Source organism: Mya arenaria, chromosome 6 (genome assembly GCF_026914265.1).
Source record: "Mya arenaria isolate MELC-2E11 chromosome 6, ASM2691426v1".
In the NCBI taxonomy this organism is placed as follows: domain Eukaryota; kingdom Metazoa; phylum Mollusca; class Bivalvia; order Myida; family Myidae; genus Mya; species Mya arenaria.
In genome coordinates this window covers 33,079,853-33,222,265 of record NC_069127.1, presented here as the reverse complement: position 1 = coordinate 33,222,265, position 142,413 = coordinate 33,079,853, and the positions used below count along the sequence as shown (strand labels likewise).

The window sequence follows — 142,413 nt, the reverse complement described above, 5'->3', positions numbered from 1 at the left end:
TACTTCCATTACTCGAGCTTAGATTTTCTATAATATTATGGCTCATCTTTATAATCATTTATTTCCTTTGATGCAGTGTTGATTTCGAATGTTTTCATAAATTAATATGTGTGTGATAGATAATTATATACTTCCATTATTCGGTCTTAGATTTTCTAAAATATTATGGCTTTTTTATTCTACATTTCTTTCCTTTGATGCAGTGTTGATTTGAATTCTTTTATAAACGAATATGTGTGATAAATATAAACTCTATTCGCTCTTAGACTTTCTAAAATAATATTACTTACTAGTTTTTATTTATTTATGCTTTAATAGACATGTTTATTTGTGTAGGTTACAGACCACTTATAAACATCCTATATATTCTATATACAATCGCGAAATAACAGAGATTTGTAGTGCTTCACGATTCTCAACACCGTATAAAAGAAGAAAGTTCCAAATGTGTACTTACGGTGGATCCGTGGTCTAGTGGTAACACACTTGACTGTACATTTTAAGGCCGTATTTAATAAGTAGCATTTATTAAACTTGAATTTAAGATAAGAAAACTAGGTGTTAATTACAAATAAGCTTCACAAGCTTCACACCATATGTGTACCTAACATTTAACAAAACATGGATAAACGTAACCACTGTGTATTCGATAAAGTGACCAAATCCGGTGTACGAGTACAAACAATGTGTTGACAATGTAAACATGTTAAAGAAGATCAAGTAGATCCAGCATGTTTAGCCTGTTTTTGAAATCACAAACCATACAGCTTCAACACCTATAAATATTAAGGTAGCCAGTGGTCTGAGATCGTAAAACCATGCTTTAATTCAATGTCATGTGTTAAATAAATGAAATAAGCCATGTAACAATGAGGAGGCAATTCCGAATTGGTGTTATTTGCCCTTTAAGCTGTAAGCTGGTGTAGTTAATACTCTATATCGCCTGTATATGGCCAACATGACTTCTAGCCACCATGACGGCGAATGGGGTAGGTATGTTGGACATATGCGTATTTTCGAATGCCATAACATGTTTATATGGATATGTAGCTAATACTCTAAATTGCCTGTATCTGACCAACATGACTTCTAGCCACCATGATGGCGAATGTGGAGGCATACGTGTTGTTAAAATGGACGTGTAGTTAATCTTCTAGATCGCCGATATCTAATCAACTTGCCGTATGGCTATCCATGAAGGCGAATGGGGTAGGTATGTTGGACATATGCGTATTTTCTTATGGCATACATCTGTGTTGTTTATATGGAAATGTAGCTAATACTATAGATCACCTGTATCTGGCCAACATGACTTCTAGCCACCATGAAGGCGAATGGGGTAGGTGTATATTATATGACTGTATCTGGTCAGCTTGACTTCTAGCTACCATCTAGGCGAACGGGGTAGGTATGTTGGACATATGCGCTTTCTAATGACATGAATGATGTTCATATGGAATCGTAGCTAATACTCAAGATCGCCGATATCTAGTCAGCATATCATCTGTCCATCATGAAAGCGGATGAGGTAGATAGTTTGGACAGATGCGTGTTTGATGATCCACTTTTCTTCTAGCTATTATATAAAGAATCTGCGTTGGACGTCTGCGTATTTAATTATTAGGCAGGTGAATTTTATATGGACATGTTGCTTTTACTCTTGATCACTATGAAGGCGAAGTATGTTTTTTATCCATGCGTGGTTTCTTATGATAAATGTCTTGTACATATGGACGTGCGGTTTATACTATGGATTGCCTGCATATGTTTAACATGACTTAAAGCAATCATACGGGGGAATGGGTAATGTATATTAGACCTCTGCGTGTAATAATCTAGATCAACATCTGGCAAACATGATTTGCATTTATTATGAAGGCAAATGAGGTAGGGTCTCTTAAGATGTGTGTTTTATTATGAACTAGGTGTATATTATATGACTGTTTCTGACAAATACGACTTCTAGCCATCAAGAAGGCGAATGAGGTAGGTATGTCAGACATATGCGTGTTTTCTGATGCCATAGGTGTTGTCTATATGGACGTTAATACTCTACATCGCTTGTATATAGTGTACATGAATTCTTGCCATCACGAAGGCGAACGAGGTAGGTATTTTGAAACGATGCTTGATTTCTAATGACCTAGGTGTATACTTGTTTTAAAAAATCTGGATGACATGACTCCGGTCAACATGACTTTTAGTCATCATGAACGCAAATGAAGTAGATATTTTAAAACTTTGCCTAACGTATTTTAAATTACCAAAAAGAAATTCACAAATCATTAAAAGCGAATGAGGTAGGTATTTTTTTTAACCAATACGTGTTTTATGAAAACCAAATTGGATTTTGTTTGAACATTTAGTTAATACTCTTGATCTGGACGCCTTAACCGTCGGCAAAATAGGTCGGGGTAATTTACCTAGTATGCTAAATTAATAATTCTTTGGGTGCAGTTTATATGGAAAAAGGTGTATATATATCCCATGGGAAACATTCATCAATAATCATAGAAGCGAGCCCTTACCTAGAAGAGATTTTCAGCAGTAGAGAGTTGGTCTTAAAAAGCTCACCAATCCTCACACCCATGTCGCATGGCATATATATATATATAATTTTAATCACATTCCGCTTTGATACATCACATATTTTTCTATGTTTCTCATTCGTAATTTAATATTGCGTCATTTCTATTGATCAGGACCTAATTTCTCGAAACTTTTTAAGTCCCTTATAACAGGATTAAGCTAAGCTCATTATTTTTGTTTTTCTATAATATGCGTTATATATACTTCTTGAAGAGTTTTAGGCGTTTTATAAGAATTGTCTTTATAATAATCACATTTAACCATTTCTTATTTAACAAAAATTGATTTTAAGTATGTATTTTGGCTAATTGAAATAAGCTACTTAATCCTGTTAAGCTTAAGAAGTTTCGAGAAATTAGGGCCAGAAAACATATAACTCCAATTATATTGGCAAAAATAGTTTAATTGGCAATATTCTATTAAGTCATACGTTTAATTCACACGCAGTATTTATTTTTAATACAGAAGAACATTTTGCATTTTAATCTTAAGATGAATGCGTGGTATTTCGTCTTGTTTTCATGATTTTTTTTTTTTTTATGACGGTCGGTACTGAAACTGAAACTGGAATGCCGTCATGAACAGGTACTAAATAATGACCTCATCTTACCGGATATGACGTCATTATGTTAAATAAGGCAAATTTTGTTGAAAGTATATTTTTTGTTGTTTTTCTTATTAGATATAGGTACAATAGGAATTTTCTTATAAAAATAATTATAACGATCGTGGGTATCTTTGATTTGAAGTTGTTTGTAAATAATTCCGGATATTAAAATTTCTTCAATGCTTGTAAAACGGGTAATGTCATTGTGATAAACGGCTTAACACTAGATCAGGTGAAACAGATACGTCGATTTTGCTATATATTTTACTGGAAAAAAGATGTGATAAAAACACACCTGTCATCATATATTACTCAGGTTTTGTCACAGAACTCGTCCAGGAAATATGTTAGTAAGCTCACCCAATATATATTTGTTGAATATATATAAATATATTTCCCTTTTAACACAATAACGTTCAATGATGATACCAAAAGTGGTAGGGAAATGGTATATTATATTGAATATTCATTAATAAAATTGTGTTCTTTAGAACATATTTAACAGACATTTGAAAACCATAAGGATTCATATTGACACTTGCCATTGTTATATTCAACTTGAATTAGCAGCTATACTTTTATATGTCACCTTATTGCCTCTTAATGCGTTTCTTGAAAAATATTAACATTAATTTCTTGAGTTTTGCAGACAAATGTCAAGGTAAAGGTCAACGTCATTTCAAGGTCATAATTCTGTCTCTGATTTGCACTTAACCGGGGTTGTGCTTCCTTTTTATTTACAATTCTAGCAATTGCTTTTAAACTCCAATATTTCACTTGAAACAATTGAAGATAAAATAATAAATGTTTTTAACACATTTTATTTCACTTACTCAACACACACTCACACACACACTATTAAATTTAGAATTTGTAGTTATTTTAAAACATCGTATTATTATTATATATAATTCGGTGACTAAAGTATTGAAGTCCCTTAACGAGAGAGCCGAAAGAGAAAACCCGATCTAAAGTTCATGAGCTAATTCTACTCCTTTATTAAATAAGTGTCGGTTCTCATAAACAATCTTGAAGTGACGCTCTTATTCAAATTTAATACATGATATACGCATGTATTACAAACATCAAATTAGTTTTCAAATCTGTATTTCTCTGGAAATGTGTAAGATACACTTGGTATCCGCAGTATTTTCTTACAAGATTTGAAAACTCTGGTTTAACTGTACATGTTTCTTAATATAAGAGCACAACATCAAATAATTCATTTTTAAAAGTTAAGGACAATGTCGTATATCATGTTGTTAACTTGAACAAAGCCCTTTTCGTTAAATTAAAACAATTGTATTATTTGTGCACCAGTCATTTGTAACCACGCCCCCCTCCAGGTCCGAGGAATAACGGGGACTTTGACTTTCGGTCCAGCCAACCCCGGCTAAAATCCCCATCCTGTGGGGACGAACAGATGGTCTAATTCCCGCCAAATGCCCCCGCACCCAAGGGACCCTAGGTAGGGCCTATTCCCCGCTATATTTAAAGCGAAGACAAAACAACCGCATTCAACCGGCACTGCGGGGCCACCTGAAAGGTAAAAACACGGCCCTTTTCCCCGGCTATCCCCGGTATACCCCCGGACCTGAGGGGGGGGGGGGGGGGTTGGTTGGGGGTTGGGGGGTTGGGGGGGGGGGGCTTGGTTACAATTGACTGGTGCATTGTGGTACATCTTATTTGGAAGTAAGAGTTCATCTTTTAGTAATCTCTATCTTAAGTCAAAATACAATTGTTTTAATTTAACGAAAAGTATGAATAAATATCACAAACAATGCTTTTATGGAAGGATACCGTGTTTATTTTTTATTTTTTAAAGTTGCAAACAACATGTTATTTCTACCTTATGAGACAATAGCTGACCACTGTAAACCTTTTAGGACTCAGCAGTCATTCAATATGTGTGCGTCTTCAGCTATTAAATACACGGTTACAATCTTGTTAATATCAGAAATAAGAATTTTCCATAAATGCATTTATTAGTAAGAAGTTAAAAGTTTAATCAACTAAAAGTTATGTTTGTTATACATGTGTATTGTATTGATTTTTAATAACAGTGTCACTTAACGAATTTTATAAACAACTTTCCAAATTGCATAACAGAACCAAAGTCAAGTGTTTCGTGAGATAACTAACATAATTGTTCTCATACATAATAGATGCGGTCTCTAAGGTGTTAACTTGTATGATATTTTGGGTCTCTTGGGTACCCTGGTCACCGAGTGCATTCGTACATCATGAATAATTGACATGTTATAAACGGAACTAGGTACGATAAGCGTGCAAGAAGGTATGTTAACAGTACAGCTACTATGATAAGAAGTTTATATTTAAAGCTGCACTCTCACAGATTGACCATTTTTACAACTTTTTTATTTTTTGTCTTGGAAAGAGCAAATTTTTGCGTAAATATCTGCAAACCAATGAAAAAAGATTGCTGATAAAAGATCTGATTACATATTTTTATATTTCCTTTAAATTAATGTTTTATGTTTTTAAAGGGTAACGGTTTAAGAAAAATGAATGAAATTTTTATTTTTTTGAAAATGCATAAAACATCAATTTTTGGACTTAGATATAAAAATCTGAGATCTGATTTTTTGTCAGCAGTCTTAAATAACTGGCTTCCATAGATTTTCGCAAAAGTGGCTCGTTCAAACGCAAAAAAAAAAAAAGTTGTCAAAATGTTCAATCTGTGAGAGTGCATCTTTAATGTTAAATATGCCTATTTCTCACAACTCAAATGAAGTGAAGTAAAGCCAATACGATTACTCTTATAGTAATTTATTATTTTTATAATAGATATGTGGTACCTTTAAAACTGCCCCAATTCATAGATGTACACAAAAATTAACCTCATCTTATAAAAGATGATTTTTTATTAAGATCACCAATTGGCTGAACATTACAGGTATTGGTTTTAGGTTCAGTCAGTTACAAAGAAAATACACAATAATAGGCCAGACTTTATATTGGAGTAAACTTTGTTAAGGTTAACAACGCGATTAACGACATAGTTCTTTACGTTTAAATTTGAGCTATTTGATCATATATTAAAATGAAAACAAGTGCATGTTAACATGATATTAACATTGACATTGTTAATTTGAACAAAGTTCTGAACAATCCGCACAATATCTATTAGATATATATTTTCATTCTCAAAATGATTTCGCCTATGGGAGCTAAGTTGTAAAGAACGCTGTCCATATTGCTTCGAGGATATTTCCTCGTGCTTAGTGTGATTAATAGATAATATGCGAAATTATTTCGGATCATTGTGGCTATATTCATTTTATTCATACGCACAAATATCGTTGTACATATAATAATATGCAAAAAACAAACAACCCAAAACGCTATGGCTATAATTATACGCAACAAAAAACCCAGTTGTGGCTATAATTTTACTCACAAAACACCGTTGTGGCTATAATCATACGCAACATAAAACCGTTGTAGCTATAATCATTCGCACTAAAAACGTTGTGGCTATAATCATACGCTTCAAAACCGTTGTGGCTATAATTAGTTGCACCAAAAACTGTTATAGCTATAATCATACACAACAAAAAGACGTTGTGGCTATAATCATACGCACCAATAAAACCGTTGTGGCTATAATGATACGCACCAAAACCGTTGTGGCTATGATGATACGCACCAAATCCGTTGTGACTATAATGATACACAACAAAACCGTTGATGGTATAATCTAACGCACCAAAAAAACAACAACAAAAGAAGTTGTAGCTATGATCATACGCACAAAATAAACCGTTGTAGCTATGATCATACGAAACAAAAAACCGTTGTGGCTATACTCATAGCACAAAAAAAAACCGTTGTAGCTATAATCATGCGCACCAAAAACCGTTGTAGCTATGATCATACGAAACAAAAAACCGTTGTAGCTATGATCATACGAAACAAAAAAACCGTTGTAGCTATGATCATACGCAACAAAAAACCGTTGTAGCTATGATCATACGAAACAAAAAACCGTTGTGGCTATACTCATAGCACCAAAAAAACCGTTGTAGCTATGATCATACGCACCAAAAAACCCCGTTGTGGCTATGATCATACGCACCAAAAAAACCCGTTGTAGCTATGATCATACGCACCAAAAAAACCGTTGTGGCTATGATCATACGCACCAAAAAACCCCGTTGTAGCTATGATCATACGCACCAAAAAACCCCGTTGTAGCTATGATCATACGCACCAAAAAAACCGTTGTGGGTATAATCATACGCACCAATAAAACCGATGCAGCTATAATCAAACACACCAATAGAAACGTTGTGGCTATGATCATACGGACCAAGAACCGTTGTAGCTATGATCATAAGCATCAAAAAACTTTTGTGGCTATTATCAAAGCACTTCTAAAACCGTTGTGGCTATAATCATACGGACCAAAAAACCGTTGTTGCTATGATCATATGCACCAAAAAACCGTTGTGGGTATAATCATACGCACCAAAAACCGTTGTGACTATGATCATACGCACCAAAAATCCGTTGTGGCTATAATCATACGCATCAAACAACCGTTGTGACGATGATCATACGCACCAAAAAAAACGTTGTGGCTATAATCATACACACCAAAAACCCGTAGTGGCTATGGTCATACGCACCAAAAAACTGTTCTGGATATATTAATACGCACCATAAAACTGTTGTGACTATGATCATACGCAACGCTTCGGATATCATTATACGCACAAAAAACGTTGTCGCTGTAACCATACGCACCAAAAGAAACGTTGTGGATATAATCATACGCACCAAAAACCGTTGTGACTATGACCATACGCACCAAAAAACCGTTGTGGCTATAATTATACGCACCAATAAAACTGTAACAGTTGTTATCTATAATCATATAAACCAAAAAACCGCAAAACATCAACGCTTCGGATATCATTATATGCACCAAAAATCGCACCAAAGTTGTGGCTTAGATCAAACGCACCAAAATATAACAGCAATGCTTCGGAAATCATTATAAGCATAAAAAATACGTATACGTTGTGGCTATAATCATACGCCCCCAAAAAATCGTTGTAACTATAATCATACGCAAAAAACAACAAAAAAAGCGTTGTAGCTATAATCATACGCAAACAAAAACAAAAAACCGTTGTGACTATAATCATACGCACCAAAATACAACAATGTTGTGCAAAAAATAAAGACCGACCAAATGATGAATAGAAAATGAAAAAACTGAATGCTATCATCTGAACAGCAATATGACATAGATATAATATAATTATACATTATCAACTTGTAGTCAAAATAATTATGTTGTACATGTACCAACGGTTTGCTTAAAAACAGACAAGAAAACAACAATAACCTATTCAGACTTATTTGAATTAAATAAAACACTCGTTGACAAAAAAGATACATTGTATTTTAGCGATGTATTTCACAGGCTTTTAGATGATGCTGCACAACACAAGACAGCACAAGCATTTAAGTCTGGTGATAATTGATGATCGAATGGTATTATGTTGTGTTAAATCCGGACCAGCAACGCCGAATTTATAATCTGTGTTCTTATTTCTTCAGAAACATTTGATTTGGCTTTGTAAAATACAGACAGAACAGTTCGAAATCGAACAATTCGATGGAAGCATGTTAATAAAATGAGTTACGGTTGAAATAGCACCGATATATAGTGAATTTATAAATTATTTCCAAAATAATGTTGAACTAGTTTGACATCGTAATTCAGACATAGCGAAACACGGCGTTTCACTTCCTGTTGATGTTTACCTTAAAGTATATATATATGTTTAATTGCTAAAGAAGCTTTGGTGTATAGACGAAAAATGGCTCTACATTAATTTTACTATACCGACAGGAAACGTTCTGGAAGTTTGAGATCTTTCATATATTTTAATTGGTCATAAACAGTGGCTATGACGTTTGTCAATGTTTAGACTGGATTTAAACCCTTTATTTCGTAATAAATTTTGTTTCTGTTCTTCAATATGAACCTCTTTGTTTCGATACTAATTGTGTTTATAGTCATCACAAACCTCAAGTGTTTGACTACGTACAGAAGATACGAACTTCCGACAGGGGTATGAAAACCGTATACGTTGTTAATTTTGGATTTCATAGTTTAGATACTAACAAAATCATTTTTATAAGAAACTTTTCATTAATCATCGTATTCCTCCATCGAAATAACTTTTTTTACCGTTGATTGAAATTAGTCCCGATGTTCTGACGTTTAACCTTAATCTTATATCCAATATATGCGTGAGTTAATATGGTTCTTTCACTAACGCCTTCTTGTAAATGCGACTCAATATGCAAAACAGCAGAAACAAGCTCGGTAGTCGAAAGTTTAAACATAAATCCTGTTTAATGGCACAGGGTAAACGCCAAAGGCATAGAACACAAAAACAAACAATCACTAACCAGAAATATGGAACAACAGCACACAATTCCACAAACAACACAGTACATATATTCTTAATAAGCGTAAACAAGTGATGTTTATCCAGACAATGGACAAAATATCATTGGAATGAATTTAAGTCGGATTTAAAAAAAGTCGTTGATGTGTGCTTCCTTTTTGGATACAAACAAAGCGATATGTCGTTGTAATTTTCTGTTATACTGGTATTTCCAGTGTATGTTGTTTTGCCATAGTCTCCTTAAACTCAGTGGAACCTGTAGTGCAGTGAGTATCTTAAAGGCTGAACTCTCAGTGGAACCTGTGCGGTGAGTATCTTGAAGGCTGATCTCTCAGTGACCTGTAGTGCAGTGAGTATCTTAAAGGCTGATCTCTCAGTGGAACCTGTGCGGTGAGTATCTTGAAGGCTGATCTCTCAGTGGAACCTGTAGTGCAGTGAGTATCTTGAAGGCTGATCTCTCAGTGGAACCTGTGCGGTGAGTATCTTGAAGGCTGATCTCTCAGTGGAACCTGTAGTGCAGTGAGTATCTTGAAGGCTGATCTCTCAGTGGAACCTGTAGTGCAGTGAGTATCTTGAAGGCTGATCTCTCAGTGGAACCTGTAGTGCGGTGAGTATCTTGAAGGCAGATCTCTCAGTGGAGCCTGTAGTGCAGTGAGTATCTTGAAGGCTGATATCTCAGTGGAACCTGTGCGGTGAGTATCTTGAAGGCTGATCTCTCAGTGGAACCTGTAGTGCAGTGAGTATCTTGAAGGCTGATCTCTCAGTGGAACCTGTGCGGTGAGTATCTTGAAGGCTGATCTCTCAGTGGAACCTGTAGTGCAGTGAGTATCTTGAAGGCTGATATCTCAGTGGAACCTGTAGTGCGGTGAGTATCTTGAAGGCTGATCTCTCAGTGGAACCTGTGCGGTGAGTATCTTGAAGGCTGATCTCTCAGTGGAACCTGTAGTGCAGTGAGTATCTTGAAGGCTGATCTCTCAGTGGAACCTGTGCGGTGAGAATCCTGAAGGCTGATCTCTCAGTGGAACCTGTAGTGCAGTGAGTATCTTGAAGGCTGATCTCTCAGTGGAACCTGTTCGGTGAGTATCTTGAAGGCTGATCTCTCAGTGGAACCTGTAGTGCAGTAAGTATCTTGAAGGCTGATCTCTCAGCTGAACCTGTGTGGTGAGTATCTTGAAGGCTTATCTCTCAGTGGAACCTGTAGTGCAGCAAGTATCTTGAAGGCTTATCTCTCAGTGGAACCTGTAGTGCAATGAGTATCTTGAAGGCTGATCTCTCAGTTGAACCTGTAGTGCGTTGAATATCTTAAAGGCTGATCTCTCAGGAGAACCTGTGCGGTGAGTATCTTGAAGGCTGATCTCTAAATGTAACCTGTAGTGCGGTGGGTATCTTTAAGGCAGATCTCTCAGTGGAGCCTGTAGTGCAGTGAGTATCTTGAAGGCTGATATCTCAGTGGAACCTGAGCGGTGAGTATCTTGAAGGCTGATCTCTCAGTGGAACCTGTAGTGCAATGAGTATCTTGAAGGCTGATCTCTCAGTGGAACCTGTTCGGTGAGTATCTTGAAGGCTGATCTCTCAGTGGAACCTGTTCGGTGAGTATCTTGAAGGCTGATCTCTCAGTGGAACCTGTTCGGTGAGAATCCTGAAGGCTGATCTCTCAGTGGAACCTGTAGTGCGGTGAGTATCTTGAAGGCTGATCTCTCAGTGGAACCTGTAGTGCGGTGAGTATCTTGAAGGCTGATCTCTCAGTGGAACCTGTAGTGCGGTGAGTATCTTGAAGGCTGATCTCTCAGTGGAACCTGTAGTGCAGTGAGTATCTTGAAGGCTGATCTCTCAGTGGAACCTGTAGTGCGGTGAGTATCTTGAAGGCTGATCTCTCAGTGGAACCTGTGCGGTGAGTATCTTAAAGGCTGATCTCTCAGTGGAACCTGTGAGGTGAGTATCTTGAAGGCTGATCTCTCAGTGGAACCTGTAGTGCAGTGAGTATCTTGAAGGCTGATCTCTCAGTGGAACCTGTAGTGCAGTGAGTATCTTGAAGGCTGATCTCTCAGTGGAACCTGTAGTGCAGTGAGTATCTTGAAGGCTGATATCTCAGTGGAACCTGAGCGGTGAGTATCTTGAAGGCTGATCTCTCAGTGGAACCTGTAGTGCAGTGAGTATCTTGAAGGCTGATCTCTCAGTGGAACCTGTGCGGTGAGTATCTTGAAGGCTGATCTCTCAGTGGAACCTGTGCGGTGAGTATCTTGAAGGCTGATCTCTCAGTGGAACCTGTAGTGCGGTGAGTATCTTGAAGGCTGATCTCTCAGTGGAACCTGTAGTGCAGTGAGTATCTTGAAGGCTGATCTCTCAGTGGAACCTGTAGTGCAGTGAGTATCTTGAAGGCTGATCTCTCAGTGGAACCTGTAGTGCGGTGAGTATCTTGAAGGCTGATCTCTCAGTGGAACCTGTGCGGTGAGTATCTTGAAGGCTGATCTCTCAGTGGAACCTGTTCGGTGAGAATCCTGAAGGCTGACCTAGAGCACGTTGTAGATTTCTGAAACCTCGGACTGTTTGCATGATCTGAAAAAGAAAAACAGCCAATTATAACAACATTCATTTTTTAGGAAAATGGGCCCCACCTTTTTCCCGTCGGTATATCCAGTTTGTCAGTTTGGGCAGGTCTGGGTATCATACAGAATAAAGTGAATGAGCAAAAAAAAGTGCATGTATAAGGAGTATGTTATTACATTCACGAGTCGTTTTTGAACAAATTTTACTTAACGTGCAAGAAGGCTTGCATTGTTTAATTTTCACTTTCGTCGATGTTAATGTAAATACGTCATTGTGATTCAGTTGTATTTACAGTAAGATTTGTTGAAAGCTAGTGAGGACATTTAGACTTTAATATTTGCGATAACAAACCGATAAATCCATCTAGACATCTTATGACTCTTGTTAAAAAAAGGTTTAATTAATCTGTTCAGTGTAAGTTCGTTCTAATATTCACCGAGTGAGCAACAAAATATTTATTTTACGAGTGGCGCAGCCACGAGTGCATACTTTACTTTCGGTGTTCACAAAGTGAAACATATTGCGATCTTACACTGACATAAACGAAAATGACGTCATTGAACTGTGTCCCAGCCCTGTACGCGCTGAAATTTGGACGTGAGAACGGACTAAAATTTCATATTTATATTTTCACTGTTTTAAACAGTGAAATATCATTTATATTTCACTGATAAATCTCTACAAACCACCGGAAAGCGTATAATAAGATATTGTTAATCTACATCAAGCATTCTTCTTGCCAACCAGTTTGTTACAACCTCTCACGATTGTATTCGTTGTTCATCTATGTTGCAAGCATAATTTTATTAACAATCGGTACTTAAGCGCTTTGATTTCACGCGTGGTTTGAACTTCTTTATCAGTGGTGATGTCAAGCGGTTGTCAGCAATGTAAATAACCATGACCTATTACTGCAAAACTGAGGTGAAAACAAACTAAGATTAGATAAACAGTGTCATGTCCTTATAAATGTAAGACATTTGTCGGATACGTACTTGCTCTGTAAAATTCAGAATGTCCGCATTATATAACATTGTAAGCAAACTGTTTTAATAGTTGGGTGAAGATATATTCGGAAAATGGAGCTTTTCGCATGGACATTTATTTACCTGTGTTTTGGCTTTTTTGCCTGGAAAACATTTTCCTTCATACATGCGTACGTCAAACAGTACAGGAAAGTTCTTAAGCTTCCTCAAAAGAAATCTCACTGGTTGTTTGGACATCTGAAAGAGGTATAAGTTTTAAATTTAACTCATATTTAATATGATTGGTGAATGGTTAACAAATTCTCGGGCTTGAATATGTATCGGTGCAACTGTGCATGATAAGTTCTCCAATTACGCAGAATAAGTCGAGCTGAATTTAATTGAACGTAAGAAGGTATTATTTTAAACAATTACTCATATTAAGTATCATTTTTGAATGATGAAAGGTTTAAGTACTAAAAAGCTTTATGATATGTTTAATTGACAGTTACAATTTTTAGAGAAAAACACTTATTGTTTCATCTCGTTTGGGTCTTATGTTACAACATTTCACCTTAACATTCCTGACACATGTATTATCATTGATGTGCTTTGAGAAATAGGTAAGGTTTTATACAAGCCATTTTTATTCTCATTTCAGCATGTTCTTCAGATTGTCAAAAATAGTCAAAAAATACCACAGTCAGTATAATAGACAGAAGGGTTCCTAGATTTGTTTTACTGTTTGCTCAAAATTGTTGAGGCGAAACTGATTATTTAGGTTAAATTGCACAGAAACTAAGATTTTGTAAATAATCACAACTTCTGGAATGAATCTATGCTTGATAGTGTCGGTAATGGTAAACAAGATAAAATCAGAGTTATTGCAGAGATCAAAAGGCCACTGAATAAGACTTTTGATCGTGTCAGAAGGTACTCTGAAAACGAAGCGACTAACAACCGTCTGTTTGTTTAAAACTTAAAAAGCCCAACCTGAATTGATAATGAATTAAATGAACATACAAAGCACTGCTGTATTTGTTTATTTCAATATTATGTGACGAAAGAATCCGTTGTGTTTGAAGCAATAGTTTGCTCATTCCTGACTACATAGGCAAGGTTAAAATAGACCTCAGCAACTACAGACCTATCTCGCTCAGTCTATGTTTAGAAATGTCTTTGAAAAAGGGATGCTTAAAGATGCACTCTTACTCCCACATAAGTTTTACCAAAATTAATACTATTGTTTGAATATTCCAAAGGATTAATAAATGTCGAAAATACTGGGTCTCATGAAGGATACCGAGTTAAATTTGAAAACACGTGGTATTTCTACCTTATGAGACGTAGTAGATCACAGTTAATCTTTAAATCTTTTAGCATTCACCAATCATTTAATATTTATGCGTTTCAGCTATTTAATACACGGTTACAATCTTGTTATCAGTAATTAATATTTTCCATAAATGCATTATTTAGAAAGTAGTTAAAGGTTTATCTATTAAAATGTATGTTTGTTATACATGTGCATGTGTTGATTTTGAATGTCACTTTAACAAAACCACAGCGAGGTTGAACAACAGCAAGGTTTCCGCAAAGCCTTTCTGTATGGCGAAATGCTCTATAACTCAATCTCGGGCACTATGGATTGTCAGGAAGGGTCTATGTACCCAAAAGTAATTTTCGCGCAACCTAAAATATATTGTTAAATACATATAAATATATTTATATGAAAAACTACAGAAACAAGCTCAGTAGCCAAATATAAACCCCGTTTAATGGCACAGGGTAAACGCCAAAGACATAGAACACAAAAACAAAAATCACAAACAAGAAACATGGAACAACAGCACAAACTCCACAAACAACACAGAACATATATACATTATAGAAAACTAGGTGTGCTTATCAAGGATTGTTAGGTACCGCCTTGGAACCGTCAATAAATGTTAATTTACTGGGGGTTTAGACCAGTTTGTATTCATAAAAGCATTGCAGTACAAAAATAAGTTTGTAAATAGTGGTGTTCTTTCGACTTTTTATAACTTGGTTCAAGTTGATTAACTCTTGTAAGGTCTTGCAGACGGCAGTAATGGCTGCTCTGAACTAATAATCAGGGCTTGTAACCATTTATATGCTGACGCCATGGTCTAAGTAGCGTTATCGCCCTTGAGCCTACAGAGAATGATGACCTTAATATATCGCTATAGTAAAGTATGAAAAAATGATATTGATGCGAAAAAGTATAACATTTTCGACTTTAGCGAGAAGCGTGATCCCCCGCATGTTGCTATTGTGTATGGCGAGAAAAAATCTTCAAATTAAAACAAAATCATATGCACATTGTTCGAAATTGTAGTGAGGTATGAAATATAATGACAGTCAGCGATATAGCTACATTTAATCGGCTTCAACATTGTATTGTTAAGAACATCCAGGGGTTTAATATGCGAACTAGATAAGATATGTATGAGTCTATGTTAGAGCTTAACGAGTTGTACTCTTCTCTAATATTCCGGGAATTATTATTTTTTTACCCCATTCTTTGTCTTGACTCAGAAGATATTTTCAGTTCACTGACGATACAAATTAATACCTTGTATGGATGTATGTAAATGTAAATGTTCATCTTAGTAATATCTTTAAAAATATAAAAATAAAAAATAAAAACTGGAAAATTCAAGGGACATGCCAACTGCGGTGATTCCAAAAACACTCTGTTAAAAGACAAAAAGGACCACGGCCAACATACACTCAACATGGAATATACAACGTCAATAGACAACACACACAAAAAAAAACAACAGCACTCGTTCCCTAATAGTTGTTAGGCTAATCGTCCAGTCAATCAAGATGTAGTTAGTACCTCCGTTTATCACATTCTCCCCAACCTGTATCCAGACATGCAACATTACCATTTTATATTTTTGCAGGGGACACGCCAAATAGCCGAGAATAAAAATAAATCAACTCCGTTTAGAGCCACAATGCAAAGGCTAATAAGATAATGAGTCAGAGACACAAACGTATAAACTCCACAAACACAAGAATAAACACCACAATCAGATCACCAACGGGCACCAAAATAGCTTTACCGATTATTGTTTGCAGTACCGCCTTGGAACGGTCCGTGAAACACAAGTCACTTGAACACTAGTCTAATGAGCTCATCGAAGCAAACCGACCAACCTGAAGGCAATCAATAAAACATCATATAAACTTAGTATCGGCTAGAATTAATAATTGGCTAGTGATATATGACCGTTCAGTACAGAAGTTAAATAACTATTATTTTTGTTTGCCTTATTTGATGTTTGTTTGGCTTTTGTTTAAACAGGATCATGGATACATTTTAGGCTACTCGGCCTAGTGTTCTTTTTTATTCATTTGATATATTTTAGGTGAAGAATTCGAAAGACTACATGAACTACGCATTTGATCTTACAAAAACCGGAAGTAAAGTGTATTGCTTATGGACCGGACCTTTACCTGTGGTGGGCGTGACACATCCTGAGACGTTCAAACAGCTGATTGGCCAAGAGCACAGGAAGGCTAGGGGACATAATGAACCATATACATTAATCCAGGAATGGATAGGTAATACATACGCATTGTCATATTCATCTTCTATCTCACTGAAGTAACCGCAGGGCCATTTGTTTTAATTTTCATCGGCACAGTGTTGTTATCTGTGTCAAAAAAGAAGAAGATCTGATTCAAACTAAATACTGATTTAATGACTCGTTGAGTTGGTGCTGATGATAATTATGATTACTTTTAGGTGAGGGGCTGCTAGTCAGCGGAGACCGGAAATGGGAGAGAAGCCGGAAGTTGCTCACACCTGCCTTCCACTTCAATATTTTGACCGGATACATTGATGTCATGAACACTGTATCGGATACATTTCAAGTACCTGATTTGATTTAATTGGTTATTAATCTTATTTATGAACTATAATATCATTTGCATATAATATATCATTTTGTAAGAGTAGAAAAACAATACTGAACATTATAGCTTAGAAGATATAACTTTCACCATCCAACAAATTTATTGTTAATGCAATACACCAATACAATATTTGTAAATGAGCTTTAAGAATATACCTCTTTATGTTAATAGGATAAAGTTCTTGGTCGGATGTCTGAGAGTCGATCTGTGGACATCTACCCTTTGGCCTGCAGAGCTACCCTGGACGCTATGATGAAATGCTCTTTGTCCTTCGACGGTTGTATGCAGTCTAAAGAGTATGTAGACAGATCGTCAGATATTCGAGATACACTACTACGCTATGCTTGTTGTGCACCGCGGGAGATTTGGCAAAGAAAATCTCGTAATCATGAATAACTAATGAGGCAGCTTCATTGGTTCCACAAGGTACCAGATGCGTTCCAGTAGAAATATATTCTGACGTAAGCCGGATTTTAACCAGATCCGCCTTTACAGTACACTTATTTTATCAGCAGTCAAAAACTCACGGTCGTGGAGGCTAGTGGCATTATATTGTTATTGAAGTATATTTAATTGTAACATGCACATTCATTGGAAGAAGAGTTGACTCGCCTGCCCAATGCATATTCATTAACACGAGATTTTGTCGGTCAATTGTCCCACGGTATTTATGTAAACTTCAAGATTTACGGTGATGTAGACGTAGTCTGAAGTTGTAATACTGAGGTGTAATATCCTGGAAAAATACAAAAAACTCTATATAATTAGTGTAGTCTTCGCTCCTCATTTTTTGGCCATTATAAATAATACAATGGAAACAACAGATACAAGCACAGTTGTCTTAAATGCAAAAATCGACCCTATTTATCAAAGGCAACCAAAAGCAATTGAGAACAGCTTATACGAAATGTTCATGACTGATGTCACGATTCTTGCCTGTGACACAAGCTAGGTGCTGGTAACTGTAGTTTAGGGACATCAACCTGAAATTGAAATGTGATATATTCATTAAAGATGCACTCTAACTCCCCAAAAAACGTACCACAATTAATGCAATTACTTTAATTAATCGAAAAAGATGAATAAATATCGAAAACAATTGTTCTAATGATGGATACCGTATTTAATTTGAACGAAAGGGGCAAAAACACACGGTATTTCTACTTTATGCGACGATAATTGATCACCGTGAATCTTGAAGCACTCACCATTCGTCTACATGTGTAATATGTTTGCTTATTCAGCTATTTAATATACTGTTACAATCTTGTTATCAGTAATTGATATTTTCCATAAATGTCTTATATAGTAAGTAGTTAAAGGTTTATCATTCAAAATGTATGTTTGTTATATATGTGTATGCATTGAAATTAAATACGAGTGTCACTTTAAACCTCCTGTTTCTAAGTGCTTATTGATTGATATAATCTGTACTAAAGCATTCCTAATTGTTCAAGGTGAAAGGGAAATGGATGGGAAAATCTGATTCATTCATATACATTGGACACCTTTCTTAACTTGTTTTATTCCCAGAAATGACGAGTATGTTGAAGCTGTTCAGCGGATTTCGACTTTGATATTTAATCGTATGCTGTAAGTATTTATATAACTATGTAGCAGATGTATTAAAATTATACTTGTTAAAGTATAAATAGTTTTTTCTTTTGTTAAGCTTAACCTAAAAAATAGTGAATCGCGATTATCATAATGAAACGTTCATTTGAAAGTCCAAACACCCTTTAGAATTTGAATTTTTAAAAAATTATACCTAAGCAAAATTGTGAGCTTTTCGAGAATATGGGGCACGTTCACCTAAAATTACTTAGCAAAACGTGTTTCAATCAGTTTTAATGGACCACGTGAAACTTGCACCGAAAACGAGGCCATGTTGTACCACTCAATAGTAGAACAATCAAACTTTACAATCAAAATCACTACTTACAGTCGCATTCAAATATTTCAAAGCAAAGCATTACGGATGACCAAATTTAGCGGTTTTCATGTGATACGTATTTGCACATGGGCGCCGCCATAATGGACTGTTTCTAGAGACCCGTATTATTTCCGAGGTCAATGTTGATCCGGTACATAATGACCGAAGTGTTGCGATTGATAAAATTCCAGATTCCCGTTTATCCCGGTTTGGCTGTATTATCTGACACCTGAAGGTCGAGAATGGCGCCGACTTATTGGGGTACTGCAGACATTCACCAGGAACATCATTGATGCAAGGAAACTCGCTTGGTAGGTGAAAAAAGTGTTCAGCGGTATCGTGGTATGTGAAAAATTACTGTTCATCAGTGTCTTGGTATGTGAAAAGTACGTGTTCATCAGTGTTTTGGAATGTGAAACATGTTTGCTCATCAGTGTTATGGTATGTTAAAAGTTAGTGATCATTAGTGTCTTGGTATGTGAATAGTACGTGTTCATCAGTTTCTTGGTATGTTAAAAGTACGTGTTCATCAGTGTCTTGGTATGTGAAAAGTAAGTGTTTATCAGTGTCTTGGTATGTGAAAAGTACGTGTTCATCAGTGTTTTGGAATGTGAAACATGTTTGCTCATCAGTGTTATGGTATGTTAAAAGTTAGTGATCATTAGTGTCTTGGTATGTGAAAAGTACGTGTTCATCAGTTTCTTGGTATGTGAAAAGTACGTGTTCATCAGTGTCTTGGTATGTGAAAAGTACGTGTTCATCAGTGTCTTGGTATGTGAAAAGTACGTGTTCATCAGTGTCTTGGTATGTGAAAAGTACGTGTTCATCAGTGTCTTGGTATGTGAAAATCACGTGTTATTCAGTGTCTTGGTATGTGAAAAATTAAGTATTCATCAGTGTCTTGGTATGTTAAAAGAAAGGGTTCATCAGTGTCTTGGTTTGTGAAAAGTACGTGTTCAACGGTGTCTTGGTATGTGAAAAGTACGTATTCAACGGTGTCTTGGTATGTGAAAATTAAGTGTTCATCAGTGTCTTGGTATGTAAAAAGTAAGTGTTCATCAGTGTCTTGGTATGTGAAAAGTAAGTGTTCATCAGTGTCTTGGTATGTGAAAAGTACGTATTCATCAGTGTCTTGGTATGTGAAAAGTACGTATTCAACGGTGTCTTTGTATGTGAAAATTAAGTGTTCATCAGTGTCTTGGTATGTAAAAAGTAAGGGTTGATCAGTGTCTTGGTATGTGAAAAGTAAGTGTTCATCAGTGTCTTGGTATGTGAAAAGTAAGTGTTCATCACGGTCTTGGTATGTGAATGTATGTGTTCATCAGTATCTTGGTATGTGAAATATAAGTGTTCATCAGTGTCTTGGTATGTGAATGTATGTGTTCATCAGTGTCTTGGTATGTGAATGTATGTGTTCATCAGTATCTTGGTATGTGAAATATAAGTGTTCATCAGTGTCTTGGTATGTGAATGTATGTGTTCATCAGTGTCTTGGTTTGTGAAAAGTACGTGTTCATCAGTGTCTTGGTATGTGAAATATAAGTGTTCATCAGTGTCTTGGTATGTGAAAAGTACGTGTTCATCAGTGTCTTGGTATGTGAAATATAAGTGTTCATCAGTGTCTTGGTATGTGAAAAGTAAGTGTTCATCAGTGTCTTGGTATGTGAATGTATGTGTTGATCAGTATCTTGGTATGTTAAATATAAGTGTTCATCAGTTTCTTGGTATGTGAATGTATGTGTTCATCAGTGTCTTTGTATGTCGAAAGTACGTGTTCATCAGTGTCTTGGTATGTGAAAAGTAAGTGTTCATCAGTGTCTTGGTATGTGAATGTATGTGTTCATCAGTATCTTGGTATGTGAAATATAAGTGTTCATCAGTGTCTTGGTATGTGAATGTATGTGTTCATCAGTGTCTTGGTTTGTGAAAAGTAAGTGTTCATCAGTTTCTTGGTATGTGAAAAGTAAGTGTTCATCAGTGTCTTGGTATGTGAAAAGTACGTGCTCATCAGTATCTTGGTATGTGAAATATAAGTGTTCATCAGTGTCTTGGTATGTGAATGTATGTGTTCATCAGTGTCTTGGTTTGTGAAAAGTAAGTGTTCATCAGTTTCTTGGTATGTGAAAAGTAAGTGTTCATCAGTGTCTTGGTATGTGAAAAGTACGTGTTCATCAGTATCTTGGTATGTGAAATATAAGTGTTCATCAGTGTCTTGGTATGTGAATGTAAGTGTTCATCAGTGTCTTGGTATGTGAATGTATGTGTTCATCAGTGTCTTGGTTTGTGAAAAGTAAGTGTTCATCAGTGTATTGGTATGTGAATGTATGTGTTCATCAGTATCTTGGTATGTGGAAAGTAAGTGTGCATGAGTGTCTTGGTACGTGAAAAGTAAGTATTTATTAGTGGCTTCCAAAAGAGCATATTGATGTACAAAAGAAGTGTTCATCAGGGTCTTGGTGTGTGGAAAGTAAGTGTTCATCAGTGTCTTGGTTTGAGGAAGGTAAGTGTTTATTAGTGCCCTGGAATGTGGACTGTCAGTGTTCATCTGTGTTTTGGTGTGAGGAAAGTAAGTGTTCATCAGCGTCTTAGTATGTGAAAAGTTAGTATTTATCAGTGTCTTGGTATGTGAAAAGAAAGTGTTCATCAGTGTCTTGGTATGTGAAAAGTACGTGTTCATCAGTGTCTTGGTATGTGGAAAAATAGTGTTCATCAGAATCTTAGTATGTGGTAAGTTAGTGTTCATCAGTTTCTGGGTATGTGGAAGCCAAGTGTTCATTAGTGTCTTGGAATGTGGACTGTCAGTGTTCATCTGTGTCTTGGTTTGTGGAAAGGTAGTGTTCATCAGTGTCTAAATTGCTATACTTAAGATAAGTATTCATCAGTGTCTTGGTATGTGGAAGGTAAGTGTTCATTAGTCTCTCGGAATTTGGATTGTCAGTGTTTATCTGTGTCTTGGTATGTGGAGAGGTAGTGTTCATCAGGGTCTAAATTGGTATACTTAAAGTAAGTATTCATTAGTGTCTTGGTATGTGGACAGTTCGTGTTCATCGGCGTTTTGGAATGTGGAAAGTTAGTGTTCATCAGTGTCTAAATTGGAATACTAAAAGTAAGTATTAATCTGTGTCTTGGTATTTGGAATGTTAGTGTTCATCAGTGTCTTGATATGTGGAAAGTTAGTGTTCATCAGTGTCTTGGTATTTGGAAAGTTAGTGTTCATCAGTGTCTTGGTATTTGGAAAGTTAGTGTTCATCAGTGTCTTGGTATTTGGAAAGTTAGTGTTCATCAGTGTCTTGGTATTTGGAAAGTTAGTGTTCATCAGTGTCTTGATATGTGGAAAGCTAGTGTTCATCAGTGTCTTGGTATTTGGAAAGTTATTGTTAATCAGTGTCTTGGTATGTGAAAGAAGGTGTTTATCGGTGTCTTGGTATGTGGACAGTTAGTGTTCATCAGTATCTAAATTGGTATACTATACGTTAGTGTTTCTTAGTGTCTTGTTATGTGAAAGTAGGTGTTCATCAGTGTCTTGTTATGTGAAAAGTTAATGTTCATCAGTGTCTTAATTGGTATACTAAAAAGAAGTGTTCATCTGTGTCTGGGTATGTCGAATGTTAGTGTTAATTAGTGTCTTGGTACGTGGAAAGTTAGTTTTATCAATGTCTTGGTACATCAAAAGTACGTGTTCATCAGTGTCTAAATTGGTATATCGAAGTAAGTTTTCATCTGTGTCTTGGTATGTGAAAAATAAGTGTTTATCTGTGTCTTGGTACGTGGAAAGTGAATGTTTATCAATGTCTTGGTATGTGAAAAAAAGGGTTCATCTGTATCTTGATATGTCAAAAGTACGTGTTCATCGGTGTCTTGGTGTTTGGAAAGTTAATGTTCATTTGTGTCTTGGTATGTCAAAAGTACGTGTTCATCTGTTTCTTGGTATGTGGAAAGATGGTGTTCATAAATGTCTTGGTATGTGAACAGTAAGTATTCATCAGTGTCTTGGTTTTGGGAAGAAAGTAAGTGCTCATCTGTGTCTTGGTATGTGAAAAGTACATGTTCATTTCTTTCTTGGTATGTGGAAAGTTAGTGTTCATTAGTGTCTTGGTATGTGGAAAGTTAGTGTTCATTAGTGTCTTGGTATGTGGAAAGTTAGTGTTCATTAGTGTCTTGGTATGTGAAAAGTACGTATTCATCAGTGTATTGGTGTTTGTAAAGGTATTGTTATCTGTGTCTTTGAATGTCAAAAGTACGTGTTCACCTGTTTCTTTGTATGTCGAAAGTTAGTGTTCATCAGTGTCTTGGTATGTAAACAGTAAGTGTTCATCTGTATCTTGGTTGTGAAAAGTACGTGTGCATTTTCCTTATAAGTCTCCATTTAACAGGTCAATGACTTACTGCGATTGTATCATTGACCAATATTCGAAAATATTTGTTAGGTAGTTAAAATGGCGTGTTGTATTCGCAAGCTGTTAAGGTGTTTCCCTGTATTAATTTCCATGCTGCCCAGAAAGAGCATCCGTTGGAGGTTGGTCAGTCTGACAGAAAGAGGAGGCTGGACTTCTTGGACATTCTGTTGACGGCCACAGATGAACATGGTCGGGGACTGGATAGAGAGGAAATACAATCCGAGGTCGATACATTCACATTTGAAGGTATAGCTCTGTTCGTGTTATACAAAGTGCGAGAAGCCTTCAGACAAAAACATACCTACCATAATGCAGTATTTCAAAGGTTAGGCCAGTTTCCAGTAGTCATATATTCTTTAGTTTAATGGCACAAATATCAAACGTGAATGACACTAAGGAAAGATACACTGAACAATATTACACTCAGTTTATTTTAGTTTTAATACATCGCTGATAGCTAATGATATGAATACATTGCTGAGCGATAAATGATGTGAATACATCGCTGATCACTTCATGATATCATAACATCACAGATCACTTAATAATATGCAAACTTCGCGGATCACTAAACGCGGTATCGTTTCTCTATTCGTTGCTTGCGTAAAGATACATCGCAATGGTCCAGTGGTCCCTTGCTTTATGACCTTAACGCAAGCAAATCGAAGGTCAATCAACAAACGCGCACAATATTTCCAATTGAATCACATCTAACGTTTGCAAAATTTGACCTCCGTTCTACATAACCTCAGATCATATGGCCCAATATTAAAACAACCTCAAGTGAAATCTCAATATCATTTTTCCACAAAAGAGCATAATACAATACAAAATAAGAATGTTTTTACTAAGAAAAAACAAACTCATATGAATGTGTTCAAATAAACTTTTTTTTCAATATTTCAAACAAAACGTATTTAGAAGCAAAACATACTTCAATAATTTTGAAAAATCGTTGAGCTGTACTAGATTACATTTTTTAATTGGAATCTTAACCAAAGTTTTAAATCAACATATTCTGTGAAAGTATGCGCTTTTTAAAGTTGTAAACACTTAAACAATCTTAAATAATTTTTTTTGTTATGTGACCAAACTGAGTTGAATCTGAGATTTAGATTTGACTTAAATATGTTTTGTGGTATTGGGGTCAGAAGTGATTTGCCAATTGTAAAACGTGTTTTGTCTACTCTCCTAAGTTATCTTGCATAGTTTTAAATAGTAGCACTATTTCATTCCGTCTTCAGGACATGATACTACTGGATCAGCACTAGCGTGGTCAATATATGCTCTTGGCCAAAACCCAAAGATTCAGGCAAAGGTATATGAAGATGTAACTGCTGTCCTAGGGGACAAAAACCACGTCGACGCGTAAGTTTAGAGAACGCTTCTAATGCAAAAAAATAGTATGTGATGCTTAGAGTTTATATTGTTCTGCAAAAAGGTTGAGGTAATACTAAGATGTCAGCAATTCAAGACTGTGCTTGTTGTTGTCTGATAATTATAGAAGATGCTTTTTAAAAATATAACAGATAAATGATCTTACCAACAGATGTCGTGGATATAGGTCAAATATGTCGTTTAGCGTTTTTATTATCATCTCATCTGTACTTCTTCCTGGCTCAACTCCGAGGTTATCCAAATCACCCCATGGCAGGTGCTTGCAGCAGTCAACAGTTCCGGCCATGGGACATCCACAACATATCCACTTTTAAGTCATTTTATTTATCTCCACAGAACGGACTTGCATGACTTCAAGTACCTGCCCAAGTATATCAAAGAGGTCATGCGTTACTACAGTCCCGTCCCTCTTATTGCTCGTAAAAGTGCAAAGACCCTAGTTATAGACGGCTATGAGGTACCACCTGGCACAAGAGTGGATATAAATATATACGCCACCCACCACAACCCTGCCATATGGGACACACCAGAGGTATCAACTGCTTTTGGTTTATCAAAAACATATGTATTGTCTTTCTAACAAATAACCAGTAAGCTTTAAATTCAAAAGAAAATTGCCAAACGAATGCTTCTCTATTCATCAAAGGCCGTCGTAAAAATTTGAATACACTTTTATTTATTTATTTGCAATCCTTTTGCAACCATCTGTTTCAGATGTTCGATCCTGAGCGATTCGATGCCGACAACAAGGATGGCAACGACGTGTTTGGCTTCATACCTTTTTCAGCTGGCAATAGGTTGAACATTTATTGTGTTATGAACAGTTCTTTCCATGACAAACTCTAAAAAATTGTTTTCAGTTAATGTTGGCTATGATGAGACAACTCCATTACAATGTTTTTCTGTGAATGTGTTTATTGTCGTGTAGGCTCTGATGGCACTAAAACATAACACTAGTGCGCTGTGTATGTGTTTGTTGTCGTATGGAATTGCTTTTCGCGGGTTTACCGTTTGTTTGACTTTCATCCCCTTACCTTTTAAACACGTTATTGATTATATCTTTGGCTTCATAGCTTATTCATCTAGTTCTTATTGTTTTAAGCGTTCATACCTAATTTTTTAGAACAAATATAAAATGAGGCGTAAGGGATTTTTTTTTAATCATTTGTAACATGCTTACCTTGTGCTGGATTTTTTCTGGACTATCCGAGTTAACTTGCTTTACCTTTTGCAGGAACTGCATTGGACAGGTGTTTGCTTTAAATGAAATCAAAATATGTCTGGCCAAGTTTGTGAAGAGGTAAAAAATATCTTTTTTTTCCAAATAACTACTATTTTACCTTATGTTTCAGTTATGTTAGAAATTGCCCAAACATGCATATTTCTGTAACATATAAAAGTAAATATCGAAGTCTTTAATTTACCTCATTAAAGTATAATACTTGCATATACTCTTACAAGACTAACATCCATGGTTTAAGGTTTGAAGTATTTCCGGACCCGGAACACAAGCCTGACCTGATGCCCGACGTCATCACAAGGTCTACCACAGGGCTGAAAGTCATTCTGAAAGAACGGTCTTAGGAGACATTCAACTGGTCCAGTTTACGAAAAAAGATGTTTCAGTATACGATAAAAGACTTAGAAATTGAATAGGCCAAGATGTTTCCTTGTTTATGAACAATAAATCATCGTTTGTTTTCAAGTTATGGTCAGTGCTATTTATTTTGCTTTGTATAAAGACTATTTTGTTCTACTATTTCGCATTTATAAGAAGTTATCGAGTTGACCTTTTAAACTTCAGTTAAATTTTCCTTTAAAAGGTCTATTTTATATTATATTTTTGTGTATTGTTGAAAATATTTTTTAACCCTTAACATCTCTGTCTTCAATCAAGTTGGATGATGATTATTATATATCTAAAAAAATGATAACGGCAGTATGTTTTTATGTCACACACAAAAGGAAAAAAGGAAGACCAAAAAATAAACAGTTTTGATTCTTATTATGTGTCTTAATGTTTGTATTCTTAAATTAACTCCGTTTTATGGAGATATTTATCATTTTTGTGTTGCAAAGTGTTTATATATTTACCAATAAACGGGCCATTAGAAATATTTCCGAAAAAGTTTTGTTGTTTTGTTTCTTACCAGAAAAATTGCAGTAAAACCTTTTGTCATATATATCACCGAATCATTTATTACGCCCTAAATACAAGTATAAAAAATAACATAAAAAGATGATTATGACTTTAACTTGTCCTTTACATAACAAATAAGATGCTTTACAAACGAACTTATAATTGTCTATCTTGTCTAGACGCGTTATTTATACATCCATATTTAACACTATCATCCAACTCATTATGAAAAATCAATCCAGTGTTTGGAGAATTTCTTTGAATCGCTAAATATTGATACTTTTCTGTTTCTGGTCAAGTCAAAATGCTGATCCAAAGCTGATGTAGTGATCTTGATGCGGTAGTGTCCATCACACAGTAAACATTTATTTCATTGGTAAATTTCACAAAACAATACCAAGGAATTGTTTACGATCTTTAATTCAAAATAATGGAAGAGAAAAATATCACAGACTGAAAATGGCCAATGCTGATATACAGTCAGACTGTACACACTTCAGATTATGAAATATGAAAAATATAACTTCGAGTACAAACATACCATTGGAAAAAGTTCATTATTTGCTACATAACTGCAGAAACAAAGTTATAGGAATAAAAAGTTTTTAAAAGTTAAAATGACGTCAAGTGATTTTGATCATCGTCTGTGCTCCAAATAGTAAATTTATAAGCTGCGTAGACTTACGGCCTATTGAGGCATAGTCGCGGGTGAAGTATGGAGATACCAGCTATTTTTAATGAATAGGAGGCAATGTTTTGAATAATATTTTGTCTGTTATTCAGCAAAACATAGTTTACACGAAGAATAACACATTTGAGGAAATAATAGAGTTTAAGGAAAGAAAGATAACTGTATTATCACGATAATAATGCATTGTGAATACTACTTATATAAAAGAAAAGGTCAAATGAAGACATGAGGAAAATATTTTGATAACTAATCTCTTCCGGACCAACCAATCGTGATGTAAAAACAATTTTCTTATTTTATATGTATTTGCCATTCAAGCATTGCCATAGGTAATTATTCCTGCATGTTCTATATCCTACTGATTTTAATAATCAGTTCAAATTGACGTATGATGCAGAGAAAAACTCACATAACCATGTCCCATTATTGTTCAAAAGGCAATTATTAAAGCTATGTTATCATTCAATTGCTTTACTTATTTCAGAGACAGCTTGTCTTGAAACAAGTTATTAGAGAAAATATTAACCATTTTCATTTTTGTTTTTAAATACGTAAATCAGAACCCCAAATACACAGAGAAAGGCTACTTCCTGTTTAGCACATTGAATATCCTTATGATGTAGATACAAGTTTTACAATTTTGACCGCATCATCATCATAAACATTTTACATTATATAAACTAATAATACATAATTAGTGTTTAACAAGTGAATCCTAAATATTAAATGCTGAAGTATTTAACTGATACTAGTTTAGGGGCGAACATTTGCAATAAAAGAATCCTAGACGGGAAATGCGATGAACAGGAATAACATTAAATATATTTTTACCTGAGACTTCAACCTGGCATGCTAATAACTGACGTCATCTTGAAAAGAAAATTATAAAACATGTTTATTGATTGGTCTAGAAGTATCCAATAATAACTATACACCAACTAAACAATTTGAAACATGACCTGTGGACATGTTTTAATGCTTTATACAATGTCATTTAATTTTTGCAATATAAAAATACACTTAAAAGAACAATGGATCAAAACAATCTCAGGTACCACACACTCGCACGCACGCACGCACTTACGCACGCACGCACACACAAACACACGCGCACGCACTTACGCACGCTCGCATGCGCGCGCACACACACGCACGCACGCACGCACGCACGCACGCACACACACATACACACACGTACGTACGTACGCACGCACGCACGCACGCACGCATGCACACTCACACACACGCGTGTTAGCATAAATAAGTATACATGAAATCAAAAAGATTGTGATCAACGATCGATTGACAGATTTGTATATAATTACATATATTATGAAATCAATTGATGTATGCCCATGGCCTTTAGGTATTTGGAATAATCTATGAAACTATATCATTATCCAGCAAAATGCAGAAAGTATCATGTGATCTTACTTATAAAAATAATTCGTTTGTAAAGAGACGTAGTGGCAAGCTTGTAACTTAGTTGTTGAAATCAAGAATCAGTCGTTCCTTCTGTAAATGTTAAGGTCATCTTAGACATAAGAGCAAACTACATTTTACAACTAGATCAGTTTGACTACACATTCAATCTGACTGTCCAGGGCGTAGCATATTAAAGGCGTATTTTCCCTGGAAACCTACATACATCAAATATGTCAAGAGTTTTATCAATGTTACTACATCTACATTGTCTTGTTGTAAAGAAAGGTCAACTATTTACTGAGTCCTCCAAGCAGAGCTGGTCGGACGTACTGAATAATTTCTCTAAGCAACAACAAGATACCATTTTGAAACGGGACTTCCTCGCGTCTGACATAACTTTAGATATTGCCAATATTACTGAATCCGATTATCAATGTAAATCATTGATACAGTTTCCCTTATTTTCAATGAAGAATCAACTGAAGTCATATGCGTTTCCTTTCTTCGGACATGTACATGAACCTCAAACATGAATTCATTTAAAAATATCAAATCAAACAGTGAACCGTGTTTTGTTGACAATGAAAGACATTACACTTTAAACTAAAACTTATTCTGAAATTAAATGCCATTGATAAATCACATGCAATTTTAAAATGACGCGAACCTAATCGCCCTCGGTACACAACGGTCATAGCGCAGTAGTGTATAATAGGGTGTATCTGACGATAAGTGAATACATAAAGGGGGTATCTGACGATAAGTGAATACATATAGGGGGTATCTGACGATAAGTGAATACATATAGGGGGTATCTGACGATAAGTAAATACATATAGGGGGTATCTGACGATAAGTGAAACAAATGGGGGTATCTGACGATAAGTGAATACATAAAGGGGATATCTGACGATAAGTGAATACATATAGGGGGTATCTGACGATAGTGAATACATATAGGGGGTATCTGACGATAAGTGAATACATATAGGGGGTATCTGACGATAAGTGAATACATATAGGGGGTATCTGACGATAAGTGAATACATATAGGGGTTATCTGACGATAAGTGTATACATGAATTCACCTGATTGTATATGAAAACACCTCTTAACAATTTTGTAACGTGAACATTTTTTAAAGCCAATACTATTTTCACGTTTTTCTATTTGAAAGCTACTAATACCAAATACACAGTTTTTATATAGCATAATGTATGTGAAACTTGTGGTTGTTATGATATATAATGATATAATGAAAGTTTTGACGCTTTCATTAACAATAATAACATTGTTTTTAAATAAATCAAGTCAGTGTGTTTTTATAGTGACATTGCACCTTCAGCGTCTACGATGTATCACACAGAAATAAATAGTGAACGAAAACACTTAGCATCCACCTAACAGCATTTATATCGATATAAAAGAGGGACAACTCAAATATTATACAATATGTAGTATACAGAGTTACTCCCTTGTATAGCTAACACGGTTATCTGCTAGTAAAACGCTTTGACCTATATACATAAATCGTTATCTTTTTCACCCACATTACGAATATTATGAAATATATAGGTCACTTCAATGTCGGAATATGGAAAACATTTCATGGACAATTGTTTGTGGTATTCTTATTGTGTTGATTTGGAAAGGAGTCTTCTCAGTTTTTAAATATGTCCGGATGTGTAGAAAACTTCGGAAAGTTCCACAACAACCCTCGCATTGGCTGCTTGGGCATTTAAACAGGGTTGGTTTTACTTTTACTTGTCAATTTAAATTGAATCTGTACAACAACCTTTTATGCAAAATTACAAAGAGTTTTCGTATACATATAATGAACCAGGGCGCCAAACTGGCATCGTCTTAACCTACAGGTACTTAAGGTACTTTCTTATAGATTGGCAAATTATGATTAATCATTGTTTGAGGAAAGGCTTTCCTTCCTTCGCCGTTAGTTGTAGTTGAATATATAACCAAAATATCTTCATTATGCAGAGACTCTTTATCAATGTTCTATTTTGTCTATGAAGTGGTTGACTTTGTGCTGCTCTGTAAACGCGATATGGATAAAAAAAAAAACGGCGCACGCGCACTCGATAAATCTAGTCTATAATACTTTCACTTTTACTTGACAATATTGCAGGTGCTCGCGCTTAATTTGAAATGGATTCCACGATAAGTGCTGATTAGAGTTGATTTAATAGTGGTTTATTTGGCCAAGAAGAACATTTTTGTGTTTGTGAAGTAAAGCAAATAACTACACTAATTTTAAGTATTTCAACGTTAGCTAAATGAATAATACATTTCAGTGCCATTCTGTAAAAGAGTCCATTAGAGGGGGTATCAACATATCACATATATATTGTTGCACATGCTATTCAAGACTGAAAAAAAAACTTGTATGTGCAAACAACAATTTATGATATACAATATACGTTGAATATAATTAATTGTTTCATGAACATTTAACACATCATCATGATAATCGTCTCACATATTTCAGATAAAAGGCTCCAAGGATTATGTTCAGTATGGAATGGAAATGTACAAAACCGGCTGTAAACTGTTCTGCATCTGGCTGGGGCCGAACCCGGTAGTTTGTGTCAATCATCCAGACACGTTCAAACAGCTGATTGGTCAGGAGCACAGGAAGGCTAGAGGGAGGCTTGATGGATATCATTACTTGCAAGATTGGATGGGTAAATGTGAAAATCAACGTTAATACACATAAGACATTTTATTATAATTCTACTTTACAGTTTATAGAATTTAATCAGTGAAACCAAATTGATATTTGTCTGTTTCAAACATTGAAATTACAAATTGATATTTTCAGTTTTTTAATGTTGGCCCTGATCCAGTTCCAAATCAAACGTCAGCGCGCACAGGGCTGGGACACAATTTCAACAACGCTATTTCCGAAATGACGTTTCGTGCGCATACATACTGGCGCGTTTTTCTAACAAAGTGTAATACAATTAATTCAAACTCACATTAAGGCATATAATAAATTGAAAAATTGTTTGTTTAAGTGTAAGTTGGAATATATTTCACCTTGTGAACACCAACAGTGAATATGTAACTCGTTGTTCCGCTAGTCGTGAAATATACTTTTTGGTTTTCACTCGATGAAATATACTATATCTTACATTGAACCAATCAATTAACGTTATTAAAATAAACTTGACTTACTTACTCTAAAATTATCCTGACCTCCTGTGAAATTCACAGAAATGAACTGAACAAAATTAAAAAATTCATTGATCATTTTAAACTAAAATTAGAATTCCCATTGGTTATTTTGAAAAATAGTCAATTAAATATAGGATTATTGGGAACGAGCTCTTCAGATCTCTGATTGTTTAAAAGTTTAAGATTTTATTTTCCTGTGAACGATTTTCCAGTTAAGTAAGACAGATCATTTTTAAAGTGTAAACACAAAAGGAGTAAATCGCTTAAAATAGTATACACACTGTTTTCGGATTCGATCGTTTTATGTGTACAAAGTCCTGTTTTAGTTTCATTCCTTGCATTGAGACCTACTTAACAAAAAAGTCATGTCGGGTCGTTCTTAAATGCTGACTAATTAGCCGAAGATTATAAAGAGATAGAGGGGTACTGCTAACCGATGGCTGACAATATAGATACAATAGGAATTATTCCTAGTGAAGTGAGTTATTTTATGTTTCAATATGTAGAATTAGTTTATATTTGAGCTATTTTATCATAAGAGTGTTTAGTTGGAAGCTACAAGCAAAATGGCTTACTACCTTTGAAGTCGAGCATTATAGTCTCAAAAACTTAGTTCCTTTTGGTTGTATATATTGACGCTCAACAATAAATCTAATATACAGCACATGTCGTTTCGTTACCTTTTTAGGGGTGAAAACATTGAAAAAATAACACGTGTTCAGTCAAACATTGAAATACTCTGTAATATTGTGCGCGGTTACGATATTCCTTTCAAAAAGCTGCATTGACTCAGGAATAACTCAACAACAATTAAACCAAAAACAATCTCTTTTACTCGAACAATTAAAGCATTCGGACACTAGTCATTCCGCTGGTTTACCACGGCCGAGAAAAAATCTTTTTTAAAGATACTTCTTGTTTGTTATTAATTTCACGATATTTATTTCGATTTGTATCAACATTTTGTGATGCTGATACGATCATTTGGACACTTTTAAATTCGAAAACAGAAATTGTCATTTATTTGTCTCTCTTTGCAATAAATTTCTAATTGATTAATGGCTGCTTCATAGGTTGAAAGTTTAACAATATCAAAGTAGGTTGTTTATTCGCTACTGGTTAAGGGCAATTCCACTATGTTCTAGATATTAAGGCATTTAACAGCTGTTCGTCGCAGGTAAATGACCTCATTACACTATCTGTGTGTATGTTTATCTTTTAACTGTAGCATTTAACACAAACCACCCAGATAAATGACAGGGTTTGCTACAGATTTTTTGATAATAATTGCAGGCATAAATATGGTTGGAGTAAAATTCTCCCTTCACTTTAAAATGTTATTTATATCACTTTTGGGGATTTGCTGTGGGCAAGCCATACTGCAGCCATTCTAGGATGTGGGCAGACCTATATTATTCAAAAATAACACCGGCGTAAATATAATAAATAAATTAGACCACCGTTGAATGTAGTTACATATGGGCAAAGGCCCACACGAAAAGCATTATTAAATAAGACCATTTCAAGTTCTTCACCTTTGCTATGTGTCGTTTCACGAAGTATGATATTCTATCATAAGGCGAGGGACTGCTGATCAGCGATGGCTGGAAGTGGGAGAGAATCCGGAAGTTGCTCACACCCGCATTCCACTTTAGTATTCTGACAGGATACGTTGACATAATGAACAGCGCGTCGGATGACTTCCAGGTGTGTAGCTGTGCAACTGAATTATTTATTTTGTTTGTAAAAAAAACATGAAAACAGTAAATGGACTTGCGAATTTCTGAAATATGTCTCTGAAACAGTCAGCGTTATTAATTTGGGTAAATAAATGTTTTGGTGACATAAACTTGGGATTCATATCAAACTTATAAATTCTATAGTGTTCTATTGTGAATTGATGACAGCAACAATGGAGTAATTCGATGCTTTTTGTTTTAGTTTTAGCTAAGATATTGAAAATTATTTTTTTTTTGGCCTGTGCTTTATTGTTAATGTTATTTTCATTATTATTGCTTGTCTTAAATGTTGCTTTTCTGTAAGAACACCTATTAAAAACTGCATCCTCATTATTTTGTTAATTAACGAAATTGACAGTTAATGCAAATTTTAGATAGAAATGTAACAACAGTCAACGAAACTTTGTTCATTGAAGAAACAGGACTGAATATTTTGAGCTTATCATTATTTAAAATGATATAGCATGTCATTCTCTTCAAATGACATGTCCGTTTATGTCAGCAGAATGTCGTAACACTTTCGTTATTTGACGCAAAATTATCGAAAGAAAAACCACTAAAAGTTTGACAGCAACACTTTCATATTTTGTCTATTTAACTTCATTTCTTTCTAAAATCAGGCCGCTTTGAATGAAATAAGATCTTTAACATATTCGTTTGTATCTTATGAATGTTTAATGCTTTCACTTTCTCTTTTGTTTGTTACAACCGCGCGGTGTAGCAATTCCTTATCATTACGAGCTCCGATCAACTTGGACATGTTTTCAGTTACAGGCTAAGGTGATGTGTTACTGTGCTCTAAATGGTTTAACGGCTTAAGTATTTACTAATCACTGATTGTAAGTGGAGAGGTATTCTAAAGAAAACTTGTTATAAAAAAAGGAAAATCTTCAAAGCCACAAGATAATTTTGAGCGAATAGTAGAATGCATTGTAGCCATGCAACTACTACTTATTTTGAAGCACTTTTCAAGAACATTAGGCTTGTAAGCTTATGAACCTTTTTTTCTAAGATAGCTTGTTGATGCAATAAAAATAAGAGGAGTCACAGGAATGTTACAAATGCGCCCAATCTGGCCTTGTCAGAGAGATAGCTTCTTTAACTCTAGAATTATCTGCTTTAATGAAACAAACCGTACAAATGAGACAACACAGCCAAAAATCAATACAGTTGAAGCATTGTCTAACCAATAGGAGCTCCATTACAACTGTCAGTCAAAGCATTGCCTTCTTTCACCGAGACTCATATGCATTTGAATGAAAAAAAACAACAACAACAGATTCTAAACAACAACAAACAATACATTGACTTGACAGACACAACAAAGCGTTAAAGCATAATTGAAACTGTGGTCGCTATTTAAATGAACGTGGGCCAATCGAAAGTCTGAAGGACAGTAAAATCCACATGAGGTATAAATACAGGAGTTATGCAAATACTTATTTTAAAATATTTTTTCCAGGAAAAGGTGATAGAAAATATGTCGGCTAGTCCATTAGTAGACATTTATCCGTTGGTGTCCCGGATGACCTTGGATACCATGATGAAATGTTCTCTATCATTTGATGGTTCGATGCAAGCAAAAATGTATGTATCATAATTTTTCATGTGATATTTAGGCTGACGTCATGCTTTTTTTTGTAAAACCGCCCCCTTTTGCCGATATTCAAATAGCTTTCAGGTGCAGGCCAACATGAGTATTTTTAAACTTTTTGCTACTGAGGTTGTTTCTGTACCTTTTTGCATTAGTATTAATGATCTTTTTTCTAGCATTTTATGTATAGTTCATCAACTTGGCAAATAAAAACGGCATGACTGCATTTTATACTAATATAGATTATTGTTTAGGTTTTCACATCTTTTCATGTAGTGTTATATGTTATATAAATATTTCTTTATGATTAATTGTATCTATAATACTTGAAATATATATTTAGGAATGAAGAGTACGTCAAGGCGGTGCAACGGATGGGTACCTTACTCGTGAACCGTTGTTTGTAAGTTAAGTAGTTGACGGTAACAAGTATCCAACAAATCAACAAATCAAAATTCACGTTCTGATAAGGTAAAATAACGAGTCCATCTAAACTAAATGTTGAAATAAATAAGTTTTATTACATTTTCTGTAGCGAAAAGAAATGAATAAGTAAACCAAAACTGATATTTTGCTGTTTCAAACAGTTAAACAGATATTTGATATTTGTCTCTTTTTTGTTATATTAGCCCGCTCTTACTTTCAAAGTAAAGTTCAGCGCGCTGTGGGCTTAAGGACACAATTTCAACGACATAATTTCCGAAATGACGTTATGTTCATATACAGTTGACGCACTTTTACAAACATATCTAATATATGTACATATTAGTGTACGATCGCCATATATTTATCACCTGGTAAACACCAAATTGAATATCTATTGCCCTCGTTGCTACGCAACTCGTAAAATATAGATTTTTTACTCGATGAAATTTATTACGGTCTCATCCTGAAACAAATTATAATCCTCAATGTTTTTGTTCGATATATTTTATTTTTATTTTTTATTTTAGAACCCCGTATATTCCACAGTGGCTTTACTACCTGTCTGCAGAAGGCAGAGAATGGAAGAAACTTATCAATGTGGTGCAAGGATTTACAAGGAAAATCATTGACGCGAGGCAAATGTCATTGGAAAGTCGATTTACTATTTTTAAATACGAAATCCAACCCAGTGGTTTGAAACAAATGCTTTTAAATTATTAAGTAAATAACCCATAATGCAGAGGTAAATGTTTTTGACGGTTACGAGATTGGAATGTGTATAATGTGTGTGTCTTGACTGTCGGTTTACTTTTTTTAAACATTCCAGAGAGAGCACCCGTTGGAGGTTGGTCATTCCGACGGGAAGAGGCGACTGGACTTCTTGGACATTCTTTTGTCGGCCAAAGATGAGCAGGGCCGGGGACTGGACAGGCAGGAAATACAGGACGAAGTCGATACATTCACATTTGAAGGTTGGTTTATTTAATCAGTTGCAGCACATGAATGATGCCTGACCTGTGTTCAAACATTACTATATTCCAAGTATAGTATAACTACTTGATACAGCCAAATCATTTGTGTGTTTCGATTTAGTAATGTTACAAATCAGTGATGCCACCACGTGGGTAAAGACTAAAATACATGAACGCTAGTGTACAAAATACTTGGTATTTCAGGTCACGATACCACAGCTTCTGCTCTGGCCTGGGGTATATATGCCCTCGGACAGTACCCTGATATACAAGAGAAAGTGTATGAAGACGCCAAGAGCGTTGTAGGATCGAAAAAACATGTCGACCCGTAAGTACAGTTGGGAAATGTTTAAATCAATGTATGCAAATAGTTCAGCAATTCAATATGCTACTTACTGGTCAGAAATCTATCTTCGGAAAAAGGTGTAAGGATTTCAATGTTCTTTAAATAGAGTTTGGAGAAATTTAATAAAAGTTTTGTTTCGTTATTTTAAAATAGTCGTGATTTTGATACTAACACAAAGCAAATGAGATATCCGTTTTAATTTCTAAAAATAAAATAAAATATAAAACATGACTGAATGAATGATGTTTGCTTAAAAAAACCTTTTCATAGGTGGTGAAAATAAGAAACACTCGCATGTATTGAAAATGCCAATTATTTGTTGCAATGACGGTGCTACATTTGGATACACAATTGTGAAACCATTCAACAAATGACTTTACACAATTTAAGTAGTTTTTGTTAACTAGTTTCAGTTTTGGTTTCAAGGTTTTTGGCGGTTTGGAAACCTGTTTCGAAAGATTTCTTGAAGTAACAAATGCATGGTGTCGTGTACAGCTTCAACAACATGATGAACCTTCTGCATGTAGCCAATATTTCTTTTCTTTATTTTTTTCAAAACAATGGTACCGCAGATGGTCGTTTTCCTGTGTTAACTAAGTGGTGTTTCAACACACGTGTTTGAACATTGTCCGCCATGCTGTTTTTCCATAGTCAGCTAGTTTTCGGATGAAAAATACCGACCACACGGATCCGCAGAGGGTATCGATAGTTTCAAAAACCAGTTTCGGTTTTCGTAAAACAAACAATAGAACCGGTTTATGGTGTTTTTAAACGGTCACAACAAATACACAGTTTGTGAAAACTATTTAAAATCAAAACTAGTTTATTAACAACAAAAACGCCCTAAAATGGGGTAGAAAAGTGCTCCAAATGTTCAAAAAATGGTCACACAATAATCGTTAATTTGCAATGTACCGAAAAGCAAAATAACAGCATGACTTCTTGCTTCAATTTATTGTGCAAAACATACAATAAGAATATACTTCAACATTTCAATATGAACAATTTTAAAAAAATTATGTACCTGTTAGATCTAGTCCAGTGGCTTAAAATGTTTATAGAATCCCCTGAGGTTAATAATTGAGAATGTTCCAAAATTACACTAATGGTCGGATGCTGGCATTCCACCAATACAGGCAACGAGCAGATTGAAATGCGTCCCGCATTTGTTATCAAAATCAATACTGTTAATGTCTAGGGTTAGTTCTTATGTATTAAGTTGCCTTGGTTGGCAAGTTAATGTCATAACCTGTAAAAGAAAACGCGTCTGGTGTGAGATGGAGCCAATGACCGTCGATTTATTAGCTTGGTCGCGTAGATGTACTAGCAACTGAGATAATTTGGCAATGTGTTTGTTCAATCGCAAGCTACAATAGTAAGACAATACTTGCCCGTTCAAACGTCGACATCCAAAAGCGCTCGTCAAGCTGATACTGACAATTAAATCATGTTTCCTGAGTCTCACCTTAACGCCGATATGATTGCTGAGACTTCTAGCTTTAAAATATTTGCTAGTTCGGATACCGATAAATCATAATTGCTGTGCGGTACATCTGTTAGTTTATACGTAAGACAAACAAAATACACCAAGTAACAAATCATTCCTTCTTTTGAGCTTTCTGGTGAAATATGGAGTTTTATCAATCAAACAACATCAGTTTAAATTTCATTGGAGTGAATAAAAAAGAATTTTTATTGAAATTGGTAGTTACTTCAATTTGATTTAATTTGAAATACATGCAAACAACGAATGTTTTGCACGAAAATAATGGATTGTGTATGTTTTAATTAATATTTTCTTGTAAATAAACAAAACTTTCCTTGGATATTGAAGTAAGATAAATAATAAATTAAATGTTTTACCATCTTTCAAGTATATGTTTAAACTGCTTTACTTTGTAAAACGCATTTCATGATAAATTCATACAACAAACAATAAATAAATACAACCACTCACCTGATCGTCGACTTTCAACAATGAAACGTCTTCGAAATATTTGTTTGCCTTATGATATTCCAGCATGCAAACAATGATGATTTAACCGCATTTAACTCCAACGGACTTGAAATCAACAGTTATCCCTTCATGGCCGGCGCAAACAAAGTATTAAATGATTTACCATGGTGATGAGCTCGTGATCATATAAAAATTTATTTTCTCGCGTGCCTCGCCACTCTTGAAAATAATTTATACTTGAGAAACTTAAAAAGATAAGAAATAAACGTTTATTCTCTATTTGTTTACGGTATATACATTATAATATGTGTATACATGTATAAAATATATATCTGTCGGTTATCAGACTATGTTTTGTTACAGTGGGGATCTACATGCCTTCAAATATATCCCTATATACATCAAGGAAGTTCTGCGCTACTACACCCCAGTCCCAGTCATAAGCAGGAAGAGCCCAAATACTATCGTGCTGGACGGATTGGAGATACCACCCGGTTCTAGAGTGGATGTACCTATCTACATTATGCACCATAACCCTGCAATTTGGAAAAATCCTGAGGTATGATGAACTCCGACGATATGTTTAACAGTGTCAGCTTATGAATCGCAGAAACCTATACACGGCGGATAACTGATTTGATGACATTTGATGACTTAATGATTGGAAGTATGTTGTCTGCGTGATAAAACAATTATTACCTTAGCTGTTAACTTTTCTACGCCAAGCTGCTTTATTTTGGTAGAAGAAAGCGTGAATCGGAAATCGAAGCTTTACGTTTCGTTGTTGGTTTTATTGAGCAAGCACGAGTTCATTGTCTTTAAATACGTGACGTTTCAGGATTTCCGCCCAGAGAGATTTAGCGACAAACAGAAAGTAGAGCATGAAGTGTTCGGTTTTGCACCTTTCTCTGCCGGATCCAGGTAGGTCATTCTTTGCAACATCAGTAGTTTACTGTATATGTCATGAACGTTTACGTTTGCTCATGTGCTTTTCGCTCATTTAGCTAAAGTATATATCTGCTCTGCGTGCATTCTAGTAAGGGTGCCTTTGTGCTCTTCTCTCACTATACTAGTAAGGTTGACTTTGTGCTCTTCACTTATTATATTAGAAAGGTTGACTATTTGCTCTTCGCTTATTATATTAGTAAGGTTGACTTTGTGATCTTCTCTCACTATTCCAGTAATGGTGACTTTGTGCTCTTCGCTCATTATACTTGTAAGGTTGGCTTTGTGCTCTTCTTTCACTATACTAGAAAGGTTGACTTTCTGCTCTTCGCTCATTATACTAGTAAGGTTAGCTTTGTGCTCTTCTTTAACTATACTAGAAAGGGTGACTTTGTTCTCTTCGCTCATTACACTAGAAAGGGTGACTTTGTGCTCTTCGCTTATTATACTAGTAAGGTTGACTTTGTGCTCTTCGCTCACTATACTTGTAAGGATGATTGTGTGCTCTTCGCTTAATACCAGTGAAAGTGACTTTATGTTCTTCTCCCATAATACTAGTAAGGTTATCTTTGTTATCTTCGGTTATTATACTAGTAAGGGTGATTTTTTTCATCGCTCATTATACTAGAAAGGGTGACTTTGAGCCCTTCTCGCATTATAGTAGTAAGGGTGACTTCGTGCTTTTCGCCCAGTATTCTTGTAAGGTTGACTTTGCGCTATAAGCTTATTATACTAGTAAGGTTGACTTTTTCCTTTTCCCTCATTATACTAGTGAGGTTGACTTTTAGTTCTTCGCTCATTAGAGCAGTAAGAAGTAGACGTTGTGTTCTTCGCTCATTATACTAGTAAGGGTGACTTTGTACTTTTCGTTTATTATACTAGTAAGGTTGACTTTGTACTCTTCGCTCATTATACCAGTAAAGTTGAACTTGTGCTCTTCGCTTATTACACCAGTAAAGGGTAACGTTGTGTTCTTCGCTCATTATACTAGTAAGGGTGAATTTTTGTTCTTCACTCTTTAAACTATAAAAGGTAAACTTGTGTTCTTCGCTTATTATACTAGTAAAGGTGAACTTGTGATTTTCGCTCATTTAACTAATAAGGGTGATTTTGTGTTCTTCGCTCTTCGCTACTTAAAGGTGAACTTGTGCTCTTCGTTCATTATACTAGTAAGGATGAACTTGTGCTCTTCATTTATGGTACTAGTAAGGGTGAACTTGTGCTCTTCGCTTATTACACTAGTAAGATTGACATTGTTCTCTTCTCTCATTACACTAGTAAGGGTGACTTTGTGCTTTTCACTTATTATACTAGTAAGGGTGACTTTGTGCTCTTCTCCCATTATACTAGTAATTGTCTTTGTTCTCTTCGTTCATTTTACTACTAAGGTTGAATTTGTGCTCTTCGCTTATTATACAAGTAAGGGTGAATTTGTGCCCTTCGCTCATTATACTAGTAAGTTTGACTTTGTTCTCTTTTCTCGCTTTACTAGTGAGGTTGACTTTGTGGTATTCGCTCAATATACCAGTAAGGCTGACTTTTTGTTCTTCGCTCATTATAATTTTAAGTGTGACTTTGTGCCTATCTCTTTCTTAACTAGTAAGGCTGAGTTTGTGCTCTTCGCTTCTTAGACTAGTAAGATTGATTTTGTCCTCTTCGCTTATTAAAATAATTAGGTAGACTTTGTGCTCTTCGTTCATTATAGTAGTAAGAGATTGACTGTGTGTTCTTCGCACATTATACTAGTAAGGGTGAATTTGTGTTCTTCGCTCTTTATACTATTAAAGGTGAATTTGTGGTCTTCGTTCATTATTCTAGTAAGGGGGAACTTGAGCTCTTCACTAACTATACTAGTAAGGGTGACTTTGCGATCTTCGCTTATTATACTAACAATGTTGATCTTGTGTTCTTCGCTTATTACACTAGTAAGGTTAACTTTGTACGCTTCTCTCACTATACTAGTAAGGTTGACTTTGTGCTCTTCGCTTATTATACTAGTAAGGGTGTAATAGTGTCATTCGCTCATTATAATAGTGAGTGTGACTAAGTGCTCTTCGGTTATAATACTAGTAAGAGTGACTGTGTGCTCTTCGCTTATAGTACTAGTGAGGGTGACTTTGTGCTCTTCTCTCATTATTCTAGTAAGGGTGACTTTGAGCGCTTCGTTCATTGCACTAGTAAGGGTGAACTTGTGCTCTTCGCTTTGTATACAAGTAAGGGTGCATTTTTGCTCTTCGCTCATTGTTTTATTAAGGGTACTTTTGTGATATTTTGCTCATTGTACCCGTAAGAGTGACGTTGTCTTCTTCGCTTTTAATAATAGAAAGGGTGACGTTTTGCTCCTTCCTCAATGTACTAGTAAGGGTGTATTTGTGCTCTTTGCTCATTTCCTTAGGAAGGGTGTTTGTTTGGCTTTTTGCACATTAGATTAGTTAAGGTGTCTTACTGCTAGACAATGGGCAAAGAGCGCAGATACATTCTTACGTATACAATGAGCGAAGAGCACAGATACATTCTTACGAAGAATGTATCTGTGCTCTTCGCTCATTGTATACGTACGAATGTCTCTGGGCTCTTTGCCCATTGTATACATAAGAATGGCTCTGTGCTCTTTGCTCATTGTAAACGTTTTAATATCTTTGTGCTCTTCGCTCATTATATTAGTTAGCGTGTCTTTGTGCTCTTCGCTCAGTTTATAGGTTTGGGTGTTTTTATGCTCTTCGCTGATCGAGTTCTCTTCGCTCATTGAATTATTAATGGTGTCGTTGTGCTCTTCAGTCATTATAAGAATAAGTTTTTCGCTCATTGTAGCAGTAAAGATGTTTTTGTGCGTTTCGCTCATTGTAACAGTAAGGGTGTCTTTGTGTTTTTCGCTCATTGTAGCAGAACGAAGGAGGTCTTTGTGCTTTTCGCTCATTGTAGCAGAACGAAGGGTGTCTTTGTGCTTTTCGCTCATTGTAACAGTACGGGTGTCTAGGTTTTTTTTCATATTAGTAAAAGTGTCTCTCTGCTCTTTGCTCATTGTAGCAGTAATGGTGTCTTTGTGTTATTCCCTTATTATATTTGTTGTGGTGGTTCTATGCTCTTTGGACTTTATATTAGTAAGATTGTCTTTGTGCTCTCAGGTCTTTCTATTAATAAAAGTATCTTTGTGTTCTTCGCTCATTCTGTTAGGAAGTGTGTGTAATTCATTATAGAGATAGGGGTTTATAAATGGAGCAAACTATTATAAATGCGCGTATCTGCATTAAATCATGGCATCGTATTTAATTATCAGAAACCAATCAAACAAGATGCAATACGCATGATCGAGAAATAATCATTTTAAAAACTGGTATGCCCTATTTCTTTGTACATGTAGTACTATCTCAGTATTTATTAAAAGGCGGGGGTTTCATTTTATATTTCTTAATTGGAATGTTTTGAATAAAACTAATAATCAATTTATTTTTTATTTCAGAAACTGTATTGGTCAAGTATTTGCCTTGAACGAACTTAAGATTTCACTTGCTAAGTTTGTCAATAGGTGAGAACAAATTTTCAGTGGAATCTTTAACGACACATATGCTCGTGGTAGAAAGGTCCCTTAATACGAATTGAATCAGCAAGAACGTTACATTTCGATACGATTAATACTATAAACTAAGGACAACTTTAACTGAAAACTTAAGGACCAAGCCCAGCAGTCGAAAACTGAAAAGAATAACAACCCTGTTAATAGGCGCAATACAAGGGCCCCAAAACAAAGAATTAGAGACACGCACTTATAAACACCACACGGTCAGTGATAAACAGGTTTACTGAAAAACGAGTCTTCTTAATGCTTTAACTGTTTTATATGACCACCAGCTCACAAGGTAACCAACACTTATCAATAATTACAATAAAGTTATATAAGCCTCATCATATCTTTTCAATGCATAGCCATTAATTAAATGTTAAAGGAACTTGTTCACGTTTTAAAAGATCAGACAAAGGATATACTTTTGTGTGCGAAATGTGGAGAAAATGCTTGATTCAATGATCAAAAATCTTTAAAAGATAAAAAAGAGCTTAGTCGTTATTGATAGTTTTGAAAATGTTATAGGAAATGTTCCTTTTTTTTGTCTTAACATTTAGTAACACGATTCAGTATTGAGATAAATAGGCTTGGATTTACAAACTCTGTTGAAATGATTTGCGAGTTTTGTTTTGGTTGTTTATTATAAAATGATATGTAAAATAACTCAATTTCAACAAAGTTAAAACAATTATCGTTCCAAACATGACACTCATGAAGGAATACCTTTCAAGGCTTATGTAGATATTGAAAATGAAATCAAATGGTGTAGATGTGGCACTGAAAGATGCGTATTAAATTGAAATTATTACCTGATAGGGACCATTGCACACTATTATCAACATCACATGCTTTCTTTCGTAGCTTATATTTGCTTTTATGTTTAAGGTTTGAGGTTCGACCGGATCCAGGTCATAAGCCGGATATGCTGTGGGATATGATCACTCGGTCCACGACTGGACTTAAAGTGTGCCTGAAGGAAAGGTCCAACAGACGCCAGTGCTAGAACTACAGAGACCTTAAACATTTGTGTTTTCTGAAATGGTATGCTCTGCCGGAACAATGATTTACATGTCTTACAACTAATATACAGAAAAATAAAGATAAAGATGAATTGAACAAAATAGTCTCTTAGTGCATCAAAGTCTGAAAGAGATACGGAGTATCAATAACAAGCGACTTTGATAATAACAATAATGATACAATGAAAACTACAGGAAGAAGCACATAACTCGAACAATCAAATACAAACCCTGTTTAGGGGCACATGACAAGTGCCCAAACGACAATGAACTAGTAGCACTACATACACAAATACAGACACTAAAACTAGATACACTCATTCGTTAGGGTAAACATGCATTTGTATTTGTGAATTAACAAACCGGACAGTCCTAAAGCAAGGTCTGAAAGTCAGATATTCCCTTAAATGAAATATCGACCATGTGACCAAACAGTGTCATACAAAAGAACATCGTAATGGGTGCATACACGTGACCCCCGATAGCTCAGACGTTGAACGTTCGCTTCGGGTGCTGAAGATCCGGGGTTCAAACCGAAAGACGTTAAATTATGGTACCAGTAGCGTTTTGCCTTGCGCTCAGCATTAAATGGCTTGTACTGGGAGTACTCAGTACAGGTCCAAGAGCAAAGAGCAATGGTATCGCATCCGGATCTCTTGTATCTCAATATGTTCATTCAAGTCGTCTTATGTCTGGGTTGGCGAATTGCAGTCACTTCTAGCGTATGTCACATCTTGCATTCATACACACTTTCAGTTGTGATGGCGCCACGGCAGGATCAAGTCACAATGCAGTCAATAGGCGGGGCAGACCTTGATACATTCAAATAAACAAACAAACCGTGCATCTAAGTTACTACTTAAAAAAACGTGAGAGTTAATGAAAAATTGAAAGAGCAAGTGTGATAAAGTGATGCTTTGATAAAAATTATGGTTCAAGGCTTGAGTTATATAAATATAAGTCGTTATAATGATACTTATTACGGGTGCATGAATAGGAGTCATTAATGGTTAAGGGGAAGTAATCATGATTTTTATTTACACTTTGCTTGTATCGATTAACTCATTCCTTTCTTGTATGTTATGTATTTTGGGCCAGTGGCCTTTTATTACTCAGTAAACTGTTGACTTGACTTGAAAAAAATAGGCAGTCGATTATTCCTACAACGGCGGAATTCGGGATTTCGAAGACTCAATGAAAGTACCATCCGGGATACAGACTGCTGCGTGCACCTGACATGAGGAGACTCGGAGAACCTCGGGTTTGGGCCAGGAAGAAGTACTCAGTTTAGGTGATAAGAATAAAGCTAAACGAATCTGAGTGATATCCACGACATATGTTGGCAATATAATTTAACGGTTATATTTAAACAACGAATCTTATATAATGGGCAAGACAACGAATCTAGTCTTCAATTGCAGATATTTAAGCAAAGGCTCAAGATCTTAACAATGAAGTATATGCTCTAAGCATCTAATGATATGACTGCTTTATCAGCAAATTGACCACCAAAGTGCTGATCCTGTAGTATTATGTCCCTAAGACGGAATGGAAGTTGGTTTCTATTTAAACATGAGACAGTGTGACTTTTGGGAGTAGACGAAGTACGTGCTACTATGAGAGAATCACATCTGATGATCTGCATTAGTGTAGAACGGTTGTGAAATGATACAACATCATTTTTAATGAATACTTAAGAGAATGCGAGTATGATTAGTTGATAAGTTTACCCTTACCTTATGCATCGAAGTGTTTTTTTTTGTCTCCAAACACAGCAGTCACATCTTCATATCGCTTTGCCTAAATCTTTTGGTTTTGGCCAAGGGCAAACATTGACCACTTAGTTGATTGATTGATCTTCTAGTAGCACGCGAAAAGTTTATATAGCAAGGGACCATAAATCAAGTGCGATATATTTCTACGCAAGCTAGGAGAAGTGTTTCAATTCCATATATCATCTATATATCTATTAAGTACTTCATGTAAATTGCAATACTTTTGCAAAAAAGGCTACTGTTTTGTACGGCTTCAGAAAAATGCAATTTGTTAAACAGATATTGTGTCTGGATGACAGTTTTTAAGATTTCAATCAATCATTATATTAGTCAGAAATTTAAAAGGGTCTGTACAAAATAATTAACTAATACACGTTAAAACTTGTTAAGTAAATTAAGTTGAATCGTTCACTGGTTACTATTTTATTGTATATTAATTTATATTCAAGGTTGAGTGCTTAACTTTTTAATCGATATTAACTGAACATTTTAAAGTTGTGGCGCAATCATTTAGTGATCAGCGATGTATTCATAGATTCATTTAGTGATCAATATTTATAACATTTATTGATCAGCGATATATTAATGTGTGATCAGCTCTGTATTCGTACCATGACATGATCAGCAATGTATTAATTACATGCAGTGATCAGCGATGTTTTCATTTCAAGTAGGGATCAGAGATGTATTAACATCATGTAGTGATCAATAGTCATATCATGTTGTGAGCAGCGATGTTTTCATATCATTTAGTGATCAGAGATATATACATTTTAAGGTTAACTGAGTGTAGTATTGTTCAGTATATTTTTTCTAGTGTCATACTTTTGATATTTGTGCCATTAAACAAAATATTTTTGATAAAGTCTCCATGGCCATGTTTTCGTGTCTGTTGATAACAAAAATTGTACTGAAAAGCCGGACCCGATTTATTTCCGGCTTACACCAGAATGAATTTCTACGAGAGAGAATCTGGTACCTTGGAAAACCAATGAAACTGCCTGATTAAGCAAAATTGATTACTAATGATTACGAGATTTTCCAAGTCAAATCGCCCATGGTTCAGAACGATGCATAGAGCAGTTGTGTATGGGGGGTATCCGACGATGCGATTACATACTCTTGAGTCTGCATACAACCGCCGAAGGACAAAGAGTATTTCGACATGGCGTCCATGGCAGCTCTGCATTCCTAAATTGCATATGGAAATTGTTCAGGTATCACTCCTAAGGTAATAATTTGTGTTTTTTATTAGAACTGAAATTAACACCTTACAATTTGGTTTAGTTGTTTGTTTTGATTCAATATGACACAATACATTCCTGATGTTCTAAATAGTATGACTCTTAATACCTAAGACCTAAAATAAACTCACACGTATCTTGTATAGTTGGATATGAAATATCTGGATATTCTTAACAATATAATGTTAAAGCCGATTAGTTAGTAGTAAAATCGCTGGCTGTCATATTATTAGATAATTCACTACAATTGGAACTAATGGATAAAAAACATAAGGCTGAGTACGTTTGGCAGTCACCGTTTTGACATCAATGTGGTTAACATAATTTGTTTGGGGGACATTTTTTGTCGCCATACTCAATAGCATCATCAAAGATTTCAGACATTATCATATGTCACAAGAGCTATATACTAATGTGCCACGTATGAGGCGCTATAAGGCATCACGTTAGAACTTATTATATCAGTATAATTTAACATTCACAGTTATTTGAAAAAAAATAACCTGGCTGAGGCTCGATTTTATCAACTTACTAAAAATCGTTTAATAATTTCAGTAATGAATAACTATTGATGCAAAATCCCTAGTATATACATATGTATATGGCCAGGATATAAAATGTCACGATACAGTGACAGAATAGTATAGAAGAGTAGGATTATTATCTCTTACCGTCGAAATATTGCCTATTCAATTATGGTCAATACGCGTCCAAATGAACAACCAACTGTTTAGAATACTGTAAGTACATGGTCTTGTTGAATCACCTGAATATAAAATGTGAGACCATAATTAGTTGTGACTTTATTGCTAGGATAGTTTGCGCATTTCATTTAAAGCTGTGTTTGCTTATGCATATTTTAACGCACTGAAATAATTATGGAAGTGAGGCATGCAAAAATATATTCATATTCACACAATTTGTGTGGTACAATGATAACTTAGATTTTGCTTAGACTATGATTCAGACTTATTTCAAACACTTTTCATCATACTTCACTAATTGATATCATCACATGGTCGTAATCTCCCTTTTCGTGATACTTTAAAACATATTACATCATACCGTTTACCGTTTAGTCATTCTGATGTTCTTGTTAACTGATAAAACCAGTAGGATAACGATTTATTCAGGACTTTAAAGTTCTACTAAAACCTAATATGTTTAGTTTTGTGTTATAAAAGGCTCAAATTTAAAGGCCTAAGAGACACTGAACGATGACACTACAATACTTAGCTTGTAAAATCCATAAGGGGAAAAAGCTTGAGAGACTGGAAGAATGTGTATGATTGAATGGATGCGTGTGTGTTTGTGTGTAGGCGTGCGTGTGTGTAGGAGGGCGGGGGGATTAGGGCTTATAAATAAATAAAAAACATAGAATAGTTCTAATGCTATTACTGCCTTAACGTATGTGTATTCTGTGTAAAAAATAAATGAGAAAAAAATATCGTTACCAATCAATACTGGGGTTACCGCTTTGTTCGGTCACTAGAAACACGCGTTCATTTGAAGATTTAAACTCATTACGAGTACTTGTCTTACACTTTTGTCTGTCTGTGTTTATTCACCTCAGGTGAAGGCGCTGAAGACAAGGTGGATCGGGCTTATGGCGAATATCGTTTGGTGATCGCATTGACAGTGAACCATGTCCGCAGTTGATGTGTGCCATAAACATGCTTTTGTCCGTAGGTCATAGGCTTGAAGAGTGGATAAGTCATAGAGTTTGGTAAAATCCATTTATTTATTTATGTTTGTAAGACCTCGGTTACTCGTTTTTTTTAATATTATTATAATATATGAATATGCATAGACCTATGGCTTGACAAATAAATCGTTTACAGAGATAGCTCAAATCAAACTATTTCTATCAATGATATAAATGAGACCTTAGAAAAGTAATGTATAAACTCAATCACTAGAATTGGTATAGTTACTGGAGCGTTGACCTTTATGTTCTGTAAACTGATTCACTTTGCGCCTGAAAAAATACAAATTTTATACTATTTATGGTATAATGATTCAATCTAGTGGCTTTGCCAACTGTGTTAACTGAGTCATTTCCTTTTCGTGGTGCGCGTTCAATTTCTGATGTCGGTCAAATACTGCTTATCGTTCATATTTTCCTAACGTTAATGAAGCTTCTCTTTTTATGGAATTACTGAAAGTATAGAAATAAATAATAAGCAATAAATATCAATTATTTTCAAATTATAAACTGGGAGTATGATTCGGAACACAATGACGCAGCGGTCAGCTTGACCTCTCTGGGCATCCTTCTTGTTGTCGGTTCCAACTGATGTTTAACTCCGAGCACAATGATCATGACATAAGGGGGGGGGGGGGGCACCTAGACGCCTAAAAGGATTTGAGTAGTGTCACCAAAACAAAGTCATATTATTGATTGATTTAAGTGGCTAGAGCGGGTTCACACTTTACAGACAATCAGCAAATCAAATTTGCCACGTAAAAATAGGTTATCCAATAGACATTCATCTCTAATGGATAATCTAAGGTCTGAGAATCTACGATTGGACCAAATACGTTTGGTGATCCTACGAGTTGGCTGAAACACTGACAGCTCTACTTTCATGTTAAGGGGGTCGCGTGGTACAGTTATTACAGTTATCATAACTTATCAGTCTCTGATTTTAAATGTTAAACCGTTCATTGAACACGTCCTTTTGTGCAATAGACTCTTCATTGAAATAGGCCCTTTTATATGAAAATAATTATTCAGTCTACAGTTTATAGTAATTTATTTATTATGTTTCATTTTTTGTCGTATGGACAAGTAAAAAAGCTGGATATTTATTGTTATAGCTTAAACATTTGCTTAACCAAACCAAACAAGGTCGGGTGGTTATGAAATTACTTGGCTCTAATCCAAAGCTATAAATAAATGATTACGTCTATGTGACTAAATAACAAACACAGTAGGTACGAAGTTCTGATTTTGGCTGTATTTATATATTATATATTACATAAGAATATAGTTAACATTTTCTGTTTGACATAACTCATTACTAATACGTACCAGTAAATGGTTATTAATCATTGATTTAAGTTTTAAAATGTAAACATTCGAATTTCTAATTTACTTCCTGTTCATAATAACGCATTAAATGCATTATCTTATTGCGTTTTGTTGATTCATTAACGTCCTAGCCTTTTATATTGATGCACATATTAGACTAAATTTGACCATTTCATTTTCAAAGGACACTTTGTGAAAAGTACAAATATGGACATAGAAAGCGAAGACGTTGACGAAGACGGTAAGAAATATTTATGAGATTTATCGATTTAAAAAATAACAATGATTCACACAAGGTTTCTTTAAAAATGCATTTCTTTATAAAATCAAGTAATGATCAGAATTTTAGATGTGTCGATTAATATTTTTGTAAAGTTTTGATTTTTTATTTGATTTTTCAGTATTTGATATAGGTTTTAAATTGAAAATGATCGTTATACTTTTTCAACATATTAAAACTTACAATTTTATCAGTGAGTCTTTCATTTCTCATTTAAAAATAGAAAATGTATGTACGTATACTTACTTATACTTACTTATACTGTTTTTGCCGCTCAAAATGGTATTCATATCACATATAACATCATACACTGTATTTACCGATCACTGGGGTATTTGTACAACATATAAAAATTGAATGCGGCTTTTGGGAGAGAGTTTGGAGCATTTGGATTTAAACAGCAAACACAGTGTACAGAGGGTAATTTTAAAACAATTATCTGAACAAAAGAGATGTACGATTCCAATCCCAATTATTATTATTATTATTATTATTATTATTATTATTATTATTATTATTATTATTATTATTCCTATGCAAATATCTGTATGCAAAACAGAAAAGAACAAATTGAGGTTATGATTCAAAATCTGATTTATAATGTGTATGTAATTTACATTTACATTCTTCGCTGATAATTTTATGAAATATACCTAATTGTATGTCAATCTCTTAATCGGGAAAATTGGTCTTACGTTGTAATTATCGATACCTTTTAAATATATATCGTTCTTAAATTGACATTTGAAAATTATTTAGTACTGCATTTTGGCTGATAAGACAATATGTCATCAAATTCATCTTTCCATAGTTAAGATTTACACGGCTTAAACTGTTTACGTTTTATTGTCATTCCTAACATCATTTGTATTGCATTGTTCAATACATTTGTTGTACATAAATAAATCTGGCGTTTTCGTTTTCTTTGCCCTAAAGCTGAATTTTTTTGTGTTAACATATAACGCATGAATCTAAGCTGCATTTAAAAGTAAAAATATCATTAATATAATTGCTATATATTAAAAATATTTATATTATTAATTTTTCGACCTCATATTGGATGTGTAAATCATCGAATGCGAAAAACTATTATCATTTTAAGTTACACAAATCGCTATCCAATTTCAGGCATGATTCATGAGAACGACTTTGACTCGGACAACTCACTTCCGCAAGGTAATTATTTGTATATGAAATGATAAATTCTTCAAGATATGTTTCATGTTTTAGCTTTATCTTGTAGAAATTAACCTTCATACTAACACATAAGGCCGAGTTGTCAGTAACGCGAATTGATGAATTGGGTGTATTTTTGTAATGATTTTATCTTAAATGTTCTTGTTAATTTCAATATCGAGTTTGCAGGTTATAACAATATGTTATTTGATATAGGACCATTACTTGCATTCATTTGGCATGTATAAAACAAATTCTTTTTTGACATTTGAACATTAATGTCTTACACCATTGTATAAACACACATATGCTTAACCTATAAGGTATTATATCTTACTACGCTATTAACAGCTGCACTAGTGGAGGAATATCCAACATCAAACCCATATAGTACAGTCCCAATGTACCTTGAGCCTTTGAACACAGACGAGATAGAAAGAATACCAAGTCCTGAAATTCCTAATTCCTCGGAAATTAGCCACCAGCCGGTCCGTCACCCAACGGATGGTGAGTTGCATATGGGTAGTTAGTCTATGAGGCATACACAATACTATATTTTAATATATTGATTACATTAATAATTGGTGGAATGAAATTGCCCCTTTCAACAAACTTTAAGAACACCCCTCGTAGTAGGGGGTTCAAATGACGTGGCGTTCTTGTGTTACCGACGTCAAATGTCATTTAATTGAAATAACAGTTCTTGCATGTATACATATATATATATATATATATATATATATATATATATATATATATATATATATATATATATATATATATATATATATATATATATATATATATATATAGAAATATATATATATTATATCTATGCTCACTCTAATTAAACCAATCAGCATTCGCTATATCATTGCTCCATTTCTCATAAACACGTCGTCTATTATCATCAGATGTGCCTACACAACTCCGAAAACCACGATTTCCTCAAGACTAAACCACATTTGATGAACAACAAAACATGAGATTGTTTGAATAGGTCAAGTCAACTTAATCTGTATGTTCTAAGGGATATTTTTGCTGTATTTTGAAAGCGAAGGAGTAAAGCCTAATTGATTTCATGGCATTATGATATTTTAATAAAGTTTTGAAAACGTAAATGTTTACAAGCAGAAAATACTTAGATATGTTTTCGTTTTATTGTCATACAAGATGACTCGTGTCTTTCAACATGCTATGAAATACGATGACATTTATAAATGTTTCTGTTTGAAAGAGATTTTTGAAAAGTTTCACAATGCACATTTTTTATGAAACAAATAAGATCAGAATATACATAGGACATTTGTGTAATTCAGCGTATAAGCGTTAATTGTAATCCAATTTTGAGTGGTAATATTTCACGATAACAAACCGCTGCGAGGGAAAAATCAATGTATTGTGATTACCATTATTTAAGGCATTACGCAAGATGACGAGAAAGGGGGAAACTTCTTCATAATTATGTTTTGTTTTTTTTTGCAAAAATGTATTCATATCATATAACCGTATGAAAATGGTGCGTAGACCAATCATATCTATGATTTTATTGTTTATATAATTACCATCGATATCGAGGCTTCAAATTGTCATTACGTTTCAAGACTTTTACAGAATTGATAAAAGGAATGATTTTATAAAAACACTTTATAATTGTATGGATTAATATTACACATTTAAAACAATGTCAGTGAAGAGTACGAATCAAATAGAAAACTATTTTATTTTTAGTATTATGGTTAACAAAGTAGTGGTTACATAAATTTATGTCACAGAAACGGATTTTTGTCTCTTAATGTGCAAAATGCCACTTTGTAAAAAAATCCCTATTACAAATTATAACTCTTTAAAGTAAGTGTGAGTAGAAGACGTCAAAATATTTATAAGTTATTTAGAAATTCGACGTTAATTTAAACGGCCCTTACATTAATGTTTTTCTATTTAATACATTTCTAAAGGATAATACTTCAATCACATTCTTATATTTGTGAAGGTCAGATATTTCAAGTAAACCAACAAACAGCGGAGACGTATGATAGACCTACATATGAAGGAGCTACCAATGACCGTTATGAACAGTCTCAGCCTGCATCTGCTGACGCATTAGGAGTTTCACTCTGCTACAAGTCAGTTGGCATCCAGGAAAGTAGGGCGGGCGGAGACATTGATAACCCGACACAAGCTGGAATCAACGAGACCAATGGCGCAGGTACTTCAAAACAAAGCAGAGTGATTTGATCATTTACAGTAACGGTTGATTTCCGTTTGATAAAACGTTATTTGTTGTCAAACTATTTCTTCACCATTCTGATAATGACATTTGAAACGAAATATTTACTGGGACCATTTCGGCATTGGTTTTGTTATAATCTGCCCTCTACACTAAGATAGATCAACCGGTCGATTTTAATCATTGGATGTTTCAGATCATTTGATTACTTTCGTTTCTTTGGATGGCGCAGAACAGTCCATTGAGTTTTGATATAACATACCTATTGCAAAGCAAGTATTTGATGGTTAGGAAACTGACATGAATGAATAACGAATGTAATTGAAACAAACTTATTACAAATTTCTGGTTTCGTTAAAATTAAATAAAGTGAAAACATAAAGTAACAAATGATGGCAATCTTTTATTTTTGCGATGAAACAGGACCTGACTTCGACCAACGGAAGTGTTCGCACTGCCAACAGCGGAACTACCAAGCCATGCAAGAGCCATGTCGTCACCGTGTATGTGCGAACTGCTGTGTGATATTCATCTTTAAGCCGTGTAACGTATGTGGTCAAATTGTTAAAAACATTTTGGCCATGGATCCAACAGAGTGACAAAGATAATTAAACAAAAATATTAGCAACATGCATTTCTAATGAAACAAAATGAACAAAGCTATTCATGTTATGTTTGCATTGTCTTTAATATCCTCTTAGTCTTACCCTTATTAGTTTTTAATACAGTTATATTAAAACTATTTTCTACATATTTATTATGTTGGTGGCCATGACACTGCCACGAAAAGATTCCCCTTTTGAAAACATAACAATATTTTGGTTTGAATATCTCTGCCAAATTATAATATGAGGCTGAAATATTCTAAAGTAATTGTTAACTACAGTATTCAACATTAAACATTTTATATCAAATGCATAACCTGTTTTAGAAAAAATAATTGCATTCAGTTTTTGCGTTTCAATAGAAAGACGTCAAAAGTGCTTCAAATATGCTTGCAGTCAATGTCAGAAAAGACATAGATGGAACATTTTTAAGACTGTCCATTTTTTTCATTATAATTCAATTTTAGCTATAAATTCAAATTGTCAATGTTATAAATTGTGTAAGATGGAAAATTGATCGGTGAAAGGGAGGCAATCCATTGATTTACATTGCGCAGTTGGGGAAGTGTTATCAACCTTAATGGAAAGTATCGAAAACATGTTTTATCGAAATTAAAATGATTAATAGATTGTTTTAAATTTTAATAGTAATAAACCATATTCCATACTATTGATAGCCTTACATTTTTTCTCTTTTTTTCTGTTTCTTTTTTGTTGAAATGGCTTTCGATTAAAGTGAAGATAAAGTTCAAATTGCCAAACAAATTTCGATTAAACTAATTGTTAAATTAAGAATTTTATTATTCTAAATAAGTGTTGAGCAAGTCTTAGTATATTATGCAAAACAACTTTAAGCAAATTTGCTAATAGCTTTAATTTTATTGTTATCAAGTATCCGATGAAACTAATAAAGCTGTAAACAACATTGTCCTTTTCATAATTAACAATATAATGAATAATAAGTTAAGATGTTGATGACCGTATTTTTCGTATTTGTTCTGAATTTAAATCTTTTTAAGTTGATTTGTACTTAGTAGCATATGGATAAATGTCCGATCCTTACCTTATGTAACATTGTAAATGATTTTTTTTAATTTGGAATAAAAAATGAACTTAATGGAGACAATGTTGTTATCATTGTGGTACATCTTTACTATCAAAGTGTTGTTCTACTATAGTTGGTTTCATATATGTTTTTGTGAGTCCTACTGACAAATTAAACAGCACTTGTTAAAGCAATGGAAATGATTTCAGGACCGATGAGAATGTAAATTTCCGGTCTGTCTCAGTGAAAACGTATTTGGAAATCAAGCGTTGGCAGCAGTCTTTCAGGGTCTTTGTTCACACAAAGAAGGTCTTGACCGTATATACAGCCGGTCTGTTCTACATGGGACAGAAAGTCAGGCTGGGTCCAAACTGTACGCTTATGCAAGGTTTTTCTCTCCTGAAAATTTTGGAAGTACTTATTTCTCTTTGTAGTGCATTCTGCTCCTCTAAGAAAAAAACTTCGTACATTTCGTTTGCTAATCAGAGGTCAATTTACCATTTAAGACGTAAAAAAACATTGTGAACTGTTACAAAACCTGACCTCTAGGTAAGTGACATCGATAATATTGTAATTCCTGATTCACCATTCGTCAAATTTATCGCAACATGCACGTCCGTTTTCTTCTGCATACAATAAAGTATAGCAAAAAGGATCAGAGCAATTTATGTAAAACGACTATACATCCTTCAGTGTTTGTTGCAAAGAAAAAAAAACTGCTTAAAGCGTTGGTTGGCGACGTTGACAGTGTCGTATTAACCATGGCTGAATACTCAAAATAAAGCCGGTCCAATGTGTGCTGATTGTAGTATAACATTATAGTGTCAATCATTGCTGAACACTCAGAATCAAAATGGGTCTAAATTTGGACACATTGTCTGCTTACATCACATTATCGTATCTACCATTGGCGTAACTGAATACTTTGGACGCCCCCAGATTGATATTTATTCCGGAATGTAATTGCATTTTGATTGTTGTAAATATATTCCGTGCCCCAATATCACAAGAAATACACAAGTCAAATTATAATTTCAATTTCACCTCATTTAACCAAAGAACATCAAAAAAGTTATTTAGAATCGTATATGTTTTACCCTTTTGAAAAAAGTATTTTCTCATAGAATGTGATGATAAAAACAGTTTGTCAATAATATGTAGAAAACTATTTTTTATCATACAATGCCATGCAGTAATAACCCAAGAACAATGAGTTGTACTCAATGACTTGTATCGCTCTAGTGTATTTTTTTTTTCAATATTGAACAAAGTTTTTGAACCACATATTCTATTAAGGAATGCACGCTTAGAAAGGGTAAAAACTTTATGTATTTCAATAACGTTTGACTTTATGTTCTGACATTTAAAATTGAGATTGAGATTTGATTTGAGGTTATAATCGGGCCGGAAAGCCATCCCTCAGTTGTACAAACTACACATTAATCGAAAGCATTTCATTCCATACGTTCACTTACTGCTCTTTCGCTTATTAAAGCAGTATTCATTTTCGTATCGAAAAATCGAGTCTGGTATTTGGCAAACATCTGGTTCAAGAAGGCACACGTCGACGGTCCGTGCATGCTGTTTTGAATTGTAAAGGTCCGCTGTATGCGGCGGATGTGCGTTCATAGTCTCCACTTCTAGGCCTTGTAGGCGGCAGAGGTCTACAGCGGCGGAGGTACGTTCATAATAATATTCCGTATAAAACGGAAGTACGTTCATACCGGATGTAAACTTGGTTGGTAATATGCAAATTAGCAAAGCCCGGGCAATGTGAGAATAAAGAAGTTAGTGTATATAAAGACCAGTGGACCCCTTCTGGGTCGAGCATGCTTTTCCCTGAAGGGATCTGTTGGTGTTTGCTTCATTACGCCAGAAAGCTCGGCTATCTGGTGTTTGTTTGTTTGACGTTGCACGTTACAAATGGTAGCAGCGGTGGGATAATGACAACTGCCGGAACGGAGTTGCCTTACCGATGTGTTTCCCAGTCCAAGACTCGGGACGAGTCTTCTCGGAGGGGATGGTAATGTAGCGGTCCGCTGTATGCGGCGGATGTGCGTTCATAGTCTCCACTTCTATGCACTTGCTAGAAAGCTCAGCTGTCCTGTGAGGCATAGTAAGTAAGAACTTTAACAATCTTTAAAGCTCTGCTTTCCTGATGGTTGAAGTGTAATGGTCCCCTGTAGGCGGCAGAGGTCTACAGCGGCGGAGGTACGTTCATAATAATATTCCGTATAAAACGGAAGTACGTTCATACCGGATGTAAACTTGGTTGGTAATATGCAAATTAGCAAAGCCCGGGATATGTGAGAATAGAGAAGTAAGTGTATATAAAGACCAGTTGACCCCTTCTAGGTCGAGCATGCTAGTCCCTGAAGGGATCTATTGGTGTTTGTTTCATTACGCCAGAAAGCTCGGCTATCTGGTGTTTGTTTCATTGGCTCGCACGTTACAGAATTAAAGAATCATATACTGGCTGTATGTATCGCAGACCGAGATCACATGCGAAACATGTATCATTTCGTGGTTCCCTAATTTACTTTATTCCAACATGATTCTTAGACAAATCGTACCGTTTAGGAAATTGATTTCAATACGTATATTTATTTAATGTAAGTGTATTTAATGTTTGAAGCTATATAAAACTTTAACCTGTAGCATAACATCTAGCGTTTGCCGGCTTTTCTTGGTCTGTCGCAGATATCCATGTTTTATACTCTTGACACGCCCTTTCAATTCTTCGTAGCTTGTATCTTTTATATTTTCCTGATGAGATGGAAACTGTTGTTTCAACTATTTGAAATGATGCCATTTACCTGGCTTTCAGACTAAATAGCATCATTTGAAAAAAGAGGAAACAGCCCTGCGGTTTCAATTACATTAGGAAAATATGCTTGATCATATTTGACAATGAATTATCTTTCAAATCAAAACAATATAAATTACAAATCATATGAGGCAAAATATTTATTCCGTAATATGTTACAAATCAATACAATATTTGAAATACTTAGCATATGAGGCAACGTATTTGTGTCGTATAAGTACATTTGCTACTGTAAAAATAACACATGTTTACAGGGATTTCACGATTAAGTGCATGATTCGGCGATTATCAGTTTTGCGCGCCCGTACCGTGATCGTTTAACGGCAGTTAAACGTTTGTACTTGAGTTCATCGTTCGTCTCAAAATCAAATTAAACGATTGTGAAAGCATGTATTAACTACATTAACACAGTGTATTGATCTGCTTGAACATATTAATTGTTTTAATTCTAAAGGGAGGCAGACGCGAAAGCAGATGAGAAAAATATGCTAGTTATTAATAAAAAGTGAGGACTATTAGGGCGGCGTATTTATTTAGCGTTGACATTCAAAAATAAAAACAAAGCAAGCGTATTAACTTGAAAAACAACAACTGTACATACATATTGATATCAATAGTACTTGGTATTTGCTTATTTAAGTAAAAACAGTCGTTCTACTCGTTACTTGTTCAAGCTTATTGAATTGAATTGTGACATTCAAGACATGAACAAACAGATGTCAATAATTCTTACAGAAACATATTTCGGATAGGCGTGTTGCTGAATTTCCAAGCAGAACAATTGAAAATGATCGGAACATGAAATGACAACAAAATGTTGATTGTCTTTTTGGCTTCCTCTCAAATCTATATTCTATAACTTCATTCATCGTGACGGTCATCGTGCAAGACGGAAATAAGAATGCACAACTGGGTTGCAGTTAAACTTTAAAAAAACAATCAACATACAAATATGAACAAGAACATACAGTTTTACAGTTTATTCAGAAATTCATGTACACATACTGTCCATATGTATACATATATATAAGTTGTCAAGAGATCAATGCAATAGTTATAAGTTACAGAACATGTTTGACATCGCATAGAATATAAACTTATACCTTTTGTATACATGTACAGTAAAATCAACACACGGCAATATATGACAGCGAGAGATCAGTGTGAAATAACGTTGATATAGGCTATCACTTGTCATAATAAGAATGATACGTGTTTCTTAAACTTAATACATAATAAACATACATGGCTAATTTTCAATTCATTTTAACATTTAAGGATTGCATTATTTCAACAAATTTTGGTACGTTTGGTCTATTTCGGTAATACTTAGTGGTAAATGACTTTCTTAATTTGTTATACAGAGGATATTCAAGAATAAAATGAAATTCATCTTCCAAAACATCACACAAAATATTTTTTCTATTTTCAAAAGATATTGGTTCAGTTCTGTGCCATCTTCCTGCTTCTGTTTCTAATCTATGAGATGATAATCTTAATTTACAAAGGTCTTTTATATTTTTTTATGTATCAACATTTATTAATAATGTTGCAACACAAAACATTATATGAGTTCTTGCACGTGACGAGTTATGAATTATGAACTCCAGTTTTGGATAAATGTATCATTCTAGATATATTCTATAAATCAAGTCTAGACTTCAACAAATACATAATGGAATCCAGGAGATTGTAACATAGTACATACGGATTTGCCAAGACTGACAATTTGGCTGTTTTTCTATGTAACTTATTTTAAACACCTTTAGTATAGTTTAGTTTAGTTATGATCTTTTAATTAAACAACTTTTAACCAATATCTTATTACAGCACTCTGCTTAACAATATTCTATCAATATCTGCATAGATGCAATTATTCTGAGTTTGAATTTTAACACCTAAGACTTTTTTTTAATGAAATAAATGAAGTCTTTCTAGAACAAGATAATTATTTAGACCCCAAATTTCTGATTCATAATATGAAATTGGAAGAATTAATTTATCGAACAGATCGAATTTATCTTGAATGAAAATTGAAGGAAATTTTATTAAATGTGAATTTAATTGAAAAATTCTTCATCTCATTCTCAGAATCAGCAATGATTACAATATCATCAGCATATAACAACAGAAGTAATTTAAACATACCCATATCAATAACATTTAACCCATTCAACATGTAATGTTCTTCTATGTCATTTCAATACATTGAGAATAAATATGGAGATAATATTTCTCCCTGCCTCACACCTAAGAAACATGTTAAATCTTCATTACTTACTGTATGATTAAGTTTACTCCTTGATTTAACATTTGAATACATATATTTTATAACATTAAAACCTATTTCCTCTAACTCCTAATTTAAAAAAGCTTATACCATATGATATCTCTCACCAAGAAATCGAACGCCTAAGTAAAGTCCACAAAAACTGCATACATTTTCTTTTTATTCTCTTACAAATAATTAATGATACCATGTAGAACAAATATATTATCAACAGTACCCATATTCTGCCTAAAGCCCGATTGAGCCCAAATATTCAACCTATAATTGATCATTTTAGTGAATAATTTACCAAAAGGAATTAATAATGTAAATCCTCTATACTTATAACCACTATTCTTATCACCTTTCATATGTAATGGAACTCTAAAGCCTTCTGACCAAGTCTCTGGAAAATATCCCCTATAAAACAACTAACTAAACAAAGTACAAACCGCCTTCAAAAAACAAATTAATATTAATACCATATTTGAAAAACAACAACACTCATTAAACAAATAATCAGGCCCCGCTGCCTTACCATTCAGTTGCTTGCATGCCGTAACAATTTCAGCAGGGGAAATGATTAATTCATTTCCTTAAACATAAAATTCAATTCCTCCATGTACATATCTATCATGGAAATGTATAATATCTTCACCAGGTTGATAAATATTTGAGCCATTGATGGATTTAAAATACTCCAGTCAATCTTTATTCGACAAACTCAATTTATCTGTTTTATACGGAAGACCTTTGAACATTTGCCAATAAAGTTTAGCATTTTATAATCTAGTATTCTCTAGCTTTTGTGTTTTTGTCTATCATAAATATATATATTTTCTAACAGTATTTTAATACATACTTTTAGCTTCTAGCATATGTTTTTATATTTATATCACATGGGTAATTCCTGTGTACATTCAAATTATTGTTTTAGGTATCTATAATCATCATCAAAATATAAAGCATCATCAGTTTTATCATTACTAGATATATTATTAGTAGTATAGCTTTTTTAAATAATGGTGAACATCTTCTTCAATATTGCAAAAAATCTTCATCTAAATCAGAATTATGTTGTGAATTTTCAATATTTTCAAAGTCCTCCAAGCTTATTTGTTTCAAAATCATCATTCAATGAATTAACACAATGATCATCACTCTATTTGTAGCTATTTGGTAAGCCACTAACATGCGCAATATTCATAGCTTCATTTTAAGGTACATCATTTTCACTCATATAAAATTTTGTTGAACAGTTTAAGGTAAAACTCACAATGCAATAATCAGATAATGTATTGGGATCTAATACCTCAAAGCTTTTCACATTTGAAAACATTTGACATAAACCTAAATCAATGGTGCTTCATCCAAGATAACTAACTAATGTATTTTGCCTATACCAGCATCTTATCCTACGTGGCTGATTCAAAATTCTCAATCCAGACATTTTGTAATGTAATAACAAATTTCCATTTTCATTCAAAATTTGATCTAAGTTGCTTCTTGGTAAAAAAATGTCATGGACATAAATCATCTGGTAAAATATCTTCTAAACAAGAGTGAGTATTGGCATTAAAGTCAAAATCAGGCCTTTTACCAACTCTGGAATCAAATTCCCCACACATTAAAAATGTACATGCGTTGTCATACATAGTATTGACATTAAACACAGTCAGCATGATTATCAATTAAAAAACTTTATTATCAATCAATATTCCTTACAAATACATTGTTACACATAATAAAAAGACACATCAGAATGTCATGATTAATATTCAATAGTTTCCATCTAATTTTATCCATTGTATACAATCACTGGTATTCTTTACAAATGTAACAAACTATTTTAATTTATTATGAATATTAATCATTACACCATCATTATTTCTAGAAGTTTTAACTTTATGTTTTCTAATAAGAATATATGAGTAAAATTAACAACATCATAATTATATAAAACATTTACAAGAGCACTTTTTGTTAAATAATAAAATGTCATAAGTATTAAACTATCATTTCATTTCTTCACAGTAAAGTTTATTATATTGGTCACCTATTCAGCCTTACACATTAAGTAAATACACCTCTATCTCGTTCTTGACCTCACCGCTGTCCTACTTCTCCCTAGCTGGCTTCTGATTGGTCGTTTCTGTACCCTTGCCATGTTTTTCGTTCCCACTGTGTTGCGCGCAGTCTTTTTCTGGGATCCCTTGGACAGTTTCTCGATACCCAAACTATATTTATCACCGCTTACACTACTCAGTCTATTTTTATCGCTTGCTACACTTGCTCGTTTGGGGTTTCGTCGTTCTAGTTAAAGGCGTTAAGGGTGTTAACTGTTCTTCTTATCGGCAATAACTGATTTTGCATGCAATGTTAGGGATATTTCGTTAATCAGGATAGATTTAATTGGATAACGGTCAGTTTTCTCAACAGGCAAATCCTTGTTTATACTTGTCTAACGTTCGCTACGTTGTCCACATGTACATTATTTGACCCACTTTCGTTGTTTACATCTGAGTGGGCTAGTCTGTATTGATTTTCAACGACCGCCTTTTCTGCGAAAACGACACTTTCTTCATCGTCTACAACATTTTAATTGGAATACATCTTTGATTTGCTCTCTTAACTTGATACTTTGCTGTACACTCCTCCATCCGATTTGTGCTAAATAGTTCGAACCAGCCCGAAAATTCGTTCTTCGCACAATGAATAGCCATGCTGGATAGCGAACTTTTCTCCGGTTATATCTTGCTTCCCATGCTTGTGCTGACTTGTATAGTGCCGATCGTGCGTTCAATATCTCCTTCGGATATTGTCTATCTATAACAAACCTGCTGTTTTACGGTTAATAGGATCTTCTCATAATGATTTCGGTGTTCTCATAGTCTCTTAACCGTGCTGTCAGGGGTGGTTTCATATCACCAACATCCCGATTTATGTTCGCTGATGTCCTGCCCAGTCTGTGTGCTAATTCAATACTTATATTTTCACAATCTAAGTCCAATTAAATCTCAAAGAAACCAAGTAAAAGGCTTTTATCGCCATACTAATATGACAGTTATTCTGTAATGCCGTAGAAAATCAGGTTGTTCCTCATTTTTCTGGCTTCACTATCATTAGACCTATAACTGAGGGGTTTTGTTCATGACAATTGCTTATCGCACATCTATTCAAGCTATTCAATACGCGATTCGAGCTCACTGCGATGTTTGTAAACATTCTGTACATCGTTTCTGCATGCATGCTGCTTGCCCTCGACATCGGTTATTTTGTTCATATTCAAATGTTCATATATGCTATTTAATTTCTCATCAGTAGATAAATGTGCAAAGCTATCAATATTGCTTCTATTTCGATTTCGAAACGGGACTTCCTCGCGTTCGGCATGATTTTAGATATTGCCAATATTTCTGAATCCTGTCATAAATGTGTATCATTGAAACAGTTTCAAATAGCTTCAATGAAGAATCGACTAAAGTAATATATGTTTCTTTCCTTCGGACATGAACCTGAACCACAAACATGGATTCATTTGAAATGATCGAAGTATACAGTGAAACGTGTTTTGTTGACAACGAATGACAGTCCACGTTAAACTGAAACTCATGCTGAAATAAAATCCCACTGATAAATCACATGCAATTGTACGATGTCGCTAATCGAATCGCCCTCTGTACACAACGGTAATAGCGCGTAGTATATCGGGGGTATCTGATGATAAGTGTATACATGCATTCACCTGATTGTATATGAAAATCTTAATCTCAATTAGTTTGTTACATGTACATTATTTAAAGCCAATGTTATTTTCACGTTTCTCTTTTTGAAAATGAGTTTGTTACTCGTACATTATTTAAAGCCAATGTTATTTTTACGTTTTTCTGTTTGAAAGCTACTAATATCAAATTCACAGTTTTCATATAGCATATGTTCAACTTGTGATTGGTATGAATAATGATTTCTATTTAAGTAATGATACATATCATTAACAAAAATAACATTGGTTTTAAACAAATCAAGACTGTGTGTTTTTATAGTTAAATTGCACATTGCATCTAATATCGATATATATCGATATAAGAGATACAACCAAAATACGATACAATGTGTAGTATACAGAGTAGCCTCCCTTTTAAAGCTATCACGAATAACTGGTCATAAAACTCTTTAACCTATATATCAAATTGTTATCTTTTTCGCCCACATTACGAATATTATGAAATACATAGGTCACTTCAATGTCGGAATATGGAAAACATTTCATGGACAATTGTTTGTGGTATTCTTATTGTGTTGATTTGGAAAGGAGTCTTCTCAGTCTTTAAATATGTCCGGATGTGTAGAAAACTTCGGAAAGTTCCACAACAACCCTCGCATTGGCTGCTTGGGCATTTAAACAGGGTATGCTTTTACTTTTACTTGTCAATTTAAATTGAATCTGTACACCAACCTTTTATGCAAAATTACAAAGAGTTTTCGTATACATATAATGAACCAGGGCGCTAACTGGCATTGTCTTAACATACACGCACTTAAAGGGACTTTCTCATAAATTGGCAAATTATGAATAACCATTATTGTGGAAAGGCTTTACTTCGTCGTTAGTTGTAGTAATATAAGTAACCAAAATATCTTAATTTTGCAGAGACTCGTTATCTATGTTCTATTTTGTCTTTCAAGTGGTCGACTTTAAATTGCTTTGTGAACGCGATATGGATAAAAAAGCCGCGCACTCGACAATTTTGTAATACTTTCACTTTCACTTGACAATATTGCAGTTGCTCGCGCTTAATTTGAAACGGGTTTCTCGATAAGTGCTGATTAGAGTTGATTGAACAGTGGTTTATTTGGCCAAGATTTACATTTTTGTGAAGTAATGTAAACAATTACTCTTATTTTAAGAATTTCAATGTGAGCAAGATACATAATTAATTTCAATGCCTTTCTGTGAAAGAGGCCCTTAGAGGGGCTATCAACATATCAAATATATATTTTTGCACGGCACAAACTTTTCAAGACTGCAGCTAACCTATTGTATCGGCAAACAACATTTAATGATATGAATTATATGTTAAATCGAACTAATTGTTTCATGTACATTTAACACTTCATCGTGAAATCGTTTCACATGATTCAGTTTAAGAGCTCCAAGGATTATGCTAAGTATGGAATGGAAATGTACAAAACCGGCTGTAAACTGTTCTGTGTCTGGCTGGGGCCGTATCCGGTACTTTGTGTCAATCATCCAGACACGTTCAAACAGCTGATTGGTCAGGAGCACAGGAAGGCTAGAGGGAGGCTTGATGGATATAATTTCTTGCAAGATTGGATGGGTAAATGTTAAATTCATCGAATACATACAGGACACATTTTATTATATGCTTTCCGGTTGATAGAATTTTATCAGTGCAACCAGATTTATATAAGACTGTTTCAAACAGTGTAAATATCAAATTGATATTCTTATTGTTTTAAAATATGAGCCCACCCTCAGTTCCTAATGGTATATAAACAGTTATTCTATGTTTCATTTTGTTCTATTTGTTTTCTAAATATAAATTTTATCTTGATATTTTATGTAAGTTATTTTATCATAACAATGTTATGTTGCAAACTTCAAGCAAACTGGCTTACTACCTTCGAAGTCGCTCAATATAGTCGAAACAAATGTTCTTAAGAACTTCTGTTTGGTTGTATATATTGACGCCAAAGAATAAATCTAAAATACATCGCATGGCTTTATGTTACCCTTTTAAGGGCGAAAACATGTTTGTGTTAAAAATAACTCCTGTTATATTGCGTGTTATATAACTCGTGTTATAATGCCAGTCAATTATTGAAATACCCTGTAATATTATGTGTGGTTATGACATTCATTTCAAAAAGCTGCATTGACTCAGGAATAACTCATTAACACATAAATCAAAACCAGTCTCGTCGAACAATCTAACCATTCGGACACTTGTCATCTCGCTGATTAACCACGGTCAAGTATCTTTTTAAAGGATACTTCTTGTTATGATTTTCACAATCCTAATTTCGATTTTTATCAACATTCTTGCTGTTGAAATAATCATATGGACAACTTTTTATACGAATGCAGAAATAATAATTTCTTTGCCTCTCTGTGCAATAAATTTCGACTCCATTTATGGCCGCTTCATAGGTTGAAAGTTTAATATTGTATTTTAACAAAGTCAAAGTAGGTTGTTTATTCGCTACTGATTAAGGGCAAGTCCGCTATGTTATAAATATTAAGTTATTTAACAGCTGTTCGATGCAGGTAAATGACCTCATTTCACTATCTGTGCTCAGCTGGATGTGAACATTTACTTTCAACTGTAACGTCAAACACAAACCACCCAGATAAATGACAGGGTTTGCTACATATGGTAATGTTTGGATACTTTTTGCAGGGGTAAATATGGTGGGGTTAGAGTCTCCTTTTGACTTTCTTTATATCACTTTTGGGGATTTGAGGTGGTCAGGCTATACTGCAACCATTCTAGGGTGCGGGCACAGGGGCAGGTCGCGTTGTTTTGACACACCACGCCCCCGTCCGTTACAGTTGAAACAAACAAATAAAACAAAAAAACGGAAGGACGGGGGCATGGTTTGTCAAAACAACGCGACCTGCCCCTGTGGGTGCGGGCAGACATTTACAATTCAACAATAAATACGGCGTAAATAAAATGCATAAATTCGATCATAGTATTACTTCTTTCCATATGAGCGATTGCCAACACGAATAACATAATAATATAAAGTCACTTCAGGATCTTCACCCTTGCTATGTGGCATATTATGAAGTGTGATTTTCTATCATTAGGCGAGGGACTGCTGATCAGCGATGGCCGGAAGTGGGAGAGAAGCCGCAAGTTGCTCACACCCGCATTCCACTTTAGCATTCTGACAGGATACGTTGATATAATGAACAAAGTTTCGAATGACTTCCAGGTGTGTGGCTATGCTACTGATATATATTTTTGGATAAAAAACTTGAAAACAGTAAATGGACGAGCGCATTTCTGAAAGTTGTCTCTGATGCAGACGGCGTTATTTATTTGGGTTTAAAAAGATAGTTCATTATTTCATGCAATAATTGTTAAAAAATACTTCATTTGATATAGGAAACCCTTTCATTAATCCTTTCTAACCCATTCTGTAAACAGAGCGACCCGACTGAAACCGGAAACATTTTTCAAATGACGTAAAAATAACGCAGAAAAAATCAAGCACTTGAAATCACTTTAAAAGGTAAAATTGAAATACTTATGACAGTATTTAAAATATAATAAATTTCTTAAATGTTGATAACGGGTCTACGTGACCAGCTGACACAATAAAAACCATAACAAGATCAATATTTTTCATGTATATTGTTATGCGATGAATTCCGAACATATCCGAAGATGTTGCGTCCATCGATTGATTAACGCAATTGCCAAAAGGCAGTTCATTTAAGGAATTGAAGTTGAGGTGTGTTATAAATGATTAAACGGCTTAATTATTTAAACAATGCTTGTAAGTGGAGGTATTCTAAATAAATCTTGTTATAATAAAGAAGCAAAAACTTCAAAGGCACACGCATTTTTGTAATCTTGATAAATATTGAAACCCCCATAAGACATAAAACTTGTCTTTTTATTTTGTATGTTGGTCCTTTACCTATTGCATTTCTTTAATTTAAGAGCTAATGCCGTCAGTTTCACCGTTTAAAAAAGTTCCTTCCTGCATAAACGTTCAAAACAGTTTAACAAATTTTATCGATTTCGATTTAACCAATACATTTAGCTTATAACCGTATGGACCCTTTTCTGAGATACCTGGCTGATTTGTGAAGACATCATAAAAAGAAGATAGTTCACAGGAGTGCCCCTAATCTGGCCTTGTCAGACAGATAGCTTCTTTAAGCTTATCCGCTTAAATGAAACAATTGCCGTACACAAATGTGACAACATTGCCAACAATCAATATAATGTAAGTCGATCCTTGTATTAGCAAAAGGAACCCCATTACAACTGTCACCAAAGCATTGCCTTTTTCACCGAGATTTATATGCATTCGAATGAAACAATGACATTCCAAACAACAATAAACAATACTTGACAGACACAAAAATCTTATGACTTTAAAGCATACTTGAAACTACGGTCGCTTTTTAATTTAACGTGGTTCAATCGAAAGTGTGAAGAACAGTAAAATTCTGATGAGGTATAGAATACAGGAGTTATGCAAATACTTAAAATATTTTTATCAGGAAAAGGTGATAGAAAATATGTCGGCTAGTACATCGGTAGACATTTATCCGTTGGTGTCCCGGACGACATTGGATGCCATGATGAAATGTTCTCTATCATTTGATGGTTCGATGCAAGCAAAAGAGTATGTATCATAATTGTCCATGTAAGGTTTGGTCTGACGTAATGCGTTAATTTGCAAAACTGCCCCTTTCTGCAAATAGTCAAATAGCTTTCAGGTGCAGTCGAACATGAGTACCAATAATCGTTTTCTAGCTTTTTCTGTATAGTTCATCAACTGTGGCAAATAAAAACGGTATGACTACATTTATCTAACATAACTTATTTTTTATGTTTTCACCATTTTTTCGTGTAGTTTTATATGTTTTACAAATGTTCCGGTTCATTCTGAAAAAATGTATCCAAAATTATACATGAAATATATTTTTAGGAATGAAGAGTATGTCAAGGCGGTGCAACGGATGGGTGATTTAATCGTGAACCGTTCTTTGTAAGTTAGGTAGTAGATAGTAACACGTATCCAAAAAATCAACAAATCAAAATTCACGTTCTGATAAGATACAATGAATTCAAACGACCCCCTTATCATAAACTAAAATTGACGTTACGTTCACATACAGTTTGACGCACCTTCATATACAAAAATCTATGATAATTTCATTTAAGGTCCTTTTCATGCTTTTAACAAAACCAAATCAAAAAGAAAACAAATATATGTATTTCTCAGTGTATGATCGCCATATATTTATCACCTGGTGAACTCAAATTGAATATTTATCGCCCACGTTGCTAAGCAACTCGTAAAATATAGATTCTTTGTGCTCACTCGATAAAATATATTACGGTCTAAGATTGAAACAAATTTAAATCCTCAATGTTTTTTGTATATATATTCCTTTTTTATATTTTAGAACCCCGTATATTCCACACTGGCTTTACTACCTAACGTCAGAAGGCCGAGAATGGAAGAAACTAATCAATGTGATGCACGGATTTACAAAGAAAATCATTGACGCGAGGCAAAAGTCACTGGAAAGTCGATTTCCTATTAAATACAACCCAGTCTTTTGAAACAAATATTAAATTATTAATAAGATAACCTTTAATGCAGAGCTAAATGGTTTTGACGGCTACGATATTAGTATGGGTATAATTTCTGTATCTTGATAGTCAGTTTACTTTTCTAAACACTCCAGAGAGAGCACCCGTTGGAGGTTGGTCATTCGAACGGGAAGAGGCGACTGGACTTCTTGGACATTCTGCCAAGGATGAGCAGGGCCGTGGACTGGACAGGCAGGAAATACAGGACGAAGTCGATACATTCACATTTGAAGGTTGGCGTATTAAAGCAGTTGCAGCACATGAACGATACCGCTCTTGTGTAAAAGTATTTTTGAAACATAATCACATAGCTAAATTTATGTATATGATAAAATCTCGATAAAGCATAATCTTTTGTGTGTTTCCATTTCGCAATGTTGCAAACCAGTGAAGCCACCAGGTGGTTAATGATTAGAGTTAATAAAGCTTATGTTAAAAATACTCGGTATTTCAGGTCACGATACCACAGCGTCTGCTCTAGCTTGGGGTTTATATGCCCTAGGACAGTACCCTGATATACAAGAGAAAGTGTATGAAGACGCCAAGAGCGTTCTAGGATCGAAAGAACATGTCGACTCGTTAGTATAAGAGGATCATATTTAAAATAATGTATGCAAATAGTTTAGCAATTTAATATGTTACTAACTGGTCAGAAATCTAGGTTCAGAGAAATATGTAAGGAGTTCAATGTTCTTAAAATAGAGTTTGGAGAAATTTTATAACAGCTTTGTTTCGTTAACGTTTTTAAATAGTGATTTTGATGATAATACAAAGCATATAATATACCCGTTTTATTTTCCAAAACTTAAAGGAATATAAAACATGACTAAATGAATGATGTTTGCTTAAAAACACAGACAACTGACAAAAGGTGGTGAAAATAAAAGCAATCGCATTAATTGAAAATGCCATTTATTTGTTTAATTGACGGTGCTTCATTTCGTAACACAATGTGAAACCATTCAACAAATGACTTTACAAAATATTAAAGTCGTTTTTGTTGATACCAAATTAGTTTTGGTTTCAAGGGTTTCGGGGGTTTGGAAACCTGCTTCGAAAGTTTTTCTTGAAGTAACACATGCATGGTTTGTGTACAGCTTCAACAACATGATGAAACTTCTGCATGTAGCCAATATTTCTGATTTTGTTTTTCAAACAATAATACCGCAGATAGTCGACTTCATGTGTTAACTATATGTTTTTTTCAACACACGTGTTTGATCAGTGTCCGCCATGTTGTTTTTCCATAGTTTTCGGATGAAATGAACCGACCAAACCGCCTCCGTAAAGAGTTCCATAGTTAAAAAAAACAGTTTCGGTTTTCGTAAAACAACCAATAAAACTGTTTTTTTTTTATTTCATTTAAAACTGTCACAACAAAGACACAGTTGAAACAAATTTAAAATTAAAACTAGTTTAAAATCAACAAAAACGCCTAAATAAGGAAAGAAAAGCTTTCCAATAGTTTAAAAAATGGTCACACACTAATCATTAATTTGTACCGTTATATAACAACATGACTTCTAGCTTCAAACCTCTTGTGCAAAACACACAAAAAGAATATACATCAACATTTCAATTGGTAAACTTTTAAAAATGATACAACGTAAAACAGAATTATTAAAAGGATCGGGAAGGGTGAAATTTCGAAAGATATTCGATTATAAAAATGTACACTCGCGATGCCAGATTTCTTTATGTGTGAAATCAGCATCATGCTTAGTTGCCTTCATCCCAGAACCCCTTATTACTAATCAGTTTTGGAAACGCATAAATGCATTTATTAATTCATTCTTTTTATTTATTTTTTAATAAATATAAGGGTCAGAATTGATTCATTAAGAGCGTTTAAGGAAGCTGATAGATCGAGTGCAGGGGCTTAAAAGTTCATAGAATCACTTGAGAAAAATCCAAAATGTTACCAATGGTCGGATGCTGGGATTGTAGATCCCACCAATACAGGTAAACGATCAGATTGAAATGCGTCCCGTATTTGTAATCAAAATCAATACTGTTTATTATGCAAAACGCGTCTCGTGTGGGATGGAGCCAATGATTGATACAATGTTTTACCATCTTTTTAGCATATTTCTAAACTGCTTTATTTTGTTATACGCTTTTCCTGATAAATTCATACAACAAACTATGAATAAACCCACCCACTCATCTGAACATCGAATGTCAACAACGAAGCATCTTCGAAACAATTGTTCGGCTATTGTTATTCCAGCATTTAAACAATGATGATTCAACTGGATTTAACTCAAACGGACTTGAAATCTTCTTTTTCCCTTCATGACCGGCGCAATTGAAGTATTAAATGCTTTACTACGCCACTCTTGAAAATAATTCTATTCGATAAATTGAATAAGCTCAGAAATAAACATGTATTCTCTATATGTTTACGGTATATGCATAATAATGTGTGTAAACATATATATTAGATTTATCTGTTGGTTATCTTTTGTTACAGTGGGGATCTACATGCCTTCAAATATATCCCTATGTACATCAAGGAAGTTCTGCGCTACTACACCCCAGTCCCAGTCATAAGCAGGAAGAGCCCAAATACTATCGTGCTGGACGGATTGGAGATACCACCCGGTTCTAGAGTGGATGTACACATCTACGTAATGCACCATAACCCTGCAATTTGGAAAAACCCTGAGGTATGACGAACCCTGGATATATCATTAACAGTGTCAGTTAATTAATGGGTTAATCTTATAAACGTTGGTTAACTGTTTTTCATTTGATGACTTTGGAAGTATGTTTTCTGTGCGTGTAAATGTCCGATCAGTCGTTATTTTCATCGCAGTTGCATTTGCCCTTCGCCGTATGTTTTATTTCTTGACTTTTGTGATTAAACAAAAGGTACCCTAGCTTCGGAAAAAGAAAGCGTTTATCAAAACTCAAAGCTTTTACGATTTGACGTTGGTTTTATTGAGCAAGCACGACTACATTGTCTTCAAATATGTGACATTTCAGGAGTTCCGCCCAGAGAGGTTTAGCGACAAACAGAAAGAAGAGCATGACGTGTTCGGTTTTGTACCTTTCTCCGCCGGATCCAGGTAGGTCATTTTTTCAATATCATAAGTTTATTGTATATGACATGAACTGCCTAGCAAGTATGTAGGCAAGGTTTTTGGTAGATTTTAACTTTGCATTTGTAATTAAACATGCACGTACAACTGTTGACAGGATGATTTCGTCAGGCGTTGTTTTACATTTGCACTTGTGGTCTTCGTGCATTATATAAGTAAAAGTGTATTCGTGTTTTTCGCCCATTGTATGAGTGAACGTGTCTTTGTGCGTTTTGCTCTTTGTGCACTATTTCACTCTCCGCTCATTGTACTAGTAAGGGTGACTTTGTGCTCTTCTCTCACAATACTAGTAAGGTTGACTTTCTGCTCTTCGCTTATTATACTAGTAAGGTGGACTTTCCGCTCTTCGCTCATTATACTAGTAAGGTTGACTTTGAGTTCCTTGCTTATTACACCGTAAGGTTGACTTAGTGCCCTTTGCTCATAATACAAGTGAGGTTGACTTTGTGTTCTTTGCTTATTATACTAGTAAGGTTGACTTTGAGTTCCTTGCTTATTACACCGTAAGGTTGACTTAGTGCCCTTCGCTCATAATACTAGTAAGGTTGGCTTTGAGTTCCTTGCTTATTACACCGTAAGGGTGACTTTGTGCACTTCGCTCATTATACAAGCAAGGTTGACTTTGTGCACTTCGCTCATTATACTAGTAAGGTTGACTTTGTGTTCTTTGCTTATTATACTAGTAAGGTTGACTTTGAGTTCTTTGCTTATTACACAGTAAGGATGACTTTGTGCACTTCGCTCATTATACAAGTAAGGTTGACTTTGTGCACTTCGCTCATTATACTAGTATGGTTGACTTTGAGTTCTTTGCTTATTACACAGTAAGGTTGACTTTCAGGTATTTCTATTAATAAAGGTATCCTTGTGCGCTCTTTGCTCATTCTGTTAGAAAGTGTGTCGCTGTGTAATTTATTATAGATATAAAGGTTGATAAATGGAGTAAAATATTATAAATGCACGTATCTGCTTGTACTCATGCCATCGTATTCAATTATCAGAAAGCAATCAAACAATATGAAGAATGAATGATCGAGAAATATTCATTTTAAAAACTGTATGCCCTATTTATTTGTACATGTAGTACTATCTCAGTATTTATATAAAAGAAGGGGCTTCTTTCTATATTTCTTAATTGGAACGTTTTGAATAAAACTAATACTCAATTTATTTTATTTCAGAAATTGTATTGGTCAAGTTTTTGCCTTGAACGAACTTAAGATTTCTCTTGCTAAGTTTGTCAATAGGTAAGAACAATCTTTCTTTCAGTACAACGTTTAACCGCTAATATGCTCGTGGTAGAAAGGTCCCTTAATACGAAAGGAATCAGCAAAAACCCTTTTTATAGGCACAGTGCAATGGGCGAAACGACATTGAATTAGAGACACATACGTATAAACACCACACACACTAATACAAACACCACAAACGCAGCGAAATAGCTTCACGGATGCAAGGTGGGATTACCGACTTGAAACGGTCAGTAAAACACGAGTTCACTCAAGCAGGTGTTTACCTGGGGCTTAAACTGTTTTGTATGACCACCAGCTCACACGTCTCTCAACACTTATCAATGATTACAAATAAGAAATATAAGCTTCATCATAGCTATTCAAAGCATGTTAAAGGAAATGTCCACGTATTATAAAGTCGGACATAGAACAAATTATTCCGTGTGAAATGTGAAGAATATGCTTGACACAATGATAAAAGATCATTAATAGGGTTGTATCGTTAATGTTTTTTAAACTGCTATCAAAAATGTTCTTTATTCCAAAATAAAAACAAAAACAAAAAAACAACGCGATTACAAACCTGTTGAATTAAGTGTTTGGTAGTTGCTGATGTTTGTTCATTTATAAAGTTCGTAAAATAACTCAATTTCACCAAATTTTAACAAAATATCGTCCCAAACATAAAACTCGTGAATAAATCTTTTTAAAGGTTATGTAGATATTGAAAATGAAATCAGATGGTGTAGATGTGGCACTGAAAGATGCACAGTAAATTGAAATTATCGCCTGAGACCATCGCACACAATCATCAACATCACATTCTATCTTCCGTAGCTTATCTTTGCTTTTATGTTTAAGGTTTGAGGTTCGACCGGATCCAGGTCATAAGCCGGATATGTTGTGGGATATGATCACTCGGTCCACGACTGGACTTAAAGTGTGTCTGAAGGAAAGGTCCAACATAACATCGGACACAAACGCTAGAACTTAAGAGAACTTTAACACATGTATATTCTGATACGGTATACACTGCCGGAACAATGATTTGCTTGTCTTACGATTAATATACAGAAATATATAGATAAAGATATATTGACAAAAATAATCTCTTAGTTCATACTAGTTAAGTCAAGAAGACAAACTAAGTATTAAGAACAAATGACTCTGATAATAACATAATAATACAATAAAAACTACGGAACAAGCCAAGTAGTCGAAAAAAAAAAAAGACAACCTGTTTTTAGAGGAACAAGGCAGGGGCCCAAATGACAGTGAACAAAATGCACTACACACACAAATAATAACACCACACATACATCACACTCATTTGTCAGTGTTAGCATGCATTTGTCAATGTAAGCATGCATTTGTCAGTGTTAGCATGCATTTGTCAGTGTAAGAATGCATTTGTCAGTGTAAGCATGCATTTGTCAGCGTTAGCATGTATTTGTCAGTGTAAGCATGCATTTGTCAACGTTAGCATGCATTTGCCAATGTAAACATGCATTTGTCAGTGTTAACATGCATTTGTCAGTGTTAACATGCATTTGTCAGTGTAAGCATGCATTTGTCAGTGTAAGCATGCATTTGTCAGTGTTAGCATGCATTTGTCAGTGTAAGCATGCATTTGTCAGTGTTAGCATGCATTTTTCAGCGTTAGCATGCATTTGACAGTGTAACCATGCATTTGTCAGCGTTATCATGCATTTGTCAGTGTAAACATGCATTTGTCAGCGTTAGCATGCATTTGTCAGTGTTAGCATGCATTTGTCAGTGAAATCATGCATTCGTCAGTGTTATCATGCATTTGTCAGCGTTAGCATGCATTTGTCATTGTAAGCATGCATTTTTCAGTGTTAGCATGCATTTGTCAGTGTAAACATGCATTTGTCAGTGTTAGCATGCATTTGTCAGTGTTTGCATGCGTTTGATAAGAAGCAAACCAGTTTTTCGAAATTTTACTTTCTCCTTCGAAAAAGGTCTTAATAAATTAACTTAAACGTCAATCTGAAAAGTGAGCCCCCTACCAAATCCGGGGCATTGATCAGATTTCTTAATCGCCCTCTGGTGAATGTTATCATCAACCAGGTATCAGATTAATCAATAATCATGGCCGTTGCAATCCATTTCTTTGACAACCAGCACTAGCAATAAGCCAGTAGACAAAAAGGAGGAAATCTGGCAACCTGCTGTGACACCAGGGTAATAAACAGCAGATGCATCAGTGAATTAACAAACCAGACATTTCTTAAGCAATGCCTTAAAGTCAATCATATCCTTACTAAATATCGACCATGTGTCCTAACAGTGTCATACAAAAGAACATCATAATGGGTGCATCAAAGTGCCACTCCGATAACTCAGACGTATAGCGTTCGCTTCGAGTGCTGAAGATTTGGGGTTCAAACCGAAAATTGTTAAAGTATGGTACCAGTAGCTTTTTGCCTAGCGCTAATCATTAATTGGTTAGTTCTGGGAGTACTCAGTACAAGTTCAAGAGCAAAGAGTTATGATATCACATACGGATCTCTTGCAGTCGCATCTAGCTTATGTCACTTCTGGCATTCAAACACATTTTAAATTGTGATGGCGTCACGGCGGGGTCAAGTCATAATGCAGTCAGAAGGCGCGGGCGGACCTTGATAAATTCAAATAAACAAACACATGATACATATAAGTTACTTCTATAAAAAAAATGAAGGTAAATAAAATATTAACAGAGCAATTGTGGTAATGTGCTACTTTTATATAAAGCATGGTTTAAGGCTTGAGTTATATATATATATATATATATATAAACAAGGTGAGCTCCCTTCTGAATTGCCAATAACAATTTATTAGATGTCTTGTTTAAAGGTTAAATGCTTCCTTTTGGAATATTGTGTGTGTGTGAGCGTGCATGCTTTTGTGTGTGCGTGCTTGTGTGTGTGCGTGCGTGTTTGCATGCGTGTGTGCGTTCGTGAGCGTGTGTGTGCGTGTGTGTGTCTCTTAGTCTAGGTTCTCTGGGTTTTATAAAAAAGGAATATTTAGTATACAAATTTACAAAACAACGAAGTTTCTGTTCAAGGTATCTTATTATAACCAGGTTTATATCCAATCCCTATTCAACTTTCAGGCGGTACCAAAGGGCGGCCATGTAGTACAATGTATCCGGTGCATCGATCCGTAGAGTTATATTCTTGTCGTGCTTTAAAGTGCAGCTCTCCATCTCTGAAATTCAGGAAGTACAATATCAGGATTATTAAAACCTTTGGCCATAGTGTTCAAGAAACGAATAGCATGATCGGTGTCATTATCGGGGTATGAACGTAGTTTCAGTTTGGCTGGTTAACATGTGCCCAACTGCGTTCAAATACTCGATAATGATACCAATTAAGTTATTTGTTATTTGTATTGACACGAATAGTTCATTACTTCTTTCAAGAATTGTTAAAAAACACAAACTAAATTTGATTGAAGAAAGAACGATCCGTAATAATATTGCGGGAAAAAATAAATACAGTTTTTACCGTTAATCACTTTTCAACGAAAAATTGAAACGCTATACATTAACAAATCATAATGTAACACTTTTCAACATGATTCAAGTTAGCCTGCCGACACATCACATCTCTGACACGATAAACATTTCAATTTATGTCACCAAGCATGTCATGGCTTCTAGTCCTACGGTGGTGCATGGGACAAAAGTGAATAGGAATACTTTCTTCCTAGGAAACCGGCTCGAGCATAACTCATATTTAAACCGTTTGACATCTCACAGTGGAGTTAAAAGCAGAATAATAAAGCAAAATAGATCGTCAATTGATACATTTCATGTGTTCAAACTAATTTTGTACCACTAACCTCCAATCAACATTGGCATGCCCAATGTGTGTGTGGCGTCACGGACCGTAAACACGTTTCCCAGGATCTGGTTGCGGACACAAACGGAGCGGAAGTGACCGTTCATTGCCGGAGGGAAGTGGAGAAGCACCGTCTTCCGAGGATAATCCCAGCGGAACGTGCCATTCGAGCAGTGACCCGGCACCGTCCGTTCGATGTACTCTGACTCACTTGTGAAAAAAGTAAAGGAGTTGTTTACACTGTTTTGGAAATTATTCATTCAAGGAAATGTTGTGAAAGTAAAAAGTAAGTATTCAGCATTACTATTTACATCTGGTGCAAAGTATTTCCTGCTTCATGTCATCCCAACAGATACTTTAATGTTTTAATCCTTAGATTTCTGATATTTAAGTGGTACAATACTATTTGCTGAACTTTGCTGTATATTACAAGAACCAAATATTTCTCAAAACTACATTGCTATTTTGATAGCCCCTTCTTAATTATTATCATTAAAACATAACAAATGTAAGTCCGTTGTTGTCATTAATACTATGTTTGTACCTGCGTGTAATTATAAATTTATAACACGTCGAAACACATGCAAAACATCTTCAGCGCTATTTTCAATGTGTAAACACTATGAAAAAGTTACCTGGAATCCGCCCAGACGTCGACATCACATGGGTTATGAAACAACTGTGCAACAGAGGCCCCAATAATAGTACCAAAGAACAACACCTTCGTTATTGTAACAATGACCATGTTTACAGTAGAATATAATTTTGCTATCTCTTATCTTGTGGTCTTATACCACAATTGTATGTAATTATTCTAAATTTGTGTGTGTTAGATAGGGTTTGTCTGCGTGCTAACCAAAGTCGTGTTTGTTGTGTGGGTCAAGGTTGCCCGCTTTCAACTTTTGTTTCGTCATTAAAGGGGCTGTCTCACGTATGATAAAATAGCGAAAATAAAAAAGAAAATTGTCGAAAAATGACATAAACTCGGCATCGATGTGTACCATGCATTGAAACTTACCAACTGAAGTACTTCATAGTTTACAATTTATATTAGTTTAGCAGTTAATTCGTACACAATCTGGTGTACCGTCCCTGTAGATATTTAAAGCTGATGTAGTGTCCTTGAAGCGGAAGTGTCCGTGACACAGTAACAGTTTGTTTTCATTGGTCCTTCTTTTGTAAACTTTGATTGTGTTTGTTCAGGTCTGTAGTGAGCAGATAACACACAGTCCTAATACATTCATTATTCGATAGTTGCTCACATTTCTTTTATAAATTTTCATTGTTTGAAATAGGAAAGTTTCAAGAAATCACGTGATCATATCATGAAGCACGATATACTGAGAGATATTCTTAACTGTTCATGGTTTTGACAAAATGGAATGATTCTCAAAACAATACAAACTGATTGTTTATCTTCTTTCTTTAAAATAATGGAATAAAATAATTCTCCCATTGAAAATGGCCATTGTTGAAATACTGTCCGACTAAACTCACTTTAAGGGTATAAAAAATAACTTCGGATACATAAATGCCATTGGAAAAAGTTTATTGTTAGCGTAACACAATCTATTAGATAATTGTCCTGAGATTCGTAACAGATTGTTTTTTTTGGTTTTTGGTGCCAATCTGTGACACAGTTCCTTTAAGATGATAGCAATTGATCATCATCGTATAAAATGGGTCACTCTTTGAAGCACATAAACCAAACCGCAGGTGTATACGTAATCGTGTGTCGGTCGTGATCATGGTTCTAAAACAATGGACACATTTTTGTTTGTTATATAAAGGTTGTTCAAAAATGAACATTTATTCTAAAAAATGAATATTTCGAGTAGACAAACCCTATCCATATCTTGCTATTTGTCAGTTTGCCAAGAAACTATCTTTGGAGGTAATAACGTAATGAAGTTCTCGTCCAAACGTCAAAGCATGTCAACATTCGAATGAAGGTTTATGTTATGCATCGAACACCTTAAATTAAAGGTGTCCCTCATTACAATGTTTTTCATTCAATCATTTCAATCCAGTAGAAAATCATACTAGGCTAATGATTGAACTCTATTTTTTTTGTTATATGCATAGCAAATCTATTGATTGCGCAAAATATTATGTATTGTGTTGGCATTAATTTACAGGACTATTGTTGATTTTAATTTCCAACCTTTTTTGAATTGCGATAATATTCCAAAATATTGAGCTTGTTGTCGTTCAAAACGTAAACAGTCAAAGCCAGTAAGTACCGTTGGTTTTAAAGACAATGAAATATTGGACGATGATAAGGGCGGTAACTTTAATTTGGACTTATATGCAATATATTCAAGCAAGCCAAACATATCCTGCAAGGGACCTACAATCAAAGTCATAGTTGAAAATCATGCCATAAAATGCTCGTAGACACAGGGTCATTGATGTCATTGATGAAAAAGCAAACAATGCCATGAATCCGAAGTGAACATAAAACAAAACGGATACGAAAGTATACGCATATGGTTCAACTAAAGCCGTCACAATTATGGGCCAGTTTCAAACGATGTCGGAGACCCAAGACAAGTTTACGACAGCCATGATATACGTAACGAATGGAAACAGTTGCAATTTCTTACCATACGTTACATCAGTGTCATTGCAAGTCGATTTTCTGCCGATAAGAAAAAGTGTAAATCTACCAAAAACACACCTGTTCAACATGACAGTGTCAAACTTTGTCTCCAGAGTCATACCTGACTACTGAACAACTGCAGAATCTTTGCATATACACGTGAAGAAAAATATCAAATTGTTTTGGGAAGAAAGACATCAACAATCTTTGACAAACTTAAATCGGATATAAGCAGTGAAATTGTAATGTCTGTGTGATAGGTTTCGGTCAAAAACTTTATACATAAATTGTTGCAGATGCAAGCCCCGTAGGTATCGAAGCTTTATACTCGAATTGTTGCAGATGCAAGCCCCGTAGGTATCGAAGCTTTATACTCGAATTGTTGCAGATGCAAGCCCCGTAGGTATTGAAGCTATATACTCGAATTGTTGCAGATGCAAGCCCCGTAGGTATCGAAGCTTTATACTCGAATTGTTGCAGATGCAAGCCCCGTAGGTATCAAAGCTTTATACTCGAATTGTTGCAGATGCAAGCCCCGTAGGTATCGAAGCTTTATACTCGAATTGTTGCTGATGCAAGCCCCGTAGGTATCGAAGCTATCATGCTGCAAGGAGGAAAATTAGTTAGCCACTATGCAAGCAAATCATTGACAGATAACAAAATACTCTCATACCGAAAATGACAATTTAGCTATCGTATGGGCCATTACAAACTGGCATTGCAACCTCTTTGGTTAACCGTCCTAACAGACGCAAAAGCGCTTGAACACATGTACAAAAACTTGAATTCCAAACCGCCCGTCAGACTCTAACGATGTCGATTTAAAATGCATGTTAATGATTTTGATGTCATATACAAGCCAGGTAAATCAAACATGTCGGACTTCCCACCTGATGTCACAATCACAAAAGCAAGCAGCGCAGTCTTAATAGCAAAACATATCTGTCATTCATAACGTACCATGATGTTCCAATCGATGACGTTGTAGGACATAAACAATGAGACAAGCTGCGACAACGACATGCAATAAGATACACTTGCTCGTGTGAAGAATGATATGACAGTTTTGACGTTCGATAACGGCGAAATGCTCTTGCATTAAAATAAAAGAGTGCTGCCTACTGGTTGCATCAAAATGATATTTCAATAGCACACGAAGGACACCAATGAATAGCGAGAATAAAACAACTGTTGCACGAAAAGGTGTACTTTCCAACATTTGACAAAATGGTTGAGTTATTTCCTGTCTGGCAGCAAATAATAAAAACATCCAGAGAACTACTTCAAGTGACTGAAATGCCAAAACAGGAATGGGTTTCACTGAGCTTGAAATTATTTGGACAGATGGAAAATAACTTCTTATTTTGATTGATGACTTTTCGAGATTCCCCATTGTTAAAGTTATAACATCTCTTAATGCAAAATTAGCTATTGAGAAGCTTACCAAAATATTCTCAGAATATGGAAAACCTGAAGTACAGAGATCTGACAATAGACCACCGATGAATAGAAAACTGACTACCTTGTCACGATGATCACATGGATAAAAAAGTTTGGTTACTGGTTTATATTTGTATTGCGAAATGCCATGTTCCATAAATCGAAATAATCTTCTGTTCTGTTCTGTTAAAAAAAGCCTACCACAAACATACCACGCACGCATCCAATTAACTGTATCAATAAATTGAATCTCTCTGTAAAATGTTCACTGGGACACGAGTCAACTAGGGGCTAGAACTAGTTTGCATTTAGTTATTATTCAAGTACATTTCCTGCTCATGTTTCTCTAAAACATTATCTTAACACAATGTATGGGAAATAGTTCTTAGAATACATTTACAGTCAAAACGAGTGTTTACCAATATCAAACTTGTATGTGCTTTAATCATTTGAATGAGTTATCGAGTGTATTCTTAAATATTAACAAGACACTGGAACCACTCGTTTTTTTAATCATTCATTTAATATTAATAAAGGTTATCTTCCTAAACTTTCAACTGGAGGGTTCTATTCGATTCCAGACAATTATTTTGCAATGCTAGATTTTACTGAGGCTTGCCCCAATTTCTCGAAACATCTCAGTCTGTTATAACAGGATCAAGCTCAGCACACTTTTTGATCTGGTATATATTTAGTAATATTCCCCTTTTTAAGAGTTTGGAGGCCTTAAAAGGATATGATATTGAGGTAAATAAGAAAAAAAACTACTTATTGTTTTATAAAATCATATTCAAGTAAGTACTTTTGCTACACGAAATATTAAGATACTTACGTAAGTTATGCTTAAGAATGTTCGAGAAATGTTTAGGCCTTTATCTAAGAGCGTCGATGTTTTGGACGTTGCGAAAACAAATCATTATTTGTTCACACTGGAAAGCATAACAATTGTAGCTTAGTTTTCAATAAATAATTCAATGTGGTATTGTTATGTGAAATGTTGAAAAGCTGTTCAGCAAATGAAGCTAGATTGCAGTGGTTAACAAATCACCTTATATTTTATTTATTAGCATACGCAAGATTATCATAGTCCTTTGAAAATAAAGCATAAATTATATTTAACGACCCGTTCACGATAATGTTTGAAAGCGTTATGAATGAATAACTATTAATTATATATATAATGTTTTGCAACTTAATTTAATACTGAATTGTTAACCTGAAAAAATAAGGATATTACTTGATAGATTTGCTTCATTAGCTATGACAATGCAGTAATTTAAAACGAAATATTCAGACAATCTACTGCAATTTATTGTAATTTTAGGAAGACCCATTTATTATTCATACACCGACTGTTCAAGTATTTTACAATAATATTTCGATTATGATTTTCCAAACACCACAATGCTTAGAACATTTCTAAACATTTTAGCTAATGTTACACGCCAGACAGTCCTCGTGGTAATCAAATTACAAAACCAAAATCAATGACAATTAGTTGTTCTTTTAAATAGCCTCCCAGATAATTTTGAGAATAAACTTTTCGCAACAGGCCGTGCGGTGTACAAATGGGCTAGCACCAAAAGGAACATTTAATCATCTAAAGGTTCCACTGCATTTTAAAACATAAGGGAAATTCATTAAAAAAAACACCAACACTTTTCAGGACATTATGCACATCTTCGGGAGACTATTGCATATCTGCGAGTAGTAACCGAACATTGACGTCTAAAATACGTGTGTGTATCATATGCATTCAATTTCGACTTGTCATTCATTTTGAATTCAGACAGAAAATACGACATGTTTAATTCCTGATACCAGCTGGATCATAAACTTTAAAGGGACTAGACACCAGATGCTCAAAAATTCTGCAAATACAGTATTTTCTCAACAAATGTCTAGAATTGTTAATACGAGCTAGTACGAGGCCGGTTATTCTTTATTTTAACATGATAAAACTAATATTTAACCGTTTTAGTACGAATAATGGTTTCCCAGATTTTAGTGTGTAAATTTAGCATGTGAAAGTCACGTGAATAGAACAGATTCATATACCGATTTGATTTTAAATTAAATGGGATGATTTACGTGGTAGACAAACCCAGTAAATTTTCGAATCAGAAATACGCAAAAACTTCGAAAGACACATGTATCGAAAGCGATGTGATACATCAGCAATTCAGTCATTCAATGCGTTGTACTGAACGCTATCAATTACATTTTAGACAATAATACAATCAGTTTTTGACAAAAAAAGTCTTTCAGTTGTATCATCTGGAGTCTCATTTCTAGCTTGCTTCTATCACAAATCCCCCTCCCGACATTTGTATGAAACAATCATTCATCGTGTTCAACGTTTGAAAAATTGCACCTCTAGTCCATACCTTGTGTTGTAGATTTTAACAATACATTTTGAAATAAAACATTGTGTAGGACAAGGCATCGCTATTAAACGCTGTAAATCTTCAGACTTTTAAATCCTCCATCAACGACATAATAGTGTGTGTGTGTGTGTAAACTTATTAATACTTGCACTTGGGCTCGTCCATTCGGCGACTGCTCCGATAATATTGTTTGTCATTTTAGGTTTTTGGAGCATAGTGCACATACAGAATGCAACCCTGGTTAGAGCTACCCTGGTTCTTAAACGTGCACCAGTGTATAGCACTTTCACACGAGACCCAAACATAACGTCCCTACCGGAAGAAGATTGATATTTGTTTAGTGGTGCGGCGGGGAATCGAACCTCTGACCCCAAGATTGACCGTCAAGTGTGTTACCACTAACTCACGAATCAACGACTGCATATTTGTGAGTAACATGTTTTATTCATTATCGGAAAACTGAGGATCGGCTGCATAAAATGTAGCAAGCAAATACCAATGTAATGTTATATATCTTTGCAACAGCGGTCATCAGGCATTGCAACAGCGTCCATAAAATTGCAGGTGAAGTCATAAGGCTTCGCAACTGCGGCCTAAAATATGTACCACATAGGATGTCAATATTTGCAACATAAGACAACAATCCTTGAAACAACGGTCATAATGATTTGCAACGGCGTTAAAGCTTCACTACAGCGGCCTGAAAAGTTTAAAACAGCGTTCATAAAGACAACAGTCTCAAACCTTAAAGGGACTGTACACCAGATTGGCACCAAAAAAAGTTTTTTTCTGTAACGAATCTCAGGACAAAATTGAATTCCAGCGTCTTACTCACTGAGCTTAAAAAGCTTATTCTAATCGGGTGACATAATTAAGCTATACACCTACCTCGGTAATATCCCGTTATAACACCGACTAGCCAATCACGCATAAGGAATGAATTCTACTTGGTAGACTTACCCAGTATCTTTTTTAATGGAAAATGCGAAATACTTGCTAAACTTAAATAAATTGTAAACTATGTGGTACTTCAGTTAGTAAGTTTCAATGCATTGTACACATCGATGCCAAGTTTATGTCAGTTTTCGACAATTTTCTTCTTGTTTTCGATATTTAATCATACGTGAGACAGCCCCTTTAACAACGGGGGCCACAAAGTTGTTCAACATAAGACCAAACAATTTTTTACAATAGCGGTTTTAAAGCTTTGCAACATCTGTCATAAAGCGTTGCAACAGAAGTCGTAAACATTCAAACAACAGTCATAAAGTATACAGTATTACCAAAACTATTCAACAGTTGACATGAAGAATTGTATCATTGTTCCAAGAACCAGAACCAGAATTGCTGACAGATCACTTGTTGTGGTTGGGCCAAAATGGTGGAATGCTCTTCCTAGAGACATAAAACACATTAAAAATGAACCTACTTTTAGAAAGGAACTGAAAACTTATTTGTTTGGACTGTTTTATAATTAGGAGCCTACCAGATTTTATGTGTAAATGACTGTATATACCTTGTGTGAAATAGCGCATGAACTGTGTGAAGCGCAATCGAATATTGAACAATACTTTTTGCGCTATACAAATGTATTTGTATTTGTATTTGTATAACATAAAGGAATAACAGGGATGTTTTGCAAGCTAAATGTATGAATTTTTAATCATCGATTTAATTTATTCTATTGTTGACTGAGAATTTATAATACACTGCCTTGTGAAGTTGTCAATGCTTTTATATTTATTGAGTTACGCAATAACATAATATAAAAACCCGTGATCAAGCGCGGTGCACACACATTTCGTTTTACTTCATGAAAAGAACGTTTTCGGACTTCTTTATTTTATTTAAGTGGAGTTGGGTAAACATTCAACTAGCTATCGAGAACATCCAGAATGGTGAAATTTGTGCATTTAAGTCCCGTGGTGGTTGTCGTCCTCAGCATACAGTACGCAGGTAAGTTACATGTTTAGATATTGTATATAATTTAAAAATACTCATACATCAGGACAAACTAACCATACATATTCATGTTTAAGTTACTGCACTCACTACCGGAGTATCGAAATATTTGTAGGTACTGCTTTACATATTGCCAATGTAAACTTATAATGTATATTAAAATATCGTTGATCTACTGGTGCGTTACTTACTGGTTACCCTTCTGATGAGACTTAATAAATGAAAAAAAAAATAAAAAAGCTTTAAAATATGGTGCATTCATCTGTACTAGGTAATGACTGATGATGAAGTTTATATCCCGTTTTATGGACAATATTTAGGAAATATAACACACCACTGAGGGCCATAATTATGACATTTTAAGGACCTGCCAGTCAGCCAACGAAGGTGTATATGTACCGAGGCGTTAGCCGAGGTCCCTTCAGCTTCGGGGGCTGACTGGCTGGTCCTTTTAATGCCATATGGCACGAAGTCGTGTGTTATATTCCTTATATTGTACCGAAAATTTTATACTTCCATTTAAAAAAGTATAGCGTTTTTGATGTGTTTTATTGAACAAAGCAAATAATGTTTACCTGCGAAAAGAGTTCGCCGTTGTGAAAATCGCAAGTCGTACTAACCATTTTTATGACATTAGCGGTCCATATTATTTTTGCGAGGTCCGGACCGCCCAAAAATATGATATGGACCGCTGACGTCATAAAACTGTTTTTTTTTATTAAAATACACTGATATACGGACCGATCGACTTTATATGTACATATAAGGGACACATTTATGTTATGTAAAATATAACGTGATATATACTAAGACAAATATGCCATCATGTTGTATTATATGCTTTCCGTAATAATCTTTTTTAAACTATATAGCATAATATTTTAATTCGTGACGTCCAAAAATGCAACGCTTAGAAAATGTCAACTCATGATTCAGTTAATCCGCGTATGATTTTGCCTTTCAGTTATCACCTAAATCATATCATACTTTATCCTTTTAAGGAATGAATTGCGGGGTTGATGTCATTATCGGGGATATGAACGCAATTGGGCTGGTCAAAGTACGCATGGAGTCCTGTTTTGACCAACCCAACTGCGTTCATATCCCGATAATGACAATTCATTCCTTATATTTACACCAATAGTTCATAATTTCATTCAAGAATTGTTAAAAAATTACTTCATTTCATTTAAGAAGAAATTTCAGTACTTTTTTCTTACCCATTCTGTAAAGAGAACGACCCGACTGTAACCGGAAACATTTTTTCAAATGACTTCACACTAACGCGGGAAAAGATCAACCACTTGAAATCACTTTTAAACGTAAAATTGAAACACTTATGGCAACAATATATTTAAAACATAACAAATTAACACTTTCTAAAATGTTGATTTATATTTAACGAGATCAGCTGACACAATACAAACAATAAAAAGATCAATAGTTTGCTTGTATATCGTTATGCAATGAATTGCGATCCGAACATATCCAAAGATGTTGCGTTCATCGATAAACGGGCAGTTCATTTAAGGAATGGGAGATGAGATGTAAATATTCATATTTGATATTGTGCGTACACCTTTAGAACTGATAGTTCATAGATCTTTGGCGTTCGCCGGGGATGGCCGGTCACATGACTAGACTTATGCCGGTAACCTGCAAACATGACGATCAAACTAGACTGGGGAATCGGTGTACGCCGATTAATGCCGGAGGCGCATTTACATGAAATCAAACATTTCCGCCCAAAGGCTTCTCATAAGTTGGGTTGTAAAGCTCATTTCGGCGTTCGCCGCTGCAGCCAGTGAATGACTTTTTAGTTATAAGTTCTTATAATGCAGATGCCTATATTTGATATTTTTACAAATTTAACTCTGTGGTCTATTTTTACAAAGACACCAGGAATGTTGCTCTTGGAAAACCAGCATACCAGACGGACACGTACTTTGATAACGTTGAATATTTATCAGCCGAGAGAGCGGTCGATGGGAACACAAGTGCCGATAATTCATGTTCACATACCAGCTCATTTGATGCAGTTTGGAGTGTCGACCTGGGTGATATATATCAAGTGTCCAGCGTTACAATCTACAACCGAAATGACCGTACGTATAATGGCAAAGTATCTTTCTCATAGATTTGTAGCAAAATGCATTATCCATTGAATCAATTAAAAGTTTAAACACATATATTTAAATAGTGAATTCCAATACTTTTGATCATAGGAATGACTAAACTATTTCACTGTGGCAACCCTTATCGCCGCTAATCGATAAGCGTGTTTCAAGTTTGGCGCTTTTAAGTATGTATACTTACGTCAGCTGCGCATGTGTTAAGAGTTCATCATTTACCATAATAGTGTAATTAAAGTAACACTCTTAATCAAAAGTCAATACATACACAAGTTTAACAAATATAATTTTTGAGTGATAAACCTTTAACTACTTACTAAATAATGCATTTATGGAAAATATTAATTACTGATATTAAGATTGTAGCCGTATATTTTATAGCTGAATACGCAAATATATTATATGATTGGTGAATGCTTAAAGATTTACTGTGATCCACTATAGTCTCATAACGTAGAAATACCGTGTTTTATGCACATTTCTTTCAAATTTAACTCGGTATCCTTCATAAGAACCATTGTTTTCGACATTTATTCATCCTTTTTGGAATATTAAAACAAAAGTTTTAATGTGGTAAATCTTACGTGTGAATAACAGTGTATCTTTAAAGGTCTACAGCGAAGTTAGCTCGAAATACGATAATACTCAAAGGTAAATGCGTTTTTGTAGTGTTTTACTACCACATGACATTGAATCAAATCATGCTGAAACTTACATCGGACACGGGCTGCTTTCCACCCTTATCGGTTTTGAAGCTAAATGGTTTGTGGTTTGAAAGTACTCGCTTGATCTACTTTTTGATTAATATTTCACTCAAGCGGGTATACTCTTACGTTGGTCCTATGGCACTTGTTATAATAATTAGTACAGTGGCTATGTTCAACAATTTCTTTCTAATCATGTTTAATGTTATGGATAAAAAATCAAATTCCAGTGACCCGACCAACCCTACAATTTAGGGGCCGAACCTAAATTCAAAATGAAAAGAAAAAGTGCGAAAAATGAAAGGAAATGCATACATGAAGCATATTGGTAAACAAATAGAGGATTCATAACAGTTGTACTAAATATCAATCAATCTATCCTACACACTAGACAAAGGATCCAGACTTTTTGAGGGAATGGGAGGCTACGAATACAAGTAGAACTTTTTTTTAATAATTTGACGTTAGGTTTCTTAAAGACTAAATTCAATGTAAAACACGCGGGCGAGTTGTTCAGTGTTTTCTTGAAATGCGGATGAATTTAAAGACAAGACTGGAACATTCCTAGGGTGTGCAAGATTTTGAGCATTAGGTAACTTTGTTTTACTGCAACCAGCGAATTGGGTTACTTGCACTCGGACCAGGATGAATATAATCTGCGTTTCGCTATGAACATAAGAGTTCCTTTATACGTTTCGTAGATATAAAGAATTGAATAACTCAAAACATGAAATAGCTCAATTTGGAGAGAATATGTGCTTTAAATGTAACTAATGAATCCAAACTATTACCATCTGCAACACTTTTTTGTTATAGGCTGACTTTTTGCACGGGTTTTAATGTTTATAGTTTATTACGTCTAACACTATTACTGTTTGCAAACAAACTAAGCAAAACGTGCTTGTCAATCAGGTATAAAATTCACGTTCACCAATGTCATACCGCCAATGCTAAAACAGTCACTCGCATCATTTCTAAGTGGATTTAAGTTAATTTGGAGTAACACCTCACCGCATTGGCATTTGAAGTTCTGCTTGTAGTTGGCTGTCAATCGAATTAGCTGCACATCAATATGTCCCCGAAAATCAATTCATTTAGAAGGCAATCGTGTTTTAGGAGCGGAGAAAACATTGCCGCCACTACCCAATGCTGCAAAACCTCGAAATGCTTATTCCATTTGCAAACAGTGGCTTAACTTACAATTATACTGATATAACGATACCATATTTCGAAAACTCGCACGAAATCCTTTTATGCGTTTTGGAGTTTTTTGTATTTCAGATTGCCTAAATTATCAGAAAATTCATGATGATCTTAAACTTTAGAGAGAGCTAGGCTTCAAAATGTCGAGGTATACCTTGGAGTAGAAAAAGACGGGCCCTATTCTCTGGTTGGATTCCACGAGGGAGCTGTAGGCGCAAGCTACACATTCACCTTACCTTCCTACAGCCAGGCTCGCTACGTCAACATCACACGCAATCCTCCATATCAGCAGCTTACTCTGTGTGAGGTGGAAGTCGAAGGGAGAAAGAAAGGTTTACTTCATACAATATTTACCTTAAGACCCATGGTTTAATGTCACAGTTCGAATAGTGTAATATAACACCGGTAGAATATTGTAAAAGAAGAAATAGTAAAATCATAATCAATATGTGACTTAACGCAGTAAATATGTCACTTGATGCGTGAATATTCGACTTGATGCAGTAAATATTTGACTTGATGCAGTAAATATTTGACTTGATGCAGTAAATATTTGACTTGATGCAGTAAATATGTGACTGGATGCAGTAAATATTTGACTTGATGCAGTGAATATGTGACTTGATACAGAAAAAAATGTGACTTGTTGTAGTAAATATATGACTTGATGCAGTAAATATTTGACTTAATGCAGTAAATATGTGACTTGATGCAGTAAGTATGTGACTGGATGCAGTTAATATGTGACTTAATGCAATAAATATGTGACTTGATGCAGTAAGTATGTGACGTTGTAGTAAATATGTGCTTTGATGCAGTAAAAATGTTACTTGATGCAGTAAATAGTTGAGTTGATGCGGATAATATTTGAGTTGATGCAGTAAATATGTGACTGGATGCAGTAAATATGTGACTTAATGCAGTAAATATGTGACTTGATGCAGTAAATATGTGACTGGATGCAGTAAATATGTGACTTGATGCTAGCTCCGATGAGCCTTTTAATTTATTAATTATTGATAAATGTTTTGAAAAGCGCGAGGCTTTGTGCATACAAACTAGTTAAAACCACAAGTTAACTCATTTTCCACTGGACCTTTTGTTTCATTGACCGTTCCAAGGGGTCAATTTAATCATGAAGTATTTTTTTTTTAGGCAAAAAAAATTTTTTTTTTGTTTAGGGTAACCTTACCAAAATTTCTAGGTAGGGTAGGTAGGGATTTTTATTTTTTTTATTTATTTTTTCAAAATCTGTCGTAAGTTCAGAGTGTTTTCTTGCACATGACAGTCTTTCCTACATTACTGTCATTGCCTGACTTTATTTTATCATTTAAACAATAATTCTGATTAAAATCTGCATTTATCCGCCCTTCATAACTCTCTATTTGCTAACGAATATTTTTTTCGCTCAGAAACGGAAAAAGTAGTTAGGGTTGGCGCTTTTTTATAGTTAGGGTCGGGTTACCCGAAGCTGACATATTTTATTTTAGGCCTTAGTGTGCGGTTTGTGTGAGGTGTTTGTAAGTTTGTGTCTCTCGTTCAGTGGCGTTTGGACTCCTTTCTAGTGACTCATAGTTTATATTTGAATTATTGACCTCTTTGCTTGTCCCTGAAGTTTTTTGTAATGAATGTATTATTGGTCTGAACAAATTAGTTTTGCGTAGGTAATAAGAGATCGAAAATAATCGAGATTTATCCATGAGGTCAGACATAAAACACGAATTCGTATTACGTTACATATCATTATTACATTATTGATTACTCGCAAATGTGCTTAAATGTGAGAGTTCTCTAGTGGTAAAAGTGTCCGCAAAAGTTTTCTTTGCCTCTCAAAATGAGACATTACTGGTTTCTGTCCAGTAAACTAACTGAAAAATTACAAATTTTTAAGCGTGTTTCACAATCGAGCTTAAATTAATAGATAATAAAAACGCATTTAATTATGAATCTTTTTAGCATAAATATCTTTCTGATGAGGCACACCTCTTCACAAAATTGTGAAAAATCCCTTTTAACATATTTTTTTTAGGCATTTTAAAAAAATATCCGCAGTAATAAGTGCCCTTCCGAATTTCAGGCTCCACCTTCGCTGCATACCCAATGTCCAAATACCAAGATAACACGCCAGTGGTCACCCATAACAACGTCCGCAGCCCCATAGGGTGTGCGTACGCATGCTACAGCAGTCCGGAATGCCGTAGTACTAACTATAATGCGGCGGACTTGACCTGCGAGCTGCTGGGGACGCCATTGGAAGAGGCTGAAGATGCATCATCAGAATACACTGCATTGAAGCGTATTGGATAATACGACGTTGGCGAAACGTAATGATAAGTGATTTTACGAACTTATAATCACGCATAGGATAAACATTCGTACTTATTTGCGTTGTTTGAGTGAGTGCTTTTATAATGCATACTTTATATTAAACATAAATTTTGAGTGATAAACCTTCAACTACTTACTAAATAATGCATTTATGGAAAATATTAATTACTGATAACAAGATTGTAAACGTGTATTTAATAGCTGAACACGCAAAAATATTAAATGATTGGTGAATGCTATAAGATTTACTGTGATCTACTATCATCTCATAAGGTAGAAATACCGTGTTTTCTGCAGATTTCTTTCAAATCAAACGCATTATCCTTCATAAGAACCGTTGTTTTCGACATTTATTAATCCTTTTTGGTAAATTGTATTAAATATCTCATTTGGGAGTAAAAGTGCATCTTTAAGATCCCTGTTATGGCTTGTTCATTCTATACGTATTTAATTATCATTGACAAATGCAGTTCATTTATCGGTTATTATTCCAAATCGCTATATGTATCACGTTAAAAAGCCTTATGTCATATAAAATATTTAAATTCATTTCGAGGATGAATATAACTAATTACGTAATTATTTTGTTATTATATTCTTGTAGATTTCCTAAACGAGTTCTTGTTTGATAGCAACACTGTTAAACACCCTGTGTCTATACCATGTCAATTTTCATACAAGTTGTTAAAAATTTCATTTAAATATGACTGTGAATAAAAAACAAACTAAATAACAATTAATACAGCTGTCAACTATAGGGCAATGAAACGAAAATCTGTGTAATCCGTGATGAAAAAGCACTGCACATTAACCCGTTAATTAAGGCAACTGCCCTAGTACAATAAACTTTATTTTGATTAAGGCGCCATCTTTAAGGTAGTATCTACAATGGCACTCAAGAAACTTAAAAGTAAAGAAGCATTGTCAAGTATGTGTCGTTTGCGTTAAAACAACCTTAATGGTAGCATTTATGTCTTCATGAAACACTAACCAATATATTGGATGTGATTTGAGCAAATGTAAATGCGTTTTTTTTTTTGCAAAACTTGGCAATATTTGTTGTAATGCTGTTTGTCAGAATCAAAAACCCAATTCAAAGTTGTTCAATGGAATATTTTTATGAAATGGAATTGCAGAATTGTTCAAATTGAATTTACTTTGTTAAGCAGTAGTCAGATGGTACTGATTTAGATCAGATATTTTAAGTGCCTGATCTTAACAAAGCTGAAATCACCTGTATTAATACATACGTACTAATAATACAAAGGTGCCACTACCTATGTCAATAAATACTTATTAATAACACAAAGGTTACCTTAAGAACAATGCCCAAACAAATAGAAAAATAGAAAAATTATTATGTAATTCTACATCATAAACAGCAGATTTTTCAATGTTAACATGTTAAAAAAATATTCGATCTACCGGCAATGTCTGTTATATTATATAATATGTCCTGGCTTGATAGTCTCCGAGCAATTTTTGTTATATTTAATGTTCTGGTATTATTGCTTCCGAGTAATATCTGTTATATGATATTTCATGGTATTATACTCTCTAAGCAATACCACATGCTTACTCTCCGGTAAATATGTTCTTATTCTTGTTTTTAAACCATTGGATATACTTAAAATCTGTAGAAAACATATAACAATGAGTTGAAAACATTCAAGTAGCTTTTCCACCCGATATTTTCGTGTTGTCTGAAAACGATTTTCAAGATAGCAGTCGTTATTTTCAATGTTGATAAATCTTAATCGTCGCAATGAGTTTCAAAACATTAAAATATATCAACCTAATTGACGTGCTTGTCAAAATCAGTTATTTTCAGTGTCACATTTTAAGCCCCACATTTAGGCCATCATGACTCCCCCACATATATGTGGACTTAGTGATATGTCCGGCACCGAGCGAGTGACTATATCCGGCATTCTGACCGCTACCTCTAAAAGGCTGTATGGAGTTTTACGTTAACGGAGTTGTCGGCCACTACTGCCACCACGGTTGCTACTTCCAGTCGGCGAAATATCGACCTTTCCGGCTCATACTCACATAGAAATAAATTAATGGATGTGTTTTTTCTGTCTTTCAAAGGTTTTGAATTAAATGCTTTAAATATTTTATCAGTTGTTCAATTGTTTATGATATCTCTACGATTGAGGTCTTTTTCAAAACCAACATAGAATGTCATCATAAATTCAAATGTTTTATTTATGATTTGACGTATTGAAGAATAATGGCTTCTACTTGACAATAAATAATGTTTAAATGTAGTCAGATTTTAAACCATTTTTCACCTGAAATTGACTGGACATCATTAAAATTTGAATGTTGCGATGTAGAAAATGTGTAATTGTACATTAAAGAATAACAAAAAAGTAAGTATTAACAAATCGCGTCCAAGATTGCTGATTAATGTACGGAAAAAGTAAATTTTCTATGTACTTCAACACCCTTTGATAAGTTGTCATTAATCATCTTTGGTGTAACACTGTTTCTGTTTTACGGACCAACTCAACGTATTTGCACCCGAAGATGGTCGACACGAGTTCAAAAATTGATGAATTCCGCTTATATTTGCACATCAGCTTACATCGGGCCGGAAATCAACTTGTCGCCAATTTGTACCTTTTGAAAAGTATCTTTTATTTGATGATTATATCATTATGGACCATACCAACTCTCACATAGACTCAATAATGACCACAAAAAAATGTACCAAAATGGTAGTCCACTCATAAAAGTGCATGTTTTATTACGATATGAGAACTAGTCTAATACTACTAATTGATCTAATTTACGATTCTTAAACATATATTTCTTCAAAGCATACTATTGATTGTATTTGCTTATATCAATAAGTCAATTATAATTAAAAGTTTCGCATATCATTATCCCCTTAACAAAACAAAAACATAGCATCTAGCTAAAGTCAATATAGCATATAAGATTGCAGATATTTATAAAAGATTATTTGTAAATGATCATTAAACGTTTTACTACTAACAATTCACTATGTTACATTTGATGCTTGGCGATTTCTTTAAGGGACAATTGACTCAGACAATTATCTTGAATTGTTCAATCAATACACCAAAACTTGTTGACGATCAAAAACGTTGCCTCCATAATTCACACAACATTGTCGTAGCAGCAACGTAGCGTTGAACGTTAGCTTACGTAAGAAATCTTACGGTTACTACGTTAGTTGTTGGAGCTTTGTCGTAGCAGCATTAAACACCACGCGTATTGCGTTTGTACAACCATGCTGTCAGTTAGCACGTTCTATTGTAACGTGGCCGTTGTCATTGGCTCGTTTGCCTGCTGCGTTCATACAGAACAAACGTAAGAAAAGAAGCGATAAATACTTACATTAACATTTGAATAATTATTAATTATGATTGAAAATTAGCATTGTTTTCTGCAATCTACTGTTTATTCTTAAACAAATGTCACTGACAACAATCGTTTTTAAAAGAAAAGCGGAATATAGTAAAGTCGTATATCATTGGTTAAATGACGTGGCGCTTATCCAATCGGAGCTCAATATTAAAATAAACAATGACGTCATAACATATGGCGCGCTTTACAATATAAACATCAGGTTTTACATATACAGAGGACTATACGAATGTTAATATCATGTTTATGTATAGTAGTAAATCAAACTGTAGCCACAACTTAACCGTAAATGATTGATGCGTAGCAAAAAAAATCAAAATGCTACATACAGTCCATTTTAATATTTCTGTATTGCGACAAAGAATTAGCGACGACTTTCTACTGTTAATAGCGAACCTGGGACGAGCATCAGCTGTTCAGGTATCATATATAAGGTTACGATCACACTAGGAATGCTCGTAAGATAGAACACATCCTGAGACATCCACGACAAATTTCAACATTTCACTATTTACTTTGCCCTTTCTTATCCATAACATCAGCGTGCGATTCCCAAAGACGTATGTAGAAGCCACGAATTATGTGCCCGCGATTAGCTATGTGACACCAGTACTTTATGATCTGAGGAACCATCTTAAAATGATCATGGACTCCATGGGGACAGTGGAAGTAATATTGACCAAACTGCTGTGAAGCGAGGCCGATAACGGCCCTTATCCCGACTATGAAAACGGTAGTGGCCACAGAAATCACCTCAACTGTTATATGGCGTAGGTACGAATGCCAACAAGTTATTACTACTGCAAAGCAGATTCACGTTACGGCTCTATTACGGTAGCGTTAGGACAAATACACGGTACTGGTAAAAGAATAGTCGTTGTCCATATTGTTATGTCAGGATTTGTACACCCATCGTAGAATAACCGGTGCATTGTCGTAACAGAAGAAAGTATTCCCGATTCCTCTCGACTCTTTTAAAGATAACTCGGTAAAATTCGGTGCTGATATAGTGAAAGTGAGTACTAACAGTCACGTGTTGGGCCGCGATTTGTCCTAATTGGTTTTATATTCACGAAAGAGGATGCCCAAAATAGCTTCCAGAGGCTCAAATAAAAGTAATTCATACAATAATGTTTTGAAATCAGCCTGAATTTGTCAATTTCACATATGGTTAAAATGGTAAAAACTGTCATTTTTTAAAACAAATAATGAACATATTTGCATGGCAAGTTATGTCATATTTTTTATTTATAGTGGAATGTAATGCTGTTTTGATTTATGGCCTCCAGCCCAATAATTTGTAGGTTAAACATATAATATGAGAAAAGGTGAACCATATTCAAAATGATTTCCACATGACTACATACGACATTTCATACATACACATTTTCATCAGTATAATACTGTTATCGTCGGATATCCCCAGTATTCTAAACCACTATAATTCATTTAGTAGACATTTTTGTGATGACAAAGATGAATTCTAAATCACTTTTATGATTGTTCTTGGCCCTTATTCACTAATGTCTGAGTCTGAGTTTGAGACTTAAAAAATCAAAATTTTAGTTTTATTATAGACATGATTTTACAGCAAGAAAAAACTGCATCTGCTACAAATAATCCATTCTACACTCCGGCACACACATTTTGTCAAAATAAGTCATTTGATAGATATTTTGAAACATTTAAGAATTTAGTTGTCTGAGCCTGAGTCATAAACCTAGACACAAGACGTTAGTGATATCCACCCTGATGTGCCCCAGGTCAGATGAATTCAAGCCATGAGAGGAAATGCCATGTACTCAAAACATTTACTTTGAAACATTTGTTAAATTCGTTGTCTTCAAGTGTATCATAGATATTTGAATGAATTTAGAAACACGGTGAGGCTCGTGTTACATTATCATCTGGAGGCATGTGAAAGTGAGGGTTTTGAAGCACGGGTTAAACGTCTGGTTAAGGGGTGAATCGCTTTGAGTGACTTAACCTTCATTGAATTCACCAGGACCGTAGAGGCGTAGAAGATGTATGGGCCTCGTAGGGTGGTCATTGAGACCCTTGGGCTGGACTTTAGTCATGGTTGTATACACTGGAGCGACGTTGTATCAATAACTAGGTAGCCGGAGGACAATTTACCGTTCTACAACCGCTGATCGTCACCTGACGCTTGCAACAATTTTAATGCAAGCATTAAAAAAATTAAATAATAAATGAGTAACGAAAACTAATGTTGAATTTTTGTCGTGGGCGTGACAATTAATCCATTTGCCAGCCAAGGAAAAGTTGACAAAAGTTTTATAATGCAATCGGTAAAGTGCGACTGCAAGCAAACACCTGCATGGTATTCTAGTACAACTAACAGATAAAACGCTCAACTGGGGGTCATATGACATTATAAAGAGCAGCCGGTCATTTATACATGACCTTCGGGCCCGACTAACCAATCCTTATAATGCCTTATGGCCTAATGAGGTGTTAGCTTTTTATTATTTTATACCGAACATTTCTCACCGTGAATTATACACGTCACCTCCTGACATAATAAGTGACAGAAAATGAGAAAAACATATTTCTTTCAGAATTCACCTTAGGCGGGGATGAACAGTTTCACATCTGGAACCGATAACTAACTCGAGATTGTATGCCTTATTCTAATAGCCCTCGATTTTACTTAATAATCCAGATTTGAAAATAGTCGAGGTCGATTTTTTCAGAATAAAACTTTCCAAAAACTCATTTTAATACGTATGAATATCCCAGGTTTTATCTGTTTTAATCCTGCACAAAGTTTCTCCCTTTGAAATTTCACCGAACTGTTCAAAAACAGCAGCAGATAAGTTCTAAGATAACGACATGCAAAATGTTAAAGGAATTTAGCGGTCAGGAAGTATTATAGTACAAAAATGGAATAAAAGGGACAAGAAAGAAGATTCAATATACCTCTACCGCTATCGCTATTCATCTTCATCATATCATCATCATCATCATCATCATCATCATCATCATCATCATCATCATCATCATCATCATCATCATCATCATCATCATCATCATCATCATCATCATCATCATCATCGTCGTCGTCGTCGTCATCGTCGTTATCATCATCATCATCATCATCATCATCATCATCATCATCATCATCATCATCATCATCATCATCATCATCATCATCATCACCATCATCATCATCATCATTATCATCATTATCACCGTCATCGTCGTCATTCGTCTTTATAATCATCATCATCATCATCATCATCATCATCATCATCATCATCATCATCATCATCATCATCATCATCATCATCATCGTCGTCGTCGTCGTCATCATCATCATCATCATCATCATCATCATCATCATCATCGTCATTGTGATCGTCTTCATCATCATCTTTATAAACGTCATGATAACAAATACTAAATATTTCGGATATTTTATATTATTTATATAGTTGTTTCATTTAAGACAATAACAATCGAACTTAACACAAACAAACACTACGTACATACGAACATGTTCGATAACAACGGCCAAATACATATACAAAAATTTCGTAAATACGAACTCGGCATGTTCATATAAACAAACAAATAAATTATAAAATATACCGTGAAACCGGCTACTCATCTTATCTATACAAACAGTATTTAATAGTGTCAAGTGAAATAAAACGAAGTATAGAAATAAGTCGAATTAATGTCACAAGTTGCAAGGAGAGCCAATGTCTTAAACACACAAAAATAAAACGAGTCAACTTTAAACGTCATGTTATGTAAATGAACTGTTTATAGTTTACTGGACACATACGAATGCTGTTTTCTGTCAGTTTATGCAGGAAAAAAATATGCAGTCCAGCCTAGCACTGACACTGATTTTTAAATGTAAAAAAGGATTAAGCGTTAATACATACTTTCAATATGTTTTATTTTAAAATAAGAATTTCCTGATAAATTCACGAAACAATGAATAAACCCACCTTCTCATTTGAACGTCGAATGTCAAGAACGAAGCGTCTTCGATTCATTTGTTTGACGTCTGATAATTCAGCATGCACAAATACTGACTTAAATGCCATACTTGTCCATTTATTGCTGGCTAAATTAAAACATTAGATGATTTCCCATGGTAATGCGCTCGTAATCATATATTTTTTATATTTTTTTCACTCACCATTCTTGAAATGATTATATATATATATATATAAAAGTTATTAAGTATATTTAAGTGAGGGTTTTCTTGTGCTCTTTGCTCCTATAGAATGAGTTTGTTTGTGCTCTTCGCTCCTTTAAAAATAAGGGTTACTTTGTGCTTTTTGCTCCTTTACAAGTGAGGGATTTTTTGTGCTCTTCTTTCCTTTATAAGTAAGGGATTCTTTGAGCTCTTCGCTCATTTATAAGTGAGGGTTTCTTTGTGCTATTCGCTCGTTTATAAGTTAGGGGAAGTAATAAAAATGTGTACTTTTCCTGTCGTTTTTTAAAATCTTCATTAACTGTAATTAAAACATGATAACATATGAGAGAGGCAGGTATGCTATTATTAGGAATATAACATCCTTAAGTATTTACTTCTCTTTGATTGAATTTTACATTGTAGTTTTTCATGTTAATATATATTGCAACAACTATGCAGATTAATTATACACGTGTATTAACTAATATCATATTGCTAACAGTCCATAAAATAGCACATTGAGAATGGTATATCATTAGTGTTAAAGTACTCTAGAAAAAATTGTTTGCGTACTTCTTTCATTGTTTGTTTATATGTTAAAAATGTTATATGTTTAAAGCAATAAAGCGTTATCAAGTTTCGTTTGTGTGTTAGAATCCTGTTTTTTTGTATTTATGTCATCTCAAATTGGCATTTTTCTTGTTTGTGTACTTCCATCATTCATTGTTTGTTTGTATGCTATACATATTGTCATATGTTTAAGCAAAAAACGTTATCAAGTTTTGATTGTTTGTTTGAATCCTGCGATTTTATATTTATGTACTTTCAATTTAAGTTTCTTTTTTTTTATTTATGATGTTTGGTGTGAATATTGTGTACAAAGACTTCAAGTAAATATTAAGGATTCATTCTTTTTTTTTGCTTGCGCTCACGCAGTAAGAATGCTCGACTGCGAATTTGAAATTCTTTTAAATCGCTGTCGAGCGTTCATACTGCATTGATGACTCAAGCAAAAAATCAACTCTTCATATTGACACCTTCCCATTTTCAATTAGACTTTGTTTGTAATAATGTTCCAGTCTATTAGATAAAAAACAACATATAAAACATATCAATTTATTTTAATTCCTGATAATAATACATAAGCATGACCAAGTGAGCATGAACACTGTTTTGGCAGTGGTATAATTGAATTATTTCAGGTCAAGGTGAAAAAAAGCGTCATTATTGCATTTTTAATTGTTCTTCTAATGTTTTCCAACATCTTGCAGTGTCATTGTACTTATATTCTTGATTTGCCCAAGTTTTAGAGGATCGTCCTTACTCGAAATTACATGACAGTCTGTAGCGTTAAGTAGGTCGTAGTATGATCTATACGCACAGTGATTCAACAGCGTCTTATCAGAGCGTTGCTTACTTGCGAAACTCTGCCTACAGACGTCTCAATATGTCGACCAGGTCATGCAAAATGAACGCAAATTTTATCGTACAGAAGGTCATGTGCAAATGAAAATATTTTGTTATATCGTACATTACTCATAAGTACTCTGACGAGGTAATTCATATGCAAAGTCTAACTGAACGGCCTAGCTTTAGCATTCTTAAAGTGACATACACCCCTCCCCCAACTAAATCCACTTAATCCGGGGCATTGCACAGGGTTGTTTTTGTTCATAATCCTTATTGCCTTCTGGTGAATGTTTTCAGCAATCAGATACCAGAATAAGGATTAAGCTGACCGGTGCAATACTTTTTCCACAGTCATGAACAAGAGAGCAGATAATGCACAGAACATTTGGCTTACTGCTGTGACAACAGAGCAATAACAGGGGATGCATATCAGGGACTTTTTAAATGATAATAAAACGTTTAAGCGTTAAAAGACACAAACAAATCCTCACGGAATAAACACCATGTGACCTAACTATACAATACAAAAAATAATCTTCAACATACTTCAGGCAAATGAAGGAGACAATTAGCAATAGTTGTTTCCTTGATATTAATCATGGCACGGGCCCTAATTAATATAAATATTTGTTTTAATAATACTACTGTTTACAAATAGACTTCTGGATATCAAGCACGTTCACATTGATACTACAAATGTATTTGCGGGTGTGGATATAGGAGAAAGGACTTCGGGAATTCGACAAACTCTGTGAGGGCGCAACTCGGAATACAGACTGGGCGGATGTTTTAAAATTCATTTTTAATTAAAAAAAACTCCGATTCCTTTGACATCCATGACAGCTGGCATTTTGACATTATTTACTTGGCCAAGCTTGGAATTTAGACCTAAAAATGCCGGTTTGGCAAAAATAAAAGGTGCATTATGCGCATGTATGTTCATTGTTCTTGTTAAATGTTGATGTTTATCCGAACCTTGTGCTAGTGCTAGTTAAGGTGTGCTCCTTACTAATTTTGTTACTTCCTGTGCCTCTGATGTTTTGATTTAAGGTTTACTGTCTTGGCTAGTGTATTTGTACGCGTATGTGTCGCCTGCGTGCGCACGTGTATGTGTGCATGTTAATATAATCTAGGTTTTATTAAAAAAAAAGAATATTTAATATAATGAATATACAAATTTACAAAACAACGACGTTTTTATCAAAATCTCTTATTATTATCAAGTTCATGGTCCATCACTATTCGACTTTGAGACGGTACCAAAGGGCGGCCATGTAGTACAATGTATCCGGTGCATCGATCCGTAGAGTTATATTCTTGTCGTGCTTTATAGTGCAGCTCTCCTTCTCTGAAACGCAGGCAATACAATATCAGAATTATTCAAATATTTTGCAATATTATACAAGTATGACTTAATTATTTCATAGAGACAGTGTAACATTGAGTCCAAGCAATACGTCCATTTCCAATGGCATACTAATTAATTTTACTTGTCTGTTATATATTTTGCAACAGATGTAAGGTTTTAGGATATGCTTTGCCCATATACAGAATATTTCACCATACATGCCATGGGTTCGAGTTCACAAAAGGGCATGTTTTAGCCTTTCAAAAGTAACTAGTGACTTTTTATCAAACAAACTGACTCGAGGGTGATCTAAATCAGATGCGGTTTTACAAATGAGCTCAAATGCATCAAGAGCACTTGCATACAAGAAAAACAGACTTTAACGTCAATGTTTACATTTCGTGTCTCAAAACTAATCTTGGACCACTAACCTCCAATTAACATTGGCATGCCCAATGTGTGCGTGGCGTCACGAACCGTAAACACGTTTCCGAGGATCTGGTTGCGGACACAGACGGAGCGGAAGTGACCGTTCATTGCCGGAGGGAAGTGGAGAAGCACCGTCTTCCGAGGATAGTCCCAGCGGAACGTGCCATTCGTGCAGTGACCCGGCACGGTCCGTTCAATGTACTCTGACGATCTTGTGAAAGGAAAATGTCTACACTTTTTTGAAAATTGTTCATCTAAGGAAATGACGTCAAACAAAAGGTAAGTATGCAGCATTATTAGTTACATATGATTACTTATACCCAGTTTCCTATCACACTAACAGATACTTTAATGTTTTATTCCATTGGTTTCTGATATTTAAATTTTGCTGAATTGTACTTTGTGTTATCAGATCAAATAATTTCTTTCTCAAAACTTTATTATTATTTTGATAACCCTCTCCTTAATAATTATCATAAAAATAACAGATGTAAGCCTGCTTAAAGTGTAAATGAATACGCAGAAACACATGCAAAACATAATTTACGCTATTTTAAACGTGCAATCAATATGAATAAGTTACCTGGTATCCGGCCAGACGTCGACATCACATGGGTTATCAAACAACTGTGCAACAGCGGCTCCGAGAAACGTTCCAAAGAACAACACCTTTGTTATTGTAGTCATGTTTACATTTCAGTAGACAATAATCCTGCTATCTCTTATCTCGTGGTCTTATACTGCAAGTGTATGTCATTGTTCTGAATTTGTGTCAGTGCTAGATAAGGATTGTCTGCGTGCAAACCAAACTCGTAGTTGTGTGGGTCAAGGTTAGCCGCTTTTGACTTTTGTTTCATCATTAAGATAAAAGCAATTTATCATCATTTCATAAAATGGGCTGCTCTTTGATCGTGTTTCGGCCATGATCAAATGATATGATTCAAATAAAGGTTTTTATTAAATGTACTTGTATTATGAATAGACTGGTAACCTCGATTACAGAGCGCCTTTTGCCATACTTTTTCAGTTAGTTTAGAAACTAATCTCTATCTGATGAATACGTACGTATGATCATGTATGTTAATAAAGATTATAAAATTATGTCGTCAAGTTAAATGTCACTAAGTTTTGTAAATGTCATATGACACCAACGCAGGATTTCATTTCCATCAAACTACTTAATAGAATTGAAATGTTTGGTATAAATAATATGATACTGTTTTGATTTAACGTAACCAATGCACGGTCACACAATTATCTTAACACGGTTTAAAAAATAATGGTACACGATATTTAAACATATCCACGAAGCACAAACTGGGCTAAATGTATCAGGACAATTATTACAGATATAAGGTACCATCAAGTTTGGCTAAAATAGGGTGTCAATGATATCCCGCTATATCGGTCTATTTTTAAATGACGTGTTAGAGATTATAAGTATCTTCCATGGCCGAGAGTGTAAGGTTCATTCCGACGCGAGCGTAGGGTGTTTTGCGAAAAAGAAGTTGACCGAGTTTTCGCAAAACACCCTGCGCGAGGGTCGGCATGAACCTATCTTACTCTCTTGGCCATGGCAGATGGTTTTTCTCCCATCTCAGTTAAACAAAATTAAATAAAATGTATCTTTTTGCTGGAACTCTTTTGTGCTTAGTGAAAATATTGGGTATGGATATGGGATAATTCGTGGTTGTCATGGATATGCGCGCAGTGATTCAGATAATGTTAATAGTCAAATCGGTATTTAAATAGTTCTAAGGAGGGTGAAACAGTATTTCTTGAAAGGTGCGTGAAAACTGTTTTATGGTGACATTTGAAGCGAAAAAAAAAATAAGCGTTCTAAATATTGCCACAAGACAAGGTTTCCATGATGCTACAGACGACATTATTAAACAAGGGAGATAATTACAATGTGGTGACCATTGGAAAAGTGTTCCATATACGGGCATTTTATCTTCGCCCGTGGGCAAGATAAGATTTTCTAGCATGATTAAATTATTGGATCTACATATTCGAGGTGGGGGAACACTTCTTCGAAACCTTGAAAGTAGAAGTTATGACTATTCAAAAGCAATAATTTACAGGATTATTGTTGATTTTAATTACCAACTTTATTTGAATTGCGTTGATATTTCAAAATATAGAATTATACTGAGTAAATGAAGAGTTAGCGAACATAGATTGAACCAAGAAGTGGGTATATTGAATATAACATTCGAATGAAAAATTATTTTCTATATATTATGTACTTGAAGACTAGTTCAATTTCATTCATGAATACATTTTTCTATTTATGATCTTTACGTCTCAATTTAGTCCAGCAAATCTGATTTTAACAACATTTTTTTTTATAAAAAACGTAAACATCAGTTCAATTGAGGATACTTTGCTTCTTGATTTTCAAACTAAAATTCAAGTCAGTAAAACGCGTAGGGTTAAGTAATGACTAACATTCATTGTCAAAAATGAAATTCGAAATTTGAAAGCAATTTATAACTGATCATTTGCAAACACAATTTGGAGTTAACAATAATTATAAACATGTAAATATTGGACCTTGAGTTGATCTTTCCTCAATGCGTTAGATTCTTCGTGTAGATAAAACGTAAAACCAAATGGATCTGAAATGAATGGGTATAAAACATTAAACAATGTTTAATATTAAAACATGTTATCTTATATTGAATCGGACTTTGTCAGTGAATAAAAACATATGTAAGCGAAAACCTACTGAAATGCTTTCTTCAATTGACGGAATGCTTTTTATCTTATTTCAAAACAAATTATTTAATATAAAGCTTTTGCATTAAAAAAACAACACAGATTATAGTTACAAGTTGTTTTATTATTTCAATTTTTGAGACAATAATAATGTATATTGATTTTTTTAAGTTCATAAAGAGTGGTTCTCAGCTGCACTATATGCCGTGTGCATGTTTTCGGAAGTCGTACGCGTTCGCAGCAAATGAACGCGGTGATAACGCGCACCACCGCGTTGCCTACCACGAATCTATCCCCGCGATTAATCAGGATGACCGAATCTCTCCCGCGATGCCAACGAGCTTTTTTGCAAGAAAACGCGTGGTTGATAGTGTATATAACTGTGTATTTTGTGTGAAGAGTTTAGCAAGAAAAACCACTTTGGTATGATCTGTTAAAGTCAGTATATACGATTATATGACTATGATTTTAAAATACCAAAAGCGAGCGCCAACATGACGTCACTGGTCACGTGCTTTAATTACATTGACAAATTTATTAGTCAATATTTGATACGCAAAATGACTGCCATACGCTAGCAGTAGAGGAATGATTTGATAAAACGGGGTTATCTTGTATTTGTTTACATTACTTCTAATTTAGGCCAAGCTTTGATATATGCAATACAAGATGATACAAAATGAAATGCCCTTATCTTACATTTAAAGCTTTGTTCCTTGGTACGAAAATTTCAAAAATAAACATTATCTCATCAAAGTTTTGCGATGTATAATATGGTGAAACAATAACATGTTCATTGTTCTTCAAAGGACGTTTAACTATAATGGAAATAGGTGAGTTCATATTAAAGGTGCACAATATTAGTAAGTTTTTGTAAGTTTTAATGCAATACCATGTTTAACTCATTTGATTTTAATGATAAAAACAAAAGAGTAAACGGTACGGATACAAATATGTATGCTATATTTTGGCTTTTTTTTACCGGGGTAATTTGTGGCCACGTAGCTATTCATTAAAAACATTTATTGAAAGTTTATATTTTTTACTTTGTATCTTATTGAAAAGTTCTTTTCGTTTTTATCATTAAAGGGACTCGCTCATAATTTGTAAAAAAAACAACATTTTTTGGTATAACGAAATAAAGTGTTGCAAATCATAAGGAGTCTTTAAACTATGGTACAAAAAGCTGGAAATGCTAAAATTTGCTTAAATATCGTCTTTAAAGACCACAATTTTTAGTTTGCGTCAATAACGGCTGTGAGTGATTAATTGTTGCGTAATTGGTTGATTGACATTTTCACGTGATGCTATCAATGTTTTATTAAATGGTCAAACTATTCATCCATTTTGTATACTTTCTGGTGGCCTATTGGTTAAGGCGTCTATTTTCTCATTTTATCTTGACCTTACCGACTCGGGTTCGCCCCTCACTAAACCATACTAACTTTTTTTCAAACTATGATTGTATTTTTTCCACAATTTTGAAATCATAGGGTTAAGTTATAATAAAATATGTTGCTGTTTTTCAGATGCAATTCCTGGAAATCTAGTGTTTTGAAAATAAAATAAGCGAGTCCCTTTACACTTTAGGGTCAAATGAGTTAAACATGAAAATGCATAATTAAATGCAAGTTCAATGAAATAATTTTGCATCTACCATTAGTGTGCCCCTTTAATAAATAATGACTGAAACAACTATTTGTTATTTCTTTTTATTCAAATTACTTTTATCTTTCTGAGGTATACAGAAAAGTGAGTGCCTGTTTTTCATAGGTTTTTGGATTTATGTTGGTCGATGGATCTTGAAGCTATTACATTATGTACTCTCACTGTATACGGTTTACAATAAAGGGTATACCCAAGTTAGGGATTCACACTTTTGGAGTGAACGCTTGAGTAATATCGTTTGAAAAAATCGACATTGCCATATACTTGCGCTTGTTCAAATGGTTGTCAATTTTTTATCCTACGCAAATCTTTCTAAAGAATTGTCTTTTCCTCTATCTTCAACACTTGCGGATTCAGGGGGGATTCGTTTCTGAGGGAGAGGCGCAAGTATATAGGGTACGCCCCTAAGTTACGCCCCTCTTACTTCAAATCCTGGACCCGCCCCTGTTCAATATTAATGGTTGCGAAATTATGTCTTACATGTAGATTGCAATGAATATAAAAAGGTTAATCTGTATTGATAATGAAAATCAATTGTTGTACGCAATTAAAATCCAATCAAACTCAATATGTTACTTATAGTATCAAAACATGTTAATTTAAAGTATGAATACTAGAGGAGAATTTCAGATGAAAATTTGTTCTAGAAAAATGTGATTTTAAAAATGATTTCAATAATTACACATGGTGTCAAATGGTCAAACTAAGACAATGTAAAAGTTCAATGACTATCGGTCGTGGAATTGGAGAACAGTTTATTTTTGTATTTTTCTATTTAACTTTGAAGCTTGATTTACAATTTTAGAAACATTTAAAAACATGGTAATCAATGAATTAGTAAAAAATAAATATTTGCTTCCTTGAGAGATATCAGGTCTTAGACTTACAAAACATTATGCAACGAACGACATAACACATTCAAAATAATGAACAAAGTTTCGACTAGATTAGTCTGAACTAAGCTCTATTATATATAGTATAAGAAAAAAAAATGTTTCAGCAATGTTTCTACCAACAATCTTAACGTATATAACAACCTGCCTCTTTTACTACTCCTGTATAGGAAATCAGTTTGAAGGTTCATACAAGAAAGGAGATGAGAGTGACGGTGGCCGGCCAGTGTCACGGTCCAACTCAAAGGAAAAAGTTGGGGTAGAGGAAGCCGACATTGGATTTAAGGTGAAGATAATGGCACATGTCGTTTGTCATTGAAGACATGTATTTATATGGAAAACTATTGGTATTCAAATAATCATAATAGTATCATAATATACTGTAACTATAGGGTAAACACATTTACATGATGCCAACGTATGACACAATGATACAAGATACTTGCTTCTATTTGAATAACTATAAGATAATCTATTAAGTTAACTTACATAGTGTAACTCAATGCGGTCTTGCATATGCACGTGATCATAATCCTAGGGCAATACCTTTGCTACGAAGGTAGCTAGGTGAGATCACGTGGATATGACGTAGGCTGGATTGAGATGCGGGCCGATCGCTCGTAGCTCAGGGAGTCTGGTTCGGACTTCCAAGCTATGAAGTCGGATATTTGTTTCTGAGCTGAGATCTGGTTTTAAATTCCACCATTGTGTTGTAAATAAAATGTAGAAACTTTGCGAACTTGTTTAAAAACATATTGTGACCATGGACTATTATGTCACACATAGGTATCCCCTTTCAAAAAAATTCTACCGAAATGAGAAAGTAGACAATAAGATACATATATTGTAATACAATACATAAGTACGTGTACGTAGTCTTCAAATCCTTATCCTATAAGAAGTCGACAAAAGGTACATGACTGACAACTATTTCAAAGCTTTAATGAGGATTTGTACGTTTTAAACACATAATCAATAAAATTTAACATGCCACTAGACCTTTGCAAGTATTTATATAATTACCATATAAAGCTCATTTGAGTGTTTAAGTATTTACCAGGATACTTGTCTTAAACAATTGCGTTGACGCAGTATATTTTGCAGAGTACATACTTTTCTACCGTGATTGCAATCTTTAAATTTGCGAAATATGTTTTCAACTGTAGGACATATCTTCATCCAACACACCGAACATCTATGTTGGGAAGCGAAATTTTATCCACCAGCTGATGGACGTAGCTCTCATGATGGCGAACGTTTCTCAACTCAAGGCACTGCTGGTTTCCGACCGGGGCGACTACTTCTTCCTCCTCTTGACCTTCATCTGCCTCTCCATCAGTTTACAAGTGATTTTTACCATCTGCATGCTCGTTATTTGGTCCATCGAGCGGAAGTTAGAGGAGACGACCACGGAAACAGCAACAACCAGTACCACGACTATCGCCCATGTGCCACACACACTATCCGCAACAGAGGAACGACATAAGGTCATTGCGGATCGGCTTGACAAAGTTGGGAACGTTCTCGTGCTTTTTATTATCGTATCAAACGTGTTTGTTACCGGCTTTGGTGTTGAAGGCTCTCATACTGGAAACATCGACTCTCAGGCAGGGGGCGCAACCCAAAATATGTATGGTACAGTGGCAAATGGAACTCTGTTAACACAGTGAAACTTAGCATATTGGCATAATAGATACACTGTCCTTAACATATGTAATACCCTCGTGTTAAGCTTTTTACTGTATAAAATGGATATGTTCAATGGTCCATTTAGTCGCACGATAATCATTATTTCAGCTATTGATATGTAGGGTCCTTTGAAATCTTTTTGAGTCTGGTTTGCTTTAGGTCGGGACTTTCTATGCTGTATACGTGTCGGAGGATGATTTGTTCATATCGTTATAAACAAATGCATGTATGTCTATATACTTTTACACAGATGTTGTTATTAAATATCATTGATGTTCTGATTAATATTAATGCTTTGTATTCATTTTACGGTGTTAATAACAGTACAAATAAAGTTTTCTGTTTGCATGATAAGTTTTACATATTGTGACACACTACATACTATTCAAACTATAAGATAGTGATCGCAAATTGTTTGTATAAAAAGGATGCATTTCTTTTACTTGTCCACAGGTTAGGTTTTGGCTAGTTTGCACTTGTTAATGATTTGATTGGTGACTTAGTTATAATCGTATTGGCCAATCAATATTCATACATTATAGCCTAGTTTAACCAAACAAAATATTTCACCAGTTTTATACAATCGGCTGCTTATTTCAAACATCATTCATTTGTTTGTTTTTATTGTATGTGACTCGACATTTATGACGTCAAGAGTGTGTGGCGTCGAGATTTGGTTTTGATCGAACACTTAAAACGTTTGCGCGAAAATACATCATAGTGCATTTCAATTCTGACTTGGTTCCTTTGTGTTGTTATAGAAAGATGTTTATACCGTGAACATATATTTATTCCGAAAAGGTGATCTCTTGGATGAAAAAATGCTTAAACAGTTATCGTTATAACACAAGCCTGTATTTTCTGTTTATTTCATACCAAGTATTTAGTGATGCCTTTTACACACATCAATGTTTTCTTACTAAATTGATTGATAATTCCACAATATAACAATATGATTTATTTTGAAATATCAGAATGCATGGACAAGTAAGAGTCCGGACAAGCAAATCCACAATATATTTTGACCAATGACCATGAGTGTGATATTGACCTCAAGACATAAATCTTGCACGCGACAGCCTGTCCTTACATGTGAACATTTATGTCAATATCATTTTGAAATCCAATAATGCATGGCCAAGTTACAACATGGTTAAACAAAACTACAATATATTTAGCACCCATACATTTTACCACAAGTGTGTATTGTTATAATCAAAGTTTGAAAGTAATTTGAAGCCATCATTTCTGTTTGTTCAGTTTTAATACCAAAATTTCTGTAAAATGCAATTGTATTTATTTATTGAGATTGTACTTGTGCATATTGTTGTACATATACAACTTATATTCTATTTAAAAAATGTTCGAACATTATGCGTCATAATTCTTTCAAAATAATGACTGAAACCAGCGAACGCAGAAATTTATTCCCACGCGAATAAGGTATTTAGATCTAAAATATTATTATTGAAAGCAGAAGCAACATGCGAGCAGCTAAGTGTGTGCTAACAGTGAACAACCGTGTTGGTTTAAACAATATTTAGTTCGATATTATATTTACAATTTTACAAGTTTAGTATATCAATTTGAGCATAATCAATGTGAACAAAGACCAAATGTGTAATGCATTTAAACAAAGGATATGTAAATTATGCACAAAACAATAGTGTAAACAGAATTGAGAAGAAAGCCTTAAGGCTCGCTTCTGAAGGTCATTCACGCTGCTTATGCTGGTGAGCAAGTTGCGGTGTATCGAATAAATATAATCTTATAGTCGTATTGTGTAAACTAGGGCATGTAAAAACAAGTTGTTTAAGTTTGTAATCAGTTAGTTAGAAGGAAGAAAGGATAAAGATAAAAGAAAAGGAAGGTGAAATGAGAGGGGTGGTACAGGCACTGGTCAGATCGGGATCGGGATAAGGTTTGTTAGAATGTGTACTCAAAAAAGTTTATATTGACGTAGTTAGTTGTCAAAGATAAGTTTGTTCGTTTTATATGAGACTTCCATCGATCCAAAGAGTAACAGTTGGAGAGACAATTGACCAACGGTGGATAACTGACCAATCAGATGATTTCTTTGGACGCTATATAATGGACAGGTGAAGAAATAGTAAAGGGTGTCGTCAATTTTACCGCATTGGCAAATAGGACTGTTGACAATATTTTTTGAGAATGATGTTTGTATTTGAAAGAAGGCACGGATGGCGATGAACGAATTTCTTCCGGGAGTGCCTTCCATGCGGATATAGTTGATGGCAGAAATGAACTCGTCAACAACTGTTGTTTGCATGAAATGTTCCGAAGGTTATCTGCATTTCGAAGGTTATACGAAGTAGTATCGCCAACTCTTGTTGGAATCAGTAAAGTTAGATATGCTGGTGCAAGAGAGTGAAACATCTTGTAAAATAGGATAAGTTTATGTTTACGTCGCCTTTTGTTGAGTGGTACGATTCCAGTTTTAACTTAAGATTGGTTTAAGCTACTAGTCGAGTTGCACCCGATATTATTCTGGCCGCCTCATGTTGTACTTTTTCTAAATCATCCTTATCAGCTTGCGTCAGATTATTCCAGACAACATCAGCATATTCCAGCAAAGGCCCAATAAATGTGAAATACAGAACCTCAAGCGATTTACGATCAAGAACGTATTTGAATGATCGCATGAAGTGAATTCGCTGCCAAGCCTTCTGTTTGACGGATTGTTTGTGATCGTGGACAGAGCAGGTGCTAGAAAGAGCGACACCCAAGTGTGTATGAGATGTAACTTCCGATAGTTGGGTATTATTCATAAATATTGAGGGATGCACTTGCCTATTAGACTTTGTAGTGAAGAGTAGCGATTTGGTTTTCGCAGGATTATAAGTAACAAGCCATTTGTCAGCCCACATATTTTTTTCAAGGTCATCAGTAAGTTGCTGCGCGGCAAACACGGGGTCTTCGACAATTAAATACAAGGTTGTATCACCTGCGAATAGTCGTATATGTGATTGTATATCGCAAACAATATCACTAATGTAGATAAGAAAGAACAGAGGTACAAGAATTGCGCCTTGAAGATCTCCAGCTGATATTGTAACCGTATCAGACATAGAACCAGAAAGAACAACACGCTTTTTACGTTCGCTGAGATACTCACATAGCTATAACAATAAAGAACCGGTAATGCCACTTTTACGAAGTTTATGGATTAGACCGTCATGCCATACTCGATCAAAGGCAACATCTTGAGGGTCTGACTTCTTATAAATAGCACAGACATGAGCTAGCTTCCACTTACATGGTACTTTACCAAGGCGAAGTGAGGTATTAAAAAGGTCACGAAGTGGGTAAGACATTTCATTTGCTACTTCACTCAGCAAACAACATCTCTACCCATGCTCCACACAGCCGTACCGATCCTCTATCGGACAACATATCTACCCTTGTGCCACACAGCCGTACCGATCCTCAGTCGGACACCATCTCTGCCCTTCGCCACACAGTAGTATCGATCCTCTGTCGGACAGCACCTCTACCCTTGTGCCACACAGCAGTACCGATCCTCTGTCGGGCAGTTCCCTTACTTTTACGCCTTGACACAAAAGAAGATACTGAAAAGCAACTTAATATCTGTGAATCAGAAAGGTTATTTTGTTAGTTCATAGAATTTTGGTCCTTGAAGAGCGTGAAAATGATGATGTTACTCTGGAAAAAAAATATTGTTGATAGTATGTTCTCCTTGACACTGCCAGAGGATAATATTGATATTAACTCATTAGATAGAGCTAGAAGAGTCGGAAATGCTGGAAATAGACCAATATTAGTAATCGTAGATTTCAAGAATAATCAAGATAAATTCAAACAATTTAAATATCGCACCAGTTTTAGGCTGAGAGATTACGTTTTTCAAATGACTTATCATTTCTACAACGTCAAAGTTAAAAGATCTGAATAGTAGAGGACAACAAGGTTATTTTAAAAACGGTAAATTGGTCACATACAATAAAATGACTACTAAGAATGAGTCTCGTATTGCTTAATTGTGTCAGAGATGTATTGTTAATATCAATACACTCGCCCCCTGAAAACTCTCCTTTTTTATGTTAATAGTAATTATTCATGTTTGCAAAGACAAGAAGGTTTGAATGCAGACAATAATTTAAAGTGTAATGAACTACTACTGTGTGATGATGTTTATGCAAGGACTGGTAATTTGCCAGATTATATAACATTTGTCGAGGTACAAGAGCTTTATGATGTCAGGAATAGTCTTGATGGCGATATCACAAGCATAAGGCAGTGGTGTGATTCTGTTGTCAACAACTGTGGAAGACGTTTACTTAACTTTTGCAAGTCGTACACTTGTTTCGTTTTGAATGTACGACGTCTTAGAAATAACTGTGATAGAACATATGATAACTTTACATTTGTTAATCAAGACGGATGTAGTGTAATTGACTACTGTATTGCTACAAAATATGTTTTTGATTTAGCTGAGAATTTTACTGTAAATGATAGTGGAAAGTCCACACTTTACAATATGTGATCATTCGACATGTTTTCTGAGCAGATAGAAGAAATTAATGTTACACTTATTAAACGATATAATCTTAATACTGATACAAAACCTGAGTACATTGCAGAATTATCTGCAGGCTAGAAAATGGCATATTCCATTCTTTAGAATCTAGTATTGATAATAGTAGTGATAATGCTAATGATATAGTGAATGAATTAGAACATGTTCCAAGGAAACTTAACGTACGGCATAAGGTTTGGTTCGATTTAGAGTGCAAAAATGCAAAAAGAGAATCAACATTTGCATTAAGGCAGTTTCGTTTATCTCGTAATGTTGTTACTCTTAATAGTTATTTACATAAGAAAAATATATTCAAGAATATGTGTAAACGAAAACGATTTATATATGAGAAGCAAAATTTATCAAATATTGAAAAAAATGTTAATAAATCAAAATTGTTTTGAAAGGAGATACACAGAATATCAAAGCCTGTTCCTAGCGAATCGCCAATTGATATAAATATCTGGTGCCAGCATTTTAAGTTTGCTTTCTTCTGACATTGGTGTAAATGGCGGGAATGCTAGCGTACATGACGTAAATGTTCATGACTTGGGTGAGGTGAAAACTATCCTTTTAATAGTCCTGTATCGCAAGAAGAGATTATAAATACTATTAAAAAGCGAAAACTGAATAAAGCGAGTGGAGGGTTTATGCTACCTGTGCATATTGTCTATGGTATTGATATTTTACTACAATATATTAGTAAACTATTTAATGAATTATTTGCTTCAGGGACATTTCCTGAAAAATGGTCTCATTGTATTATTGTACCATTGCACAAGAAAGGCAGTTTGGTTAATCCTGATAATTATAGAGGAATTTCACTTATTGATGTATTTAGTAAGATTTATATTACTATTGTTACCGCTCGTGTGATTTTTTATATTAAAGCGTATTGTAGAATGTAAGAAACTCAGGCTGGTGTTTAAAATATTACTGTGCTACAGATGCATTTGTATTATATGCTGTTATTTACAAATACCTACAAAGAAAACAAAAGCCGATGTATGTCGTTTTTGTAGATTTAAAAAAAGCATTTGACTCTGTCAACCGTTCATTACTGTATGATGTTTTACGTAAAAACAATATATCTGGGTGTTTGTATAGAACAATTAAGTCAATATATGTCTCTGTGAAAGGTGTTGTTAAACCAAAATAAGACTCTCCAATATATTTGATTGCACAATAAGATTACGTCTTGGTTGTAGTTTAAGTCCAATATTGTTTGCTTTGTTTATAAATGAACTGCATAGCTTGTTTTAAACAACAATGTAAGAGGTTTACAACCTTTTTCCTGATATAACTGAAATATTTTAATTATGTTTGCAGCTGCTACTGCATGTCTATCTGACACCGTTTTAGGCCTACAAAGCAGTTAAAGGGCTTTTGCAATGAATGCTAGCTTTTTGTTTATATAGACAAAACGAAAGTTATAGTATTTAAAGCTGCACTCTCACAGATTGAACCTTTTGAAAACTTTATTATATATTGTGTTGGAACGAGCAAATTTATACAAAAATGCATGGAAACCAGTGATATAAGACTGCTGACAAAAATTCAGATCACAGATCTTCATATTTAAGTTAAAAAATTGATGTTTTATGCATTTTTCTTAAACCGTTAGTAACATTTTAAGCCATAAAACATTAATTTTCGAACGGAAATATAAGAATATGTGATCTGATCTTTTGTCAGCAATCTTTTATCATTGGTTTGCAGATATTTACGCAAAAAAATGCTCTTTCCTAGACAAAAAAATTAAAAAAAGTTGTAAAAACGGTGTATCTGTGAGAGTGCAGCTTTAAGAATGATGGAATGTTATCAAGACATGAAGGTTGGTCTTATGCAAATATTAAACTTGATGTTGTTAAGGGGTTTGATTATGTTGGTGTTCATATCTCAAGTACAATATTTCTGTATAAAATGGCTGAACATATGTCAATTAAGGCAAAACGAGTACTATTGCATGTTTTAAGTTCGTTTCAGAATTAGAGTATGTACCATATAAAGCATTTTTCAAAGTATTTGATGGAAAAAATATGCCAATTATGTTATATGGCTCAGAGTTATGGGGACTTAAAAATATGGTTTGCATTGATAACGTACACATGATGGGATCCAAGAGGTTCTTGAATGTTCAACAAAAAGCTTGTAATGATGTGGTTCAAGGTCACTTGGGACGTTTTCCTATATATAGGGTATCTAGTTTTTGGCATATTGAGAAGACGAGTCCAGTACTTAATACAACGTTTAAATGAATATATATATATATATATATATATATATATATATATATATATATATATATATTCATTTAAACGTTGTATTAAGTACTGGACTCGTCTTCTCAATATGCCAAAAACTAGATACCTTAAATTATGTTAAAATATGCCATTATATTATGATAGTATTTGTCTTTTGTAATTGGTTGACTACTGTAAGAGAAAATTTATATAAAAAACGGCTCTGTCTACATTTTGGAAAGCCAACATGTCAATAATGTTACGTTGTTTTTATTCCAGTATACTAATAGGTTAAAAGATCAGTATTTTCAAATATGGAGAGCCAGATGTATAGCGAACAGAATTTATTATTTTCTCAATATCAAACAAAATAAACACTTGAAACATATGTTTATGTTTTAGATGTAACTACATTTCGTAAATGTTTTGCATCGTTTAGATGTTCTGTACTTATTCTTGCTATTGAAACCGGTAGACATTTTGGGATACAAAGAGAAGATCGCACATGCCAATACTGCGAATGTTATATTGAAGATGAATTCCATATGTTGTTGATATGTCCTTTGTATACTGCTTTAAGGAATGTTTATATTGCAAAATACTATCGAAAAATCCCTACTACTGATAACTTTCATGCCTAAATGTCTAGTACAAATGCTTTGAGCATACGCAATATAGCAATGTTTATTTATTATGCATTTAAAGAAATGGATATTTAATGGGCGTTTGAAATTGATATCATAACCTGTCATTACCACTATTCTATCATGATTGTTTGATATATGTATACTATTGTGTTTGTGTATGGGTCGGAGGCATTATATACCATAAACTTTAAACTTTGAACCTACGCCACACCGTAGTACCGATTCTCTGTCAGAGAGCATCGTTCCCTCGCGTCACACAGCTGTACCGATACTCTGTCGGAGAGCATCCGTACCCTTTAACCACACAGCAGTACAATTCCTCTGTCTGACAGCACCCCTACCCTTGAGCTACACAACAGTACGAATACTCTGTCGGACGGCATTCCTACCATTGAGCCACACAGCAGTACCGATCCTCTGTCGGAGAGTAACCGTACCCTTGCGCCACACAGTAGTAGCATTCCTCTGTCGTACACCATCGCTTCCCTTGCACCACACAGTAGTACCGATCCCCTGTCGGATAGCACCTCTGTCCTTGCGCCACACAGCAGTAGCATTCCTCTGTCGGACATCATCGCTTCCCTTGCGCAATACCGTTGTACCGATGCCCTGTCGGATAGCACCTCTACCCTTGCGCCACACAGCAGTACCGATACTCTGTCGGACAGCATCCCTACCCTTGCGTCACACAGTAGTACCGATCTTCTGTCGGATAACACCTTGCGTTATCCTTGCGCCACTTAGCTGTCAAATTCCATGTCGGACAGCATCTGCACTCTTAATCCATAAAGCAATACGAATTCCTTTTCGGAATGCACCACTAACCTTGCGTCACACATTATGTTAAAAGTGTATTGTGCTCTGTCATTACTACATTCCATAGGTATACTCATATTACTTCTAATCTGAACACACTTTGTGTTTGTTATGTTTTTAAATGATATCCTTGATTGATTGTTGAATATGTTTACTCAGGACTAATTCGTATACGCTGTTACCTGCCGTATGGGTGGAACCTCTTAAACAGGAAACAAGTCATTTTACTAGAATGTTTTTCTAGTATGCGTTTTTTATATCACATTTTTTGCTTTCAGTTTTCTTGCCAAAAAATATACATATACATACGTATATAGAAAGGATCTCAAATGAGTGTTTATTTTGTATCAAATTTATTAAACGAGTTCATTTTAAACCGATAAAAACTAGGCTTTGCCGAGTTTTCATTGTTTTGAAATGACGAGTTTAATAAAGTTGATACAAAATAAACACGAATTTGATATTCTATTTATAACATAACTCATTTACGGTCGAAATCTATGTATATGTTTCTTCAGTACACTTTTCTTGTCATAGTGTAAATAATTTACATTGTATGTTACTAGCATGCTTCATCTCCGCAGGAAAGAAAAAAGCCCAACTTTTAAAACATTTTATTAACATAACATAAATCATGTCACAATTATCAACCGATTTTCAAAGGTTTCACTACAAAAACAACAAAAATACATATTTCAATCCATTTAAATTAAGCAAATCAATAATGATAGCAATGTCATAACTTCATGACGTCACTGGTAAAATCATGCGAGTGTGTACACGTCATTTGGCGGTTGAAGTTTGAAAAGAACATAAGTCAGCGTCACAGCCGCTTTCAATAGTGCAAATTCGCTTTGTAGCTGGTCGATTACAGCATGGATTTTTGTCATTTTAACGGATGTGTCCACGGACATTACGTCCGTCGATTCGAGCTACATAAATGTTGTAAAATCCACCAGAAAATATGGGATTTCATGTGGAATCAGTGACTGTGACAGTGTGTGAACTTGAGCATTGCTTGACCAGCCTAGAATGAGCATTTTGCAAGGAAGTAGACAGGTTTTTTCACTGGAGTACAGGATGCTAGACATTTCATTGTGTTGATTTGGACTTATGTGACTATCCTTGTGTATAGATGCAATGTTCTTGTGTATGTTTGCATAATCTGGTTCTCAGGAACGCTATTGTCATATATGTAATGAGTTAATTTCTGAACAAGATATTGTCTGGCGCTGTGATCAGGGAGGTGTTTGTTTGGATTAAGCCCAGCCTTCTTCACCGTTTGTTTCTTTGTGGAATTGAGTTTGTTGACAACGACATGATTTCTTTTGAAACATAATTCTAATGCTTGTTTTACATATTTTGACAGCGCGTATGAATACAATTTTCTGTGATGCGGTTACCTAATTTGCATAGTTATTAAACAAATGATAGATGAAAAATATCGCATGGGGTTATATCACTCCTGCGCCGTATGTTATGTTATAAATATATACTTTTTATTTTCACTTCTTAATGAGTATACATATAAAATTATTGACAAGCTAAATGCGAAGTGTAATAAAATATAAATATGTGAACAAACTCATCTTTAGGAAAACAGCATTTTCTATAAGAGTTACAAAACCCCTCATTCGCCCAAAGTGAATTGACAGTCTAAGGTCGCGGCAAAACATGAAGGGTCGGGACAATGGAAATAAACATTATTTCTTTGTCCCTTATTTTACCATTCTAATTCTGAGGCTTAATTTTATTATAGTAAATAAACATGCATTAATTTAAGGAAACAGGCATATATTTATATTGCTTACGATCAGTAAGTGTAAGTGTTATATAAAGTGTATTCATACAATCAATAAAACTAGCTCAAAAACAACATTGCGGACAGTAAAACAACAATTGTGTTGATACACCATTTAGTTAAACAGGCAAAGGACCGTCTGCGTAATCAAGTGTTTGAAGATATTAAGAAATAATGGCTACACGAGAAGCCCCATCATGCTGTTGAAAATGTACACAAAAAAATCATGCATTTGTTCGTTACTTCAAACGAAACTTTCGAAACAAGTCTCCAAACCGCCGAAACGAGACTTTTGAAACCAAAACTGAAAGTTATTTGGTATCAACAAACAAGTTTCCTTTCTTTGCTCCTCACCATACCGAGCTTTCTCTTGGTTACTGTAATGTTAATTTATATACATTAATATTAAATTTTAAGATACAACATACTAGCTGAAAATCCTAATTGTTTCATTGATAATAACTCATCTAAAGCGTCCATACACGTTTCATGTGTATATCATTTTCTTTGAAAGATGTCGTTCGGGATTTTACTATTTAAAAACCTCGTTTGAATTAAGCGATAAAAGGACATATGATTTAAGTAATATTAGCCTTCATTTTTTTTTTAATGACAAAGATACGTGGCCACAACTTTCAACTTTAAAAGGCCCCAATGCATCGCTTAAAGGTTTGTATCTGTACCTCATTTACATCAATCATATGCATATGTGTTGCTTTGATCGTGTTTTTAATGAGGCATATCACTACCTCAGAGTAACTACGTTGTTTGACAAATGTGTTCCAGGTAATTGCACTGGTGGTTACTGATTGGTTTTATGTTAATTTCTGTAGTAAAATAAGATACTTGTTAATATACTACATTTTGCGTATCCTGAATTTCATTATTTAGGATATCGAACACAAAGTTTGAAGAAAAAAAAACAACATTAAACATTTATTTATATATAATTTTCTGTGTTAAGTACAGCTCAAATCATGATACTACTGTTTTGACTCTGGATATTTTATGCTTATTCATAAGATGCAAAAATTTCTCAGGTAAACTATATTAAGTAACTATTAAATGATATAGATGTTTTTAATTTACTGTTAAATAAAATGTATTTAAATGATGATTTTCTTTACTGTTATTTACTTCAAACAAGAAATACAAACATTCATAGAGAGTTGTAATAGGGGAGTTACAATAAAACATGTGTTAAAGTGCGTGATCAAAGTTGATCAAAGTTAATTGCAACTTGTCAAATATTAAAATTATAGAAGTTGTTATTGTTTGTGGCGGGAGTCATAGGTTTTTATAGTATATACTGAGAGACAACTAGCAGGATCAGCGTTTTTATTTCTATGCTTATCTTGGTAATAAAAGTGTTCTCATTTATATTTAACATAAGAACACTTTTGTTATCAAGAATAATTCATAATCATTAAGAGAGTGTTGATGTTTTGTTATTTCAAAAGACTCTTTACTTTTATAATTGAAAATTGGTTTAAAAGAAACGAAAATGTAATATTCTATGCAGATTATAATCTAAGTCATAAACAAACTCATAAATTAAACCGCCAAAAATTAATATGTATGCAAATTATGATGAGTATAATACAAATATTTTATCGCGTGCATTATCAAAGCATCTCCAAGTGTTATATTACTAAAGTCATAAGGAATTAACCTTTGCCTTAATTAATAGGTTTATTACAATGAGATTTAACCTTGATGTTTAGTACGTTTTGGTTAGTAAAACATATTTTAGTTTGTTGTTCAAAATGGCTGTTTTTTATCTTTAATAGACATATCTACTAAACTTAACTTTAAGGGCATGAAAACTAAAGAGCTCTGGTAAAATCCAGCTCAGCTGATTTCCTCGAAATAAACCATACATAGTATAAAATCCCATTCAAGGGGATCACTGTATTGAGCTGAACGATAAACGACAATGTTTTCTTTATGTCCGGGACTATAGCTATCACTTTCTCTAGAAATCCATGGCTGAATTACTAAGGATAGTGATCTCACTTTCAACAATAAATCTTATGTGGAAAAGTGTCTTTATAATAAAACTTTGGTTAAAACCAAACAAACTAAGATAATTACCTCATTCATATACTTAACGTATGCGTTGTGTCGGCCCCCCTCTATCATCAAGAAGAATAAGTACTTTGACGCACACTACAAATTAATGTAATAGCATTTGCTTATGTTACCATGCATCATTTATATAAAACATATATTTTAAGTAAAGTGTATTGACAAGTTACTAAATATTGTAATTATAATAAAATAGTTTTAGTGATGAAGGAAAATATACAAGTGAACAGAATTTCACGGTGAAGCCATCCGGCAAATAAATTAAATGTAAAAGTTTAACCTAGAATTAATGACCCGTATCATTCAGCTATATCTTCTTTTGCAAGAAACACAAGATCGGTATACCTGATACGAGACCATCGGGCGGATAATTAATTGTTGAATTGTAAACATCACCAGGAGATGATGAACGCAGGCGAAACCAGTTTAGAACTTCAGCGATTGAATGGGGAGGATATAAATGCAGCCGAAATAGGAGCAGATGTCAATTATGATATCGCAAAGGACAGTTCTGCTAATGTGAGTGCCAGGTACAATGGGGACTATGTATCCGGTTCACATGACTCTAGCTCAACGGGGCCAGAAGTGGTTAGGGAGACGTGGTCAGGGCGGTTTGAGTTTCTCCTCTCTGTGGTGGGTTATACAGTCGGGATGGGTAACATTTGGAGGTTCCCGTATTTTGTAAAGCGTAATGGCGGAGGTATGTATACACACTATTTTAAATATTAACATAAGCTTTATTAATATATCATTGCTCATATCCGTTGAAAGGAATGTCCCTTCCAATATCATTTTATATTGTAAATCCTGATAAACATTATTTCAGGTAAAATTACGGAGCTAAATAAATTATCAGCCTATACTGGTTGTCGATAGAAGCGGCGGATATTCGATACGACGTTTGACGTTGACTTGTCAAATCAGAGTATAGTAATGATATATAAAATGGCATCATATCAATGAGCGATTCGAAATAACAAGGGCAATGTAAACCTTTCCGAATGAACACAGCCCTTAAATCCATTAATCAAACAAAATTGCAATTCCATAATCTAAGACTGTTACCCAAAGTTGTGGAAAACGCAATGATTTTCAAATTAACGCCATTTCAATTCAAATTTTCTTAAAACTGAAAATGCGTTGAATTGCTTTATAGAAGCAACTCGTGAAAATGTTACTTTATATAAACACTCGGTATAATATATATCACTATTATACTGAAATTCAGCTGAAATTTATGTACTTTATACATATTTAGATATAGGTAATGCTAGATAATGTCTGTGTAACCAAAACATATTGTATGTAAGCAGAAGCGATTATTAGCACAGTAAATCTCTTTATTATCCTGGGCACTCAATAAAAAAAACATTTTTTTATTGTTTTGTTCTCAACCCTAGAATAAGCTTTATAAACAAGTCAAACTATGCACTTTGGGTTCAAATTATCAAACTATGCCCATTGAAGTACATTCAAGATAAGGTTAAACAAATTCAGGATCCACCTAAATTTCGTACGTGATGACCGCCAATGTCCAAAAATGGCCGTCAACACCCTTTATATCATAAAGAGAAAGTGTCAGAGATACATAAATTGTTATATGACCACAATTAATAAATGATTTATGTTAGATTTACTTTTGGTGAAAACTTGCAAAGAAACCCATAAATTCAAGTATTATTTTTCTATAAAATGATAATTGTATTGCCTTGGAAACCGTTTTCCACTTAATATGTTTCCAAAATGACCCTTAAACCTGTAGAATCATTGAAGTTCTTTTTCCTTGTTAGTACCATTGCTCGCTTGTAAAGTGAACGAGTGATCCAATTCAAGCAATTGGATGATTTTCGATGGTCCTATCTTAACCACCCAAATATCGCTGCAATATGTCTGGAACGTTTTTGTTTTGGCGGATAGCTAAAACAGAAATGACCTTTTGTTGTGGAATAAGCCGTAAAATATTGAGCCACGTGTTGTGACAGTGTACGTTTATTGCCCCCTTTTATATAACAATAACATTGTTGCAGGTGTGGCTCTGATTCCTTTCCTGCTATTTTTGGTATCGTGTGGAGGACCTTTATACTACATTGAGGTGTGCCTTGGTCAGTTCTCTGGAAAGTCACCCGTAAACGTCTGGGATATATGTCCGTTATTCAGAGGTACGTTGAATGAAGTTTTTGTTTTCAAGTACTTTCATGCTAAAATTTGGTATGACCAGTTCGGTATAAGTTATTATCTTTACTACTCGATCTTTGCTAAGGATACCCTGTAATCATTTTTGTTTCAAAAGGTATAGCTGTAATTAGAAATATTAACTGCTAGATTATACGTTGACGACAATTAACAAGACATTTTCTATTCGACCAGTAGTTGTTTGTCCGTATCAAGACATTTCAAAAATATAAATATTAATATGTACTAGTACGCCATATAAAAATTAAACAATTGCAATTCATTTTAGTTAGTTGGACATTTACGACTGAAAATAGCACATTCATATATCTCAGTGAAGTTCTTCTAATGTTTTGGCTCTTGGCAGAATCAAGTAATCAAATATTTTGACAGAATTTCTGTGAAAATTTCTGTATTTTAAACAATGTATGTTGAAAAGAACTTATTTGCGTTGTACTAGTTTTCCCGATCTATCTTTTGTATAAACACGAAGACCTGATGATATGATAGTGGAAGCTAAGGTGATCCGTAGCACATTTTAGCAGTATATGTTTCCGCTAATAAAAGCGGATATGTGAGATTTATATGTTCATTACAATTTGTTATAAGCTGAAATATTCTTGATATCGTAATTACCATACAGTGTGAACAATTAAGATTATTGTTTGGTGTGTTTCAATTTGTGGCGTTTTTCGCCTGGGTATTACAATACTCATAAAATGATCAAACGCTTTGAGTAATGTAATGACTAAAATTTAAAAAGTTTCGTACATGATAGTTGGATATTACTGTTAATTTAGTAATCAGGTATGCTAAATCTATCAAATCTAGCATAATACAATGAAACCAACAGGGATAAGCTCAGTAGCCATATTTTAAACCTGTAAGTGTCCCTTTACTCAAGACCTAACATACATTTAAAAGTTGAGATACGATTAAAGAACAGAGAACATTAATGTCATTGAAACACTTTGTTTTATACATTTTGTTGCTAATGCCTTTTTACCAGGACTAGGGTTTGTGATGGTTGGATTATCCCTTATGTATATCTGGTACTTCGGGGCATGTTTTGCCTGGACCTACTACTATCTTATTCACTCCTTTCACTCAAGCCTTACTTGGGCCTCTTGTGGTCATTCTTGGAACACAGAGTTGTGTATAGGTACGTTATACTATTCACTTTTCTAGTAAAGAAATACTTAAATAGATTGCTCTTAAACTTGTATGCACTCGATGACTAAGACGAAATACAATTATTTTATATTATATTTATAGCGTGCTAGGGTACTCTATTGAGAATAAAAACTGACGGTTATACCCACTACATTACCAGTTTCATTGCGCGCGGTAGTTTGCGTGAAAAGTCATACAAAAATATGTTGAAAAAGCTCAGTGCACCATATTATTATCTTTCATGGATTTCAAGTAACCCGTTTTTTTCAGATGCATCAACAAATTTGACGGAAAGGAAATTACAGCTGGTACCAAACAAATCTTATCAATTGATTTTTTCTACTTCGGCCACAGAGTTTTGGGAGTAAGAAAAATTATATGTATACAATGACTAATGATCAATTACTCTTTTAAATAACTGCTCCGGATTCTCAAGCTGTTTTGATGAAGTTTGAAAATATAAAAAGTGTGTTGAGGTTGCTAAAGTTTTAAACCAAGAAACACTTTCAGAATAATTGACAAACATTTTCAGTTGCGCTTACTTTGTGAAAGAACCGTTGACTTGAAAACAATCACCACCTAAGCTACCAGTTTCAAATAAATGAGTATATATCTACTAGCTTTTTGAGTCAGAGTTTGAAATTCAAGACAAAAAATGCAAATACTTGCAAAATTGCTATAAAAAAAACTGTTATAAATTGTTTCATATGTTCAAAATGATATGTCCTGTCATAGCTCTTTTCACTTCTTTAGAATAATTTAAATTGATATTGTGATCATTGTTGTAGTAACGAAGCCGAAACAAAATAGTCACACGTTACATCGCGACAACTGCAGTGATTTATATGTTGATGTAATAACCATATTCGCAACCGGTGCAATATGATAAAGCTATAATAATAGGATTATTCATAATTTTACTGGCATCGATCTTGGTAACTATTAAAGTTGACTTGCCTATACCAATCATGTCTTTGCATCTATAACGGTAGAATCCATTTTTATGTATTTGGCTGACTAGAAACTATATGATACCGTACGATACGTTACGATTCGAAAGGATAATATGGAATGATACAAACTTTATGTTAATTTAAATTACAGCTTGGCTGTGTTTTGCTAATCATATTTTCAAAAATATTACGTGTCTCATCATTTGACAGATATTTAGGAAAATTCGTCGAAAAATAATAGCTGATGTAGACCTTATTTACTGGATGCATATTTTCGTTCATCAACAGCGTATCCTATTAGCTATTGAATAACTCTAAGCTCACATATAACAAGCATCCATATAATTTCTTCTTTATAAATCATCAAATATATTCCTCACATTAATATCAATTCACATGCTCAAATGAAAATCGACTATACGAAACATTAAATCACTTTAAACGGCCTATAACGCGTATTCAAGTGAAACTTCTCAAAATTCAACAAAGATAACTTACTAGTGCAAAGTTTAGGTACAAATGCTACAGAAACATATTGACCTTTCTTTAACATTCTCCTCCGTATAATTTCCTGTTGCATTCATTTAAGGATCTATCGCATTTTTCTTGCGTTTATGCTGTATGTTTGTATGAACGCAATAGAGCACACGCAGTTTCCATGAAGCGTGCTTGTGCTTCTTGGTTATCAACACTTATATTTAGTTTTTAAAAGAACTATTCATTGTGATTTAACATTATTAGGATCTTCTGCACTTGGACATTTGTTTTTAGAAAGGTGCAACAGACAAGATACGTTTGTATAAAAGAATAGCTGATTTTGTAATGTCGTATATCATTGATTAAATGAAGAAGCGCTATATTGAAAACAACAATGACGTCATAGTGATTTGCGTGTTATACAATATTAATGTCAAGTTTTATCTACACAAAGGACTTGGCTAAAGTAAATAATTAAACATAATATGCAGAGGTATTCAAAACAGCGCTAGTTTGTCTGGAAGCTTCAGAAACAACTTTGTATCAACTATCAAAACATTTAACAAAGACCCAAATACTCAGTCTATCAACACTTTTTCAATGTTTATAAACTATGTAGTTGCCAAACAGGCCTTACCCTAGTACGAGAGCAATAGAATGGTGGAAAGGTACAGTATCCTCAGATTGCTCAGGAAACATCGATTCATGGTGGTAAATGTATACAATCATTGTAAAAAAATGCGACTTTTAGGAAAAAAATGATTTAAAAGGTTTTGAGAAGTATTATGCTTCATATGCCGTTAACGCTTTACCGAACCTAGAAGGCAATCGTAGTGTTTCTGAAAATCATTTTACACACAGTTCTCCAATGCCTTCCTTCACATTCCGATTTTCTTTTTATTGTATCGCTTTGATATATTTAATTAGATTTTCCTCAATCTGAGTGCCACCATAGAATTCGTTTTCGCTGTCGACGTTAAAATAGTCTTACACGTTCTACTTATTTATCCGAGTTGTCTGCTTGTTGTTGTGTCGCAGAAACAATGTTTTGGCCAAGTCACGTGGTATAGACGACCTGGGATCTGTACAGTTGCACCTGCTTGGTTGCCTGGCACTCGGATGGCTTCTGGTGTTCCTCTGCCTCTAGAAAGGTGTAAAGTCACTTGGAAAAGTGAGTAAAAATGTATTGATTTTTTTTCCTTAATAATCATTATTATGCTAGTCAGCTGATATATGGGGTTGCATCACTGTTCAAATTTTAAAACCAGCTCACATCGAGAGCAAAGCAACTTTACTCAATAAATGCGATGTGATACATCATCACGTATCAATTAAGTTGCGAAATATTTGTTTTGTGTTTTTCGTTTGTCCTATAACAATACCTTTTTCAAATGTTTTTTTGAGTTGATAAAGTTTTCAATTGTTAATCGTAACAATACAACGTTTGTAGGTTGTGTACGTGACGGCGACATTGCCTTACATGTTGTTAACAGTGCTCCTGATTCGTGGCATCACTCTGGACGGTGCGGTTGACGGGATCAAGCACTACCTTTATCCAGACTTTAACAAACTATTGAAATCACAGGTAAAGCAAATGATATATTATATTATATATTAATTATAATAGTTATAGTAAGCACTTGCCATTGGTACATTTTTCGTTTTGGTCTTATTAAATGATAACTTTTGCTGGCCGTTAAGTCATCCTGTAATTTCTTTACAACAGTTCGATGGCGATTACCTAAACATTACAGGTATTATAATTTCTAAGTACTCAGAATCTTTTGTGTCATTGACATCATTTGGCTCTGTCACAGAATATTTCATTGTAATTATTATTTCATTATGGATTATCAAACAATTTGTTTTATCATGTTTAGCGTGAACTGTCTTTGATACATTGACCTAATGTATCATGTAGTTGTTCTATTTGAACAAGCACAACTGTATAATTATAATGATACTGTTTTCATTATCGAAACTAACACTCACTTTTGATTAAAAGATATTGCACTCCCTGCCCCTTTTAATTGAAGTAGAACACGAGCATATACCGCGAACTGTTTAATTTTAATCACGAAGGATTGTGGGTAAAGTAACTCTGTTGTACCATGTCAACATTCACTATCTGGTTTGCGTATCAGTGAGCATCGTTGTAATATATCCGCACGGTAACAACTGCACGCTATGATTAACCCACCGTATGGGATTGTAGATACGGACAAAAATAAAGAAAGCACTCTCTAACATGGAGCACTTGACATTTATCTCCCGTCTTTCAGTTATGGATCGAGGCTGCGGTGCAGTGTTTCTATTCACTTGGATCGGCTTTTGGGGGAGTTATCACCATGGCTAGTTTCAACAAGTTCAGACATAACGCATTCAGGTAGCTTTGTATCGTCTGTACAAGGGCTTTTACATGATATAAGTAATTATAAAGCAAGGACACGTTAGTTATGAGTGGAAGATCCTATTTATACCATAATTATAAAATACAGTCGAACCTCGTTATGTCGACTTTTTGTGGACTTAGTGAAAAAAGTCGAGATAACGAAAAGTCGACTCATCCGAATTACAAAAAATATCACCAATCCCAACACGTTTGAGTTGGATTGTCCGATGTTTACATCCACAATGTTGATAGTGTGTTTGAGGGGACGCCGTATTCTGCCGCTATCTGCTTCTTTGTCTTGATACCCTTCTCGACTTCAATGATGGCTTGGTACTTCTCGGTGTAAGATTTCGATGACAATTTTCTTTTAGGACCCTTACTCCCGATCCAGATATCCCCCCCCGGATTTTATACCAGGTCCTTCTCTGAATTGGTCGACCAGAGCAGTGGAACTAACATTTGACATTTTGAAGTTATTCTTTCTGTTCCCATTCGGGATTGATATCCAATCAATAAGATGTTCATGTTTTATACAATACCAAAGAGCTTGAGCAATAAATGTCTCGTTAATTAAATACATAAACAAACAACTTTAATTACTCGCACTTACCAATTACATTTTTGTATCCCCCAATTATGACAGTTGGTTATATTGACACGCAGGGTATTTTGCGACATGCCGCAAACCGTCATGAATATTTCCACACCTACGTATCGATCTACAGTTCGACATAAAGAACATAGGAAATATGTGGAATTCGACCACTGGGACTGAAAAACGAGGTCGACATAGAGAAAAAGTCGAGATAAAAAAATCGACACAAACAGATTTATTTTATATAGAATAAGAAGGAATAAATTCGGGACCGGAAAAAAAAGTCGACATAACCGGAAAGTCGACTTATCCGACGTCGACATAGCGAGGCTCGACTGTAAGAACAAAAATCAATTCGCAATCAACAGTTCCTTCTTATAATTTCATAACAAAGCAATTGTATATTACAATGATTAATCTTTACTATTGAAAAATGTTAAAGCCTCGGAACAACGTGTTTATCAATTTCTTTACAGGGAGATATGCTAACCTAAGGATTGTTTTTAGGGATACGGTGATCGTATGTTTTGCGGACGGGTTTACTGGCTTTTTCGGTGGACTGGTTGTTTTTTCTGTTCTTGGATTTCTTGCCAAGGAAACCGGCGTCTCTATTGACGACCTTCCATTTTCAGGTAAGGCCATCAGTGAAGTTTTGTTTGTAAATTTGCCAAAAAAACCTTCATTAAAATATTTTGTTTCGAAATGTTATATAAGATAAAAAGGAAATTGTCTGTTAGCATAATTTGAACTGATTGATAAATTATCAAATCTTGAATAAAGAATATTCATTTTCTTTTAGTGGTTTTAAAAAATGTAATCGAATTTAGTCAATGGCGTGAGAATTTTATCCATTTGGGTTGATATGTTTTAGAAATTATTATACTAATAATGCTACATGTGTTAAGTACCTTAAGTAAAACTAGAAAGTGCATTGTCTGTTTTCAATTATAAAAGAAACTAATGGAAAATGTACTGAACTGGGGTATTGCAGGTGCCTCCCTGGCGTTTATTGCCTCCCAGAAGCATTGAGCAGACTTCCATTACCTAATCTCTGGGCTGTGCTGTTCTTCATCACTCTTATTTTAGTTGGCGTCGACTCAAGTGTACGTTTAAAGATCGCTACCATTTCATTGGACTGTTGAAGTACTATATTCTAGCGGATAAAAGTGGATAAAAGTAATGTGCTTTAAAAGAATGACTGCCATTAAATGGTTAAGATTTATTCGATGGTCATAGTATTGCTAACGTGTTAAAGTTTGCAACAAGTGACACTTTCCAAAATAAACTTAATTCGTATTAAATATAGCATTTTTTTATTTTCTTAAGGATCGGTATGTTTTAGTTTGCATAGAAAATGTATTTAGCTTGTAACGTGTATTAATGCAGAACCGTATTTATTTATTTCAAAAACATGTTTTGCCTTTTTACTACTTTATTTGCTTATTGAAAGCCAGCTGATCACCAAATATTGATGTTATTATTTACTTGATAAATTAAATGCTATTTGTATTAGGTTATCAAACTTATTATCAGTTTTAAACGTCTTGTTTATTTTCGTATTGTTTTAGATAAACATAACTAGATACTAGTCTGATACGGTTAAAGTCACGACCTTTTTTGAATGGTCGGCTAAGGGCTTTTCCCTATAGTTTACATAGTTTTATCTAGAAATGTTTGATTAACGAATTAAATCATTTATTGTTTGGAATAGAGTAAACATGGGGTTAACCCGTAGACTGATTTCAGTTTGGGACGTTTGAAGTGGTGATTAATGCGATCGTTGACTATGATTTCAAGCGGCTCCACCGATATCGCATCCACATCACCTCTTTGCTTACCGTCCTGATAATTGTAGGCAGCATCCCACTGTGCACATCAGTAAGTATATAGGGATTCCAGTTTTGACCGTTTATGACCCTTTTTTACTTAAAAATGTGTTGTAGATTTCATTCAGTGAAATTCATAATAGCATTGGGACGTTGAAATTGAACACAATAATATGTACTTTGCGTTGAATCTATTATTTATCAGAGGAACTCGGACGTGATATATATTAATTTACCTGTCATAAATATTAAGTATGATGTTACGTTATCATATGCTTTAAATTTAGTCAAATTTCAAACTACATTAAAACGACCGGGGATTTCATTTAGATACTAGACCAGAGTTTCCTTTTGAAAACACGAACCCTTTTTACAACAAATTAATATAAAGTGTTTGTACCAATAATGATCTTAATTTGCTACTTGACTTGCTCGTAGAGTTTTGTCTGAAACTAGAACAGGGGGCTTTTACAGTTGATAAAATTCATACCGGGGCAATTTTCCAGGGAGGATATTACATCTTTATGTTGACCGACTGGTATATCGCAACCTTCAACATCGTGTTCGTTGCCCTGTTGGAGACAATCATCATTTCTTGGATATACGGTAAGGGAGGGTGGAATATATCAATTATTTTATCATGTAAACGTCCCGTCTAACTATCTAAATTATTTTAACCGTACGGTATATACGACAAGAAATATTTTTCATAACAAACACCTTATTGTATGGTACCTTGATACTTCATTCGCATTACTGCGCAAACCTAAACCGGCATACTTTGGTCAAATCTAATTTTATTGGCTTCACCACTGAAGCGGGGCGGCTTTCATGTAACGAGTTTTGTGGTTGTTCATAAAAGGAATGGTAATAATTCAAATTCGTATAAAATTCGTTCAGTAAATCGTACATCGATTTTGTTAAATTTGAATGATGAAATGTTTTAAACACGGCAAGAACATTGTAAAATTAGAACTATTGTAGTCCTTCCTTAGCACGCTTAATGAAAAGACTTTTAACATCTATAAAAATGGACAGCTTGTCCCATGGAATTAAATTTCAGAATATGACGACATTATTTCTGCTCAAAATGATAAGCGAAGCAGACAACATTTTCGCCTGGCTGGTATTTCCCTTGGACGTAACGATATGCAGACTACTCTAGGTTAATCCCTTTGAAAATTTGAAGATTGTTTAACCTTGAACCATTGCTTAAACATTATAGTTTCCTTAGGAAAGGCGATGACAGACATACGGCAAATTAAACCAAAAAATAATTATAGCCAGGGCTTGATTCCATGACAAACAGATAAATGCATTGTTATGGTCCATCATTCCGTTCAAAATGCGTTTATATTTTGAAGTGAAAACATAGCATGTAACATTGAATAATTTGGGCATTGAAACAATTCCACTTGAATAAAAAAATATTAATGATAGTGTTACAGCGACTGTAAAATAAACATGCAATTGTAATACATATGTCTTAAATGTGATAACAGATAAACAAGTAAACAGTATTTTCATGTTTATGAAAGTCGTTGTTATAAAAATACAGTCTTACCGGCGTATATGGAATAACTTTAAAGTTGCAAACAAGAATATGTATCGCAATATATCCTAACAAGTGTTTAGTGTATCGTGACATATATCGCGATGCGTTTATTGACATATCGGTACAACCCTCATATGACGAGAACAGTCACTTGATGTTTTATTAAACCGATTAAAACATAATTTAAAAATATATTTCTTTTTCGTATGTCATCCATTTCCATACAAAATTGTTAACATTACAAACTGATTTATGGCACAGTTTGATGCTTTGCAACAATAGTCTTTGTTGTATATTTATAACATAAAAAAAACAATGCTGCGTTATTCGGTTGAATCTTTCACCGATATGTGTGTGAGTTTACATCGTTAATAGACTACGCAGCAAAATCGAGTTGATATAACCCTACAAATAAACCGGCAAAAATGATAATTTATATAATGTTTTTATACCGTTGAATCTAAAGACATAGAAAATATTTAATATGTTAAAATTCATATGATATATCGACCATCAACTACTGTATTAAAATACTATGGTATTGTTTATTATGGCGCCTATCATAACCCTGTATAATGTAAAACAAAAACCACACGGAGCTCCTCGGCCATTTTTTTCAAAAACAACCTCGGATGTATTTGGACGGTTTACATACGCAAAAAGTGGTACGTTTAAGTCCGCTTCAAATAAATCGCGTAGTAGTCTTATTTAACCGTTAAACTGTATGACTTAACTCTTGGGAATCTTAATTATGTTTGCAATAAAACACTTCACTGGCAATCAATTTAAATTGAGATCAAGAAATACAACTCTTAAAAACTACATTCAATTAATATTATTCAAAAAATTACGAACTACTTCAACTGATGTACCGGCATACATCCGAGGTTGTTTTCGATAAAATGGCCGAGGAGTTCCGAACGAACAAAAACATGAAAGAAGCTCCGATTGGCCATCACGTTATTTTCGAAACGCTATACGTATGAAGTGATTGTTTTCTATTTTCAAACCAGAGACGTAGCCGAAATGGCGCAGTGATAGATGATTTTAAATTAAACGAAATCAGGGTGTAAACAATTACCATTGCTGTCAATGAACAGTCCCAATAAAACTCAGATTGCTAGATTCTTACGTTTGATTAAGTTTGCGCGTTATTGGGCTTTTCTCTTCATTAAATGTATGTAACACTTTTCATCTCTTTTACAGGTGCAAACCGTTTCAGCCAGGACATCGAGATGATGACAGGCAACCGCCCCTCTCTGTTAGTCCGAATCGTCTGGTCCTTAATCATACCAATATTCATATCCGTAAGTAGTTCGTGATTGAAGTTGAAAGTAATTGTTTATCTCTGTCACCTGAAAGATACAGGCATACATGTCATTGTTTATTGTAACCTAGCTTTTCTTTACTCATTTCCATAAATTATGTGTCTATAAATAGCGCTGGATTGATACGCTATTTCAGGTGACCGTACACAGCTGGAATACATTTAGTAATGTGAATTCTGTATCAACTATTATTGCCGATGTGAGAAGTACTATTTGAAGATTCTGAAGTTCTTACTTTAATTTTAAGCTTATTTTGTCTTAAAACCAAAACGTCGAGACAGTGTCTTAACCTTAATGATATCGGTAATGGAGTGGAGTTGTCAGTGTCATGCAATTATTTTCATACTTGCCAATATTCGATTGAAAACTGGAACATATATTGCAAGAGAAAACACGTACATGTCCAGCCCATACCTAAGTACTTGTCGAGTGTTTCTCACATACTCTTTTTCAATGTAAAGTTATCCTAGTAAAAGTTATGTGAATATTTGATAACTTGTGACTTCAGACTATTTTAGTTTAAAATGAAAGAGAATAAGTCTAGAGAAAGAAATTGTAAATATTATACCAATAACAATATAACAAATACGCTCTGTGGCCTTAATAGTTTGCAGTATCGGTCATTTCACTTTCTTTTTCAATATTATATTTAGATATTCTGCGAAACTACAAAATCAAATTAAATTAAATGTTATATATAGTATGTAATTTAAGACATTTATCATACATTTTGGCATTCAACAAACAATGTCCTTTCACATTAAGGTCACCAGGCATAACTATTTAACATATCTACAACGGTCTTGATTCAACGGTAAACTTCTGTATATATCGGATACTTAAAAGTCATTTTTTCCGCACTGATATCTCTGCATTTTCTTTGCGCCTCTATTTAACATTACACGTTTAGACATTGTATCATTTCACCTTCATTATATATTTTGTGTTGATTCATAACACACTTACTTGTTTAGCAAAAGCGTATAAATTGAGTACGTTGTGATCAGTTCCAATAAATATTATTTAAAGTTCGTTCACTGAGACAAATTTGTCCTGGAAATCATTAAACTTGGTTCAGCTTTTGTGTTTATAAAGTGAAATTCTTTGTGCCAGAAATCTTATACAAGCGATTAATATGCTCTTTATAATTATAAATGTACAAGACCATTCTGATCACCTCTGCGGTCAACTTCGGCGTACCATCGTTCGGCAAGGGAGGATACCAGTACCCGGACTATGCTGTTGTGCTGTGTAACGTGCTCGCATTCGCTCCGCTTATCAGCATATTTGTTGTGGCAGCTGTTTTGGTAGCTATTAAAGGCACGGGTACAATTATACAGGTTTGTATATTAGTTTAAAAAATAATGAATTGATTGCAAAATAAAGGTGAATGTGTTTCAACGTTCAATGATAGAAAACCTAAGGATAAATAATACTCTAAACCAACATGGGTTTATGTTTAAAATTTTGCTACTGAGGATGTTTCTGTAGCTTTTTGCATATATATGGACACGGCCAACAGTCAATCATTTAAATATAAACCCTATTAAGTGGCACAAAGTAACACATCAAGATTGTTAGTAACACTAACAAAAGTTGGGACTACCGCCTTTCAACGGTTAGTGAAAAACGCGTTCATAAGGTGTGGTTTTAAACTAGTTTATATGCACATAACTTTTATCTTGTTCCAACAGCCTCTTCGAGGCCAGCATCATATGTAAAAAGAATAAGAATAAAGTAACCCTAGAAGGTAAACGACCTTTATCGTAACTCCTCAAAATAAATGTTGATGAAAGTGCTGCCAAGAGAGGATTTATTTATTACTCCGACCAAAAGCTTTGTTAAACTATTTAGAAAAACATTAAACATCTATAATGAATCTACACTATATTATATTAAAAACTAAGGCTTGTCTTAGTGTTGCCCGGTCACATCCTTTAAAGTGACGAATTAATTCCTTTACAGAGAGTCTGCCAGCTAACGCGACCGGCACCAGGATGGTACCCGAACGACGAGAAAGCTGAGCATATATTCAAAAGCAAGTCCTATACATACCGAACATCACTACAAGAAAGAATCATATACGATGTGTTAGGGTTGCGATCTAACTCTAAGCAGCATACGATTCCAGTATATGATTACTAATGTCCTTTTTAGAAGTTAAATTTGTGTACATTTTTGTGTCATTTGTTAAACGAAACTGGTTGAACAAAGCCAGAATATATGTTCGAACATTTAATTTCGTATATCAATACTTTGGTTTATACAATTGTATATATAAGGGCTTTGATTTACTTACCTACATTTTGAATTGCATTGTGTGTGGAATTTTGTGGTGTTGGTCCATGTGTTGGTTTGTGATTGTTAGTTTTTTGTGTTCTATGTCTTTGGCTTTAAACCTGTGCCATAAAACGGGGATTGTGTTTAAACTTTCGTCAACTTTGCTTGATTTTGTAGTTTTTCTCTGATCTCTCAAAATCACACTAGAACTGGTTCATATCCAGGAAAATGAAAAGAAATAAATACATATCAGCTTTCAGCTATCTTTAAATCGAGCTAAAACCAAAAAGTATCAACACATATCAATATCCAATATGGACAAGATTTAGTTAAGATTTAAACGTTTAGGTTAAAAAGACATGACTATATATTTAGATCGAAGGTGCACAATTGAGAAAGTGCAGATGAAAAATTCCTTGTTATATGTTTTGGTGCAAAGAGAAGGTGAAAAATCTTTACAACGAGTTCTATTTCTTGTTGAATTTTCGTTTGCAGAAAATTATTTGACAATACAAATTAGTGTCAAAATATTCGAGATCGTCCATTTAACAATGTTCATGCTTGTTTATTCAGTGTAATGGCAATGTATTAAATGTATTTGCAAATAAAATATTGACTTGACTTAATTCAGGTTTACAATAAATATGAGCCGAGTCGTTCCTTTTTGTGCCTTCGGACAAAATTTCGACAATTACGAAAAGTACGGAAGATCACTCGCACCAGAGTGAACTTTCAATCGACCGGTATGTAAATTATTTTATTGTTTAGCGCAAGAACACTGCACTTTAACAAAAGTGATGGACCCATTCCAGAACTATGTAGATTTACATAATGGGATAAATTTGATTTTGCTTATAAATGTGACAAAGTTAGATTAGTTTATATGACGATTAATGTTATTATGTTGACTTCTGTTTGTGAGTTTTGTTCTATTTTTTGTTATATCACTCTATCTACCCTATGCCGATGGTATTGTTACATAAAGACGTTATCAATATAAGAATTAAAAGCGTAGAACCCTTTTTTTAAATAAATATATTAATGATAATTTTCATAACAATCACTGATAATTCTCAATTTTCAATTAGTCATGCTCGAAAATAAAATAGTTTCTGAGGTAAATCTGAAAGAGACTCTGATTGAATAATTTGTGCACAGCGTCTTTATCCCCGCGTCTTACATTGGCCGGGCTGCTAATTAGTCACCTAATAAGTCTTAATATTGAATCATTTATTTTTTAAAATAAAAAGGGGACGCAACTGTTGTAAATGCTATTGCAAAATATGGGTTCGGTTAGATATCTTTGGGTTTATTCATGACTTTGAGTTATGTCCCAAAACTATGCCAAAAATACAAATACATTAAAAAGGAGGCAAATTAATAATGTATTTGAAAAGCGTGTACATTATTTATAATTGTTCACTTGCTCATCAAATGATGACTTGTGTACATCGACACTCTTAAGGTGAATTGAGCTTGATCATGTGGTTTACGAAATTCTGCTCTGTCTGCTGTATCATTATATTTTAATATAAGTTAAAACACCTGAGTAGATATGTGTGTAATGCTCATGTTATTGAATAGCAGGATTTTAAATGACTCAGTAACATATATTATGTTAAAGTAATTATTCCTAACAACATTACATTTAAATGATCTTCAGTAGACAAATTATTCGTCCTGGAACGAAAATAACGTTTGAAATTCAATTGAAGTAGTTACAGATCACTCTTCCTCCTAATTGACTGTGAAAATGATATTTTCAAATCATAATGCAGACTTACCACTCCTTAGTGGTTAATTATGTAGTTTCTATTGTGTTCATAGTATTTTTTTAAATTAAATCAAGGTAAAAATGTTATGAAGTCTAGATATGATCTGGTCTTGAAAGGACGTTTGCTGCTGTATATTAGGGTTTTCGATTAATCTTCTTTCATGAAATAAAGTACAAAGGAAACAAATGCTTTACTTTTCTCCAATTCTGGTTTCCTGAAACAGATGTCGAGCGGAAGTATGCGGCTATGGCTGTTCACAGACCAAACCACATCCCTATGGGCCTTGGTTCAGTTGAAGTTACTTAAAAAAAACTTCGTTAAAACATGTTGTTGGTCCCCATCACTTACCTGACCGACAGTGAGGCATATTATGTCTATAAGTACGGGTTGAGCATAGAAGCAGTTATGAACATCTTAGTTGTTGAATGAATTGAAACATGGAGCCCGTTTTGAAAGGCTTAACTTAGCTGACAGTTGCTTTCATACCAAACAAATTACAGACGAAAACAACTGTTCGAACATGAATATTATTTATTATATCTTCGTTTGAATGTATTTTGAACTGTTTGTTTTTATAATACGTAAAACGAGCTTCCCGGAAAATCTACACAACAATTGACAGAAAAACTGATATTTTTTTACCAAAACCCACCCTCAAAATTTGTCAACAAACTAGCGTGGCATTCACTCTTTATCTTGAAAACAAACCTGTTTTCAAGCGAAACAGACTGGTCTCAAACAATAAGATGACTGAATATTCATGTTTTATGGAACACAGTCTAAAACTAGGAAAAATGTTAAAAATCCAATGATACTCCGCATTTTTTGCTAACACATTTGACCTTCCAAATTTTCATTTATTAAAAGGTGGCATAGTAATTTGGTTATGTATTAATGCCACGCTTAAAATAAAATTGTTTTCATTGTTTTTTTGGAACATATGTTCACTCACAAAACTTCATTGATTACTGTTCATTAAAGCTTTGCACTTAAAAACGAGCGAATAATAAACTATAAGAAAGAATAGCAGAGACCACCAAAATTATAACTAATGTCGAATTAATATGACGATATTAACCTTTCCTGGCAGACATACATATAAACGCAAATACCCACGGGGTAAATTTACCCTTGTGTCATCGAGCCTGGAGGTGGGTTTAACTTTCCACAGTGGGCTTCTTTATGTCATATAAACGCAACAAATGATTAGCTCTCCGAGGATAATTTGATAATTTCGGGGGTTTTCGGTGGATGTTCGACAAGTTAAGCAGGAAAAATGACGTAAATTGTAAATAAAGTCTGATTTAATATAATATTAAACATTAATCTCAACAAAATAAGAATGGCAGTGTGCACAGATATTTTAGATTTAACTTCATCATTTTGTTTAGTGTGCTTTTCAACAAATTTTCTTTGGCATTTTCTTAAAAGTTTAAATTCTCAATTGCCATATGAACGCGCCCTCTATCGTACATTAGGGGAGTTTTCGGCTGCATTGTACTTAACGGCTCACAGGGTGGAGATCGTTCAGTGCGTGGGTAATATCCAGATCAGGTTTAATAACACTATTCGTACAATAGAGTTACCCCTAAACATTGACCTTCATTTGCCTTTCCATCAGCTTACAAGTGATTTTTACCATCTGCATGCTCGTCATATGGTTCAACGAGCGAAGGCTGGAGACGAGAACCACGGAAACTGCAACAACCAGTACCACGACTACTGCCCATGTGCCAGATACATTAGCCGCAACAGAAAAACGACATAAGGTCATTGCAGATCGGCTAGACAAAGTAAGGAACGTTCTTGTGCTATTTATTATTGTATCAAATGCGTCTGTTACCGGCTTTGGTGTTGAATGCTCTCATACTGGAAACATCGACTCGCTGGCATGGGGCGCAACCCAAAATATGAATAGTACAGTGGCAAATGGAACGCTATTGACTCAGTGAAGCTTGGCATATTGGCATAATAGATACACTGTCTTTTACAGATGTAATACACTCGTGTAAAGCTTTTAACTGTTTATAAGGGATATGTCAAAAGGTCAATTTAGTCGCACGGGAATTATTATTATTTCCACTATTGATTTGTAGGGTCATTTGAAATTAAGTTTAATGTGTGAATGCTTTGTGTCAGACATTTCTATGCTTTATACGTGTCGGAGATGTTTTGTTATATATATCTTTTAATACAAATGCATGGATGTCTATATACTTTTACTCAGATGTTGTTATTAAATGTCATTGCTGTTCTGATTCTATGTATTCATTTAACGGTGTTAATTACAGTACAAATACAGTCCAGTTTTCCTGGTGCATTACAAGTTTTACATGTGTTGACACACTACATAATATAC

The 142,413-nt window shown here is 34.4% G+C and overlaps 10 protein-coding genes and 1 pseudogene across 12 annotated transcripts; 9 read left to right on the top strand and 2 right to left on the bottom strand.

Moving 5' to 3' along the window:
* The first annotated feature begins 13,129 nt into the window (after positions 1 to 13,129).
* LOC128237736 (cytochrome P450 4F6-like) lies at positions 13,130 to 26,909 on the top strand. Its single transcript, XM_052953318.1, has 13 exons — positions 13,130 to 13,427; positions 16,562 to 16,757; positions 16,942 to 17,069; positions 17,283 to 17,407; positions 18,645 to 18,704; positions 19,236 to 19,355; positions 19,677 to 19,683; positions 23,543 to 23,687; positions 24,686 to 24,809; positions 25,176 to 25,371; positions 25,554 to 25,636; positions 26,074 to 26,139; positions 26,321 to 26,909. The coding sequence occupies exons 1-13, from the start codon at positions 13,275 to 13,277 to the stop codon at positions 26,421 to 26,423; spliced, it is 1,506 nt and encodes a 501-aa protein (XP_052809278.1). The 5' UTR covers positions 13,130 to 13,274; the 3' UTR covers positions 26,424 to 26,909.
* A 3,774-nt stretch (positions 26,910 to 30,683) lies between these two features.
* LOC128238713 (cytochrome P450 4F6-like) lies at positions 30,684 to 36,966 on the top strand. The gene is made up of 6 exons (XM_052954886.1): positions 30,684 to 30,842; positions 31,599 to 31,794; positions 33,867 to 33,994; positions 35,489 to 35,613; positions 35,964 to 36,023; positions 36,574 to 36,966. The coding sequence occupies exons 1-6, from the start codon at positions 30,690 to 30,692 to the stop codon at positions 36,764 to 36,766; spliced, it is 855 nt and encodes a 284-aa protein (XP_052810846.1). The 5' UTR covers positions 30,684 to 30,689; the 3' UTR covers positions 36,767 to 36,966.
* Positions 36,781 to 44,866, top strand: LOC128237735 (cytochrome P450 4A2-like). The gene is made up of 7 exons (XM_052953317.1): positions 36,781 to 36,788; positions 36,875 to 37,017; positions 37,222 to 37,345; positions 39,684 to 39,879; positions 40,159 to 40,241; positions 43,726 to 43,791; positions 44,713 to 44,866. Exons 1-7 carry the CDS (start codon positions 36,781 to 36,783, stop codon positions 44,828 to 44,830), a joined length of 738 nt encoding a protein of 245 aa, XP_052809277.1. The 3' UTR covers positions 44,831 to 44,866.
* A 5,905-nt stretch (positions 44,867 to 50,771) lies between these two features.
* On the top strand, positions 50,772 to 56,307 carry LOC128238711 (uncharacterized). Of its 3 annotated transcripts, none has more exons than XM_052954883.1 (6): positions 50,772 to 50,802; positions 51,084 to 51,140; positions 52,308 to 52,355; positions 52,707 to 52,862; positions 54,349 to 54,564; positions 55,009 to 56,307. In XM_052954883.1, the coding sequence occupies exons 2-6, from the start codon at positions 51,107 to 51,109 to the stop codon at positions 55,182 to 55,184; spliced, it is 630 nt and encodes a 209-aa protein (XP_052810843.1). In that variant the 5' UTR covers positions 50,772 to 50,802; positions 51,084 to 51,106; the 3' UTR covers positions 55,185 to 56,307. The 3 variants fall into 3 exon arrangements, with proteins under 3 accessions (XP_052810843.1, XP_052810844.1, XP_052810845.1); XM_052954884.1 differs by having other exon boundaries at positions 50,780 to 50,798; XM_052954885.1 differs by lacking the exon at positions 50,772 to 50,802 and adding an exon at positions 50,813 to 50,824.
* A 9,291-nt stretch (positions 56,308 to 65,598) lies between these two features.
* LOC128238710 (cytochrome P450 4F6-like) lies at positions 65,599 to 70,853 on the top strand. Its single transcript, XM_052954882.1, has 6 exons — positions 65,599 to 65,738; positions 66,475 to 66,670; positions 68,167 to 68,294; positions 69,598 to 69,722; positions 70,029 to 70,088; positions 70,510 to 70,853. Exons 1-6 carry the CDS (start codon positions 65,673 to 65,675, stop codon positions 70,667 to 70,669), a joined length of 735 nt encoding a protein of 244 aa, XP_052810842.1. The 5' UTR covers positions 65,599 to 65,672; the 3' UTR covers positions 70,670 to 70,853.
* LOC128237734 (cytochrome P450 4A2-like) lies at positions 70,742 to 76,029 on the top strand. Its single transcript, XM_052953316.1, has 7 exons — positions 70,742 to 70,745; positions 70,795 to 70,932; positions 71,154 to 71,277; positions 73,173 to 73,368; positions 73,688 to 73,770; positions 74,985 to 75,050; positions 75,897 to 76,029. The coding sequence occupies exons 1-7, from the start codon at positions 70,742 to 70,744 to the stop codon at positions 76,027 to 76,029; spliced, it is 744 nt and encodes a 247-aa protein (XP_052809276.1).
* A 2,064-nt stretch (positions 76,030 to 78,093) lies between these two features.
* LOC128236737 (uncharacterized) lies at positions 78,094 to 79,641 on the bottom strand. The gene is made up of 3 exons (XM_052951819.1): positions 79,519 to 79,641; positions 78,885 to 79,093; positions 78,094 to 78,248 (listed from the first exon to the last, which is right to left on the bottom strand). Exons 1-3 carry the CDS (start codon positions 79,626 to 79,628, stop codon positions 78,139 to 78,141), a joined length of 429 nt encoding a protein of 142 aa, XP_052807779.1. The 5' UTR covers positions 79,629 to 79,641; the 3' UTR covers positions 78,094 to 78,138.
* Positions 79,642 to 87,092: 7,451 nt separating this feature from the next.
* Positions 87,093 to 95,675, top strand: LOC128238910 (fucolectin-like). Its single transcript, XM_052955223.1, has 4 exons — positions 87,093 to 87,268; positions 89,170 to 89,379; positions 91,436 to 91,645; positions 93,391 to 95,675. The coding sequence occupies exons 1-4, from the start codon at positions 87,208 to 87,210 to the stop codon at positions 93,618 to 93,620; spliced, it is 711 nt and encodes a 236-aa protein (XP_052811183.1). The 5' UTR covers positions 87,093 to 87,207; the 3' UTR covers positions 93,621 to 95,675.
* Positions 95,676 to 103,770: 8,095 nt separating this feature from the next.
* On the bottom strand, positions 103,771 to 105,137 carry LOC128236561 (uncharacterized). Its single transcript, XM_052951491.1, has 3 exons — positions 104,988 to 105,137; positions 104,407 to 104,615; positions 103,771 to 103,975 (listed from the first exon to the last, which is right to left on the bottom strand). Exons 1-3 carry the CDS (start codon positions 105,089 to 105,091, stop codon positions 103,866 to 103,868), a joined length of 423 nt encoding a protein of 140 aa, XP_052807451.1. The 5' UTR covers positions 105,092 to 105,137; the 3' UTR covers positions 103,771 to 103,865.
* Positions 105,138 to 107,888: 2,751 nt separating this feature from the next.
* LOC128239435 (ninjurin-1-like) lies at positions 107,889 to 111,677 on the top strand. Its single transcript, XM_052956062.1, has 3 exons — positions 107,889 to 107,958; positions 109,857 to 109,972; positions 110,853 to 111,677. Exons 1-3 carry the CDS (start codon positions 107,949 to 107,951, stop codon positions 111,354 to 111,356), a joined length of 630 nt encoding a protein of 209 aa, XP_052812022.1. The 5' UTR covers positions 107,889 to 107,948; the 3' UTR covers positions 111,357 to 111,677.
* A 10,631-nt stretch (positions 111,678 to 122,308) lies between these two features.
* Positions 122,309 to 139,021, top strand: LOC128237733 (sodium-dependent dopamine transporter-like; annotated as a pseudogene).
* The last annotated feature ends 3,392 nt before the right edge of the window (positions 139,022 to 142,413 follow it).

Bases quoted from the DNA above. Each gene is read 5' to 3' on its own strand.
- LOC128237736 (XM_052953318.1), top strand. From the start codon at position 13,275: ATGGAGCTTTTCGCATGGACATTTATTTACCTGTGTTTTGGCTTTTTT. The intron at 16,758-16,941 runs GTAATACATACG...GATTACTTTTAG, and splicing joins ATTAATCCAGGAATGGATAG to GTGAGGGGCTGCTAGTCAGC. The intron at 18,705-19,235 runs GTAAGTATTTAT...ATAAAATTCCAG, and splicing joins TTGATATTTAATCGTATGCT to ATTCCCGTTTATCCCGGTTT.
- LOC128238713 (XM_052954886.1), top strand. From the start codon at position 30,690: ATGGAAAACATTTCATGGACAATTGTTTGTGGTATTCTTATTGTGTTG. The intron at 31,795-33,866 runs GTAAATGTGAAA...TTCTATCATAAG, and splicing joins TTACTTGCAAGATTGGATGG to GCGAGGGACTGCTGATCAGC. The intron at 33,995-35,488 runs GTGTGTAGCTGT...TATTTTTTCCAG, and splicing joins GCGCGTCGGATGACTTCCAG to GAAAAGGTGATAGAAAATAT.
- LOC128237735 (XM_052953317.1), top strand. The intron at 37,346-39,683 runs GTAAGTACAGTT...GTTTTGTTACAG, and splicing joins TCGAAAAAACATGTCGACCC to TGGGGATCTACATGCCTTCA. The intron at 39,880-40,158 runs GTATGATGAACT...GTGACGTTTCAG, and splicing joins CAATTTGGAAAAATCCTGAG to GATTTCCGCCCAGAGAGATT.
- LOC128238711 (XM_052954883.1), top strand. From the start codon at position 51,107: ATGGACATAGAAAGCGAAGACGTTGACGAAGACG. The intron at 52,863-54,348 runs GTGAGTTGCATA...ATATTTGTGAAG, and splicing joins GGTCCGTCACCCAACGGATG to GTCAGATATTTCAAGTAAAC. The intron at 54,565-55,008 runs GTACTTCAAAAC...GCGATGAAACAG, and splicing joins CAACGAGACCAATGGCGCAG to GACCTGACTTCGACCAACGG.
- LOC128238710 (XM_052954882.1), top strand. From the start codon at position 65,673: ATGTGTAGAAAACTTCGGAAAGTTCCACAACAACCCTCGCATTGGCTG. The intron at 65,739-66,474 runs GTATGCTTTTAC...CACATGATTCAG, and splicing joins TGCTTGGGCATTTAAACAGG to TTTAAGAGCTCCAAGGATTA. The intron at 69,723-70,028 runs GTATGTATCATA...ATATATTTTTAG, and splicing joins GGTTCGATGCAAGCAAAAGA to GAATGAAGAGTATGTCAAGG.
- LOC128237734 (XM_052953316.1), top strand. The intron at 70,933-71,153 runs GTTGGCGTATTA...TCGGTATTTCAG, and splicing joins CGATACATTCACATTTGAAG to GTCACGATACCACAGCGTCT. The intron at 75,051-75,896 runs GTAAGAACAATC...TTTATGTTTAAG, and splicing joins CTTGCTAAGTTTGTCAATAG to GTTTGAGGTTCGACCGGATC.
- LOC128236737 (XM_052951819.1), bottom strand. From the start codon at position 79,628: ATGGTCATTGTTACAATAACGAAGGTGTTGTTCTTTGGTACTATTATT. The intron at 79,094-79,518 runs GTAACTTTTTCA...TTTTTTCACAAG, and splicing joins GACGTCTGGGCGGATTCCAG to TGAGTCAGAGTACATCGAAC. The intron at 78,249-78,884 runs GTTAGTGGTACA...CCTGAATTTCAG, and splicing joins CATGCCAATGTTGATTGGAG to AGATGGAGAGCTGCACTTTA.
- LOC128238910 (XM_052955223.1), top strand. From the start codon at position 87,208: ATGGTGAAATTTGTGCATTTAAGTCCCGTGGTGGTTGTCGTCCTCAGC. The intron at 87,269-89,169 runs GTAAGTTACATG...ATTTTTACAAAG, and splicing joins CCTCAGCATACAGTACGCAG to ACACCAGGAATGTTGCTCTT. The intron at 89,380-91,435 runs GTACGTATAATG...CTTAAACTTTAG, and splicing joins AATCTACAACCGAAATGACC to AGAGAGCTAGGCTTCAAAAT.
- LOC128236561 (XM_052951491.1), bottom strand. From the start codon at position 105,091: ATGACTACAATAACAAAGGTGTTGTTCTTTGGAACGTTTCTCGGAGCC. The intron at 104,616-104,987 runs GTAACTTATTCA...TCCTTTCACAAG, and splicing joins GACGTCTGGCCGGATACCAG to ATCGTCAGAGTACATTGAAC. The intron at 103,976-104,406 runs GTTAGTGGTCCA...CCTGCGTTTCAG, and splicing joins CATGCCAATGTTAATTGGAG to AGAAGGAGAGCTGCACTATA.
- LOC128239435 (XM_052956062.1), top strand. The intron at 109,973-110,852 runs GTGAAGATAATG...TTTCAACTGTAG, and splicing joins AAGCCGACATTGGATTTAAG to GACATATCTTCATCCAACAC.